Source organism: Homalodisca vitripennis, chromosome 4 (assembly GCF_021130785.1).
Source record: "Homalodisca vitripennis isolate AUS2020 chromosome 4, UT_GWSS_2.1, whole genome shotgun sequence".
In the NCBI taxonomy this organism is placed as follows: Eukaryota; Metazoa; Arthropoda; class Insecta; order Hemiptera; family Cicadellidae; genus Homalodisca; species Homalodisca vitripennis.
The window spans coordinates 107,831,470-107,937,655 of NC_060210.1; the positions used below are offsets into that span (position 1 = coordinate 107,831,470).

A 106,186-nucleotide genomic window follows, 5' to 3' on the forward strand; every position below is an offset into this window, starting at 1 on the left:
ACAAAGGATTCAAGTTTTTGTGGGCAGCGAGGAGGAAACATCTTTTTGCGTAAGTGTGAGGAGGACGACGCCATCGCAATCACCTGCCAAGCGGATCTTGACAAACTTCAGTGAGTTCAACAGCGCCCTTTTCTGTTTTGATATATTTTTTGTATGTGGTTTTATCTGTTTATTGAGAAAAGAGATTTAATTTTATTAGTTTCATACTCTGGTGAATTATGTTATTCTGTTAATATTAAGTCTTAATTTTACAATTTGGCATTTTACTGTTATTAGGAACGGCGATAACGTATTGTAAGTCGAAATAATTTTCTAAACAATTTTATGTTTATGAATATGTTTTTATTCTTGTATTTTTATGTTACGCATATATTCAATGTCATTATAATTGAAAAACATCGTACCAAACAACATTTTGGATGAAAAAGGAAACAATCTAATAATTGTCCATCAGAATATAAGAAGCATGAGGAAAAATTTCGACTTATTCATATTAGAAATATTTTCATGCAAACCTTTACCGGATATTATTATTTTAACTGAAATTTGGATTTATGAACATGAAAAAGATTTATACAGTTTACCTAATTTTACTATGATTGGAAATTATAACGAACATTACAGGGCTTGGTGGAGTAATGATTTATATTAGAGTTGAAAACTATAGAAGGTGTAAGTGTTTCTTCGGAGAAAATATTGTCTGCGGACATTCTAAAGTTTTCCTTTTTTGGCTTATAAACAACGTTTTTTCTGTATTGGCAGTGTATTAGATTACATGAATCGAGTGTAGTAAATTTTCTCAATGAATTTGAACAATACCTTGACCGTTATTGTAATAAAAGAATAAATTCAAATTTTTTTATAATTGGAGACATTAATATTGATATTTTAAAAGATGATTTGAATACAGATAATTATAAAATTTTATTGTCAAGTTATGGGTTTGAATCTGTTATAAATGAACCCCACAAGAACAGTCCGTAGTGCGGATGACTTGCACGTCGTTTTCAAGCACATGCTTAGATCACGTCTATACACGAATATTGGATAAGAGCAGATTGTGTGTCTTGGGAGCGTTGTTGAAGCGGGTATAACCGACCACAGCCTGTGTGTGGTGCGCGTGCAGGGGCAGGCCGGACCTGACCTGTCGTGAACGCGTCCACTGCCACCGTAGCGGCCGTGGCACGTCGCATTGACTATCAGCTGTTGCACGGCCGGCTTGAAAATGCGGATTGGACAGCTGTTTACAACTGCATTGACGCGTCTCTTCCTAACAGACAAAATTTAAGAAACATTAAAAGGATTTTACAGGTTATGACTGCATGCTGTCTGTCCTTGAACTGTGCACGTTTTCTGTGTTAAGTGTTAATAATTATTTTAAATGTAAATTTTAATGTTTTGCTGTTTTTTGGTGAGTGGTTATTTATGTGATTTTCTCACTCTACTTTGGTGGTTGGTTTCAATACTTAGTATATAAGCAACTTTCAATTTTAGTAATAGCTGGTTTGGGCCCGTCTCAACGGGTCCAACCATAATGGTTGGGAGGAAAATCTGATCAGGAATTACAGATTGCTGTACACAGCATTTATGGAGGTTAATGATAGTAATAAGGATGAATCAGAATAATCCGAAAAATAATAAACGTAAACATGACAGTGAGTCTGATGAATCTGGTTAAAGATGATAATTTAGTCCCTAATAACAAAGATCAAACAAATCAGACCAAAATGTCCAAAAAGACATTTGATCAGAGGTTATATAAAGCTTCTGCCACCGGACCTTTTGAGGTTATAGTTAGCTCTACTAACAGGACCAAGGTTAATCCATTCACGGTGGGTAAGTTGCTTCAGAAAAATGAGTCACTTATTGATTGTATTAATCGTAAGGGTAGAAATGTAGCTATATATTGTATAAGAATTCTGAGTCCGCAAATAAGCTGATAACCAATAACTCACTTCCAAACTACCATATCTTTATCCCCTCTTACAGAGTTCGGATAACAGGCGTTGTCTATGCAGAAACCCGATATTGACCAAAATGAATTTGTTAACCCATGCCTGCAGTACAGTACCTATCCTGGAAGCCTATCGCATTACCAAAAATTCAAAAAAGGGTCCATACAGGAACTCATTTTGTTAAAATAATTTTTGAAGGCAATACATTACCAGAAAGAATTATACTAAATCATGTTATTGTACCTGTTGAAAAATATACTTTGCCAGTCAGACAGTGCTACAGGTGCTACTCGTACAATCATGTAGCCAGTTCTCCATGTCAAAACGAGAACTTGTGCGGAACATGTGGTAAAAAGGCACACGGTGACCACTGTGACAAAGACCCTAAATGTGTAAACTGTGATGGTGACCATGTAAGTTTCTCGAAAGATTGTCCAATGTTTAAACGTCAATTAGCAATTAGAAATAGAATGTCAGAATTTAATGAAGATTTTTTCACAAGCTTCTCAATACTTCCCAAATCCAAAACAACCTTTCCACCAAAATCGGTACCATAAAACCTATGCCTCAAAAGTCTCACCAGATGTAACTAGTTTAAACAGAATTCCTCATATGTTGGCCAGACCACACCCTACTCCAGTAGGAAATTATTTTGACCCCTTAAGTTATGCTCAAGTAAATGAAGAGAATGTAGGGCAGTCCTCTATATTCAGGAAGCCAAGAGATAATTATAGGCCTAATGGAAACAACACAACTAAGCAAAAAATTGTACACAACACACCAAATCGCTGGACAAGGAACAAAAGTAACAAATCTGATAAAATGAGAGGTTAGGTCTCTCTATGACTTCAGAAAAAACAAGTAGACAGTGTTAAACTAAAACAGTCACTTGAAGACTTTAAAGCAAAGGGCTTATTTTGAAAAATTGATGTTGGATGCATCAATAGCCAATCCTGACCCTCTAGAGATGATCAACATAGTACTAAGGAATATAAAGAGTATACTTTTAGACTTAAGTATTGGCACTACCGTAGACACCTCGCCCCTGATGGAAGTACCGGCAGCTCCAATTAAAAATACTGCAATGGAATGTTCAGTCAATCAAATCAAAATGGGCTGAATTATCCTTTTTTGTGTGTAAGTACAATATTAAGGTTATTGTCTTACAAGAAACATGGCTAAAACCAAATGAAACAATATTGTTTAAAAATTTCTCTGCTGTGAGAAATGATAGGTTTGATGGTTATGGTGGGTCTGCAATTTTAATCCACAAGTCGCTCACGTGGAGAGGGTATTGACTGTGAAGCTGTTTTGGGTTTGGATGCTCAGGATCCAATTCAGGTGTCTGGAGTCACGATCCGGGGGCCTTTCAAGGCCCTCTTCACATATATAGCATTTATTGTTCTCCAAAAAAAGGTAAGGACAGAGAGTTATGGAAGAACATTTTTTCCAATAAACAAGATTACTCTCTACTGTGTGGCGACTTTAATGGTAAGCATCACCCTATTGGTCCGCTGACTTACGCCAAGACACACAGGGGCAGTCATATATACAATGCGTACAGTGACTCTCCACTCATACTTTTAAATGATAAGTCCTTTCACACCACTGGATCTCCTGGCAGAAGAAGACCTTCAACTTTAGATCTTACTTTTGCCAACTGTGCAATTAAAAGATAAAATATCGTCTTGGAAGGTAATGAGTGATTCAATGGGTAGTGATCACTACCCTATTATTTTAGAAATTAATGGTAACAAATTGTGCTCACAAACTGTTTTGGGCTCAAAAAAGTCGGGTATAATAAGTTTCACTCATAAAAAACTTTAAAAAAAGCCAATTGGGGTAAGTTTTCAGAAATAGCTGATAAGACTGCATCCAGTATACTCTCAAATAAGAAATCTGATGATATATAAATATTAAGGATCTCAATAAGATATTAAAGGTAGCAATAGAAGACTCAGTCCCCAACTTCTGTCACCAAAATAAGGGAGATGGCAAGTTTTTTAACGCAAAATCTTGGTGGACACCGGACTGCTCTAAGGCAGTCGCTATAAGAAGAAGAAACTTCAAACTCTTCACAATGAAGATGACTCCCCTAGCATACAGGCAATACAGAACTACACACTATGAGGCCGATGGAGGTGATCCGTAAAGCAAAAAGACAAGCTTGGGTAAGTTTCTGTGAGAACATAGAAAATAAAAATAATACACAAATTTGGAGCACAATTAGAGGTATTAGAAGTGGAACCAAAGATACTTATAACAAGATTTTGCTCAATGATAAAAACTTAAGTTATAGCTTTTTAAAACTTACCACTCCAGACTATGTTCCTATGAAATCTGAAATCAATCAACCGATCTTTACAAAGGCTACAAACCAACTTCCATTGGAAGAAAAATTTAGTCTAGAGGAATTAGATATGGCGATAAAATCTAGAACTAAGCTAACAGCTCCTGGTTTGGACGGGGTAAGCTATTTAATCTTAAAAATGTTACCCTTTTCAGCTAAAACTCTACTGCTTAATGTTTTTAACAACATCTGGTCCGGAGCCGAGATTTCCGATGCAATGGAAAACCATCAAGGTAATAGGCATTCTAAAACCAAACAAAGAAAAAGGTAAGGAAAGCTCATATAGACCCATCTCTCTAATGTCATGCATGATAAAAATCTTCAATTTAATGGTTAAAACACAGATTGGAATGGTTTATCATTAAAAACAAACTAATACCAGACTACCAATTTGCCTACCAAAAAAAGAGAGGTTGTAATGATTTCCTGTTAGCATTCATGGCTGATATTCATGTGAATTTAATGCAAAATAGGATTGCAGCTGCTGTCTCGCTGGACCTGAGCAGTGCCTATGATACGGTTTCTCTGCCCGCTCTGGTGTGTAAGTTGTTTGTCCTGGGTATTCCCCACAGATTTATAACTCATGTACATAAATGGTTTAAGCTATAGACAATTGACTTTTGTCGGAAGCCAGCATACCCTCACCAGGGTCTACTGTCAAAGGACTACCCCAAGGTTGTGTGCTCAGCCCAATCTTGTTCTCACTTTATATATCTGATGTGGGAATTCAGTTACCAAAAGAGATCCAAACCCTTTTTATATGCAGATGATCTCACATTAGTCTGTAGTGGTACACGGTTTTGACGGTGTTGATGCTCGGATGCGAGAAGCCCTGTCTAGTCTTACCCAGTACTGTCAACTGCTGTCCCTGGCAATCAATGTAAATAAGTGCAAAAAAATTAATCTTTAGCAGGAAGAGGCAGACAACAAACCCAAATTGGACTGTAAATAATGTAAGTATCCCAGTTGGAGATTGCCTCAAAATTTTGGGTATCATTTTTGACAAAAAACTGAATTTTAAACAACATGTAAGCTGTTTGGTGAGTAAAACTCTTAAGGACCTAGACATTCTTAAGTCACTGGCCTGCGGAAGGAAATGGTGTACACCCTCAGCTACTTTTAAAGGTATACTGCAGTATAATCAGAGCTAAACTAGATTATGGTGGCTTTTTTGTTTGGGCATTTACCAAATAGTGTTTTGAATAAACTAGACATTATTCAAAATCAGGCTCTCAGGTGCATATTGGGTGCTATGAAGTCAACCCCAATTTTAGCTCTTCAAATGGAAGCAGCAGTACCCAACTTGCAGACCAGAAGGAAAATGTTAACTGAAAGACTAGTTTTCAAAGTACTGTCTGAAACCTAACCATCCAGTTTATGTAAATTTAAAGTATTTAAGTATGGCAGCAAATCATCACGAATACTGGGCCAAGAAGACCACACCACTGTATATAAAATCAGTAAGTACTGTAGAAAGGATAGTAATCCAAACCTGTGTCAAAGAAACTAGACTAATTGACAGTCTGGAGAAGCCAATTACTATGCTGGATTTAAACTTATGTTGCAGGGTAGATATTAATCGGATGGAAAATCCAAAATCCGAAATTCCTCCTGAAACACTCATAAAAAATTATTTATAGAACAAATAAATGAGGAATTTTCAGACTACATAAAAATTTACACAGATGGATCGAGAAACGCAGAGGGTTCTGGAGCAGCTGTATTATTACAAGGTAGGCCTAATCATCTTAGTTATAAATTCTGTTTACCCAAAAATAGCTTCCAGCTACACAGCCGAACTTTACGCCATAAAGAAAGCAATCGAGATAGCGAATCTTCAACCAGGTAACAAAGTACTAATTTGTTCTGACTCAAAAGCAGCCATCCATGCAGTCAAAACAGCCTGTAAACTTGATTATATTGATAACATTACATCCCAAATCGTGGAGGAGGTCCTTTCTTCAGAAAAGAAAATAACACTTCAGTGGGTTCCTGGTCATGTGGGTATTACACCAAATGAAATAGTAGATAAGCTGGCGAAAGAGGCAATTCAGACAGGAAAAGTAATCAAAGATCTGGTCCTTCCGATGGGTGACTTTGTCAGCCATTTAAAATGTGAAATGACATCCTTATACAAAGCTGAAGTAGAACAAAGCAATAAAGCAAGATGGTATAGGGATGTGCAGCGGGACCTTCTTATGGTCCCATGGTTTAAGAATGCTAAGATAGGAAGAAGTAAACTAGTCACAATAATTTAGGCTAAGACTGGGTCATGCACAGGTAAATGAAACTTTTATTCAGAATAAACTGCTACTTTACTGAAAAATGTCTCAAGTGTACATTGAATGTGAAAGAAAGTCTTCAGCACCTAATCTTTGAATGCCCAACATATGATAGCTTCAGAGAACCATTAATACAACATTTAAAGGAAAAGAAAGTAAGGCCACCATTCTATCTCAAAGAGCTGTTGGTAAGTTTTGACTTAGGCGTATTGTTAGAAATAGTAAGGTACCTAAATAGTATAAATAGGTCAATTTGATAAAGGCAATTGGGTGTTACTAACATTCAAGTATAGAACTCTTCCACACTATCTTGGAGTCATATTTGTTACCTACTCCAGGTTCTAACAATTTGTATTTATCTCCAGGGTCTGAATCCTTTTTCGGAGTAGAAAGTCGCCTGGAGGACCTCAGGCGTGAAGAAAGTCTGATCAGTGGGCCCCAACCATTTCCATTGATCCTGTAACCTAAAAGCCTTTCCTATAGCTTGTCCCCCTCTGTGTGTAAATAACTGAACACTACAGGAACAATTGATTGATAACAAAGTCAGGTTATAGGCAAAATACTAACATTTATGTGGAATTGTAAATTAACTTCCCCTTCCCATGAAAAGAAACAGTGTGAAAGTGAAATAAAAAAAAAAAAAAAAAATTAACACCCTCACCACAAATCAGTTAAATGCAATACATACAGTGAAAAGTGAAATAAATAGTAAGGGTTATTCAAAAACATTCAAAGTGCGATAAAAACAGTGGAAAGTGAAATAAATAATAAAGACTATTGTGGTTCCATGCCCATATGGTAGCAGAACCAGCTACATTTTGGTAGCTAAGAAAGAAAGAAAAGAAAGACGCGTCTCTTGCTTTATGACACATTTGTAAACGTTTTTAAAATGTATGTCGAACAATGTTATATTAAAACAACACACATAATTAAGGGAATGAAAAAAGATTAAACCGTGGGTGACAGACAAACTAATAAAGAGGATTAAACTTAAAAAATATTTATTTAAAATAGCTAAAACGGAATCCAAGCAATGAAAAATTAAGAACAAATTTTATACGGTACAGAAATATTCTGCAGTTTGATATAAATCAAACAAAACAAAGTTATTACAGAGAATTGTTCCAAAATTGCAAAGGTGACAGTAAAGCGACGTGGAAAGCTGTAAATGAAGTTACCGGGCAAGGGGCTAAAGGGAGAGAAACATATGCGCTAGAAATAAATAATGTTATTGAACGAGATCCTTTCATTATAGCCAATCAGTTTAATTCATATTTTTTGGGGGTTGTTAGAGATTTGATTTCTTTAGAGGAAAACTTTATTGATACCTTTCCTCAAAATATCGTACATTTTTTTTAAGGAAAAAAATAGAGTTATCGTCTATGTTCTTTGAACCCGTTACAATGTATGAGCTAGAAAAGATTGTAAGTTCGTTAAAAAATAAATAAAATCGCCTGGAATTGATGGTTTAAGTACTAACCTAATTAAAAAACGTATTTTCAAAAATTTCAGACGTTCTTTTTATTTTTGATAAATTTAAGTTTAACAAGTGGCATTTTCCCAAATCAATTGAAGGAAGCAGTTGTGGTGCCTTTACATAAAAAAGGCCCTAGTACTAAGTGCAGCAACCATAGGCCTGTGTCCCTTCTCTCGACCTTCTCCAAAATATTTGAAAAGGTAGTTAAGCAGAGACTGGTTAAATATCTTTCAAAAACTGAGTTTTTAAGTAAAAAATCAATTTGGGTTCAGAAATGGGTGTAGTACAGAATCTGCTTTGTTACATTTTATGAGCAAGGTAGAGCATGGGATGAATGATAATAAAAAAGTAAGTGGGATATTTTTGGATATAAAGAAAGCATTTGATACGGTAAATCATGAAATATTATTAAATAAAATGTATAATTGTGGAATTAGAGGTGTCGTGTATGGACTGGTTTTGCAGCTATTTAAAATCGAGAAAACAGAGGGTTAGAATAAATGGACTTTTGAGTGATTTTGGGGAAATTGAGCACGGAGTCCCACAGGGATCGGTTTTTGGGCCCGATTTTGTTTTTGATTTACATAAATGATCTTTGCAATGCTAAGTTGCTAAGTTCAAAGGATATGTTACATCATTTGCTGACGACACTGCCTTGTGTTATATTGAAAATAGTCGTGACGATGTAGAGCAGCATATCAATTTCGATCTGATATTGTTGAGGTGGTGGTTCCAAGTAAATAAGATGGTGCTCAGTCCAGAGAAAACAAATTATATACATTTTAGCCTAAGGGGAGAAAAAAACAACTCAAAATCCGTTAGTGTACAGATGTTTAAACTGCTTAGAGGTTCCAACGTTTTGTGATGATTTTTGTTTCAAAATTAGGGGGGGTTGATACTATTAAGTATCTGGGAATCGTATTAGATAGGGAACTAAATTGGAAACCACATATAGCAATTTTGAAGGGAAAATTGATGAATCAACTTCGTATTTATAATTTTCTTAGACAATTATGCCCATCAGACGTACTTCGCACGGTTTACTTTTCTTTAATTCATAGTAGGCTTGATTACGCTCTCTCCTGCTGGGGCGGAACGTATATCACAAATTTAGGAACATTAATAACAATACATAAAGATTTTTATAAGACAAATGACCAAAGCTAATTTTAGGGAACATTCTTATCCCTTATTTGTAAGCATGAACATATTACCCCTTCGTTATATGTACATTTATAAAGTATTAAAATTGTTTTATATGAGAAGTGGTAATGCTCTGAAAAATGTAAATAAAGCAGAAATGAGATTAAGAAATGCAAATAATTTTTGTGTACCAAAGCCTCAAAAAACACATTTTACAAAAATTTTTTTTCTTTTATAGCTCCGAGGACATATAATTTACTGCCGGAATTAGTCAAAAATAGTAGGAACATAAATATATTTTCTAAAAAAATTAGAGTATGGTTGATAGGTCCAAAATGATATTGAGTATATGTTTAAGATAATAAATTAGTGTATGGTTAGTCTTATCTGCTAAGTCATAAATCTATTTTAAATAGACACGGTAGAGCATTATAAAAAAATTATTTGTAATATAATATTTAATGTTACATGTATAAAGCCTAACATTTTAATATTGTAAGTCATGCATAAATCCTTTTTATTTAATACAGCACAATAGTTATAATAAATTTAAACTTTGAAACATACCTAATAGTACATTATTTACTACATAAGCTACAATAACTCATTTTTATAATTTCATTCTTGCTCGTTTCCGCAATTTTTATTTTTTTACCCTTTTTGTATATAGTATCCCCAACACAGGCACAGCCTTATGGGGTACCTAAATTTCCCTTATTGTATAAATTTATTGGCCTAATTATTGGTTTAAAAAAAGAAAGAAAAACCTAAAAGGATGTAATCTGCTTATTGTATTTTATTACTCTAAGTACATAAAGTAGAAATAAAATAAGTGGAAAACATTTTTTTGTATTTTTTATTTACTGCTATTGTAAATACGTTATGTAATAGTATTATTTATTATTAAGCACTGGCAATAATATTTGTTTGTAATATCCAGTTTGTTTATTTTGGGGAAATAAATGATTTATTATTATTATTATTATTATTATTATTATTATTATGCTATAAAGCCTAATTCAAGGTTGAATTATTGTTTGTTTCATATCAAAACAAACAAATCAAAATGCCTTTATTTCTAACATTCCTTTGATAAATGAAATTTTCAGAACAACGATAGTCACAAATTTCTTTACCCAACATTTTTAAAATGATTGGGAATTCAATGTATAGACATTTTGTTTAACCTTATCTTTAAAGGTCCTGTATGACAATGTTTTGAGGTCATCGGGGGAGCTCGTTGTAAAGTTTGGGATTGAAGTATGAAAAACTCTTTTTCTCAAATCCTAAGTTTACCTTATAAAAGTGAAGCCTGTCACCATGGCGAGACTTAGGCTGAGACACATCATCACGGGAAGAAAGACTCTCGTAGAAGTAGTTGGGCTCGCGGATCGTCAAAACACTCACTGTGTCATGCAGCAAGTCCTGCATACAGCGTCTATGGGCAGCATATTAACTGTTTCCCGGTACAGAGACATGGTCGAACGTTCTCAAGTAAAGTATAAAGGGAATGACTGAGTTTTGAAGCCTCTGGATACGATCCATGTCCCCCCTAGTAATACTATGTCACATGTAGGGAAGTAGTAATAATATACTGAAAGTAATCAATGACTGCACTAAATGAACTTTAGCGGTCTCTGGAAGCAAAATGCCATACCTATGCAGAGCTCTCGGTCGATAACGATGCCAAGAGTCTGAGTCTTGCCACACTCACCTCACTCTTTTTAAGGATCTGCACTAGGTCGTATGACGCAGTGTGCACTTGTCTGAGTTGAGATTTAGAACATTAATTTCTGACCACTTTGCTATGTTCTTCAGGTCATCATTAATCTCACCACAATGCTTCTGTCATGTGGCTAGGCTCATATGACAAGTAAAACTGTGAATCATCTGCACACAAATGAGTTTTGCACAATGGTATGAATGTTAGCTGTGTACAAGACCGGCCCCAAGAAACTGCTCTGAGGAATGCCTTGTAGCTTTGCCTCATTTCCGATGTGGCACTAAACACATTTGTCAAGGCAGAACACGTAGGCTACTATGATTGTTTTTGAATCCAGATTGTAGTTTTAGAAATAAAAAATGCAATTTGAAAGTAAAGTAATTCAATAAATAACAGTTCGTGTGACCTGCCATTTGTTCAATTAATATTTTCTCTAGGATCTTGGACATTGCTAGAAGTATGGATATGAGTCTTAACTGGTTCACAATAGTTGGATTAGTTACTTTTGGCAAAGGACAAATAATGATTTTTTTTCAGGCTTGTGTAAATACGTGTTTAGTCAGCGATTCTTTCATAAGATAAGTCATTTCTTCAATGGAAAATGGACAGTTTTAATAATTACAACTAGATGATTAGCAACATCTTTAAGAGAGCAATAACTTACAGGTTATATTATTTTATCATAATATACGTTGATCCTAGATTTCAATATCTATAACAATGTAATGCTCTGTTTTTGTAATGATAGTATTTTTAGAACTAGAAGATTCAGTTTCAACACTAATGACGAAACTGCTAACCAAGAATGGTAACACTGGTTCGAAACATTCCAAAATTCCATTACTTTAATGTGAATAAGTGAAGGTGGTAACTTGAAGGTGCTAACAAATTTTATTTTGCACATGGTTTTTTAATATACCAGCATGTTTACTCCGATACAATAAACCCCATTAAAATGTGTACAATAAATTACTTGTACCAATTCACGATAATAAATGATTAGTATTAAATAAATAAATCAAATGAATACTTAGCACAATGCTGTAACTTCTTTATTGTTGAATGTTTAAAAACGCATCGTCTATAACAATCACTTGATAAACATAACATGTGTTTTTCAAACAGTATTATAAACTTATTTACAACTATCCCACGCTAGACACTTCGTTGTCACACAATTTTTAACACTTTTTAATCTTTTTTATTTTCTTACTTAGTTTTTATCAGAACTGCGTGGTCTTAATAAGTCGAATCTTGTTCGAAAATTAATTACGCAAAAACATTATTTTGGTGGAGTTTCCCCCAATATAGGAGTTGCTCGATATCTGTAGAGTAGTACGAATAATTTCTGTTGGAGAGATTCTATATCATTTCCATCGATGCAATGTTTTAAAATATTTGAACGTAATTTTCCACTTGTCCATTCTTTCTAGGGCGACCAGGGGTAATAAATCTTCGTTTACCAATCTGATAAAAAAATTTCTAATTCCGATGAACTAAAAATTGCGGCATTATCATTGGTAAGTATTTCATCAGGCCATTGCGTGAAAACATTTCACTAAACATTCCAATTGTGAAATTGGAAATTGGAGAGGAGATCTTTTCCTGACATCTGGCAACTTTGATTTGGCATCTATGAAAATCATAAAGTGGTCTTCCTTGAATGTACCTGCGCAGTCCACATTAACACGCTGCCAGTTCTTGTCTGGCTGGTTCCACACATGGAAAGTCACCTTATTTAGTTTGTTATTAATTGCACAACATGTTCTATAACCTTTTACTGTATCCCTGTCAATAGTTTTCAATCACGATATCTTCGAGCAAGGGCCTTAATTTTTACAATTCCAGGATGAGTAATTTGAAATCAGACAGAATATCAGTTGCAACTCTGAAATCAATGATTACTCTGTGTTTACGAAAATTTACTCCATTGTGAAGATTAAACTTGGTGCTCCACTCTTCCCAAGATAGTTGTGAAAGATTTGAATCTTCGTCTGTAAATTGTACCATTAATTCATGGGCAATGTTTCTCGTTGAAATAGCATTTATAGCGGTTTGTTCATCAATCTTTTCATATTTACAAACCGAACTTACTCTAGAAAATTTAATATAGTTAGTATCCTTTGATTAGCTGACACTCTGTGTACAATTGCTTAATTTAACATATATATAACCTATTTATGAATATTGCATAGCGAAGTAAACGTGAAACTGTGTTTACAGGCAAAGTATTGTTTGGATGAGAAAAGGACTGTGATGGTTTCTTATCCACAACAGGTATAAACTTCCTCCTAAACAAATACTGGTAAAACTTTTGAAAGGTCCACAAAATGGGTGTAGCTTCCTTGCTAAACTGGCAATAGCCCTTTTCAGCCATTAATATGAATGCAAAAGGATATTCTGTTTCGTCTGTGATGTGTGATAATAACCCAGATAATCCAACTGGACTTGCATCTCTAGCCAGAGATTTGAGTCGAATGAAACAAGCACTTATCATATTTACCTGTTTCCTGTTTCATACTGTTGAATGTTGTTTCATAATTCGAATTCCATTTAACTTTGGAATTCTACTTTAAAATTTATTTAAAGGCTGTAGAAGTGTGGATACAAAGGTACAGTATTAACTTTGAGTACTGCGCTGAAAGATCAAGAAAGGTCCTAAGTTGCTACATTTCTTGGGCGAGGAGCCCCTATTAAAGATTTCACTTTAAATGGATATTTCTTCATACCATCAACACTAATTACACGACTAAGGTAACATCTCTTGTTCAAAGAACTTAAATTTCTCGAGATTCAATAACGATTTAATTCCATCATTGGCTCCAACCACTTAATGAGTCTCTTCTTGCTCTCTTGTAATGTTGATCGTTGGATTACTATATCATCAATATATGCAAATATTCCTTACAAATTTCAATTAACATTATCTATGAAATTTTGGAATTAATTTGAAGCACTTTCAACAACTAAAACGCAAGTTGATTCATTAAGTAAGTTTCCTTATGTATATATATTGTTTGTATCATTTAATGTTATCATCGAAAACTGAAGATCAAACTGTGAACATTAAGGATACAATCGGATTTTCCTATCTTCGTCTAATAAAAAACTTCTTCAATTTTTGGAATTAGATAGTGTAAATCTATCAGTTGAGGATTATGAGTGAATTTGAAATTGACTTTAGACACTGTTACAACTTTGCCCAATTCACATTTTGGGGAAGGGGCGGTTAAAAAAGTTTAAATTGTAAGACCCATTAAGTGACACCTCATTTGAAAGGTCTTCTGAAAGAAGAACAGTGGAAACTAGATTTTTCTATCTCAACCCAGTACAAAATGCTAGCTCATTGAAATTAATTAAGTTAAAAACATGTATGGATTCTGCTTAACCCTTCAATAGACAAAGATAGAAATATGAAATTCAAGACACCCCTCTAGGAAAGAAAAGCGAACCATTTTCCTAAAATGGGCTTTTTGGGGGCAGTTTAAAATTTTTAAATGTAAATTTACAGTAGCACTAGTCATTACAATTACGTTAAGCATTAAAAGGCTAAAAATAACTAACTTGTGTTTTTTTATGTCAGACGTTCAAAATGCCGCCCCTGGACAGTTAAACAATGTCAAAGCCTGTTGTAGAAACTTGAAACGGCACGCTATATGGACTCACGCGGGATTTTTGTTAATATCCACTAACTATTCTGTCTCTAAGGTCATTAATGCACTGGCGTTTCGTTTTATAAACGTTGTGACCCCACTAAAAGTAGTCAAGTGGAGATAGATGTGGCGATCTTGGTGGCCACTCGATACTTCCTCTTCTGCCTATCCAGCGATTTGGAAAAATATTGTATAAATACTAGCGGGCATGCATGCCACAGTGTGGAGGTGCTACATCCTGCAGGAAAAAACTTCATTGCAGTTGTTGGTTGCTACTTGGATAGCTGGATAAACCTGCTTTTGTAACATTTCCTGGTATACCTCGGCATTAATTGTCGATTGTTTTATATCAATAACAATATCATATTTCTTATTTTGGGTCACAATTATTATGACTGATGTGTAACTTAAGACATACATTTATTTATAAAGAATATAAATATATGACAAAAAATTAACCATTATAAATTATTGGTGTTTATATATTGTATTAACTTAAAAACAGTAGTAACAAGACATATTACAATACGTAACCAGGTTATAGAAAAAAGAGCTAAACTTAACTCACTTTATTTAGTAGTCCCAATTTGTTGTTCTCTTTATTTATCTACCCCTATTTCACTATACCTCGAAAACGGGAAATGTCAAATACGATTATGCAATGAATATTTTATGTAAAATATTAACATTTAAATCAAGTTTTAACATTTCTCTTCTTACAATGACATATTAAATTATTATATGCAATATATTAATGAATTACATATTTGAAATCTTTAAATTACAGGACCAAAACAATCAGTACATAACTTAAGTATGTATTTTTAATTTGTTAGTGTCAAATAGTATTCAGGGAAGAATTTTCTTTAACTTTATTATATTTATCTTGGTAAACATCAGCCCTAGCTGGACGGCTGATTGCCGGATCAAGTTATTTTGATCGGAATGGCAGTGGCAAGCAGGCATCACGATGGACATTGTCGTACGACACTTATACGCAGCATCCCAAATTACATCGTCGCTGTCGCTTCCAATTTTGTTGTTCGTTATCTAGCCATTGTTATGTTATGTATCTAGTGTTACTGTACCTACAGTATTATTACAGTCGAAGTTGTCTACAGGATTAAACGTTTTTATTCCTTATTGTTTTCAACTCTGGTTTCGTGACGCCGAGGTTTTACAGCAGTTACGAGGCGTGTTCAGAAAGTAAGTACAGAAAAATAAATAAAACGATTTTTCATCACAATTTTATTTCTACATGAAAGGTTCAACCTAAACTATTTCTCGACATAGTTTCAACCGATGTTCAAATACTTGTAGCGGATGATCAATTTGTCTATAGCCTACTCGTAGAAGGTTACCGCTAACGAATGTAGCCACGACTCCACGGCAGTTGTCACTTCATCGTCAGTTTCAAAGCGTTGGCCGCCTAGCTCGCGCTTCAAGTGGTAGTCAGACAGTGCCAAGTCCGGGCTGTAGGGCGGGTGATCGAACTGCTCCCAACGAAATTGTCGAACTAATGTTCGAGTGTGTCGGAAATAGTTATCGCTCTGAACCAACTTCCTCGCAATATAACCAACCACCGCGTTTCACCAACCAGGAACGGGGTTACTACCCTCGCAAATCTGACAGTGGCTCTAGATACCAGTCACGCGTCCCCCCCTCCAAACAACATTAAGACATCCCATGCACAATTCTAAAGGTTCTAAACAGCTATGTTATCCTCAAACAATCTCCAGAAGAAGAAATAAGAAGGTGGGCAGTCCACCAACAGCCCTAGCCGCTAACAACACTAACAACTGCTAGGGTACATTAAGAGAATTTCAAAGCCAATCAAAGCGCCCTCAATACCAAAGTTAAATTTATGCAGGGTTTCTTTAAATGTTGGTTCATTCTCAATCCACGCCTTAGTTGATACTGGTTCCTCATTCACCTTAATTTCTGAAGAATGTATTGGTTACATAAAAAAAATCTATTTCAGTAAAATCAATCCAGGAGTCAACACAGTCTGCAATTTCAGCAACTGGTATACCTTTAAATTTTTAGCTCAAAATTGATAATCTGTCATTAAATTTTCCTTTTCTAATAACAGACAAACTGCCAGTCCCTATTATAATAGGATAAAACTTCCTCAGCAAAACTAAAAGCTGTTGTTAATATGGCTTGTCACACATTAAAATGCCAATATGGTACGCCGCATCTATGTACCTTGGAAGAAACCTCTCAGTTAACGTGTAATTTCAGGAATGAACCTAGGCACAAATATTTCTAAGACACTAAAAATAGTATATCTTATTAACAAATATCCTGACACAGTAACCAAAAGCCTAGGTCGAACAAACTTATTGGAATACACAATTCAAGTAAATTTCTCAGAAATAGATAAAAACCTTACCAATATGCCTCCTAAGACGCAGCAGATGAGGGAGCATTTTGATGATTTGTTAGGTAAGGGTGTTATAAGCAGTTCCTCGTTTCCATACGCCTCACCAGTGTTTCTAGTTCCAAAAAGGGTGGGAAAAGTAGCATTGTAGTTGACTACAGACAAATAAATTGTCTTTTGACCCGGAGGCCACTCTTACGCCTTCCATTGAATCGGCGTTCCAATATTTAGGGCATGCTCACTGGTATTCTCTGTTGGATTTGAACCAGGCCTATCTGCAGATACCTCTCTCTAAGCATTCGAAAAATATACATCTTTTGTGGTTCCATGGGCCCACTGCGAGTTTAACTTCCTCCCATTCGGTCTAGCCTCATGGAGCATGGTCTTGACAGTTCCGATTGATAAAATATTTGGCGACATAACATCTTAAAATGTGTTCAGATTTTTTGACGATTTGTTTGTTTATGCGGATGGTTCTTTTGAAAACCATATTGACTATCTCAATGAAGTTTTTTCACGGTTCTGTCAATCCCGAAAATATAACTATCGCAGCTAACCACATTCAGTTCTTAGGACACATCTGTTCGAACCAGTCAGCCTCAATTTACTCAGACAGGATAAAACCTATTGATCACTTTCCACTTGACAAAAACAAAAACAAATGTCTGCGTTTCTGGGTATAACTACCTTTTATACCCGTTTTATAAAATCGTTTGCACAAATTGCTCAGTCATTGAATCAACTCAAGCGAAAGGTCGTAACATTTTCGTGGGGGTCCAGCACAGCAATTCTCATTTGAGAAACTTAAAGGTTCAATTACTTCCCAACCAGTTCCAAGAATGCCAGATTTCGAGAAAATATTTGTCCTTTACATAGATACATCCGTCTTGGCACTGGGTGCTGTACTCTCACAGATAAATGACTGCCATCTTTAACCCATTACATTTTTCTCTCGACCTCTCAATTAATATGAGCTGAATTACTCAGAACACAGGGAGTTTGCGTTACACACAGACTGCTTGGCATTGACTTAGCTACTTAATCACCCTCGGGAAGCAGGCAAAATTGTAAGGTGAATTTATCTTATAAACTCTTTTAAATATACAGTCCAACACATAAAGGGAAAGGAAAACGTAGTCGCTGACTGTTTATTATGTAATTTTTAAAATATCGATCAAACCAATATAATACTACCTCCAGAGCAAATACAAAAGGAAAATATAGTTATGAATCTCTTAAATTCCAGAATCATTCAAAAGTTTAAGTCAGTAGCAGGAAGATGATCCAGATCTGATTAAAATTTTAAAATCTCCAAACAGACCACAGTAGTATTTAATTTCGCACAACAAATTACCAAACCAGACCAAACTTTGTTTGGTTCTACCAGCTAAACTTTTAAGCATTACTACGAATCCTCAATATCAGCACATTTAGGTATTAAACTACTCTTGATTGTATTATTAAACATTTCGGGCAGAAAATCTCAAATAAATTATCAGTGATAGGGTAAAATCTTGCTATTTGTGTCAAAGGTGCAAGCAAGCAACAACGTCAAAAGTGGGACATCTGTCTTCGGAAGTTGTTTCTAAACCATGGGAACAGGGGGACTTTCATTCATCATATAGGTCCTATAGGTCCATTACCTAGATCGCGAAGAGGAAATAAATATTTCTGACATTCGTGGATGCCTTTTCAAAATGTTCGTTATTTCTTCTGACAAAAAAGACTAAAGCTGCAACTTCAGTTAGTGTACTTACTAAAGGCGTTTTTGCCAACTTTGCTTTTCCAAAATACCTTGTATCGGATAATCTATCCAAATTTAGATCACAGAAAATGATATGTGCATGGAGTATGGAACACAGCACATACGTACAAGTCCTTACTATCGGAAGCCATCAAACGCAGAGCGCGTCAATAAAAATATGAAGGTAGCCATTAAAATTTTCCATCATCAAAATCAAGAAAATTGGGACGACAATAGACATTGGTTTCAAATAGCTTTTAATTCAGAAAATTACGAAAGGACAAAAATACTGCACCTTCAAATCTATTTTTGGGCCGTGATATTTTTCATCCTCTTCAATTACAATGGAATTTAGATAAATTGATCAGCAATGCCCCTCCAGACTCAACACGCGAAAAATGGTTCCAAGATCGCGAAAGTTTAATAAAACTAGAAATCGTAGAGAAGCTGGCGATTGGGTAATGTTTAGGAGAATCCTATAAGTAAGGCAATTGATAAGGTCAACCAGAAACTTCTGCCTGTTTTGTCAAACCCGTGCATTATAGAATGCTTTTTATCACCAGTGACGGTCCATGGTATAAATCTGGCAACTGGCAAGTTTATTAGAAGTGCTCACGTTTCTCAATTGAAAAGATTTTTTGTTCCCAAATATTGAAACCTCAGAGGTCTTAACTTATCAGCCTGATGCTCCGTAGTGATATAAGTCTGTTTCGTTTCTTCTACTCTTCTGTACACTAACACATACTCCTATTGTGAGTTTGGAGAAATTCCGTCCGAGGAGGTTCTTTTCTAGGGCACTCCTAGAACAACAAAATTCTAGTGTCGCAACCGGAGAATTAATTTCACACAATCTCTCTGAACTGCCTGGAAATGGTTATTTGAATGGTTTTCATAGTAAATTGTACTTTAAACCATAAAACAGTCTTTCTTATGACACTAACTTTTTGTATTTTCCTTATCACTCGAAAGGCGCCTTCTGATGACTGTGACCTAGCATTCAAAATCAGTCTACAAGATTGAACAGTTCCTTGCGAGTATATACACACCACCACCAACATATCTACAAATAAACATCATACCACCAAACACTTCCACACTACACGCTATCCACTATTCTTTCAATCTAAACTTGGATAAGTCAACACGGAATACTACAGTATTTTATAATCTTGTTATTATTATGAAGTAAATATTGAATAATTTCTTGTTAATTATACATAAAACAGTAATGTTATTATTGTTATTGTTGTTTAATATATTATATTGTAAGTGTTGTAATTATTCGTTGTATACGTGTTATTTGTGAATAGGTTCGAGTTGTGACGTTTTCATTTGTGCTTAGAGACGTATGTGTTTTTAAGGAACCGATTCCTCAGTATTGAAATGTAGTAATCGGTTGTTAGTTAAATAAATGTATAATTTAATTTTCCCACCTGCCATCTTCCTGCCCTACGCCTAATAACAAAATGTCTTGCAGTACTCTATTGTTGTATCCATTGCCCATGATCTCAGCTCGATTCTGGATTGGAAATGTACATCGAATAGGTTAAAGTTCAAATCAAGGCAAAGCCTCACCATCAGAATTAATTGAGTAGAGAAAATCTTGTGTTATTATTACATATATTATATATAAATTGCTATTTTCCTTTAGGCTGTCGACAGAATTTGTATCAACAATATTATGCATAAAATAATACCAACATATTCATTGGTCGTAAAACTATTCTTTCATTCCTTATAGAAATAAGCCAATAATTAAATAATGTTTAATGTTTAGAGTGAAATAGTTGCAACCGAGCAAAATATAATAAAACAATTAAAGAGCTAGTCCAAAGCTATCAGCTCTACAGGACATATAATATACGTAGAATACTCTCACGTTTGTATGGCGCCTATGGATTACTACTTTACTAAGCCCTAAATGATAAATTCAAAACATAAAAATAAGTGAATGCAACTATGGGCTCATTAATTTGAACAGTATTGTCGAGTATAGTTCTTGGTTACTCCTTCTACCGAACATAATTCTACAAGATTCGCTGATATCTGAAGGTGTTATCGATTTATTTCCGAAAGTATATGGATGCTGCTGCTGTTGATGGCAAGACGCCTGCCTATATTATATATTAATTGCGTTTGAAACTGATGTGTGAGCATCGGACAAATGCCCAAGCTTGGATACCACTAAAAGTGACAATAGGCCCAGGCTGAGCATAGGGGTCGTTCTATCGGGCTGCTGGGCGCCGGGGAATCTACAAACTCCCCAAAGGGGTCACTGCCTTAGCATCCCCTGGAATAAACAGTAAACACCCCTCGGGCTTTGACGTCACGCCAGGAGGGTGCTAATTCAGCGCATGGACACGGATCGGACACTGAACTAGACCCCCTAGCATTCAACCAAAAGATTACAGATTTTCGGAAGTTTTTTATCGTCAATGTTATAAAAATAGAACACTATGTGACCATTATAAGAACTGAAATACCATGTCGAATTAGGGGTTTTTTTTTTTAAATAAAGTTTGCATATATTATAGAGGGATAACTGTGTTGAATTGATTCAAGCTATAACATACTGTAAAATATAGTCACATTGAAATCAAACATACGAGTATACAACTTCTTCAGATTGTTTAAATACTGGGCTTTTTAAAAATCAAACTGTCTGCCTTATTTATCAACAGATTTTCTTTAAAAAAGGTTTGATACAATGTGAATGTGTGAACCCTTGCCAACATAGCTACGTTATGTGTAGAACATTCGGTCGCTCCACCGCACCGTGCTTAAACATGTCTAACACATCGTAGTGCACTCAAGTGTACACCTGATAAGAAAATGAGAATACCCCTTCACCTAGATTATATTATAATTATTTAATAGTCTAGGTGTCCCTGATGTTGAAACGATGTAAACAGTTCATTTTGAGCTTCTTCGTCGCCGATCTTTTTTTGGACCTCTTCAAACGAACGTGATTCCAGATTCCAGGAGTCCAGTCTGTGACAGCGTCAGATTCGCGATGCTGCACTAAGAGAAGGTGAGCTAGAACTCAACCGAACATTCACATTGATCCCACCATAGGGCTACATTGTGTGTAAATCACTGTTAGTTTTATTACGTACATGTTTTAGAGATATTTTAGTCTGCATGAGTTGTGATATAAGTGATTTTGATATTTTTACCGATCACTAGATATGTATAAGGGTTATTTTATGCTTCTAGTATAAGGGTAAGAGTGTGTTATCCTCATTTGCTTTTCTATAACTACAGTAAAAATGCCTTACACAATGTTAAAGGAGCTAACCAGATTCAATTACTTTGTGTGCAAAAACATTCACAGCTTTATACAATAAGGTAGTTTTTATAACAGCGTATAAATAGCATTTCCATTGCATTATATGGATTATTGATCATTGGCGCAATCTATATTTAAAATTAAATAACTTCGTCTTTGCAATCTGCATTACACTAGACCTACAACTGATCAAGCACTTTACAATAATTTAATATTTACTACAATTTAAATGTAAACAAATGTTTCTGCTTCTTTGATGAACTTCAGCTGAAAGTGTTAACAGCTGTTAAGTATCAGTTCAATATTGTTATTACGTGTCGTAGCGCAATCTGCCGGATCCAATGTAAAAACACTCCAACATCAACAGCAAATTTATAAATGAAAAATTAATTAAATCAACTATATAAATCGGACCAAATTGTAAATGTAAACCATTCTCAAATTCCATTGAAAAACACACACAAAATTTCTTCAAAATCGGTTTAGGAGGAGTTCAGTCACATACACACGGACACAAGAAATACACACACACCCGGCGGAGCAAGTACTTTTTGCGATTCAATGTTTATTGAAATAAATTAAATTCGGCTATTGCCATTTATACAAATTTAATTATATATAATGTATATATATATATCATATATAAAGTATATATATATATATATATATATATATATATATATATATATATATATATATATAAATTAATCCAATTGCATTATTTTAAGAAAGCCCATCTTTTATGCATAGAGAGAGTAAGCGAATAGAAAGATTCATGCTTTTATAAATAACAACACACTTATTATTCCATTATGTGGCTGTTGTTTAAAGGTTGTCAGTTATGTGTAGAGACGAAATTGCAGCAAAGTGACTTGAGCGAAGATATTGCCATCACTGATATTTTCTCGTTTTGTTTGCATTGTGATTGAAAATGATTTAGAGTAATATTACAGTTACAATAATTATTCCTCATAATAATGCAAAATAAAACACTGCATTTCTTAGACAAAATTTTATTTTGTTATTTCAGTTCTCATTTAAATACAACAAGTAAATTAAAATATCTTAACAGTCCACATTTTGATATTTTCTACAAGTTTTGAAACATATTACTGTCATTAATTTAATCTCATACGAACTCAACAAATGAATAAATTACTCTACAATTACTACAAGCATTGTAAAAAGTATAAAAAAATAATGTTCGTTATTTTTGATGTGTTTAATTTGTTTATACACAAATAAATTTGATGCTACTAGTAAGTTAAATAATAAAAATGTATGTTTTACTAAACAGTAAGAGTTACGTGTGTATATGTTATTGCTTTCATTCTAAATCAAACAAATATATCTCCCAGTGTATTTCGCTACACGTTATTTATCTTGTGTGCAACATTAATCAAACATAAAAAAGATATTGACCAATAGTAAAATATCACATTTTCACAATAATTGTACATACTACAGTCATTTGTACAGTACGATTGCAAGCTTTTCATTTACGGAAATTTGATGCTGTTTTAAATCAATGGGGACTTCAGAAAGCCTGTGTTCTATTTATCAAATAACTATAAATAAAACTGTTATTTGAATTGTAAATGAACAATTAGTTTCTATGTTGCTTCATTTAATATGACATGGCAAATCTATTGTCTAATGAAATAATGTTGTGTAGTTTTGTGCACTGACATCTGTTACTATTATCTACGTATGTAATATTAATGCAGAACATACAACAAGCTACAAATCTACTGTTTCAGAGCCACAGTTTGTGTAAATTTATATACTCTTCCTGTCCTTTATTTGAAGTTTGTTTTAGACGATGGAAGGATTGTGAAGGAAACAGGATTTTCCTGACATTTGCCAACGTCCAGTGAGACAAAAAACCAGCAACACAACGTTTCGAGATCTGCAATCTGATATCTTCCTCAGATATATAAGTAACCTAGCAAATAATTACAAATCAGTTTAAAATAAACAACTTGATTATTTTAATCTAGTTTGCAATTAATTATGTGTTAGGTGAGTTATTTACCTGAAGAAGAGATCACATTTCAGATCTCGAAACGTTGTGTTATTGATTTTGTATATTACTGAACGATGGTAAGTGTCCGGAAAAATCCTGTTTCCTTCATTACTGTTCCTGGTTATAATCCTATTTCTGTTTAAAATCTTATTATATTTATCATTCCCTAAAAATGCGTTTTAAACTTAATGCACGAAATAAATAAATTATTCTGGCTTCAGATGTGTTTCACCTTGTGCCTTTATAAAACTAGAACCTATAAAAGTACGTAAACATATTTTTAGTTGCATTTGCTGTGCCAAGAACGTTGGTTCTGGATGCCTAGTTTAAAACTAATGTTTACATGTTCACCGTATAAATTTCAGCTTCATTGAATATACAAATAACGTTACTGGTGTGACAATTTATACACAATTCTGTGTTTTTCTTCTACGCAACTGCAACAAAATCGTCACCATGTGTATAGTTGTATAATATAATTTCCATCTAGACTTATCGGAAATTCATCTAATAACTTATATTGCATTATTAAGTGCAACTTTGAGTATTTAACAGAGGCTTTCTCCACAAATCAAGATACATTAGTATTTGCAGCTTGAGCATATTCCTTTTATAAGTAAGTAATTTAACAAAACTCCTAGCAGCATTTTCAAAGTTTTATTTCTGGTTTTCAAATAATCCTCTGTTGATATATATATATATATATATATATATATATATATATATATATATATATATATATATATATATAGTGGTATACACACATGTTTATTCAAATGATTGAAGTAATTTGGTTGGTTATTCTTAAATGAATTGTGTTGTTCCAATCCATTGGATTCTTGCATCTTGCCACCTGAAAAATGATGAATACTAAATTATAAAATCACATTTAAGAATTCCTAATGTTTCACATATAAATGACACACATTATAAGTACTAATATCAGGGACCATGCATTGCTATAGTAACCTCACCAGTGGATAACGATCCTGTTATTGAATGTAGGTGTCTTACTACTAATATCAGAAACCATGATAACAGTAACACCACCAGTGGTCAATGAGCTTGTGGTTGAATATAAATGTCTTATTATCAATGAGCAAGGAATGGCTTAGTAACATCACCAGTGGATAACGATCCTGTTATTGAATGTAGGTGTCTTACTACTAATACCAGAAACCATGATAATAGTAACACCACCAGTGGTCAATGAGCTTGTGGTTGAATATAAATGTCTTATTATCAATGAGCAAGGAATGGCTTAGTAAACTCACCAGTGGATAACGATCCTGTTATTGAATGTAGGTGTCTTACTACTAATATCAGGGACCATGCATTGCTATAGTAACCTCACCAGTGGATAACGATCCTGTTATTGAATGTAGGTGTCTTACTACTAATATCAGAAACCATGATAATAGTAACACCACCAGTGGTCAATGAGCTTGTGGTTGAATATAAATGTCTTATTATCAATGAGCAAGGAATGGCTTAGTAACATCACCAGTTGACAACAGTATCGTGTCTAGTATTGGCGTCTTACTACAAATAATGTAAGGGAGCATGCGATGGACTAGTAACCTCACTAATAGAACGGAAACTTATGATTGAATTCTAAAAATCGATTGTGATTTCGTGTGTATTTACGGTTCCTCCAAGTAATTATAAATATTAAAATTGCTGGAAAAACTGTTGGTTATTGTATTTTAATATCAGTTCTCGAATAATTACCAAGGAATTATAACGGTTTTAGTTGTATAAACATTGGTTTTGATAAAGTTAAGTTCTTGTGTCGGACTCAGTCAGTTCATTGGGTGTTGTTGAGACCACGACCCACACCGATTGAAATACTTTCCCTCTTAACCTGCCTTTATTTAGACCCCCGCGGAAGTGTCGTTAGGTATTACTTCACGGGGACAGCATCAGTTTGAAAGCTCATCCTACTAGTTTTTGACAGTCCCCTCATAATTCCGTGACTTCTCTGATATATTCTTTGCTGTTCCTCCAGTCGTAGTTCAATGAAGACTTCCGTAACAAAAGAGCAGACCTTCTCCCAGGTGGTTTCTGGTGCAAGCATTAACAAACCAAGTTCTCCGGGGCAATGTTGTTTCCTGTGACAACCACTAGCTCTGCGCGTTGTGCACGTGAAGAACACGTGCTCTACATTCCCGTCTACTCTACTCCAGGACGGACACTCCGGGGAGTTCTCATGTTTGTAGTTTTACAAGTATGTCCGGAAACATCCGTGTCCCAATATCACCTGCGTTTGGTAATTTACTGATCCATGGCTATGCTCGTACCACTTGCTTACTTCAGGGATCAAATGACTTGTCCATCTCCCCTCAGAAGAGTTGTCCCAAGCTTTCTGCCAGCGCTGAAGGCTCCGGCCTCGCTCTTCTTTCTTCATTTCTATATCAGTCAGTGGCGAGGATTCCCGACGCTGATAGAGAGATCTTATCAGCCATGATCTCGATAGGTTCCACTTCGGAGATTACGCATACTGCGGTTTCTAACATGAAGAAACTTGTTGCTTAAAATTGAGTCGCAAGTCTATCACTACTTTTAAATACCTAACAAATGGTCGGGGAGTTATCTTATACTCGACTCGTAGTTTATAGTTTCCATCTTTTACCTGCTGGTGATTAGCAATGTCTCGGTCTTGTGATTTGCCTGCGTCAGTTCCACTGATTTCATTCAATCGTGCCTCATCATAAATGCAACATACAAAGATTTCCGATATCTTTTAGGAACTTCCCCAAGATTGACAATGCCGCTTCGCCGCAAAAACCACAGGCGTCACTTCTCTAAGTAGCGTCAGTCTTAAAAGTCAATCGTACATGATGTTCGAAAGAAGAGGCCTCAGCAGTGAGCCCTGAGGGACCCCCCCCCCCCGTCACCCAATACTCATTGGGACCGACTTCTGTGTTGCATTTGAGGATCGTAATCCTTTTCAGGGATCTCATGATGCAATTCCACTTGGCCGATTTGAAGGTATTTTTTGCCTAATTTTGCTACCTGACAACACTACTTTTGTTCATCTTTCCATGTTTTGCAGGCGATCGCCTCTCTTGCTGTATTGACCACAAGTTTAATAGCATTAAGTGTGGAGCAGCTCTTCCGGAAACCATACTGCTGGTCTAATAAGTTATTCTCAGATACTTCCCCGATTCTGCCATGGATGATCCTCTCCAACATCTTTCCAGCTGAATCCAACATGCAAAATGGACGGTATGCCGATAGTGCGTATGATGGCTTCTTTTGCTGCGGTAGGAGTACCAGCCTCTGCAGTTTCTATCTAGAAGGGAATTTTCTTTTCTTGAGTCGTATTGTGCATATCCAAAAATATTCCTGGTTGTAGCCGCCTTAAGAGCGATGTTTGTGGTTCCAATGGGCCCTGAGGTTTTCTTCTTTCCTACTATCACGCAGGCCTTCATCACAATTCTTCATCAGTCCCTGGTTGTAAATATTCTCCCTCGATTTCAGATATTTATATTGGGTCTGTTGCGGGAACAGTGCTGTGACAATGCTTTTGAGCAGCTTCTCGCTCTCCTCTGTTGATTTTTCAGCCATGTCATAACGACTTTGTAGTATCGTTCCCACGAGTCACCTTCGACTTTTTGGATGAGCTCATCCCATGATTGCTTTTTACTGACCTTAATTGATTTCTTCAGTTGACGCCGTGCTTCCTTGTGCTTGGCTTGAAGTTCATCAGCATCAGGTTTTCCTCGTCTTCGCTGATCCGTCTCTTCGCGGAGAGCTATCTTGGCGGAGCACAGCGACCTCATCATTCTACCAGTACACCGGTGGGAGCTGATTAGTGGAACGCTTTCGAGGCATGGTAGGTAGCATCGCAGGTCTTGGCGACTCGTGAAATAACTTCTTACACCATCCGTCGCACTTCCCGTTATCAATGATGCATTCTCCCATGCTTCAAAGAACAATAATGCCTCGCTGAACACATTGCACTTCCATCCAAGCGATTTCATCTTTTCAAATGGGGGTCTTGAGAATTGCCCTAGATTACTCAAAATCTCCCAGTAAATCAGTCGATGATCGCTGAAAAAGAAGATATCCAGCGCCTTCCAAGAGTTGTTTTCTGATCCTTAAGTCCACTTGATGTGTTGTGGTAGTGACCTCCGCCTAAGCTTTGAGAGTGTCCTCTATAATCCTGCATATTTCTTCAGTCTTGTCAGAACTCTTCTTTACTACGAAAATTAAAAGCTGGCCTGTGTTCTGTTGTCAACAACCTCAGCATTATCACTGATTACTCTGAGCTTCATCTTCTTCATAGTGTCAGCATATCTCCCTTACTCCATCTCATGAAATACTATTTGATTAGAAAGTTCGCTACTATTGTTACTATTGTATACTATTGTTGGTTCGCGCTATTTACCCTTCACAGGTGTCTCCTCTTTCTCTTTCAGTCTCCGAAAGAGAAAATGCTATTTGCTATAGCTTTTCATTTAATTTCCATATGCAAGTTATAACTGGGCTGCACACATTCATGGAGTTCTTTGACAAGCTCTCTCCCAAGCTTGCTTAAAACTGTCATTTCCCGGAGGAGTAAATTTTCAAGCTAAAGTATTTGAATATTTGTTGCAGAAATGTAGCAGGATCAAATAAATGCTATAGTAGTAAAGTTAGAATAGTTACTAACTTAGTGTGGACTAGTTTCTCGATGTTGCTGACGGCAGCCTGATCTTGTTCACTGTGATTGTTAGACTGAGGCTCCTCCTGCCGGGTGTCTACTGTCAGCTGGCACTGACTGCCCCCGCACGTGTAGTAGTGGAGTTCGAATAAATACTATAGTAGTATAGTATAGAAGAGTTACTAACTTAGTGTGGACCAGTTTCTCGATGTTGCTAAAGGCGCTGATGGCAGCTTGATCTTGCTCACTGTGATTGTTAGACTGAGGCTCCTCCTGCCGGGTGTCTACTATCAGCTGGCACTGACTGCCCCCGCACGTGTAGTAGTAAAGTTCAATAAATACTATAGCAGTATAGTATAGAAGAGTTACTAACTTAGTGTGGACCAGTTTCTCGATGTTGCTGAAGGCGCTGATGGCAGCTTGATCTTGCTCACTGTGATTGTTAGACTGAGGCTCCTCCTGCCGGGTGTCTACTATCAGATGGCACTGACTGCCCCCGCACGTATAGTAGTAAAGTTCGATAAATACTATAGTAGTATAGTATAGAAGAGTTACTAACTTAGTGTGGACCAGTTTCTCGATGTTGCTGAAGGCGCTGATGGCAGCTTGATCTTGCTCACTGTGATTGTTAGACTGAGGCTCCTCCTGCCGGGTGTCTACTATCAGCTGGCACTGACTGCCCCCGCACGTGTAGTAGTGGAGTTCAAACCTGCAAGTGTTTACATACTGTAATTTTATGGTGTATTAAAAGTGATTTGGTATGATTGTTCTATAGTTTAATTCTGAATCAGGATATTGACATACTTGAAATAATACACATTTTATGAAAATAAATAAAGTAACTTGCACGTTTCCTGTTAGATTCACCAAAACGCTAGATTATGTACATTCAGTTTTGGTTGCAAAGTATAGTTTGTTGACACGAAATCAGAACCAAGTAAGTTTCTTTTTTACATTTAACCTCACGTAGCGGGCTGTTGCCTCACCTCCTCTCGGCATGGTAGTTCCTGAGTAGTTCTCTGTTGGTGTTGAACATGACACCAAAGTGCCCCTGGCTGCAAACCACCCAGATGGGCAACGATGGTGTCTTGAGTCTTGAGCCAGGCATGCGTTCCTCCACACCCTCTTCATAAAGCAGAAATCCGACCTCACTGCGGGCCAAGATACCGTACTGGGGAACAGCCTAAACACGACTTGTGTGTTTAGTAACACAACACAATAACAGAAAATTAATTACGAATAATATAAAATGTAGAATACAGCATATAGCATGTAACTCACGTAGTGCTCTTCATCGCCCACATACACGACACCGTTGTGCAGGTACGGGGTGGCGCGACCAGTCAACATCAGGGTGACAATGCAGAGTGAACCTTCTTCTGCACCCGTCACCAGGTATCCTTTCTCCACTTCCAAGTCTCGTTGGGTGCTAGCTCGACAGATCATTCAGGCGGTTACTCATATTCTTCACAAGGTTTAATTAATATTTGAAGTTCTTTTTCTAAGTGTTCAAACTTCTTTGTAGTACATTAATATTGAAAGAGCAAATCATTTGCTATCAGAATAAAACACTGTTAAAAGTCAGTTGTATGCTTAAGAGTTTTATGCTTATTTGCTATAGCAATTTCTGGGAAAAAATAACTGTAATTCGAACTCCTTCTCTTCCAATTTAAAAAAAATGTTTTGCCAGTGGGTTTTTTTCCTGCAAAACGAGTTATCATTAATTTGTAAATTACAAAATATTCCAAAGCCAAGTATGCGATCACTGAATGTAATAGTTTAGTTGTATATCAACCTACCCTTTCTTTGATTTACAAGAAATAAATTAAAGAAATACCAGAAAATAAATTATATCATTCCATTAGAAAGGTTTTAGAAAGTTATATTATAGCCACTCAAATAAATTTTTGTTTCAATTGCTTTCTCTCTCAGTGTATCATCATATTCATTAAAACATACACTGGCTTTGCCAGCAACATGTTAATTCTTCCACTAGAAATGTCTCTTATCTTAATTTAATTTAAGTTTAACAAGGAGTTTTCCACAAAAAGAATGAAAGTTGTAATAACTATTTCCGAAGTAAACTATGAAATAGTACATTTCTATACTAGTCTCGAAAATGACATATAACAGGGTGAGATCAAATTTAAAATGCTATCCAGTCCCACAATCGCAATAGAACTTTTTGACACAATATTAAACTTTACTTTTGATTACGAAGTAAAAAAAACGCGAAATCCCTTAACAGAGTCTCTAACATTCATAGTCTAGTAAACTATTCTTCCATAAGGAAATGTAACACTAACTTATAACACTAATCATTTTAGTGTTAAAACCAACTGTTTGAACAAAGTACTCCTATTATAAGGTATACCGAGAATTCCAGCTTATTTATATGGATAAATAATGTTTGGGAGAGGGAACATCAGCTGACAAAGCTACGAGAGAAACGATGACTCGCAGATCTCAGCTGTATTGGAAAGCAGCTCATTACTATACAGAGTGACAAAAGCGTATTATATACGACGGTGGTTTGATAAGTCTGGTAAAAATAGAATAAACTATTGTTTTAAGGCAAAAACAAAGTTTATTTCTTGACATAGTCTCCTTGCAAGTCCAGCGAGTTTCCAATTTTTTCAACCCATCGGCAAAGTAGGCTTTGTCAAACTCTGCATAGTATGTAGTCAATAGTCTGTCATAGCGGTGGATATTTCTTCCCACCAAGCCAGATTTTCGAGTTTGAGAATAAGAAGTCTGGTGAATAGGGTGAGTGAGGAACCAAATTCGAATCCCAAGTCGAGCACTTTTGCCATTGCGATATCTGCTGTGTGGGCTAGAGTATTCGTAATCTTAGTGAAACAGAACCTTCTTCCTTTCGAATCTTGGACATTTTTTCAATGACTTCCTGTTTCAAACGATACGTCAGAGCAGCATCGAAGGGTCCAGTGATGGATCTGCCTTTTTACAAATAATCTATCTGGATTATACCCTGGGAATCCCAAAAGACAGTGGCCATGACCTTTCCAGCTGAAAAAAAAACTGTCTTCACCTTCTTTTGTGCATTCTCCCCACTCTTCGTCCATTGTTTGGACTGTTGTTTGGTCTCCGGAGTGTAATGGTGGATTCAAGTATCATCTACAGTTTTGAATTTCTCACTTTTTCATACCAATCTTTCAAACCGCCCACGTATACAGTACGAATGTAAGGAAATTTGTAAAGAATATAAGAGAAATTAAACATCAGAGGATTACTAAAATGCACTTTTAAGTGTTACTTTGGTATTTACAGCCTACGCACACTTACTTTTCAGTCCCTCTGGTTGCCACTGCACTGTATAGAAGTAGGAGAGTTCCTGGACCAGTTTCTTCCAAGAACTGCAACCGATTACAATGCACACAAGATTGAATTAGTGGAAAATCCTTTTTGGCTGAAGGCTAATTTTAGTAATGGATTATCCAGGCAAAATATAATAGACTATTAGTGCTAATTATTATAATATGTAACAAGTTGTAAAAAAATGTTTTTGCGAGAACATGAACACATAAAAATCAAAATTAAATTGGATGTACCGAAATGAATATTTCGATAACAAACGTATAATATATCAGAGCGAATCCAAAATTTTGTATGTAGCTATAAAATCAAATGTTTAGGTTTCTAAAGGAGAAGGTGTTCTGTTTGGGTGAAATCGTTATTTCTATTGCATAAAATGACTATCTGGTTAATGCTGATTAAAATCTTCACTGCTATTTACATTTTTTATTGCTATAAGTCAAGTGTTATAAAGGCTTGTATTCCTTTTTTTTCAAGTCTTTGAGCCAACAGTCACAGCATTTTTTGTTACTTTGGTACACATTTTCTAAGAACTAGGCATCCAAAAACTGTATCTCAAGTTTCCTGAACATTGGTTACAGTTACAATCTGTACTAGTATTTCTTTTAAATAATACAAAATCATAATAATAAAAAAGTGTTTGCGTTTGAGTTAAAATATACAATGTTTTAATATTTTGAAACTAATGCACTTTTCATCACATACTCAACAATATACGTTTAAAGTTTCTGGACTTCCTCTGCGATATTTAAAAAAAAAAGGTGACACCTAAAATTCACATTTTACTCTATTTTAGCAATAAAATAATTTAGTAATAAATTGTACTGAATATTCACTGGGAGCTTACTAATCAACAATATTTTATATCGTCTTGGATGTCTCATTGATAATTTAAATATTAATACTCTGGAATATTAATATCTACAATCCAAGTCGTTATACATTTGTTAATGAATTCTCCGTCTAAAAATGGTTTCGATTTATTTACAATAGTTTCAGCTATTAATAGTAGCTTAATAGTAGCTTATCTCAAGATAGGCTTTTGTTGACTCAACTGTTGACTTTTTTTAATGCAAACTGCTGATTTTAAAGTTTTTTTCTTCAACTCGCTCTCTTATTCACTCCGAACTTGTCCTTGTAACAAATTTAATTTTGTAACATATTCAATTTCGTAATTCCGCTTCAAGTTACTATATTCTTTCATCGCTGCATACCAAACATATGGGTTTTTGACTAACGCCAAGAAATACATAAGCGTCAGGCCAACGTTCTTGGAAAACATCCCTACTTTATGTTTTTTTTTTTACTAAAAATAGCCATGGCTTCACACAATTCAAACCAGTAATAAATGAAACGTCGCATTCGCCACATCGACACAGCAGGCAACAAAATGGCGGAGACGAACCGCTAGCTCTTCGAGACTGCCGGCCGAAATGTTTCGACCACAACCGATAAAGTACGAACGTAATAATAGCGTAAGGTCGCTCCTGCGGCAGTCACCAAGCAATTCAGTGTCTTTACGAATTACAGTGTATACAAATATTCTCTTGCGAATCAAACACATTCTAGCTCACACAAAATTTAGCTAAATATTTAAAAAATGGCTAGACGAATCGTCCTTGTAAAATAATCATATTTGGTTGTACAAACTTACAAATTTTTTAATAATATTAATTTTCAATTATATTTAAGCTTTTGTGGCGGAACCCAAAAAAACCATCGGCGAGCCGCAAGCAGCCCGCAGGCCTCATGTTGCCGACGTCTCGGGATTCATGAACACCCGAATACCTAGTCATCCCAAATGAATTGGCTTCTGTAACAAAAAACTTCCCACTTTCCTATACGTTTACCGCATAGACTTTTCCGGAGTCTTGCACTATCTTACCTTTGTGTTACTTTAGTTTTAGAGACCACATTTTTCGAATGTTATCTGCAATATAATAAGAATAATACATTTACATGAATACATTGGGGCTGTACAATATAAACCAGCTATATTTCGTATAAATAAGGAAAGTAATAAAATTATTATAGGGACGAAGGAAAGGACTATAGGATTATAGGCAAGCCTCTGTGCTGCCACCAAGATCGTAAGGAAAAGACCTAGAATTTACACAAGGAGAAACTACTCTGTTGTAGATTCTAGAGAGACCCCGCAGTCTCTGCAACAGCTCTGTTTCTAAATCTTCCCACCTTTGAATGTGAAATAGCATAAGGTCAATCAACAAACAATAAAACTGCATTTTTGTTGCCCTCGGGCATGTCTCTCGTGGCCTCTACTAGTGAATTCCATCCTACTCTAATGTGTTTCTTCTTTTTATCTTTTACCACCTCCTCTCGTTTCTAATGTGTACCACATAACGTGTGTAACATATCAGTATTACGCAATTCAAATTCTAAATAGTTCACGGTAAATCGGCAGGCAGGTATACTGTAACAACTCCAGCAATATACTCTTGTCGTTGAATAACGTCGAATTATATGTGTAGATTAAAATAATTAATAAAGAAAATCTTCATATAAAGTTGACTTATATAAGTCAACTATATATTAGAATAAATTCCAAATTATTTAATTGTAATAATTACAAAATAAATTTATGTTTTATGAGCGGTATTAACAAAATATTAAAATCAAGCGTAGTACTTTGGGCCCGAGACTAAAAGTTAGGACATTCGTTCCCGTTGACTCCGCTCCTCTTGCGGTCTCGTTCTCTTCATCACTTGAATTCATGGTGGGAAGAACTACTATGCTACTAGGACAAGACAGAAGCCGTCAGCATTTATTAAAGCCAGATTTAGTATGTTTTATAATTTGTTTGACAGTGTTTTGAAAGTGAAATACTACTGTATATGGTCAAACAAACAAATAATAAAACTGATGAGTTCTGATTTGGAGAATCAGTGAAAAAAAACGATAAAGCTGGTGACCTCCGAAACCTCGTGGTCGCGTGAAGTTCAGTAATAAAGTCAAATGCATATTAAACTGAAAAGAATTTTAATCCTCCTCGAGTGTGCGTCGATCGTGAGTATAGTACATTATGGTACCACCATCGAGGGCCTAATACCATACACGGAACATTTTAAAATTATTTAAATTTAGTCAACAGCCAATGGCATCTGACATCGGCTAGGCCTATTATTTATTGACCCACATTAATGAATTTATATATTTGGCGCAAACAACGTGAGGCGAAGTACTATTTATTCACATTTAACCAACACGTACGACCTTCTACATACGTCATCACGTGGACAGTTTCATACCAGACCTACATCATATCGCGCAACCAATCTTGGGCAACTAAATAACCTACACACCCGAACTGCAACATAACCAACCAACTCCACGTGAATTTATTGACATGTCCATAAAACATAGACGTATTTTATAATACATACATAAAAACTACTAATATCAAAAAGACAATAATCTGAAAGATCTAAAGTGATTTTATGGATCTTTCTGTTAAATATCCTGCGACGCAACATATTTCTCCAAGTCAACGCCCCCAAATTAGGATCGGCGAGTGCGTGGAGAACTTTTACAGTCATAGTTCGCTACTCGGGAGCGTCCACGTCATCTGCCAACTCCTTGTCTTCATTAATTTTGATAAAAAATCATGCTATTATATATTGACCTATAGATTTCTCTTATTAATAACTTACCACATGAATGTATCTTTTGATGAAAATCTGTAAGTCTTCTAGAGAAGTGATTTCGAATAGATGAAGCTGAAACATAAAAAGTCACTGTGATGATGTGAATGAATAATGTCATCATCTACATTTTACAATAAAAGCAATTTGATAGTGTGAATGATTAATAAAAACACAGTGACCTACAAATGTCAGGTTTTGAGTAAAAATTTAAAACACCATCGTATGCAGTACCTAGTGCGAAAACCTACTAACCTATGACAACTGTCCTTTTTGTGATTCATTGTGACATTCTACATTTTTTTCTAATTTTGTTAGACGTCACTGGCGACAATTTTCAACCGAGCACTTTTATGCGAAGCATAATATGGAGATAGCTAAGACTATAATAATTTGCATACAAAATAATAAAAAATAATTTTAAGTTCGTCGCAACAGCATTAAGGCCTTAGTTCTTAAAATTTTTGGAAGAGCATACATTCTTGAAGCCCACGGTCTATAATAACTTATGCTCGGCAATTAGGATCATGGAAATCAAAGAAACAGAGCGTGTAAAGTGTCTAGATGTGTTGCCTCTGGCCCCACCCATTTCAGCCCAATTGGATCGTAAACTACGTAACAACTAATTACACAGTTCCATTCACTTGTAAAACTTTAATTTCGGTTTTATAATTATCTATTATGAATTTCAAGTTTAATATGTTGTTGTATATAAGCTATACAAACAAATACAACAGAGCAATAAGTAGATCTGAATTCACAACACCCTTTTAACTATATGATTACATTAGTTTTGTATTAGTAGTTAGTAAAAAAGTCAAAATTAGCAATAATATCCGTTTTGCAAAAAATATCAGTTTAATACATTTTCCTACATATCATAATTATATGAAAAAATGTTCCATTCGAACAAATGAGTTCCCTTTTGTGTTTAAGGTAAAAATTATTAAAAACTCTGACAAAAATCCTTAATGTTTAAAATACCAAAAAGTTTTCTGAATATACTATTATTCAATACTTTCAGGGTAATTGCTAGAATGTACAATTTGAACGCACAGACAAACAGCTCAAATTAGATTGTTCATATCGTAAAGCCGAGAAAATCAGAACATTGCATCTATTTTACGCAGAAATATTTAATCTTTTTAACTGTGTATCAAATGACGATATGTATTATTTGATGGTAACTTTAGTCTGGATGCTTGGAACACACTGGAGAGCTCCTAACATATTGATCAAGTACGCATGTAGGTCTAAAACACCAGTAATATATCATTTTGTAACGTTTTAGAATAATTATATTCAAGTAGCCAGAGACTTTTTATCGTTCTGTATATTTACATTATGGTGTATTACTTGAGAGTAATGTATAGGCTATTTATATTTTTGGAAAATGCGCTATAAATTTAAAAAGACTTTTTCTCGTACTTTATGAATGAAAAGGATCAAATGAGTTTATACAACTGGATTAAATACTATTATTAAGTACGGTATAGAGATGCGAACTATTAGTTTTTTAATAAGACACTCATTAAATGTAAGTGATTCCACACATTAGATTGAAAGTGGGCGGATTGATGTCAATTGAGAAATTCCAATGAACACATGTTGTAAATTTTTCACTCCCATTACTCATGAATAAACCTTATCACGTGAGCACCGCATTAATCGAAATTGGCCTTACGAAGTTATGAATGGATAATATAACCTGACGTTAAAGTAGTTTATAGTGCGTAATAAAATGGTACAATATTTAAATTTTCCTCTTTACGGATCAGAACCAGATGAGACTTGTGACATACCTTTTCGGTGAGAGAATCTTGGAAGAAGTTGACAGAATGAGGTACGAGTATCAAGTCCTGTGGCAGACACATGATAACTTTGGACTTTTCACCTATTCGCCACAGGATCTCGCCCATTGCCTTCACCAACACCTCCAGCTGTCGAGCTCCGTCAGGCTTGAGGAAGCTGCAGGTAGTAAACAAAATATGTATTGTAGTAGCAAAATGTAAAACACTGACTGATTTCATACCTAAGGGTGCGCCCTTACCCGGAACTGAAACTTATTATATCAGAAATGTGTAAATGTGTATGTTTATATAAGTATATATATATATATATATATATATATATATATATATATATAAATATATATATATATATATATATTTAGTAATATATATTTATTGATAAATGAGGTAATGTTGCTCCAGTTTAATACATTTTCCTACATATCATAATTATATGAAAAAATGTTCCATTCGAACAAATGAGTTCCCTTTTGTGTTTAACGTAAAAATTATTTTAAACTCTGACAAAATATAGATACCAGCTTATATTTGGTTGAGTGATAATGAGTAATATATATATATTCTATATATATATATATATATATATATATATATATATATAAGAATATTCTGTATAGGCCTATAGGAGAACCTTACCTCATTTATCAGTCAACCAAATACTAAGCGGTTATCAATAAATAAATCATAAGACTGCAGGACCTCTTCTGTAACTTTCATAACCTCATAGTTCTACCGTTTATTTATTCCCTCACGTTTGTCGAAAAAATTCGACAAGATAATTCTGACCTTATGTATGAAGTAAATTAATTAATTTTATTACTATTGACACAGATCATAGTGTATAGCAAAATAATGAATAGCCACATGTTAACTTTGTGAACACCGTCAGAAAGTTAACTATATTCAACAGAAAAACTTCCAACGCAAACGTTTTAGACATAAAAGTGATCTTCATTAAAATTTGGATCTAAAAAGGTCCAATGATATGCTGCTGCAAAAGAGTTACGGATATATTCTGGAACTTGCTTTTAAATTATTATAAATGTGATTCAAATAGTTACTATACAAGATATTAATCATTTCAATTGACGTTCCTTACTTTTCTGATTATAAATATTTGAAATTTGAATTAGTCACCATTTTATACTTGCTTGGGATAGCGTCATCGAAGTTTCATTGTCAGTTTTCTTGCATAAAAAACTTTCAAACGATATTTAACTTGACGTGCGTATATTTAAAATGTTTAAGTCGGGCCCGAAATTTGTTATATTGGAGATAAGGAGCAATATTGTGATACTAAACGAAAAGTGCAGTTTTTACCTCACTGAGGTACACTAAATTTGGTATTTCTAAGTGCGGTCGTTAAAAAGTTAACATAGGGTATCTATACTTGTATTCACCCTGTATAGATTTGCATATGCATCTCATTCTCACCCTTCCGTGTATACATTGTTTAAGCACTAACCTACAGTATCAGGTTTTAGTAGGAAGATTTATGACATTTATAAAAGGTATTTTTGGTAGTTGTTTGCAAATACCTCGAGAATATGAGGTCCGCCGCAAATATTTGGATATCAAATTTATCTACATTAAATTTTAAAATTTATATCCATCTATATTAAATTTTATATCCGAAAGTCCATAAAATTTTATGTTGCAGTAAATGAGTTACGAATATATTATAAACTTGCTTTTAAAATTGGTATAAATGTAGGTTATATAGTTACTAAGCAATACTAATAATAATTTGAAGGTCACTAGGAAGTATTAACAATCATAAAACTTTCTTCTGGCCCGACGTTTGTACTCTAAAGGTTAAATTTTTCTTTAACTTCTTAAAAATGAATATCATGATCAGAAATAAAAGCGAAGGATTATTAAATTTCATACTAGTAGTTATTTACTCATAAGTACTCCATGGTAGAGAAGAAATCGTTAAGGTCCACTTCACTATGAAGTGTATCTTCGTGAATAATACCAAGAATCAATGGATCATTTGTGCACTCAGCAATTTCATATATGTATTTGCTGTAATTTCATATATGTATTTAATGTAATTTTTATTACATGTTTTCTATTTTAAGAAACGCATTCCAAAGAATACTGTTACACAACGGGCAAGTTACTCTGAACGCCTGTTATAACCTTGTAATAAATGCCTGGCTTTTATTTAGGCCTAATTTAGTTTTTATAAATTTTATTGACTCAACGTCATGTTTTGTACTCTTTTTGGCGAAGTTTTTATTGATTACTGTTCTATTGATGTTATCATTGAATAATGTTCGAATTGTGGTATGTTGCGTGAGTAGCCGAATAGTTCGAAGAAGTATTCCTTGAATAGCCGATTCCGTATTCATTATTTCATTAACACTACTTGTGTTTGTTTTGGGGGATGCAATGTTTCAAGCATTGTTTAAGGAGGGTGATCTTTGGATCATTCAATTAAATATCTGTGTAATTGAAAATTTTCAAAAATCATGATCACATACAATTTCTGTGGCATTATTATTTCTTATTAAAATATATATTTCCTATTAATAGATTTGTAGTTTCTTATCCAATGTGTTTAACACTTTCGTCAATGTGGTCTTTTCTTTGCAAAATTCTTGTAGGGTCTAGCATTGCAGAAAGTCGTTAATTATTTGAAACATATTAAAGGTTAATTAAATTTTTTTGGCATGGAGACACTTTATTTCCTCACCAAGCCAAGTTTTCCCCTTTGACCCATAAAACGGCAGCATTAAATTCATTTGTCTCTAGACTAAACAAAATTCCCATGAACAATGAAGATGATCTAATATAACTCAAGATAACAAAATATATTGCTCGTTATTACGACAGTATATAACTACGACAGTACAAACTATTCATAAAACACTTATAACTACTCCAATATAAGTCAAAACCTACACATAATGCCAATGCCGTTATAGTAGTTTGATGTCCGCGCTTGACAATTATGAGATAACAAAGCAGTAAAAAGTGATCCAGACAACGCATTAAGTGATAAGATAACATTCACGCCAATTTATTGTTTGACACGGCAATGCTCCTGGTAATGATAGGTCGATGATTAAAGTCTATCTCGACAAGTTTATTCCTCTAGTAGCTGCAAACCGTCCGTCCAACCCGCGCGAACCGCCCTCTTTAGTAACTTGTGTTTTGTTTATGTTTTTATTAAGTGTTTTGTGCCATGTTAGGTGTGTTTTCTATTTTAACCTACAAAGAAACGCTAATGCGTGGATATCTGGTTACGTCAAAGTGTTGACGAAACACGTCGTAACGTCGCAAAATTAAGGGACGCCAGAAGGTAAATTCATAATTTTGCAGATTTATGTTTAAGTACTTTAGAGCTGGGTTCTAAAATATATTTTTTTAATATACAGCTTCTTTGTTGCCAACTTTGACTTTGGTGTATTTATCGCCATGCTTATTGTACTATTATGATATTTGTCACTTAAAGAAGATAGCCTATATTTTTCTCGAAGAGGTTTGTTTCTATAATTGTTTAACACAAAACTATGGTAAATTTCCATAACTATGTTATCTTTCAATTTTATTGCAGTTCATTACTATCTGTTGTTGAAACGATTTTTATTAATGGTAAGTGGAGATTTTCTATTATTATTTTTACCAATAATTATAGTTTGTCAATAATATTATTTACAGCTCTATGGAGTTTGCATTTTCTACTCTCTTCTCAAACAGCAGGATTTTGATTATCTCTGCCTGTAAAGCTGACAGGAGGCCCCGAGTGCCATTACGAGGAGCCTTGAGGCCGTAGGCGAGTTCCTTGTCCGGCTCTCTGAACACGATGCCCGTCCGCAACCACTCGCCCCTGGGCGGCGCCACTGCCGTCCCAAACACGATGGTCCTCAGCGCCTGTAACAGAAACACATTGTTGTATATAGACATTATACTATACATAATCTCACAAACACGTACCTACAGTTGGACATTGTATAGCTGACAGGAAGTTCGACCTTGCTGGTGTTTAATCATACGTGGCAGATGGGAAATCTTATATGATGGGTAAGGTAGGATTGGTAGAGGTACCAAATAACAGTGATAAAATCGCGTTAGCCGTGCTTACAGAAGATATTTGCCCTGGGGAGTCTTTTACTAGGATATGGTCTCCTCAACATCCAGAATGGCCTGTTGATGCTTGTATATGCAGGCTTCTCAAACCACGTCAGGTTTCAAAAGATACCCTGCTAATTCTAGCGACCATCCTCCGCAAAGTTCCAAACCCGATGGATCTATCTGAACTCTGATATTGATTCAATAGCTTACTGGACTTGCAGACATGGACTGAAACTTAATGAAACCAAGACTAACTGTATTTTAAAAAAAAGTAAAAAAGTAAAGAATGTCTTATTTTACCAGGCGAAGTTAGGGCTAAGAAGCCCTCTCTAACACTTAACCTGGGGACCAACGGCTTAAAGGTGACTTCCGAACCACCACCAATGGCCGTGCAGGCGGGCCGCTTGCAAGGACAGGATCGCTCAGCGGTCGCCTGTCCAAGCAGCGGCCACGCTCGGCGTTGCTTGATCTGGTTATCTTGCGATAACCGCCGTACCCACTACACTGCGCCATTGGCTAATAGGCTATTATAATAGGCTGTATTTTAATAGGCTATCAACGGCTTATTACTAAAATCGACATTAATACTGCTCCAAGACTGATACTGAACAACAAAGAAATAGTTTACAATGAAAAAGTAAAAAACCTGGGAATAACTATCAATAAAAACCTGGGATGGGCTGATCAGGTGTCACTAATGTGTAATAGGGTTTTTGCCTGTATACATGGCCTCAAGCGATTTGCACAATACTTGCCGTTGGATGTTAGAGTGATGTTGGTGAAAACTCTAGTTTTACCTCACTTCAATTTACTGTGACGTGGTGATCAATGACATGACTGTTGACCTTTCTAATAAAATTCAGCGTGCACAGAATTATTGTATTCGGTTTATTTTCAACTTACGACGTGATGATCACGTATCTCCTTATTTTGAGCAATTATCCCTATTAAAATCCAAAGAACTTAGAGATCTTCATGTACTTAGTCTGTTGCACGCACTAATCCACAATGGTTGTCCAAGTTATTTGGCCCAAAGTTTCGTTTTTATGTCTGATATTAGTGCACGTAGAACTCGTAGGGGTGCATCTTTATTATCAACTCCAGTTCATAGGACAACCTTATATAATAAATCTTTCACTGTTTCCGCATGTCGATTGTGGAACGCTCTCCCAGACAACATCAGAAATATTGACAAGCGCGGTCGCTTTGGGGCGGAGGTTAGGGCCTTTCTGCTGCGGACTCGGCGGGAGTGACGGTTGGTTGGTGGTTCTTGTGGTCACACTTGTGGTAACTGTATGTAAGTTGCGTGGATGGGGAATGAAAGCTGATTAGGATAGGATAGTTTTATTAGTTGCCTGTTGTATTAAAGAGATTTATGTTAGAGTTTAATCGAAATGGTTAATTTTAATTATAATTGATATCTATACATTATTATGTTACATCCAATATGTAATTAGTTATTAAAGTGATTTAGTTTACGTGTCAGTTACAATGTTGTAATAGGTATTTGATTTAATAATAGGTATTTGTTGTAATAACCAATATTTTACTTTGTTTGTTTTGTTTGGAGGTTAAGTGGTAGAGAGGACTTTTAAGTCCTAACTTCGCCTCTGTAAATAAAGACATTTTTCATTTCATTTCTATTATTATGGTATGTGAGAGATACTATATACTTTTTGGTTATCTTTTTCTTTTACTTATTCACCGAACCATTTTTTGTTACCTGGGAATGCTATGACACATAATCCTACTGAGGAGAATGGTATGGTTGGTAAGTTTTCTTCTCCGAATATTCGAGGTTCTATTTCATGTAAATGAACATAAAAGCAACGCGGTTGAAAATACATTCAAGATATATGTTACTGTTTCTACTCAGGAATTGCCTAGAGGCAAAACACGTTTATTAAATTGTATCATGAGTTCTCGAAAGTAATCTAAAGTATGCGTGGGTTATTACAAACAAATAGTGTTTTGCGTCTTAGGTACATTAGAGTAGAGACAGTAGTGTACCTTAGGCCGCTAGTAGTCTGGCAAATGAATGGAGGGAAAATTCTGTTGTCAGTCATGGTAAGTGGTTTTAATAAGGAGGAGGAATTGTTTTGAAACACATTTCTCCTAACAACATCTAATACACACTATGGCCTAACTAGAAATAACACATGGGTTTTGGCATATCAGTTTGTGAAAGATATCAACAACAAAATACGCTATACCTTGTAGGATGAATTGTAAATTATATTCTATATATAACTTACATATATTTTTAAGACAACAACTGTCACTTCTAAGCCTACGGCGACAAGCATTGCAAGAGCAACTGGTTTTTAAAAACCTGTTTTCTATATTATGTATTGACTAATATAAAGAGGCATTATCCAAATATGAGTTTGGACCAGCACGAGTCATAGGTGAAAGTTGTCTTTACAACTGGCCATACTCCTCTGAAAGCAGTTGCACCCACAGGCGTTAAAAATGTAGGTGGTATAACTAGTAGTGAAAGAGTGTAGATGTAACATTACTTTCGTGTATAAATTCCACTGGAAATTCATTACCTTCAGTGCTGGTTTTCCTTCGGGGTAACACATGATAAAAGTGGCTCCTCCATGCAAGCATTAGAACCTGTGATTTTTCTGGATGGTCAAACTCTGAAATTTTCCTTTATTTTTTAAAACAAGTTTACAAAGCATGTGCGCCTTACAGAACAAAACAAATCCCTTATCTTATGAGACAATCATGGAATCTGTGTAACGATCGATGCCATCAATAAAGCCTTAAAGATAACAATATTTTATGTTTACCTCTTCATAACAGTAAAATATTCCACCCCCTTTATAGAGGATTTTTTGGCCCTTTCAAATAAGTTTAAGATAAAGCTTGTAAAAACTGTATTGTAAATAATCCTGCAAACCCTAACAATCTACGAAGTTGGTCATTTGTTTGTGCAAGCGTATTCTCCTGCATTCAAACGGAAAAACTTCCGATCAGGATTCTCTGTTAGCGGCCTGTCAATCCAGAAGCTTTTAATGAAAACTAATATTTTCCTAGCCAGGTCACTGATCATCCATTGAACTCTATGCATGTGTTAATTAAGGGACTAATGAAGAATATCTTACCTTAAGTATCCGCTTTGTTACACCTTCAAACCATAATACTGGATCTTCCAATACTTAACTTTCGTGTTCCCCCAAACAACTACGGCACAAAAATTCACCTGATGACTTATAATCGTTGGAAAAATCCGTCCTTTCCTAAAAGTGAAAAGTAAACCACGGAAGAAAGGAGGTCGTAAACCTGGAATGAATGGATTGATAACTGACAACAGAAAAATGCCATTTAAAATTAAGTGTATAGGAAAAATACTTAAGGAATGAAAATGTGTTTTACCATCAATGCCGAAAAATAATGTAAATACAGAGACCCCAAAAGTGTTTTTCTAAAAAGAAATATTTACTGAAGACAGAAATACAACTAACAAATCTCGGAAAACTGAACATGATTCTGAATCTAATGAATCCAGAAGCTTTTTCACTACAGATTCAGAAATTATGATAAATTTGGACGAGTTGACCAGAAACACGAAGTGGAATTAGAAGAAGAAAAAACAGACAATGTCTTAAATTTCAAACAAACATGGGTATGCTTACAATTGGATGGAACTGGGTTATAGTTTAGTTTGCAACAAAGAATGTATCCACTTCATACACAACCAACAGTCCAATAATAAGGCTTAACATGTATATTATCGGACCACATTTTTATTTTTTCTGCGGGTCCTTAGCGTCCTTCAAAAGAGGTCTTCTCACCTTGCAATGGAGAGCTGCACAGCGATAACATACTTATTGGTATACTTTTTCTATTTATTTTTTTTAGCTTAACATTTCCCTTTTTGTTATTTTCTTGTCGTTACTGTTGTATTACTCCCACCGTTGGTATTTATTTGTCTATTTACACTTTATTTTCTTACTTTATTTACTCTTGTTATATTACTTGTTACTTATTTATTTACTTAATGTTAACTTATTCATTTATTCGCTGTAATGATTTGATACGCTAGAAATATATCAGAAATGTAATAACATAGAACATTGTGTTGGCCATGTTCTTTCCGTTTTAATTGGAGTCCCTACAGTTAGGTCTAAAACAGTTGAGACGAGTGAAAAAACACTTCTACTTTTGTCTGGGCTCAAGAGGAAGACATTTCAGAGATAAAAAAAGAAAACACTATTGTAACACTATGTGTAATACTATTTTTTCAAATCCTTCTACACAAAAGCGAAGAGAATTATGTTTTCCTCTCTCTTTTGATTGTTTCAAGGTTTCGTAATACTTAAAAATATATGAGATGTTTTCACTTAATAGTTACACCTGGTAATTTTAATTGCATAACAATTTTAATTTTACATATACTTCCATTATAGTGAAGTATACTTAATTGTATCCTTTAAGCAAACTCTACTTTTAAATTTTAAAAAGTAATTTGTTAATTGGTTCGTGAAGAAGACCATACATACTGTAGTATGCTATACTATAGTTGTTTATTTATTACTATAAATTATTATAGTATGTTATGTAACATATTTTACTGGAAGAAAAAATAAGTTTTAAAACGTATAATGTAAGTTCATTTAACATAATCAATAAATACATTTTTTTAACATGTTATGTTGTTTTATTTGTCTTCCAAAGCAGTTTTGTGAAGATTTATACAAACAGTATAAAATGGCCCAAGGTCCACAAAATGATTTTAACTCGGCTATTGAACGTAATTTAAGAAAATAATTATATATATATACTATTCCAGTGTAATCCGCCTATACAGAAGGTTTTAAATTATTTTCAACAAATAAAAATACAACGTTTAAACAAAACTAAGTGGCTCAAGGTTAACTATAGCTATATTTTTACAAACCAAAGTAGAGCATTAAATATCACCGACAAGTGGTTGGCATGTTTAGTCACAGTTTTGTCTGTGGGTGTGATATTAAGTGTTGTTTACTATTCACTTTTATTTCTCGGAGTCATTTTCTTCTTTGCTTTATACACTCCTTGAATTATTTATGATTCGAAGAGAAATACAACCATAATTTTCCTGCTTACAACAATGCAGTGTCACAATAGTTGTTGCATAATAATAAAATTAGTAGTATACTAAATAGGAACATATCTTTAAATAATCTTTGTTAATAGGTTGGTAACTGATTCAGTTGAACTGAATTTTTATTAATTTATGCAGACTTTCACTTACTCATTAATTAATTAATTCTGTCTCCCACTGTAATTTTGAAGACCAAAGAATAAAAAGCATAAATTAAAATAATTATTGAATTTTTGGGTCTCCCGTTATTTTGCCATTGTTTGTCTTCAGTATCATTTAAACCTTACTGTACGAAATGTTGTATAATAAGTAATATACCTTTACTAATCTCGTTTTGGAAAAAACCATGATCAAACAACTCACTACGGGAATTTTGAGGAAAGTCTTCTCTAGACACCCAAATCGCGAGTGCTTCGAATCCACGAACTCTTTGGCTAATGTAATCCCAACCAAAAACGTAGCCATCGAGGGGATCCAAGGGGTCCAGACCCCCTCAAATTTTTAATTGTTCAATTACTTCTTTAGTAAACAATTATTATTATTATTATTATTTAAATAATTCTGTATTACAGACATGTACTTCTGAAAGATCGTTATCAACCAAGAAACGGGTCATGAACCTTTTATGAAACAAAATAGGACCTTACTCCAAGAGAAAATATTAGTTGTCTGGACCCCCTTTCCCACAATTTTTCCTGGCTACGTTCTTGATCCCAACAATAAATATAAAGTTTTTGGTGGAACACCAAGGATGACTTTAATGGTAAACTAAGAAATGTAGTTTTTGATCATTGTTTTGATTTAGTATTAATTTCATATTCTTATTTCAACCACATGTGAAGAAATAAGAGTATCAGTACAGATTTACAGGTAGTCATGATAACCACAACCCTCTGATTAAAAATAATTTATGTGAGAATTGTGTCTAGGAGCAAAAGTTTCCCTAACAACATGGTTTATGGTTCAAAATATTACCACGAGTTTTCGAAGTGCATAATACTTGAAGTGTATAAATAAACACATGACACAATACAACTATTGAAATTAATGCAATATAAATTATGTTTTAAGAAAATAACGTATAACAATCCCTTGTTATTTAGAAAAAAGCTTTTAAATGCTAGAATATTAGTTACATTGGAGCCTTCGATAAAATATACCACAGTTCTTGAATCTTAATTATGGATTGCATCTCCCTAATGTATTGAACTTCCTCATAGAAAATGCAAAGAAATAAGATTATCCACCCATCATTAGACTAGGCAATGCTCGGAACCTGACTACGATTCACCACATTAATTCACTTCAACAACCAAGTGTGAAACTATTCGTGCACTGACTGATGGGGTTCTGTAATACTGGAAATACTCTAGGATGGTTATTTCCGAAATTATTTTACAGCACTCATGAACACCTGGACTATCCGAATTTTGAATGTTAATATGTTGGTATTAATTGTTTCATACATAATGGGTCTACTAGACCTGGGTAATGCACCATCTACTCTTGCATCCCAATACCTCGACATTTGCGATTAGTGATTTGCTGCTCCTGAACATCCCTAGGATTGTCCAGATTTAAGTTACCATCGGTTTTCTCCGTAACCAGTATAGATTCATCTGGAATGTATAGACCACCCAGAAATGGGGCCTCCTGGGGTTTACACTGAACTTATACGTCACAGGCAGCGCCGGCGAACTATGTTCCTTCTCGTTTTCTCCCATTTAAGCACATTGTACTCGTACTTTTATCATGTGGGCATTTTGCTTGTGAATAGACCGTATCCTTGTCATTCATTTAATTTTTAATCGTGTCTCTCAATTTTATTTCATTTTTTTAGTGAGGAATACATTTTCCTTTCCTACCTAAAAAATATTGACGATAGCTTGATAATTTCAAACTCCATGTTGGATCATTCTCTCCACAACGTCTAAGGCAGATTCCTGACAAAAGCCAAGTAGTTATGTATTACGTTTATTTACGTTATGAGTCAAGAAAAAAATTTCCAATAATACAAGTTCCTGATATTTAGGCAAAATAATATTTCAAGAAATACGTTTAAAAACGGAAAAAAAACATATGATCTTTGTGAAATGCAAATTGACGTAATCTCAGTTAACTTCGTATATACGGCGATAGATATACACTTATAGAGAAGTTTTTATGGGTTTCGTTCCTTAAAGGAAAGGGGCTCGTGATAGTAGTGGCCGTGGACGATGATTGTACCGGGAAGGGAGGAGCGCGTGTAGACATGCAAGAGTGCCCGGAGTGAGCCGACCTTCTCAATACAAGGGCGAGTGCTCCACTTCCCATGTCGGTCGATAACCACTCACAGCACTCACTCAAGTCAATACATATGACGTAATCATTCATTGCATTGTTTACATCATTTTCCCGGGGATAGAGAGGACACTTTTAGGTTGGAATTTACAAAACATTCTAGTTGTTGCAACGATACAGTTAACTTAATGTTTTTTTATCTAATATTACTGTACCTTTTATCTTTATCAACCCTCTCAAGGAGGATAAATTATGTAGCTCTAACGTAATAACAAGCATTGTTTAGTACAAAGGAACATTTACCTCATTCCGAAGTACAATTGCAATCAAATAAATTACGATGATGACAACAAAAAATAGTAATAAGTGCGTGTAATAGAATCGATTGCATATTTCCTATTTATGTTGATAGAAGAAGCAATACGCCAAACAATTTGTCCAGGCACGAATGAGAAATTTGCGTAAACTGATGTCTTAAACACTGATTGGACTTATTTACCATACAGCAGTGTGGCGACTTCTATTAGTTTGTTACAGTTCGGAAGCCGAGAACCAATTTTCATTCTGTAATCACACAACTTGTTTATTTAATCGATAGAAAAATATCCCCTATGAAACTAATCGACTTTCAGCTGCGTTAGTTTTGGTAGCTGTCGACATCTGAGGATATCAAAAGGGTTTAAAATAGTAAATAATTTTTCGCGGATTAATTGTTCTTTTGTCTTGATGCACTTAGAACCAACTAAAGTAAATAAATGTTAAATTAATTTCAGCTATAATTGTTGTTAACACGTTCGCAGAGTATAGTTTATATTTGGAGTGTGGATAGACTATACACTGTGGATAGACAGACTATTATAGACTTTGGACAGCCTATAAATACTCTTTACTGAGAAATAATGGCTACTCTCAATCTTATTCTGCCGCAGTCAGTTGTCATGTTGTAGCCAACTAGGCTAGATAATTAGAGCTATCGATGATTTAATTATCATGGTGGATTCTTATTATACTGCAAATTATTATAATGAAAATTTTTGTAACTCATGGGTTGTAAAATTGTATTATTAACAAATAGTGAGGTCAAATCAAAACAAAAATCCTACATGTACTCTATTTAAAAAATAATAAATTCGATATTTTTCATGTGAGCGCGCTAGGTAATGCAGGTTTGTTTTATATTTTTTCTGTTTCAATTTCATTGATTTGTTTTATTTAAACCAATATCAAATTGTTGTTCAGCATAACTTCTAACTATATTTTATTCAATAGACCAAATAAATGTGGAAAATATTTGTTGACATAAAAAAAAACAATACGTAAACTTTAATAATTTGTATTTTTCATAAGTTGAAGAAAAATGGGCGGCTCTAAGTTACAACAGGAATTGTTTTGGGGGAATTAGTCCCACATAACGAGGTTTTAACTACACTAAATAGAAATGGGGTGATTTTATTTACATAAACGCACGAAAAATAATATAAAGATTACAAGTACTGTGGTACAAAAGTCAGAGAATCCGTAGAGTGACATATTTCTGATTATTTCACTGCCACATTTTGAAAAACATTAAATGACACAGAAATTTTTTTTCTGAAACCTAAATCTTATACAAAACAATAATGTTTATACTACTGATTCACAAAACAGCTGCCTCAAGCCTTGTATGTCATTTTACTTCTTTATAGTATTTGATAAAGGTGCAGAAACTGACCACTGCCATGTCCTCGTTGATGGGCGAGCCTCCGACCACCGGCACCCTGCCCGCAGACCGCTGCTGGTTGCGGGCATACATGACCCGGTCTGTAACACATCAGACACCCGTCATATACACCTGGTAAAATTTCATTGTTATAAATCTATCAGTATAAATCCTTTTCTTTATGGACTCCGTAAAATATTAGCACTAAAACACCATTTTCAGTGAAGATTTAAACAACTCGCGTGGATATCGGTTCCATGAAGTGGATATCGGTTTCTTCCTTTTAGTGTCTGAAGTGTTTTACTCTGTAGATGAGTTCATGTTACGCCGCTGGGACCACTAAATTTTCGCAACAGTACCGATACTGAAGCCATGTATGAATGAGAGGGAGAATGCAATTTAATGTATGTATGCGAGCAGTGAATGAATCTTAGAATAGCAAATTGCAGGATTTTTAGCTTTATTTATTGACGTTTGCAAATACAATGTAACATTGTTTGAAAGCAATAAAAATATGATTGATTGATTGATTGATGAAATACAGTACACTGTCTGTTAAATAACAGGCAAAGAGGAAATCGACATAAATCTGAAAAAGAAAAACACTAAACCAGGTGCGATCAGTTCAACTTTATTTCTTTCAAAATACTCCAAGTAATACTTACAGGTGTGGAATGAAAAACAAGGAAGGTTAAAAAAGGTAACATACAACTAAAAACATAATCAGACCAAAAATCGTAATAATTTTCAACCATACTTAACTTTTTAGAGTCAATAATTGTATATCCAAATATCTGTAACTAACAGCATATATTATTTCTGTTTGTTGCAAAGATTCCGATAAAAATATAATTATATTATAAATTTTAATAAATCATTTGTGTTATAAATTTATACGCTCCGAATTGCTAGGAATTATTTTTAGGATTAATTATATCAAAATTTAAAAAGACTCAAACAATTTATTTCGAATAAAATATTAATATTTTCTGTTGTAAAACCTAATATATTCATAGAAATGCCAGTAGCTTACTCAACCACGAGCTATAATTTCTTTATACGTGTGCAACTTTTCTAAAAAAAAAATATGTATAAATCTCAAGTCGGCTTTTCACCCAAAGAAACAAAAAAATATGTAGTATCAAAATTAATTCGAGTAAAAGTTCATTAAAGTAAATCATCATATAATAACTCAAATTAATAACTACTAATATATAACAAATTCAATTATTTCCTAAAAAAACCATTATGTGCAAAAAATATAAAGCAAATTTCGAATAAAAATTTACGTTTAATTACAAAATAATATTGCTTCAAAACATTAAGAAAGTTCATTAATATTAATTATTCTTAAAACTTAACAGTCGTTCTGACTTCTGAACTTCAACAAACATTTAAGAATTTAACTATAACATAAAAAATTAATATACAAAGATCAAGAATTAAATGTGCTTAAAAGTGCTATATATATATATATATATATATATATATATATATATATATATATATATATATATATATATATATATATATACAGAGTATTCGTGTGTTTCTTAATTCAGCCTTGAATTCTAAATACTTCGAATTAATCAGACAGACATTGACATTAATCTTAGCGGGTACAACGGTTATTGCAAGATAACCGGATCAAGCAACGTTGAGCGTGGCTGCTGCTTGGATGGGTGACCGCTGAGCGATCCTGTCCTTGCATGCAGCCCGCCTGCCCGGGCATTGGTGGTGGTTTGGAAGTCACCCTTAAGCCGTTGGTCCCCAGGTTGTGTTAGAGAGGGCCTCTTAGCCCTAACTTCGCCTGGTAAAATAAGACATATTTACTTTTTTTACTTTTACATTGATGAAGACAATTTCAATTTGCGTTTATCAACTACATACACCTAAAAATCTAAACAAGACACACCTTCTTCTTGTTTATTTTGAGGTAACTACTACAATTATATAGAGTTTAATACGTACATTCTTCCGATCCTGAATAACTAAATTTAATTTTGGTGATCTGTATGTAGTATATTTAAAATCGAAAAGTAAAACCTTTTTAATTTTTATGGTTTTGTGATTGAGCTGGTTCTCAAATTTTAATTACTCAGGCTATAACCCTGAGTTCGAAGGTAATACATCTTTTTGTGAATTTTTACAGGCGTTTTTATTAATTTTTTAAAAGTTTTATTGGGGTGTTTGACTTTTAAAGGTACTGAGCGCAGACCTGAATTTGGTGATAGACTTTTCATAAAATAATATTTTTATTTTAGTACTATATTGCTTAAAGCTATTAGATAATGTTTGAGTAATGGGTGAAGAATTTACTTCTTTAAGTTGAAGTAAATAACAATGAAAATAACTTTCATGAGTATCCGTGAGTCAGATCATCTTAAATGTGAAACATGTTATTTTACAATTTAAAACATTTATAAGAAAAACGAAACGTTTTAATCCTTTTTATACAATTAGGTCAAAAACTGATACTCTGTTATCATACATGTTATAATCCATTTTAAACCAACTTTGGGGTGCTTGATCGGTATACATCAATTATCTATTTCGTAAACTACACTTTTATGTTTTGAATTTTACAAGTATTCCATATATATTTAAATCGCTATCACACACAATTTTCAAAGTGTAATTGAATGGGATTATGAATGTTTTAAAAGTAGGATAAATTATTTTAATTTCGTTGATCCATTTTAAAAAGTTTTAAAACATTTTATATTTAATTTTATCGGATAGGTTTTAGAACTGATTAGATAGATTGTTTGAACAGGTTAGGATACATTCGAACTGTGACGAAACTCGAAATGATGAATGTCTTAAATAGCATTCCTTACATGCATTTGTAAAAGTCATAAATCTCACTATATTTTTATTAGACTGTTCATTTCTGTCATCGCATAGTTTATCAAGTGTGTTAAATGTAAAATCTACATTGAAACTAAAATATTTTTATTCTAAATAATATTTTCTGGGATATAAGTGCCGTGCCAGAACTATGAGATTTTAACTTACTATCCATTCACTCCTGTGATATGGAGTGCCAATCTCATGAGTGCCAATCTCATGTAATCATGGCTCCCATGATCTAATCTACCATCGAGTTCAACAGTTTCTATATTGTGATATTTTATAATAAACTGTGCAAGCTAACTGTACAAATATTAATTCGTTTAAACAAGCTTTATAAACTATAACACATATTTTTAAACTATAAATATCAAATAATTAAATCGCCTTCTTAAGTAAAACTAAAAGATCTAATATGAAAACCAACGAGCCTGTGTAACGTGTATTGCAGGTAGCCGAGCAGAACTGATACTACTCCTCAGACAAGAGTTCCGCCTAACTGAGGCTGCATGTAGAAGTGACGCAATTAAAAGTTAAAATACGTTTTGATTTGCTCCACTCTGTAACTCCCCAGGAGGAAGTAACAGAATGAAGCACGCCATCTTTATTTAACGCCTGACACGTTCTGCTAGAGTGTCCTGTCGAGTTACTTTAATAGGCAATTTAAGTTACAACATTAGAATATCACCGTTGTTTAAAAAAATGTAACAGTATAAACTTGCCGAGTAAGGTAGAGAGTGCAGACCGCACAGTACAGAGTCATGCCTTATAAAATGTGCATTCATTCAGATAGGATTTAAACATACTTTACTGCCCAGGAAGGCGCTTGAGCAGAAACAATGATTGTAGAGTGATTTCTAGACAAAACTTTACAGTGTTTAGTCTCCGCTACATTGTTCCTGCATCAAGCATTGGATTCTATGTGAGTAATTAATCATAACAAGTTTTATCATTTTCAGTTCATTAATAACTATTTATTAAAATTATATTTATATTATTACTAGCTGTTTCCCGCCGCTTCGCACGCTTTTCGTAAGCTTTGCTCGTGTATGTGCACTTCTGGTTGAAGTGAATTATATTTCCAACGACGATGTAGAGTTTGTATTGTTGCCACGATCAAGAAAATCTGTCAAAAGTGTATGTTTATAACCATTGTCTACGTACATGTACTTTATTATAAAGTGGTCTAACACTCAAGCTTTAAGTTCAAGCAGAAATGTATTTTGAAGACAAATATACATCAAAGCTTAGCGCCTTCAAATAGTTTTTCGCTATTTAATATACTTAACTGTCTCGTAATCGCAGTTTATAGTGTACAGGCGCTTTAAAAACTTTTAACTTTTGCAGTGCCGCCTGGTGGCGAGATACATCAATAGGCATAGCATATAAACCTTCTCCGTCGAAAAATACATATACATACAAATTTTCATAATGATCGGTCAAATAGTTTACGATTCTATAAAGGACATACATACAAACATTCATTTTTTTATATATAGAGTACTATTAATATCGTAATAATAATTAAAAGGTAGCTAATAGTGGTACTATGGACTATTACTATCCACAAAAAAGGATTAACAGTCTTAAAAATTACTTTTTATAACTATAACTATGTATAATGAAAATTAATATAAAATTTGTCGTAATAGACATTTAATGTATCTATTGATTTATTTTATTTGAATGAATATTGTAAGTCATTATTGTTTTCTTAGTTTTGGCTTAACGTTGTTTTTGTTATCTTTTATAAGTAATATAGTTTTTCTACTAAAGCAGAGATAATTGTTTAAACATTTCTTGCAAAATAATAGTTTATCTTCATAATTTATGAAACACAGGGTTAACTATCCTACTATTTTTATAAGGTCTATCTTTTTATTGGCTTTACGTTAATCAAGGCCTACACAAAGGGCAAGTAAAAGTGTTATTCTGTCTTATGTACAGTATCTACGTGATATCTCGTAAACTAATCGAGCTAGAGTTAACACCACGAGTTTGGTTTGTCAAGTTAAATTTTGCATGATACTTAATGAAGTTTTAATGCTGTCCGCTTAGAAACAACTAAGCAGGCGACATCGCGTTCGAAGCTGGTGCAAGTCCCCCCCCCCCCCCCGTCATCAATGGCATTAGCTGAGCTGCAGCGAAGTATCAGTCAGAAGGTCTAGCACAATGTCTCTTCTATATGATTAATTATATAAGTAATTACGGATGTTTATGTCCGTAGATTATCTTGAAAACGAAATAACTACACATGAAACTTCAGTGAAGCCTGTAACGCGTCATTTGGTCTGGCACTCATACCTTGTTCTGAAAAGAGACGCGTTAAAAACTTTCCTGGTCGGAATTAGAAAAGTCATTCAATGACTTTCGTTACTTATATAACTGATTCACAGTTTAAGTAATTAACAATGAGACAGTTTAACTCTGTATTGATGACGGGTGTATCTGTATTATTAAGTAGCATAATACTTAATGTAAGGTATTAAAGTAATATATGCAATCGACGAGATCGATGGCAGATAATTAAAAGTTATGGGGTTAGTTATAGTCAAAGTGCCGAAGTACGGGCGATATGACGTGTGATATTGGCGTGATCGTGACTCATCATTCACCACGCTACTATCGTTCCCGGACAACGAGTGTTTAACACAAGGAAAACTAATATAGCCTGAATAACGCAAACAACAAGTATTATTTTATCCGATTCACATTTCTGATATTACAATATTTTTGTTACGTTAGCTTACAGATACAAGTGTTGGATATCCTTCAAAGATTAAGAAAACGTCAGGGACGTTGAGTGATGGTTGCCAATGTTTGTTACCAGCCGACATGGACACGATTGAAGATTCTGGACTGGTATGGGTACCTACGGCGAAAAATAAAACTTTGTCATTATTAAAGTAATAAAAAATAGAAATGCAGTTGTCAAGGTATTACCTAAAACTACTAATTTTCACCGGAAACTTATTACCTCGTTTAAGTTCAAAAGCATTTAAATTTGATATTTTTGATTCGATATATACCATAGCTTCACCTGAAGATTAATTTATAATTAACCATATATATAAATGAATGTTTGCCTGTATGTCCTTTGTAGAGTAAGAAACCTATTAGACCGATCAGTATTAAAATTTGTATATATAATGTGTGTGTGTGTGTGGTGTGTGTGTGTGTGTGTGTGTGTGAGTGTGTGTGTGTGTGTGTGTGTGTGTGTGTGTGTGTGTGTGTGTGTGTGTGTGAGTGTGTGTGTGTGTGTGTGTGTGTGCGTGGTGTGGTGTGTAGTGTGTGTGTGTTGTGTGTGCCTAGTGTGTGTGTGTGTTCAAAGCCTTGCACATTATAAACTGCAAATTGTTACGTATAGTAATGTGTGTGTGTGTGTGTGTGTATTGTGTGTATCTGTGTGTGTACGTTAGTCAGTACATGTATGTGTGCAATGTGTGTGTGTGTGTGTGTCAATTTTGTGTTTTGTGTGTCGTGTGACAACAAGTGTACACTCTGCATGGGATGTGTGTCGGCTGGTGTGTGTGTGTTGTGTGAACCCAACGAAGTGCTTTATACATGTCATTGATGCAAAGCTTACACCAGGCGTGCGAAGCCGCGGGAAACACTAAGCATAAAATGGAAAAAGTGCACATTATAAACTGCAATTACAAAACTCTTTTTACGTATCATTAAATAGTCAAATACTAATTTGAAGCACGTCGGGAATTTGTATATGTATAATAAGTAACAAAGTCGAGTAATGTCTGGTGAATGGTTCTTTCTAACATCCAATGCTAATTTATTTTCTTGATTTTGGCAACAAGGTAATGTTTCTGTTTGTAAAAATTTAGAACCAGATGCTCATACGAGGGCAAAGCTTACAATCTGTTTTTGCGAATTCTTCGCGGGAAACATCTAACAAATAAAGGCCTTAAATTCCGAGACTGTGGAATGTTTTAGAATGAGACAGCGATTTTTGTTGTAATTTCCTACTGTTTTTGTAATGGATAGATTCACAAGAATCAAAGAAGTTGAGTCCTGCTCGATACCTAAAGAGTAAACAGCCGTTTGTCTTGGAGATGGTTCCACACACGTTTGTAAAGGCCCTTTAGAATTTGGTTGTTCTCTAGTATTTGCAAACCATGCTTCACAATTGTACTAGTATGAGGAGCAATAAGATCACCTGTCAATATTTTCGATCCTGCAATAACAATATCTCCCGAGAACTGTGGAATGTGAAGTTTCCAAGCTTTTTGTTGTAATTTCTGCTACCATTCAATTTGGCATATGTACAAGAATCATAGGTTGTCTTTTAATGGACATTGCTAGTCCATGTAAACACGCTGCCAGTTCTACTTGCTGTCCACACATCACAAACTTATTTGGGTTGTTCTCCTATTGCACAGATTAAACTTCTTACTGATGCTATATCCCTGTCAATATTTTTCCAATAACAATATCTCCGAGCTAGGTCCTTCATTTTTACAATTCCAGAATGAGTGATATGTAATTCAGAAAGACTTTAAGGTTGCGGACTTTGAAGGAATGACTACTTTGTCCACAAAAACTTACTCCTTTGTGAAGATACTGTAATCGGTGTTCCGTTGTTTCAAGAATAATCTCTTTTTAGTTATGTTAGAATTGGATCTCCGTCTGTAAATTTTACAATAAAGGGTACTGTAATTGTTTTCATTGAAATAGCACTCGTATAGTCTGTTCATTCTAAAGGTTTCTTCATCGATGTTTTCATATTTGCCAACCCAAAGGTGATTTAGAAAAATAGTCAGATAATACATGTGGTTATCTGACCACCTGTGTACAATTGTATAATTGTACCCATTTATGAATGTCGCATAGCGGAATAAACGTGAAGCTGTTGTTAATGGCAGACTCTTGTTTGCATGAAAAGTGGGTTGTATTGGTTTGGTATCCACAACAACTTCCTCCTTACAAATACTAGTAAAACTTTTGAAAGGGCCAGAAAATAGTCGTAGCTTCCTTCTCCGACAGTGAATACCCCCTTTCAGGCGATGACAGTCATCTTAATATAAATGCAAATGATAAACACCCAGATAATCCAAGTGGACTTGCATCTCTAGTTAGAGTTAGAGGAAGGTTTGGATCAAATGGAACAATCAATTTATATTTGATATTTTCTGTTTCACACTGTTGAATGAAATTTCCCAATTTGAATTCTTTTAAAGTTTAGAGTTCTTCTTTATTGGTTAAAAAGTTGGTTTTTTTTAAAGTCTATAGGAGTGTAGATGCATGAGGAATTCACTCTAAAAAGGTGCGAACCCTACACACAACCGTATACACGTTCAAAGACTACCTGAGTCGAGGGGTAACTGCTAGTTAGATATTCATGCGCATAAAATACGATGGTAATACATTTCTTTGTGTACAGTTACGTTAAAATAAACCTCCTGAAGGTCAAAATTGGTTTAAAATGATAAAGTACGATGACAATATTTTATAATGTTACACAAGAAATATAAAAATACAATCCCACTAATATTATAAATGCGAAAGTTTTAATATTTGGATATGTGGATGTTTGGATGTTTGAGATTTGTCCCTCGAATCACGCTGAAACGCATATACGGATTGTGCTGATATTTGGAACAGGTATAGCTTTTGGTCTGAATTAACATTTAGAGTGCTTTTTACCACCCATTAACACATTCATTTCACCGAATAAAGTCGAATTCAAATTGAAAAATTAGTTTCGTTTACATTCGAATGTTATGATAAGAACGAAACGTATTTTGACAGCTGTTGACAGCTATAGTTCGACAAACTTTCTGAAACATCTGTTTACATTTGATTTTTATCAATAATAAGTAAAACAGTGCTTGACCGGTAGTGTAATGCAGATAGTAAATAAAACATTAATATATAAATTTTATTTTACTCCAGATTGCGCCAGTGACGAATTAAAATCATCTAATGCATTAAATTACTGTTATATAAAACTAACCTTAATGAACAAAAGTTATGATGTTTTCACATAAGTTACTTTAAACTGGTGGGCTTCCTTGACATTATGATATTACATTTTAACAATGGCTTACGGAAAAAAACAGAGAAATGAATACTAACATGCCTCAACGATTCATTCTTTCCCTGGCTACAGTCCAAAAAAAAAGTGTAACGCAAAACTTTAATACGATTATTTTGGAATGTTGCATAACCTTAATAAGGATTTCCCCACTTATACCGGAAGTCCATAAAGAAGTAGGTAGGACTTCCCCCTAGGTCGTAATAGGCTTTTCAGTCCTAGCAAACTCAACTATGTCAACACGATTTTGACCCAAAGCAGATTTCCGAGAACTAGATAATCGAACTATATAAAATTTGATCGAGGCAAATATGGCAAGCTAAACTGTGGCATAGTAGGTAAGTGAATTTAAATAGTCTTAATATAGTCTTATATATATAGATATATATATATATATATATATATTTATTTATATTTATTTATTTTTATATATATTTTTATTAATATAATATAATGAAAAGTGTATTGGAAGTTATTTACAAATAAATGTAATGTAATAAGCCCTAAGTATAAGATCTACACAAACATTCTCGTACACACAACAGTTAATCAAGAAGTATGATTATGCTATCAAACTAATCTCTAACTTAAAACTGATGTATTAAATTTACACATTCCATTATTTGAAATTGATACCGTAGATAAATATATTTTTCTTTTACTTTTAATTTGTATCAAAAATACTTGGAATCGTCATGATACATTACGATTGTTACTTTGTATATAAGCGCATTACTATTTCACTCTTAGATACATACTGTATACCTGTAGTACTTTATCTATATGAAGCATAATACTGTGGCGTTAGTCTAGACCTAAAAACGTCTTGGCTTTCATTATTTATTTGTGTATTTCAAATTTGTGTTCTTAATTTGATAGCGGATTTAAAACGTGTGATAATTTATTCCAAAACTTTTCAGAATCACCAGACTCCGTAACCAGACTTAAATCAGTTATCATGTACTCCAATAATTGACTCTTGTGACGTTTAATTTTATTGTGTTAGACTTTCGATTCAGGAATGTAAATATTTTCGTTCACTCGTCTATAAACATACCAACAATAGGTAACATTTCATCTTCGGGAACTGCCAAGCAGCCCCCCCAAGCCTCCTTATACAAAATTATTATAACAAATATTACGAAACGTCAGTTTTCGCAAAAGAACCTGGATCTACTACAAGTCTTAACTCACTATATAAATTTTAAAATAAAAGAATTTAAATAAACATCTGATTTTTATAAGTATAAATGTTAATTATTTAAACTATTGTATTTTTAGTGTAACAAAATGTAATCATTCTTATACCAGAACTTGAACTTGAATTGTATTCTTCATTCTATATTTATGGTTTGTTTTTTTTTTAATTGTGTCAATAAACGCGTAAAATCTTAAAAATAGTGTATCCTCGTATACAAAATTAAAAATGGAGAAACGAATACGGCTAAGAGAAAGTGCTTTTTCTACTATGTAATTTTCGAAACACTTAAAAGGAAAATATGTAGACAATAGTTGTTTGTTTGGGTTGAATATAACTAATAATATATTAAAAACTTAAATTTTCTAAATTTCTTGAGTTTGCATAACATGGAGAACGAATGATTGGAGTTGATTTGAGTTGACAACGTCTTTTCTCGGTAGCAATAGCTTTTATTTATAGAGCGGAATTAATAGCTAATCATTGCTTACTCCTGTGAAAGGACAATAAAAATAAAAGTTTATAATGCTGTAGCTCGGCCTCGCAGTAGTGCAAGGTTTTATTTGATACAATTGAAAGTTCGATGATAAGGCACCCCTTATTGTCGATGCGATCTTAATGGCTTTTGGTCGTAAATCTGCACTTCCTCCTTCACTTGAATAAAACTTCTTCCGTAACACAAACGAGATTTGTTTCCTACAAACACATGGCTTTTAAATGGCTTTTGGTCGTCTCTGCACTTCTCGCTTCACTCCATAAACTTCCGTAACACAACGTTGTTTGTTGGTACCTACAATAGCGTTAATTGCTATTGGTTAGAGATTATAATTCTGTCTTCACTTTTAAAACTGTTTCCGTAGCACAAACGCGATTTTTTTCTCTACAATAACGACGTTTGAATACGTTGATTGAATGAAGTGTATTTCGCATTTAAACTAATAAATTTACTTTTGAACACTAATCAACATTTGTCAACTACATCGGACATACACCTATAACTCTTACTCAACTTTTGTGTCAATTAAAATTTAATCAATACACAATTTGAGTTTACGATAATTGAAATATCAGTGTACAATTTATTTACCTTTAGTTGTAGTATTTTGTGTGAAAATGACGTCAAGCACTCCACATTTTTGAATAAAGAAGTTATCTGCTTTATTATCCCATCAAAACAGTATTATAATGCTTTAAAAAGTCCCGTGCTATTTATGGACGGGATATGTACGGGCGTTACCTTCATGAGTACTCGATTTCCGCACACCTAATTAGAGGTTGTCACATTGTCAAAAAACTTGTGAATATTTCTAACAGTGTTGTGTGTTTTCAGTACATGAATTCAATGATGTATGTTAAGTCTATGTCTTTTTGCGGATATAAACGCATCTAGCCTTAAGTTATTTTTAGGCCTTTAAACATTGCTTACTCCTTTAAAAATAAGACATTAAAAACAGTTGATTTATTTTTAAAATTTTCGTGAAAAAATTGAAAGTTAAAAATAAGGCAATTAACTATGCGATTTTAACACAGCAGTATTTATTATCTGCACTTTTTAAGTTCGATCTAAACAAACGGTCGAGCAATGAACAAATTCTAAGTTTTACTTGCCTAAATGTAAACGTGATTAGGGTAGCCCTTTTTCGGTAGAGAGAATATAGTGAAATGCGTTCCTTAAATCCATAAAACTTCTGTACGTAAAGAATCATAAACGATATTCTGTCTGCCCCACTTACTGTTAAGCGCTGGGAGTGCAAGATCGAATTCGGAATGCATAATTGCAGATAATAAAAGAAATGTTCCTGCACGTGAGTGCACACGTAAACAAACGGTCGAGCAAAAATGAACAAATCCTAAGTTTTACTTGTTATGTTAATGTGCATAGGGTAGCCCTCGTAGAGAGAATATAGTGAAATGCGTTATAAATCCACAATCAATGTACGTAAAGAATCATAAAAGATATTCATCACACTTACTGTAGCGCTGGGAGTGCAAGCTCCAATCGGAATGCATAATGACTAAAAAGAATTGTTCCTGCAAGTGAAAGTGCACCATACTGTACACGCATTGTGTACGGGTCACTGTAATATTTACTTACGGGTGTCGGTGACTTTACCCTCAGCTAACCTCCCTGAGCATTCCTTCATAGCCTTGTGTAAGCCCCGTGTGGCACACCCGTGAGATATCCCTTATGGCGAGCTCGGCGTTTCAGAAATCATAAGGCTATTCCCCCATACTGAAACATGTTTATAATAAACACTTTACAAAAAGCACGCGGAGGCACCTAAAATCTTCGTCGACCAAATATCTGTATATGTAAGACGGGTTTCTAATACGATAAGTTACTAAACATTTACAGTTATGACAGTTATACATACTTACATTAATCATGCTCGGAGTAAAGAAAAGCTTTACATAGCTCTGTACGATATAAATGGTTTATTACTTTTTTTACTATTTACAACAGGAATTTCATTGGTTTGTACATTATTACTACGAATCTGTTTAAAAACGTTTCTTTTTGGACGTCATTACGTGTTTTATGTAGTTTATTATTGCACTATTTCAATGTTTGACCTATCATACACACATGTTGCCTAGTCTTACTAAAATATTTTAAAATGAGTAATATTATTGGTAAATAAACAATTATTTAAAACACGACATTAACGCAATAGACTTCAAATTCACATCTTTTTACGGAAAAAAACTACTTTATTTTCTATTACGGTAAGTGCAATTGTTTTACTACAGAAAGATATTATATTTCAAATAATTATTTACTTTCATAGTTTTTTTTAAATTACATCCAATAGTTGGTTAAATTGCTCTGAGTGTGGAAAATAACAATGTTTAAAAATTTCAAAGAGATGATTACGCAAGTAGGATGGACATAACGATAATGATTCATCCTTAATAATTTAATGAAACAATCCCAATTGGCTTTTACAATCCAAAAATTTTATCAACCTGTTAACTATTAGTCACTAGTACTACTAGTGTAGCTAACTGCGTCACTGTAAAGGCTACTTCTATACACAATTATTCATACTGTTTGTCTTTTTTATCAATTAAATAGTGGACCCAGTCCAGCTTCACAATACTTTTTTATATTTCCGTATATAAAACGAGATATCCTACAATAACGCGATTTTATCTTCAAGATTCTGATGGGTATTGATCAGAAGTGTATTTCGCCATTACAAAATAAATTAATGTACTAATGGTACTAATTGAAAAAGACAATTTTACAGAAACTGCTCGGCTTCAATTGGAAAGGTAAGTCTGTAAAGGGATTTAGTCCTAGGAATCACAAAATTCACCTTCTTCCCGTTCTAACATCCAGTCAGTATGGTACATGATTTTAAAGATTGATACGAAGGTTATCACTAATCGTGCACCATTGCATAATTTAGAGATTAAGGTTGACGTAGTAGATCCCATTAAAATCTTAGTACTATATACAGTAAAAAGTTTATACGGAGATATTCCAGAGGGCTGCAAGGAATTCAGACATATGTAGAAAAATGAACTTTCTCATCAACATCTAGCACAGTGTTGTGTGTTTTCAGTACAAACAAGTGTGTATGTATCTGTGAATCAATTTTTGATAGAACCTCAACGTGCCTGTTACTTCTTCGTTAAAAATGTAGGTGATATAGGTGATTAGAATTAAAAACTTTGAATCAAGCAATTATAGTCCTACAAATTAAGTAATTTTTTAAACTATGCCACATATAAAACAGGGTGGGGCAGAGTGGACTCCCTATTGTATTTTTCGCAATCTAAACAACGGTCGCCGAGCAAATGAGAAGCGAAATTCGCGCCGTTTTTACTTGTTATGTAATGGTGGGGGAAAGATGCCATTTTTAGTAGTCACCTATAATGGACTGGCGAGCATCGTGGTTTTGTAGTCGTAAACGTTCTTCAAAATAAGGATAGTGTGGTGGCGAACCCAGCGTGAATTCGTAGCGCTTTGGTTTGAATCGTCATGATAGGTGCATAATGCTAAAACCATAAGGAAATAGATTCCTGCAAGTGTATGGGCGACACGATCTGCACTGCCTAGAAAACCAGTCGGACAAACCAAAGTAGTGTGAGGACACCAGAGAACATAATGGGCGGTGAGAGCGTCTTATAATTCCACAATCAATGTACGTAAACCAAATGCTGAAAAGCTGCTCTTGGATCACACTTACTGTAGCGCTGAGGCGTGAATTTTACACTCAGACCTTCATTTACACCCTTATAAGATGATTTGTTCAAGAATTGATGCCAGCAGATTTTGTAAACGTCAGATGCTTGCACAACAATACTGGCTTCTTTACAACCGACATATTCTGTGGTCTAGTGGATTGAGCCACATTTTCACCTCTTGGGCACAGTAAATATAGCAAAAACTTTCGTTTACTGGGCAGCTGAATTCAACCCACGAAAGAATCATACAAAAAGATCTTCATTCACACAAAAGTGACTGTAGCGCTGTGTGCATGTGTCCTCGGAATGCATAATTGGCCCCTCCCTAAAAGAATTTTTTGAATCGGAAGTGCACACGTAACTGTGAACGCTGTACGCTATTGATGAGATGTTGGAGACATTTTCTTCCCAGATAATGAAGAGTAGGGTAGATGGGTAGGAAAATATTATGGAAGCCTTATTGGTTTCCATCAGGGATGGTGCCACGGCTCATAACCGTAGTCGCTCTCGCGAAAACTTACTGTAGAACGTTTCCCGGCCGCTTGATTCTCATAATGCAGAATAAAAGGGGATGTTTCATGGCCCCTCGCTCCCACCAATCTAAGCCCATGCGATTATTTTCTTTGGGGTTACTCAAATCTGAGGTTTACAAAGTTCGACCAAGGACCTTGGAAAAGCCCTTAAGGAAGCAATTGTTGATGTTATCACTGGAATAACGCCAGATATGCTGCGTGAGTTTTTGAAAACTTCATTTGAACGGCTGATATGTGCATCGCTCGTCAAGGTCGTCACCTGGACGATATCATTTAAAAACTTAATAAAAAATAAATGATTGTATGTAGATTTCAGAAATAAAAAAAGCTTTGTAATAATCTTACTTATGGTTTTTATATAGTTATTAACCGATCAAATCAGGGAGTCCACTCTGCCACCCGGCTATACCTACTAAAATTTCCCTAGTCAAGATTAAGAATTTAAAAAATAAAATTTTTTCTTTACTATGTTGCAACAATCTAAAATAAAAATAACTGCTAACTTTGAGGATCTAAATAATAGTACTAACGGTAGTATAATATCTAATCCAATCGGTTTACTTACACTTAGTGAACAGATTCAGGTTTGTACATCTTACATAATTATGATGCCCGCTCCGACCAGTCAGGAGCAGCGCCGTTCTTTATGGCCATAAGTCGCGGTATCAAAACGTATTTTAAAAATGTGTTAAAATAAAACATATACATAACCTACTACTACCAATATTTTTCGAAACTATTTGCTTGATAGATAGTTTAACCTAAACTTTATGTATCTAATTGATTTATGGATACACATTGATCTAAATTAGCATCGGGAAATCCTAATACAAATTTAAACTAAAACGGAATTATTAAAAATTGTTATTGTGCGTTGTTTCTTTGGAGAGTTGATATATTATCACCACGGACTTTCCTGTAGGTCTTTTCTTAAACGCACAAATTTCGTAGTACATTATTTTGTTGTATGTTGTGAGATAGTCAGTGTTAACAATGGAGACGTAGGAAAAAATCAATTTTCGCATTATATAAACTTTTTAAATAAATGAATTAAATTAAAATATTAATGTATCATACCTATAAAACCTGCCTTAGTTCCTAAACGAAGCCGACAGTAAAAAACCACACTAAAAACTATTAACTAGTTTAGAAATTTTGTATGCACAACCCAAACAAACAGGGATATTTAATTTATACTTTGTATAGAAATTAATTACGTAACTGTAATTAGTTATTAAACAATGAGAAATCAGCTATATTGAATAGTATAAAAATTTTAGCGCTTATGCTTTAAAAAAAAAAATATTCAATTAAAAATTTCTCTGCCAAAATGGTTTTAGTACACGTGTCTTTTTAATGGATATTATTTTCTCATTAACCTTTACGAATATAATACACAAACATAGTCGTTGGATACATTTGTAAATTACGTTTAGGATATGTTTATCTATATGTTTGTCCTTTTTCATCATGAGGCATCTAATTATTTTCTCACTACACGATCTAGCAAACATGTAAAAAACTATTACTAATTTGGTAATAATATAATCTATTGATTGGTTGGTTATATACCAGTAACAGACAGCTTAGACAAAACGTACTAGGAAATCTGTTCAAATGGTTCAATGTCTTTTGTAATTAAAAGATTATGAGGTATTTATCACAGGCGTGTGTATTATTACTAGTTTATCTTGTGGATCTCTAGAGACAGACGTCCGCGCCGACTCCAGAGTTTCAGGGGTTAGTCTGTGACAGTGTTGTTTATTAGACGCTGAATAAGCGAATAGTGAACTGGAGCATTCAAAACACTTTTTATCTGTGAGATAAGCAGATATGAACTGGAGTATTAGTACACAAAACACTTAGTAAACAAGGGCTACTTTGGCCCTAGGGTTCTTCTTTGGCCCAAAAGCAAAAATAGATAAAACGAAACAAGTTTTTTGAGCGATTTATGGCAGTATCTGAATTAGTTTTTCGTTTGGTTCGTAGGTGGTAGGTATCAATCAAACTGCCTGATAGTTATAACTGATTCCCAGTTTTTTGCTGGGCAGCAACACCACGAGTTGTGTGTCTCGTGTAAGCAAGTGAAATTTTAACCTTAAAACTTCTTCCTGAGTAGACGCATTTCTATCAGGAACTACTAATTAAGTATAGTTTTTAGAACACTTTTAAGTTACTAATGTTGTGCTGTAGTTAGACCTTCGTGAACAACACAAATAAAATTTTCGAATTTTTAAATCAGGTCTGGTAACTTCTGGGGATCTAAAAAAATACTTTACTTTTTTTAAGTAGGTGTAGTAAATCTAACCAATCCTTTAAATTTAGCGGTAAAGTTCTATAAATAGTTGCAAAATGGTTTGGATTAGTCATTATTTCTATATTGCATGAAGTGTGATTTTTCAAGATGCCCTACAACTACCAAACGTCTGCCCAGGAGCCAATGCGACTACACAGCAAAAGAACAGGTCCTCTTTCAAACTTGTCTATCAAACCACGTATCTTTAAAAAATGTCTGTTAAGGCAAAACATATCCAGATACCCAGAAGCACTATTAAAAAACCATTGAAATATTTCAAAGTTCCCGGCCATCCTAAATATTTTCACGATGTTAGATTTTGCTAGTCATTATGTATCTTAATGGATTGTTATGGATACCTTATTATTTAAATAGCTTCGTAAAGTCCTAATAACTAAATTTAAACGAGAAAGAATGAAAAATGGTTATTGTGCGTTGTTCCGGGCCGTGACTGGGAGTCATTTTTAAATATATGACACCATGGACTTTTCTGTAGGTTTTCGTCTAACATGAACAAATCGAGGTCCCAACTACATTATGTTGTATAAGGGTAAGCAATGAAGAGGTCATGAAGGAACTTGTAGTAAAGGACAAATTTGTTGTTGTTCATTGGATAGTGGACTCCGAGTCCCAGGGTTGGTGTACTCAAAACACTCTGTAATTAAAATTTGAATAAGCTGGGAGTGGAAGAAAAGGGAATTACGTAACACAAAAACACTTAATTATTATACTGAAAAAGAGGCCGTTAGTGAACTGGGAGTATTCATTTAAACATAAGACATTCCTTGAAAACAAATTTAATTTTTTAAGCGGAGATAGTTGAAATTATGTATTTTAAACATATCAATATTAATTAGAATAAACCTGTTTTTTAAATACCAGGTCCAGATTATACACTTAATTTTTATCTGAAAAACTACTTGGGCCAAAGTTACCTACTGGAGTAACATTAGTAATCAAAACACTTAATACTCTAAATTGGATACAAACAAATTTTTATTAGTCAAAAAAAACATCTTAATTAATATGAATAAGCGGATAGTTGAAACTGGGTTAGTATAGTAACTTAAGCACTTAATTAAAATATTACTTATAATAAATCGTATGAAACTGTAGTATATTCAAAAGTGGGCCAAAAGCCCATTTACTTAGAAATTTACCTGAACAAGCGGATAGTGAACTGAGCAGTATTAGTAAACAAAATACTTAATTATTATCTGAATAAGCTGAGAGTGCTGGAGTATTAGTACACAAAACACTTAATTAGTAATTTGAAAAAGCTCAGAGTGAACTCACTGGAGTATTAGTAATTAAAAACACTTAATTATTATATGAATAAGCGAAGAACTGGAGTAATTAGTACACCAAAAACTTAATTATTATCTGAATAAGCGGATACGTGAACTGGAGTATTAGAAAACACTTAATTTTATCTGAATAAGCGGATAGTGAACTGGAGTATTAGTAACAAAAAACACTTAATTATTATCTGAACAAGCGGATAGTGAACTGGAGTATTAGTACACAAAATACTTAATTATAATTTGAATAAGCTGAGAGTAAACTGGAGTATTAGTACACAAAACACTTAATTATAATTTGAATAAGCTCAGAGTGAACTACACTGGAGCATTAGTAATTAAAACACTTAATTATTATCTGAATAAGCGGATAGTGAACTGGAGTATTAGTAAACAAAACACTTAATTATTATCTGAATAAGCGGATAGTGAACTGGAGTATTAGTAAACAAAACACTTAATTATAATTTGAATAAGCTCAGAGTGAACTACACTGGAGCATTAGTAATTAAAACACTTAATTATTATCTGAATAAGCGGATAGTGAACTGGAGTATTAGTAAACAAAACACTTAATTATTATCTGAATAAGCGGATAGTGAACTGGAGTATTAGTACACAAAACACTTAATTATTATCTGAATAAGCGGATAGTGAACTGGAGTATTAGTAAAAAAAACACTTAATTATAATTTGAATAAGCTTAGATTGAACTACACTGGAGCATTAGTAAACAAAACACTTAATTATTATCTGAACAAGCGGATAGTGAACTGAAGTATTAGTACACAAAACACTTAATTATAATTTGAATAAGCTGAGAGTAAACTGGAGTATTAGTAAACAAAACACTTAATTATAATTTGAATAAGCTCAGAGTGAACTACACTGGAGCATTAGTAATTAAAACACTTAATTATTATCTGAATAAGCGGATAGTGAACTGGAGTATTAGTAAACAAAACACTTAATTATTATCTGAATAAGCGGATAGTGAACTGGAGTATTAGTACACAAAACACTTAATTATTATCTGAACAAGCGGATAGTGAACTGGAGTATTAGTACACAAAACACTTAATTATTATTTGAATAAGCGGATAGTGAACTGGAGTATTAGTACACAAAACACTTAATTATAATTTGAATAAGCTCAGAGTGAACTACACTGGAGCATTAGTAATTAAAACACTTAATTATTATCTGAATAAGCGGATAGTGAACTGGAGTATTAGTACACAAAATACTTAATTATAATTTTAATAAGCGAACTGTGAACTTGAGTATTAGTACACCAAACACTTAATTAATAATTTAATTGATCAAATGTGCAGTTCAATTTGTAACTTTTTAAAACCAGAGCCTGTAATAATATTTTGTTAGCTCATAAATTTGCTCATAATGTAACACATATTTTCTTATGCCATAACATTTAAAATATTTTAGAGCATTACTGAACTTGCAAATAACTAAAAATGTGTGGAACATTAAGTATTGCTAACTCTATAGCCTGAAGTTATTTATAAAATTATTACATAATCCATAACTTTGATTGATAGCTGACTGACATGCCCAAACGTTTTGGTTTCATTATTAATTATAATTATACCTTTGGATATTTTCTGTCTACCAAAAATCGTAATACATAATGTCGAATCGAAATTTTAAATCGTAATAAACACTCGATTTTAAGTTGAAAGTGACAAAAACATCAACGACTTACGGCCTTTGCTGAACCTGTGAATCATGCTGCGATGACACTCTCACATTCGACGTTTCCAGAGCGTAACATTACGACGTCTATTGTACACGACTATAGGTTCCGTTGCAAACACAGTTTCCATATCACTCCAGTATTTTAACACTTTAAACCGTGTTTGACTGACATCATAGCAAACATATTTTTGAAACTGTTTCTCAAGTATTGCTGAATTTAAATTTTACTTTGCACTTAAACTGGTTTACACATGTCGTTCATTACTGTTCACTGTATGGTCTTAATCAGTTCAAGAGCAACGTAACTAAAACACTTGTTGCCTGATTAGAAGTGTGGTCTATTATATACTATACAGAAAGCCACCTCTAGTTGTATTCCGACACGTTAATATATACGTAGGCCAATAACGTAACCTAGCCCATAACACTGCCCCCACGATCCAGGAAGTGACTGAGTTCCGAGACGTTTAACGGGACTAATCAAATAACGTCGAGATATCGAACTGTGGGGTCGATGCTATTGTGTAGATCTTCGAACATAACACACCATTCATCATCGAGTCGGTCACAAACGAGACGTCCTGAAACCACTTGTTATGCTTTCAGTTGTGGTTTTCAGATCATGTATGTATTGTATGTTGTGCCGCCCTAGTCGTGTACACTACTCGTGGTTGCCTGTCACGTTTGTGACGTACAGTTGCAGTTGCCCGTCAGGAATGAAAGATGTCGTAAGTATTATTGGTCTGAAAACATACGAAGTGTGTTCATTGAGACTCAGGTGGCAAGATTGCCTGATTAGATCGGTTTATACGTGTAGAATTTGTTGAGTATCAAAATGACTAGTCATTAAGGTTCACTCTACAGCATCGTCTTCTTGTCATAAGATTATCTCGTATAGCCCGCGATCGTTTAAAAACGTACACATTTTAAAACAGGTTGCCTGTGTGCTCTGAGGCTCTGTTTGTTAGTAATATTCCTGTGTTGTTGTTAACAACGAAGGCACCTTAGTAACGGTAATTGTCTTTGAGGCTGACTTTGTTTCAAAAATAAAGACAAGGCGTCAATCACCGTCATTTCTTCGTCGGTGGAATGATGGTCTCAGAGTTCCAAACCATCTCATGTCTCGATTGCTCGGAGAAACAAATATCAATTAATAGGATTCTCTTAAGCAGCTATATAAAATTTAGTTGTGTATGGGTAGAGAAATTAAAAACTAAACTGAACAATACGGCGTCGACCGTAGTTTGTGACAAAAATTAGTAATTTTATCTTAACTTTTTATCATAGAAATTTACAAATACTCGTTGAGTTTTTTTTTTAAGTATTCTATTTTAGTCAGATACCCAAAACTATTTATATGAAAATCGGAGTTTTTTGTGTTTATAAAACACCTTGAGTGCCAACGTCTCTCCTACTTGATGACGTTTCAAAGGGCTGGATAATATAAAATAGGTGTGTTATATAAAATGATATACATATGTTTCAAACTGGAAACATTTCGTCTGTATTCTCCTGCTCTGATTCCCTGCGTGCGAATGGTTATGCGCATTTAGTAATTAATTGACGCTGGTGCATTGATTCAACTCTCTTTCATTGAGTTTGCAAGTAGACTATGTTACGTCAAATTAAATGAACCTCAGCCATTAGCTGAGTGGTGCAGTAGTGAGTATAAGACAACACAAACAGACTTGTGGCGATATGGCTAACTCACCATTAGGCACTTGCCGACTGTCTGAGGACCGCTTGGCCACGGACACCTGCAAGGCCCGCGCCAAGATCTCGAACTTCTGTTTGTGGTGGTCTTTGACATCATCAGGCGACAGTTCAGGGCTTGAGCCCTCCTCCATCTTCTTACACTTCTGTAACATGACCAAAGACCTTTATTAATAGACCGCTGCGTCTTTTACCTCCAATAAAAAGTATAGATAATCTTAGATACTGAATATCTTCTCCTAGTTAAAATCTATTTGTAAATAAATCGCTTGCTTTTAAAGTGCAGTCTATAATAATAAAGGTCATTGAACATGATCAGTTTAGTGTAAAGTACTTGGAAACACGACAAACAATGCTGTCAGAAAAAGATTCAGATCGACAATAGCTGCTGTATTTTCCTTAAATTAGGCTGCCACTCGCCTCTAAACTTCACTGATATTTCCACTTGGTGTAGTTCTTGAATAATCAAGTGCCCAAAACAGCTCTGAGTCTCAAATAATTGCAACATTTTAAGACAATGAAGCCTTACTAAAACCAAGCTCAGTGCTTAACCTCAAAAAATCTCTGTAACGTCGGCATTATTTCAGCCAATTCTGGCACACTCCCGATGGATTCAGATTAAGGACCTATACAACACCATACAAGAATATTTGTTTTTAAAATATTATGATGATCCGTAAAACAAGACAAAACAGTTCCTTCACTAGTATTTTTTATCGACGTTGCTAAAGTATTCAGAAAAGATCAACTTAAGATCTACGAAAACCAAGATCCTGCACGGAGTGTGTGTCTCAACCCTACTGCCTCTAATATCATTTAAACGAATGAAAGATTTCCTTATTAAGCAAATTTAACTTATATAAATTGTCTCGGGTCCTTTGTCATTTTTTATTCAAACAAAATTGATAACTGAATAAATAGCTGATTACAAAATGGTAAACGGTTTGTTAATCTCGAGATCGGTGGAAGCCCCTTTACATCAGTATGAATGTGGGTTTACAGTACAGTATAGAAAACAAACTAAAATTGAGGGCCTATATTGAAGCATTGAATTATAAAAAGACTCTCAGAATGCCAAATTGTACTCTAAATGTGATTCAAAATGTAGGATTTGATCTACCTACTGTTATTTGGGGAAAATCCAAAAACTGGGAGCTCTCTCAGAAAGAATAGATGTGGGAGATTGTCGAACGGTATTTGAAAGTTAAGGTAGATGATATCAACTACGTCTCTTTACTCAAAAACGATAAGTTTGTGGCAGTCACGTGACATCAAATAAAGCCGTACTAACGGGGAAATAATTTGTCAAACTCGAGAGTTTGAGAGCCGTTTTTGGTATCGCCTTCCACATGAAATGAAACTCCTTATCAATGAACTTCTTCCGTCCATGATATCGAATATCCTTTCACATATCCGGCGTCGAACGTACTTCGATCAAAATAGTATCTTTAGCTTAACTACTGACGATATAAATTAACAATCACTCGTATTTTTTATTTAAGTTTTCCATTCTAGTCAGACACACAGAATTATGTATACGAAACTCAGAGGTGTTACTGTGTATATAACACCTTCTGTGCCCACGTCTCACGATAGTTGACATTATCTAGGTGTTACTCACCGTCTACACGGACTCTAGCACTGTAAGGGTTAAAACTCGATCAAAACTCGCTTATCTAAACACAGATGTATGGAGTAAGACGTTTGGTATGTTTTACGAGAGGAATGTTATTCACTTATCTATTAGAATCATTCAACTGTGAGACTCAGGACTACTTTAAGACGATCAACAGTTGCCTTGTTTTGTCACGAGATTTGAGTCACGCAAGCCCTTCGATATCGCCCTGTCAGTCCTCGACCTGAGCCCTGCTTGTCTTGTCACCCTTCCCCCAACAAACAAGTACACGTTCCTTGTATTGTCATAGACTACTTTATAAGGTGTTCCATTGTTTAAATATTATGCTCAAATATCATGCGATTATTGAGTTTAATAAGAGACCAGAGGTGTAAAAAAACTTACAAAGTGTTGTTATACAAGTAGATAAAACAAGCTGTAATAAGTGGTACAGATACAATGCTATAATGGTTAATACAATGCTATAATAACCTTGCTAATAACCTTGCACAATGCTATAATAACCTTACTTATAATGGTTAGCCAAGTTTCAACTCATTCAACTTAGGGGTTAGCTCCATTATCTTCAACAACATTCACTCTATGCTGCTATGAAAAATAAAAATATAGTTCTCTTAGGGATAGCAATCCCATTTCAATCCCTATCGGTGTTTGAAATGCATGAAAATATCTTCACTTTCCGTTAGGAGCTAAAGTGTGTCAAATGTCATCGCTGTTGGACATCGGGCAGTTCAATAACAATAAATTAATTCTTCTATAGTTGTAAATATATTTCAATTCCTATAATAGGTTGATCTTCATAAAATGATTCTGTTTAAGTCACGTTTGTGTCTAATTTCATCTTTCCATGTCTAACACTGCTGTATTTTATGATATATTACTATTTACGCAAATTCTTCTAGAGTTGTAAATATATTTCAATTCCTATAATAGGTTGATCTTCATAAAATGATTCTGTTTAAGTCACGTTTGTGTCTAATTTCATCTTTCCGTGTCTAACACTGCTGTATTTTAAGATATATTACTATTTACGCAAATTCTTCTAGAGTTGTAAATATATTTCAATTCCTATAATAGGTTGATCTTCATAAAATGATTCTGTTTAAGTCACGTTTGTGTCTAATTTCATCTTTCCATGTCTAACACTGCTGTATTTTATGATATATTACTATTTACGCAAATTCTTTTAGAGTTGTAAATATATTTCAATTCCTATAATAGGTTGATCTTCATAAAATAATTCTGTTTCTCACGTTAGTGTCTAATTTCATCTTTCCGTGTCTAACACTGCTGTATTTTATGATATATTACTATTTACGCAAATTCTTCTAGAGTTGTAAATATATTTCAATTCCTATAATAGGTTGATCTTCATAAAATAATTCTGTTTCTCACGTTTGTGTCTAATTTCATCTTTCCGTGTCTAACACTGCTGTATTTTATGATATATTACTATTTACGCAAATTCTTCTAGAGGTGTAAATATATTTCAATTCCTATAATAGGTTGATCTTCATAAAATGATTCTGTTTCTCACGTTTGTGTCTAATTTCATCTTTCCATGTCTTAAACACTGCTGTATTTTATGATATATTACTATTTACGCAAATTCTTATAGAGTTGTAAATATATTTCAATTCCTATAATAGGTTGATCTTTATAAAATGATTCTGTTTCTCACGTTTGTGTCTAATTTCATCTTTCCGTGTCTAAACACTGCTGTATTTTAGGATACATTACTATTTACGCAAATTCTTCTATAGTTGTAAATATATTTCAATTCCTATAATAGGTTGATCTTCATAAAATGATTCTGTTTCTCATGTTTGTGTCTAATTTCATCTTTCCGTGTCTAACACTGCTGTATTTTATGATATATTACTATTTACGCAAATTCTTCTAGAGTTGTAAATATATTTCAATTCCTATAATAGGTTGATCTTTATAAAATAATTCTGTTTCTCACGTTTGTGTCTAATTTCATCTTTCCGTGTCTTAAATACTGCTGTATTTTAGGATATATTACTATTTACGCAAATTCTTCTAGAGTTGTAAATATATTTCAATTCCTATAATAGGTTGATCTTCATAAAAATGATTCTGTTTCTCACGTTTGTGTCTAATTTCATCTTTCCGTGTCTTAAACACTGCTGTATTTTAGGATATATTACTATTTACGCAAATTCTTCTAGAGTTGTAAATATATTTCAATTCCTATAATAGGTTGATCTTCATAAAATGATTCTGTTTCTCACGTTTGTGTCTAATTTCATCTTTCCGTGTCTAACACTGCTGTATTTTATGGTATATTACTATTTACGCAAATTCTTCTAGAGTTGTAAATATATTTCAATTCCTATAATAGGTTGATCTTCATAAAATGATTCTGTTTCTCACGTTTGTGTCTAATTTCATCTTTCCATGTCTTAAACACTGCTGTATTTTAGGATATATTACTATTTCTGCAGATAGTTAATATTTTTAAAATTAAATCAGAATGTTAGAACTAGGAATATGCAAGTGAACTGCTTTATTCTAAAATGGAAAAATGTATAACCAGACCAAAAATGTATAGTGCGAGGGACTTACTTTTTGTATTAATTCACAACAGGCTTGCTGTTTCACAAATTTTAAAGAAAGTGTTATAGATATTATTATCAGGATTTTAATGAGTTGCACCATTCATAGATTATGTTTTAATAGAGAATGATCCAAACCCAATGTTTATTGACCTCCCCGAGAACCGAACCCGAGACCTATCGTGTAGAAAGTCACAACATTACCCTACGCAACGACGAAGGTAAATTTATATTTGTCCTATGAATGTATTATAGATAGTCTTGTAAAATTGTGAATGTAATTCTAATATTATAAGAGTTTTTAGCAAAATATGTGAATTTGTCTATTACAACCACACTGTAATACAAAAGGCTTTTCAACAAGAGATAAGTTATTTTGCAATACAAACTCTGCTCATTAGTATCTTAGAGTAGGCCTATAGTTCCATAATAAAAATGGCTTCTACCATATTTTCCCGTTTTTTAATTAGTTTCAAAGTACAATAAAATACGTATTTTATTACAATAGAGCGCTTTAATACAATAAGCACTTATACTTAATTTAAATCGCTAATAGTAATATTATACAATCACAACTATATAGATCTGTACCTTTCAAAAAACACATACAAAACTTTAAAAGCATATATAAGGAAAACAATATTGTTTACGTTTCAGCACTATTATTATTATTATAGAATTAAAAACAAAATGGTTAACAGAACTGTTGGTTTTTTTTAACTCTAATAGCAATACTAATAAGAGAAAAGGAAAAAGACGAATTTAAAAAATAACCAGATAGACAGTCCAGAAGTTCTAAGATTTCGTCTTTTCGATTAACTACCAAGTAATTGTTTCTCACTTATTTTAGAATAAAAATTATTTAAAGTTTCTGCTACAAGTAGCCGTATTATTTGCGAATTGATTTTATAAAATACGAATGAAGGGCGTGGGAACCTGGCAGCACGTTATCAGCGGGCTCGGCTGTCAGTGGACACGCGACACTCATTACAGAAATCTAGCATACTACAACCATAACACGGGATACTAGCAATATTAACAGCAGGCTCGGCTGTCAGTGAACAAGCGACACTCATTACAGAAATCTAGCATACTACAACCATAACACGGGATACTAGCAATATTAACAGCAGGCTCGGCTGTCAGTGAACAAGCGACACTCATTACAGAAATCTAGCATACTACAACCATAACACGGGATATTAGCAATATTAACAGCAGGCTCGGCTGTCAGTGAACAAGCGACACTCATTACAGAAATCTAGCATACTACAACCATAACACGGGATATTAGCAATATTAACAGCAGGCTCGGCTGTCAGTGAACAAGCGACACTCATTACAGAAATCTAGCATACTACAACCATAACACGGGATACTAGCAATATTAACAGCAGGCTCGGCTGTCAGTGGACACGCGACACTCATTACAGAAATCTAGCATACTAAAACCATAACACGGGATACTAGCAATATTAACAGCAGGCTCGGCTGTCAGTGGACACGCGACACTCATTATAGAAATCTAGCATACTATAACCATAACACGGGATATTAGCAATATTAACAGCAGGCTCGGCTGTCAGTGGACACGCGACACTCATTATAGAAATCTAGCATACTATAACCATAACACGGGATATTAGCAATATTAACAGCAGGCTCGGCTGTCAGTGAACACGCGACACTCATTACAGAAATCTAGCATACCACAACCATAACACGGGATACTAGCAATATTAACAGCAGGCTCGGCTGTCAGTGAACACGCGACACTCATTACAGAAATCTAGCATACTACAACCATAACACGGGATATTAGCAATATTAACAGCAGGCTCGGCTGTCAGTTACCACGTGATTGTAATTTTCAACATCAGGTGAAATACAACCATAACACGGGATCCTAGCAATATTATAAACGTGCTCAGCTGTCAGTTGCCACGTGATTGTAATTTTCAACATCCGATGAAATACAACCATAACACGGGATCCTAGCAATATTATAAACGTGCTCAGCTGTCAGTTGCCACGTGATTGTAATTTTCAACATCAGATGAAATACAACCATAACACGGGATCCTAGCATCATTATAAACAGGCTCGAATGTCAGTTAACCCGTGACCCAAATTCTTAACACCAGGTCAGTTGACAAGCGGTCATTACTATAGATTTCAGGTTGTACTGCAACCATGGAGAGTTACTTTAAGGCAATTATTAAAATAAAATTTTGATACTTTAATTTATCTCAATTATCTCATTTATTACAGATTGTAGAATGAAAATGTATTTAAATGTTATTTACATATAATGAAACCGTAGTTGAGCCTCCTAAAATTATGTATAGATATACCTATTTAGTCCCTTACAGTAGCGGTAAAATGGTTATTACTAAACATATTTTATTAACAACCAAACAATATTATTATTATCAGAATTATCAGACCCCTCCTTTGAGCTGTTTAAGTTATAAGTATTTCGTTCAGTTCTACAATGCTGCAGCAGTATTTTGTTGCATTGATCCTCAATAATTAATGATAATATTTTGGTATTAATTTTTTTTAAGTTGGTTATTCAAAGTGTAAGCAATTATACGTGTTCCAAAGGTAATGATTTAATCAGCTGTCATTACTTTAATCGATTTGTGAATTAAACGACTGTTTTGTGTTGCTATTGCAGTAAAATATAATAATGACTAATCAGTGATTACAGCAGAGTAGTATATATATATATATATATATATATATATATATATATATATATATATATATATATATATATATGTATGTAGTGTTGGAGAGGCCTACTGACCGAAGGGTGGTGTGAATGACATTGACATGTGTGATGACTAATTTCCGACAGGTCACAATGGCGCCAAGTTTGGTCAATAATGTAACAAGAAGGCGCAATTCACTCCGTGCTTACATACACGACAGTCCTTTCTTTCAAACGTCTGTCAAATTTAACTCTATTCTCCTTCTCTACGTCTTCATCTCGTATATAAGTATATGGTTCTAAATAAGACAATATTAAGACTGGAATGTCATCACAATATAGTTTTACTTGGATCGCAAGTAATAATAATTGTTATGTATTGTAATCTTCCTTTATTACTGTATTATAATATACTGTATTATGTTATAAGAGCATATAACGTAGCTATGGTAGAAGGTGGGCCGGATCAGATATTTGTGCCGCTCTTCGGATGTCCTCCACTCATGTGTTTATGTAGCATGTGTTTTCTCGATGCTGCGGGGATATCTCGTCAGAGTGGCAGGCATTCTCTCTCTCTCTCTCTCTCTCTCTCTCTCTCTCTCTCTCTCTCTCTCTCTCTCTCTCTCTCTCTCTGTGTGTGTGTGTGTGTGTGTGTGTGTGTGTGTGTGTGTGTGTGTGTCCTGTATAGACTCAGAAACCGATCATTATGAACAATTTTATGTATGTCTATTTTTTCACATTGAAGGTTTATACGCTATTCCCATTGATGTAACTCACCACCAGGCGGCGCTGCAAAATATAAAAGTTATAAAAGCACCTGCACATTATTAACTGCAATTATAAGCCAGTTACGTTCATTACATAACCAAACACTATTTGAAGGTGCTCAGTTTTGATTTATACCTGTCTTTAAAATAAATTTCTGGTAGAACTTAAATCTCGAATGTTAGACCACTTTATAATAAAGTAAATGCACGTGTACATTGACTATAAACATACACTTTTGACAGATTTTCTTGATCGTGTCAACAAGGTAAACTCTACATCGGTGTTGGAAATATAATTCACTTGAACCAGAAGTGCTCATACAGGGGCAAAATGTGCGAAGCCGTGGGAAACAGCTGGTAAGTTATAAAGTCCACTTCATTATGTCTCTATTATCAGCTCTTATATATCAGCTATTATAGCTCTATTTCACAAGGTAAAAGTACGGATGTACTACACCGTCCGGTTCCATTTATCCCAGGCCGGTCCTTTATACCGTGCCAAGGCGAATCACTAATTACATGAAGATAATAGACTGTGATTCGTAAAGTGTATATGTTTCAGTGTGTCCGTTTTCTTATTATTTGGTTTTGTTTATTGTTGTCTTTGTAAGTGTATTATCGTTATTTAGTTTTAAGTTATTTATTAATTAAATCCATGTTCTGATTCCATTCGGAGCCTGCCCTATGCCACAGAATTCCGGGGGTGATTTGGTATCCATGTTCTAAATCATGCCAGTTCAAACAGTATTTAAGTTAACTAGGGATGTGTTGGTCAAAAACCATACCATTATAAAGGAGAGGGTGTTGTTATCTGAGATGCTATAAATAATTATAATTAGTTATAATTATTTATAAAATAATATACACATTTTATTAATTTCATTGTTGATTTTCTTCATCTTTATAAAATATGTTATACAATTTAATAAAATAATATAAATGTGAAAATGCCTTTTTTGATGTTTTGCAACTATTCAACCGATTGTACTACGTTTTCACATGGAAATTCTTAGGATCCTAGATATTAATATACTTCGAAAATCCCTTCTGGATACGCCCCACTGGTTTCTAAAGTAGCAAAAATTGTGCTATGACATCACAACCACATGTTTAATTAATTTCACTACTATTTTAATTATAATATTTATGTTTCATAATCCACATTTAACTTAAACCAAACAGTTGTTTACACCTTTAAAGCTTTCTTTGATGATTGACAAGTATGTAAAGGAAACGGAATCTTTTGTTCATATTATTTTAATTTTATCATATAAGTGTTTGATAAGTAGTTTAATACAGATAACAAAGACAACGATACTCTATAGCGTTTATTCCATACTGAGCCTGTGATGAATTTAAAACATCAAATGAATTAGTTATACAATTAAAACACTGGTATAAGACCCACCTTAATGAGAGAAACTGTGAATGTTTACGTACAAGAATCCTCAAGAAAGACTGGCTTCATTGGCATTGTGATGTGGCATTTTTACACTAACAAGCTTCAACGAGCCACTCTTTCCCGGACTACAGTCCGAAAAACAAGATATATAAACTCAAAATAAATTATAAGCTTAAATAGTTATTGAAATGTTACATAACCTTCCTAAGGATTTCCCCGTTCTACAGGAAGTAGATATTTTTTACCACAGTAAACTTCTCAATCCTAAGTAGGCAAAAATATACTCCCTTCACAGTGACAACGAAGTAAACTCAACTATGGCACTGGTAATGTATTAGAACGGAAGTATACAAGGCCTTGAAATAAGCAGTTTTTTTAACCAAAGTAGGTTTTTGAGACCTATGTATATATTTTCTTCATCGGAGCAACAAGGCAAACTCAGCTGTGGCATCGGAAATATAATTAATGAAACAGAAATGCTCCCGTACGCGCAAACTTGATATAAGAGTTAATTACTCAACCTCTGATCGTCTAACCACGAACAGTGAAATAATGTGATCATATGCTAATTACTTTTTAAAAATATAGAGATCCATCATATTATTTCATAAGTGCTTTGGCTACGTAGATTAGGGACTTTGATTTTAATATTGCTTGCAAAGATATGAATAACTGCTAGTATTTAATAAATTGTGCACGCCATTCACGTTTGCTCAACTTGCCTTTTTTTGGCAGTAGTGAGCCTCTTGCTATTGGTAAACCGCATATAAAAAGACACTGGGAAATTTAGTTCACGCAGGGTGTGGTAAATACCCCTCCGCCGCTGTGATGCTGCCCCCTACCCATCTCTCCCCACCCCTGCTCGGCATTCGCCCGCTTGCTCTATCCCCTGACCTGGCCACTACACTGCCGCTCAGTGACTGACCTCACACCAAAACGCAAGCTCCTTGGATACGTCTATGGCTACATCAGTCTGTTCAATTAGTATTGTACGCTTGAATAGACCTACACACAAAAATATAATATATATAGAATAGGTAAGTAGCTTCAGTGTAAACAAAATGGCGCGAAAGAGACGCGATCCACACAGCTGATAAAACAGAAACGAAGAGATGCTTGTACCACTCCCAACCATTAGCGGAGGGGCCCTTCCTGCGTGTGGCTGGTCAGATATTGGCTTCTGCGCATGTTTCTTTGCGAGCGGTTTATCTATACGCATCCGTAGCAGAACGCTCTCATGTTGTTCTGCTGTGGTGACTGCGGAGTGGGTATTACTTTGTCGGTTCAAAGTTGATTCTATGCGAATGTTTAGTTCAGCTCTTTCGCCTTCCGCTTAGTCTGAAATCCGACAGTGTCATATTCACGTCTGTCTGAAGAGATCCAAAAAAGTAAAGTAATATAAAATATGCCTTATTTCACTAAGTTGAGTTATGGCTAATAAGCTCTCTTTGACACAACGTGAACACCTAAAATCTCGGCAACAAAAACAGCAACAAAAATGTTCAATGCGAACTCTGCACCATTTCGAAATCATAGACATCTAGACTACAGACGAGGAGTGTCTGGTATAGTCAGCAACCAGCCATCCAGTGTAAGCTCGTAGATAAAGACATGTTCTCATAGTTTTCAGTTGTGCACCTGATGATCCAATGAGAATACGAATAAGAAAGTTCAATAGATAAAATTTATATTAGAAGTGCATAGTATTTTCTGTAGAATAGACACTTAAACTTGTTGCGTTACGTCTTACTAAATTTATAAGTAAAGCCGATGTCTCATTAGAAATACTTCACTCAGTTTGATGAAATAATCGTCTAATTAAGAATTTACAATATTATTAATAGATTGCATTTTATGATGTAATAAATCTTTTATTCATTAAAAGCCCTACGAGTATCACACTGACATGAGCATTTTTTAATTTGCACACTCGTTAATAAATTCAGATTGAATTTTCAGATAATTGTTTATAAAAGCTAACATAATTTTATTGAAGATTGTGTTTACATTTTTACAGAAGCTTTATATAGTTTGCTTAAGTATTTGGTAAAATGTACTGAGGCAGAATTTGAACTAACGACGTTATATAAAAATGGTTTAATCAAAGCTTCGTAAAAGCAGAAATTCTGTAACAAATAAAATAATACGTTACTATTACATGCAGATTACTTCAAAAAGAAGATTTTATTTATGTAAGCCTGTCTTTATTAGCACAAGTTTAAGAGCAATATATAGTTTTTCAATAACCATAAAAATTGTGTAATGCAATTTGCTACAATAACTATAATATATTAAGTCGAAATCTATTAATGTGTTTAAACCGATTACAAGTTGGACATATTTAATCACTGTACAAGTCTAAATATCTGTCTACATTGTGATACAAACGTACAATATAACTAAATCAGTGCAGTGTGAATCAGATAAAATCACCTTTTGCTTGGTCTGGTTTCACCAGCTGTGGTGGCTCCATGCTAAGGTTTGACTGGAACACAGTCGACCAAACGTGTCTTATATTCAAGGATAAAATGTTGCATGTTACACCAGCTGTCTAGAGCCGAATGATAACATCACTCGGAGTGTCAGGTCTGCCAATCTAATGTCACTGCAGCTATTGCCAACGTAACAATGCGATAAAACGCAACAAACCACTTGCCTTTCTCAACACGGAAGCGTTATTCCTGTCTCTCTTATAGGGAATAAAATAATAAGATATTATTGCATGCATATCCATTTATAAAGAAGAATTTATTTATGTAAGCCTGCCTGTCGATTAGTACGTACATGAGCAATATGTTTTAAACAAAATGTCTGGACGTTTTATTTTAAGATGTGTCTGCATGTTTAGGGCGTGTAAGACAAAATAACCAGTTCAAAGACTTCCAAGAGACATGTTCAGAGTGTACATTTGTAAATATGAGTAATAGGCTACAGGTTCTAAACATGGAATCAACCTTTTTATCGTTCATATAATAATTCATAGCAATGCTGGCATTACTAATTTTATATGGTAAATTTAGCGAAAATACAAAGTTTGACGAAATTTGCGTCTAATATAATGTTGATTAAAGAAATGACTGTTGGAGTCGACTGGATTTTAACATCTTAGCACAGTGAATCAGTGGGACAGGAAGAATCGAACTCTTGTCTCTCACAACTGAATCCTCGCAGTCTACTCTAATTTTATCTGAATCGTCTATTGCTTCCCAATTCCTGAATATTAACGAACGCCAGAATGAGAGCAGTTTTTTATTCAGTGTTTATTTGGGGCATCGGGATCGATAACCGGATGAGGTTATGAAAGAGAGAAATGCTAGGATGTTGGTTACAATATCTTGTTCTGTGTATTTCGTGTCTAATGACTCAAGAATGGCGAGTATAGAGAGAAAAATTTATCACTTATTTATTTTAATCACACAAAATAGGTAAATAAGCATAATAATACCTAATTAACACATGTACTTATATAACATGAGGGTACGCTTGGTAACCACAAATGCTCTATTTCTATATTAGTGTAGGTTATTTGAACTACGGGAGTCCTACTCGAATATTGGTGGCAGCAACATATTTAAAATTATATAACAGTCCACAGCATACATCTAATTTCCAATGCATAGCCGTTTCCAACTTGCTGTAGGTGAAATTCAAGAATTGGTTAAATATCCAGTTGTTCTTCCGTTAGACAAATTGGCTTACCTCAGCTACGAAGATGAATTCTCTCGAACTTCTCTCTGCCAGTCACATATAATCGTTTTAGACAAAATTTCACTGTAGGCCTACACAACATTTGAGTGTTATAATAAGTTATTATTATCAGCTCTCAATGCTAAAACTTTTACCAGTGTACACACCCATGTTCTTCGTTTGAATAATTAAGTGACAGAGAAGTCTTGCGTTTCCTAGATCTTAAAATAACTTATATGTTTTCATCAAGTATATCTAAATAAAACGGACATGTCTTCCAAATAAATATGAGTAAATTTATAATTGTAAGAAATAAAAATACAAGTAGGCTACAATAATAACATTTCTTATTTTCACTCCAGTTGCGGTGGTTTAGTTTGAAATTATTTATACTAATACTTCCTAGTTATTGTTTACTTCATTTTTCAATGAGGCAAGAAGCTATATTTAAAATTATGTCTTTTGCATGGTTTTCAGAGTTACGGGAAAGAAGGCTCATCAAGGTTCCTCGTGATAGGAAAGGATGGGAGATTGAAACTGCCTCCTGCAGAGATGGTACATACCAATACAAGGAAGATGTGTAGACATTAACTCAGTTATCCACGTTGGAAGAAAGGGAAGCTTCTATATTCCAGCCTAAGTGAGTTTAGGCTTACAAAAACCTCTAACAGTTTGGGAGTACCACTCAGTCATCGTCCGCCACTAAAAAAAGACTGTAACTATCGATCAAGTGATTCCTACACGCTAATATCTCAATATTTGCTGTTACTGACTATGTACTGAGCTGCTCCTTGGCATACGTGAGCTTTCTCAGCTGATATGACACTTCTGTGTTTGTTGCACCCAATGTAGATTCTACTGGCAATACAGAGTCATATGTTTTTGGGCAGCCGGTGGTGCAGCTGGAAAATCACAGGCGCAACAACAAAAGTCTTTTGCCGGGACCACCGCTTGCCCGCCCACAGCGGCTCAGTTGACAGTTCCACCGCTGCGCTGTGTTCTTGAGCATTGTTTTATAGTAAGCTTAGTATACAAGGACGCAATAAGATAATGTCAAGCAGTAGCGCCGCCAGCCACTGTAGTCTAGTTTTAGCGGCGCAACTAAGGGACTTAGTGAACCCAGCATAGATCACTTCTGGATGGTTTATACCTTCCAGTTGAACCTTCCACTGAGCACAGCAAACACCGATGTGTCACTTAAATCTGGGCAACCTTATGGATGTCCAGGAGCGGCACATCACTAACCACAAATGTCGAGATTCTGGTGTTCAAGGGCAATTCGATAGGTCTAGTCTACTGCGGGAGATGACTATTGGAGTTGGTGGGGTTTGTTCCTTAACCTCAGATGTTCTTGCTAGCCTCAATAAGGGTGTGCCACCCTCTGCCTACTTTGACTGGAGAGGCTGCATGAGAGCTGGCTTTCCCTTCTTCCGGGGAGACATGACTTTGAGATTAGTACCCTAATTCTTTCTCATGAATCTCGATAGGAAGCGGCCCCTACCTCCTAACCTTACCATTCCAGAATACCCTGTCACTCCGGAAGCAATGCCAAGGTTCTTATAGGACTAAGAGCAATTTAAGAGCGTCTTGTCCTAAGAGAACAAAAAACGGACTTCGTGTAATTGGGGCTACGTTACTATTTAAATTAAAAATCAGCTCAGCAAGAAAGTATTACTTAAATCATCCACAGCCGATGCAATATTGAGTAGGCTTATCGTTTATTACGTCAAGATCACAAAGAGATTTATCGAATAATTAAGCATCTGGAAATTTTAATGACACAAATAAATATATGATCACAAATTGTAAAGAAACAAAAATTTACTTACATTGACATACATAGCCTACACTATCTCTCTGTTTTCAAATACAACGGTACAAAATACGAACATTTGTTTTTAAGCGCTGGTCGATCAATAATGGCTTTTTAATTATAAAAGACTTCAAAATTTTCAACAGGTTGAAACTGAGCCTGAGTTTCCAAACCGCTAAACACTGACATGACACCAGCAAGCCCTTGTTCTGTAGTTTCACGTGGCGTGACGTCAGACCATCCCGTCAGCTGCTCCTAATGGTGGCAGGTTCAAGGTGAAACAAAATATCGTTTTGTTTCATGTCAAAATTTAATAAAAGTTGTTAGCGCTAGTTTCATGTTGATATTCAGATGTAGGTATTGTGTAATCTCTGGACGTGTCCTATTACATTACTCAAATAAGATACCACCATTTACCTTTTTGACCCCAAAACAAATATAGGTTTCCTTTACACCAAGAGAAACCTAGGTACCAGGTTACAAGTCTCTAGCACTTATTGTCAAGAGTTATTGTACACAGAAAGTGTACAGACGTACAGACATACATACGGCCAGACAGACCTACGAACTTAAGGACAAACTTTCCTTTGACCTTTTTAAAATTAAAATAGAGAGGGCTGTTTCTATCCAGCCAGTCTCTATTACCGTTCTATCGATAGTGTTCCTCTCCAAAATAAAGATTAAAAAATCCATGTTAACTAACAAATGGTCTTTTACGTTTTCTCTCGTGGCATTATTTTATTTATTTTCTCTAAATATTACTAATTAACAGAATTACTTAAATCATATCCATCATTTGTTCTACCTCAGTCTCTTCTTTCAATTAATATGTTTATAAAACTAATTCACAGACTGCCCAAGATAAAGACATACACTTAAAATATTCAACTCAAGTCTCTATGCACTGGCAATTTAGGCCCATATAGGCTCTTTTCCTTTTAAGTGTCTTTATTAAACAGCAAGTACGTATAAAACTAATGATAAATGCTGTATTTTTTAATTATAATTATTTCTCTTAAATTTAATGTATGGATATAGTCTTTTGTGATATAAAATTTTTGTATTATTGTGTAATAAGTTTTTCGTGTTAAAAATTAATTAATGTATTAGCTTATAATACTTTATTAATTATTAAACTTTTATTATTTTCTTCTTCAATATAGGATATTTACTGTTTTATATACAGTTATACATTTTTGTGGAAAATACAAGTGATTTTGATTTGAGTTATCGCACAGATGGACAGGTAGACTTCGTAAAAGATTTCCCTTTCATATTATAACTCCAAATTCAATAGTATTCATCTTAGGACTCCCATCCACCTATGTACACTTATGTACCATGTTTCAGGTCCCTAATACTTTTCTATTAATAGTTATCACACATCAATTTTATCAATATCGCACAGATGGATAGACGGACGGACAAGGACACGATATTAAGAAGGGCATGTCGTCTTTTATAAAGACGAGAATTGTGAACCTTTGTAAAAATCAGTTGATTGCCAGATGGCGGCTGTTTCAATTGACAAACAATTATTTTGTTGTCAATCAACATCACTTTATTTTCACTTTAGACAGACTGAACCATATTCTTTACGATTCTGATACGAGATAACTGTCAAAACTATTATTTACTGGCTCAAAATGTCCATCACCTTCAATTTTGCATTTGAGGAACAGTATGGTCTTAAAATCTCCATTCGCACACATATCAATGACTTCAATCAGTACATATGTAATACAAAATAAATTATACATATTTTTGGACGTTTTCAAAAAAAGGTTAAAATCGTGATTCAAGCAAAACAACTTATTATTATTTTCGAAAATTTTATAAATGTGGGTGTCATGCCAATTAAACAAATCTTATCAAGAAATATTATAACAGTACATTGACTTTCCGGTTAAGAGTATAGATTTTGCAAGATTACATTTATAGAACAACATAATCATTAAACGCAGAAAGATTAGTAAAATACATTACTACTAAAAATAACATTACTAATACTTTACATACGTTGCAATAAACCTATTCATGTTTTAGCAACGTATGCAGTAATATTCGTTTTATTTAATTCATAACTTTATGACTTTGTTTGTAAGGAACCACACTCACCTCTAAAACTCACAGGAATGGTGACGTCCGACAAGCAGAACTCTCAAAGAGTCAAGTTTCCAGAACAGCTCTGAGTTTCCAATTACAACTAGGAATCTTATAACAAAGTGAGTGTCAGAATCAATCAATGAAGACAGGTTGGAGAACGTGTCTCATACAAGAGACAGGGTCCTGGATGTTTACGGCCCATATTCCATTGTGGTACGTTGTTGCGATGTGAAATAACAACAATCCGCCGCAATATAATGAGCTAACAGTTCAGAAAATGAAATTAAGAATATCAATTCCACTAAATCTGAAATTCTCTTACTCTATGCAAGAGAACATTTTCTATACATATCCTCGATTGGTAGATATAACCGCCCCCCCCCCCGAAATTTTAAGACATATTAAAAAATTAAGCATGGAGCAGGAGAAAAAGGGAGAGTTATCATTACTCTTGTCTACAAACATTAAATTGATTAATTTAATTGATTAAAGTGACCGTTGTTAAACATATAATTGTCCTTTCGTTTAAATCATAAAGTATCAAACGATACTTTTAGGCTCGGCCTTTCGGATAGTGTAGTGTAATCACGGTATTTCTATAGAGCGCGGTCACGTGACGTCGCAAAGTAAACTGAACCGTAACACGGCGAAGTTTAAATTAGCGACCACTTCGTTCAAATTCGTCTTGGGGACGTATAATGACTGCTAAGAATTAAGTTACGACGTTGATTTTAGGTGTGATTAAACTGTAGACATGTATATAATTATCGAAAAATATAAAAAATCACTTTCGGTAGGAAAATACACTTGAAAAACTCTACTGATTAGAACTTCAACTAATTTGGACTTCAGTGATTGAGGTAAACGTGGTGTTCGATTGAGTTTTAAATTGAATTACTACGATTTTTGTTATCATTAAACTGTACACTGTACCTATATAATTATCGAGAAAAAAATCACTTCCGGTCGGTAAATACAGAAGAACAGCTCTCTACAGATTCAAGTTTTGACGATTTCACTGGTTGAGTGGTTGAGGTAAAAGTGGTACTTAGAATTATGTTAGGACGTTGATTTTAGATATTAATTCAACGCCGACAAATACATATATAATTATCGAGAAAAAAACAATAAAACACTTCCGGTCGGAAAATAACGAGGAAAAATTCAATTCAAAAACCTTATTTATTTCCAAATAAAGAAATTACAGTTCCATAATAGAGTAATATATACTATAGTAATTTTCAAGTATGATTAAAACATTAACATTACTTAAAATATAGGAAAAAAGTACCCACATAGGCAAGCCTGTGCGTGGGCACGAGTCGTTGAAAAGATAGGTCGACCCACATTGCCGATAAGTTTTAATCATATATAACTCAGATATGTAGCACACTTAACACACTCACGTACATACATAAATAAATAAACCTAGCTCCCATTACAATAGAGCTAAAAAAAAGTAAGTAAGGTAACGGGGCATAGGCTAGTAACAGACATGAGCTTGAAGTAAAAGAAAAAGAAAATCCTATCTGTAATTGGATGCAATAACGTTCTCCGAAAAGCTCTACTGATTGAGATTTTGACGATTTTAGATTTCACTGGTTGAGTTGTTGAGATAAAAGTGGTACTTAGAATTATGTTAGAACATTGATTTTAGGTATCAATTGAACGCCGACTAATTATTGAATACCTATATAATTATCAAAGAAAAATTGATAAAAATCACTTCCGGTCGGATAATACACCGGAAAAACGCTGCTGATGAGAAGTTCCGACTACTTTGGATTTCACTGACTGAGGTATTATTTCATTTTCCTTAGTATATTCCGATCGGAAGTGATTATTTTTGTTTTTTTTTTCTCGATATTTATATAGGTACTAGCTGACCCGGTGAACTTCGTTTCACTTACCTCCTAACATAAACCATATTAATTTAAACCCTAATTGCAGAACCGGTAACTTTATAAAGGCATCATCATCATAGTATAGGCCATGCTATGGCATCTTAGAACTGTTCAAAATGCAATGAATACAGCGCCTTCTACACCGCAGCTGCTGAACAATGCCACAATAATTAATAAAAAAAACATAAAGGTGTCTTTAAAAAGGTGTTTTAAATTTCTGTCAGATCAAATGTCAGATCGCTTTGTTTTTATAATTGGCTGAATTCGTTTGTAACGTGATAGTCACTTTCCTTTAAATTGATTGATTGATTTGTTTTTATAGAAGAAGAACTTTTACAATGCATTGTCCCTTTTGCAAAAAGTGGATAGAACGGCAGAATAAAACAACTACCTGTCCCAGTTGCACTAAAAAATTATTAAGATGATTTTAGGCACGCATTTAGTTCGTCAGCAACAGTTGACCGAGGAATAACTGGAAGAGTCTGACGAAAATCACCTGACAACAGAATCATGGCTCCACCAAAAATGTTTTGGTTGTCACGTAAATATTTTAATGTTCTGTCCAGTGCCTCCAGCGACCTCTTGTGGGCCATTGTGCATTCGTCCCAAATTATCAATTTGCATATCTGTAGAATCTTTGCCATAGCGCTATTTTTGGTGATGTTGCAAACTGGTGTTTCATTGATTTGCATGTTTAGTGGTAATTTCAAGGCTGAATGTGCAGTTCGTCCACCTTCTAGCAAATTTGCAGCTATTCCAGATGAAGACAACGCTAGGGCTACCTCATATTGCGATCGGATTTTTGCCAATAGCAAAGAAATTAGGAAAATTTTTCCAGTACCCCGGGAGCATCAAGGAAGTAAATCCCTCCAGATCCACTGTTAACAGCTTGCATCAAAATATCGTAAGTAATCCTTTGTTGTTCATTTAATTGTGGAACAGTTGCGCAAACTGTTTCGGTCAATGCTTCAGTATCGTAATGTTGTTCTCTTTGCAACTCATGGTTAAATGCATCTTGCATTGAACGATTGGGTGCTGTCAGGCCCAAACACGACAGTACTTTATTTGCCATCAATAAACACATATCTTCTATCATGATCAATGTCTCATTGTAAATTTCCGCATTAATTCGTAGTGTAGGATTCGAAGTTTGACATCGCACACGATGTAGCACATCCTCAGACATGTCATCCCTATATTTCATCCACAAATCTTCCGGATTCGAAGGGAAACATGTGGATATTATAATCGCAAACAATGTTCGAATTTGATGTGGTGATGAAGATATGATGGAATCCTTGAGCGTATTATCCCAATGTAAATCATCCTCGAGTAACTGTAATAGTTGACACGCCTCACGGTAAGTAGCACACAGATACCAAATATTACATAATGTATGAATTTGCCCTTGTATCTGTAATGGTTTATGATCCTGTTAAATTATTTGTGATACAAATACAAAGTATAATTAAAAAAATTAATTAAGTATGGTATACTATCTTGAAAGTAGGCATGAAACTGTCCTTTACAATATGCGTTGCGCCAAACGACGTCATTTGGAAGCAATTGTTATATTTTTGTATGTTGGCCAAGAAGTGTTTAGAGTCATTTTCCATCCCATAAATTAATGAGTATAACGGATCAGGTGGTGGGACCAATTGTGACAATTTTACTTTACCGCCAGCACAACATAAATCTGCAGATTCACCGCTGTATTTTAATGGTTTACAATGTTGACAAATGATTGACATTTCCCCAATTGTTACAGATTTGTCGGCACTATAATCGATTTCTGGATCGTAGGAGAATGCTGCTCGTTCCAGGTTCACAGGAGCATTGCGTTTGCGGAATCGGTCAATTTCCTTTTCCCGGGCTCGCTGCTGTTGCGATCGATGTGCCCGAACTCGTTGCATTCTTTGTCTATCCACTTCATTCTGATTTACTGTAGAACGCAAATGTGCCATACCAATACGACTGTTATCATTTTCAGTCTCTTGCTGGTCATCAGTGCGATTAGCGCGTAAGGTACGGTAGCTCGCCGCACATTCGATCTACTTCGACGACCTATGTTACGGCGTTTTCTTCTCGGCATTGTAAGCAGTATCTGATATTAATGTTTTCTTGCACTAATAATGTTAACCTATAATGGCTACAGCTTTTTTACCCAAAATTGCATGCAGTAGTAAGTAAACATATGATACTGAGACACTTCATTTGTATTTGTTACAGCTGTTAAATTAAATTAAGTTAAATTTGTATTATTTAAATTATTTATTTTTAACTTTAATGATCAATAGGAATATTTTATAGATGACCTAGCTATAAAGTAGTTAATTTGGCAACACCGGGTTTGCGAATTTCAATGTATATTTCTGAACGCACCCAACACAGACTAATTATGGATACATGAACATCAATAAAACGTTTGACAGGTAAGAAAAGTTTGTATGGGAAAATAAAATTGTCGTTTTTAGTATTTTCATTGCAATTTTGTTATATTTTCTCATTGTTTAAACCTTCCCTGGACTTCTACGAACATTTCAAGACCAAAATTAGCCAAATCGGTTCAGCCGTTCTCGAGTTTTAGCGAGACTAACGAACGGAAATTCATTTTTATTTATATAGATTAGTCGGCGTTGAATTAATACCTAAAATCAACGTCCTAACATAATTATAAGTACCACTTTTACCTCAACCACTCAACCAGTGAAATCCAAAATCATCAAAACTTGAATCTGTAGAGAGCTTTTCTTCGGTATATACCGACCGGAAGTGATTTTTTTCTCGATAATTATATAGGTACATTTTACAGTTTAATGATAACAAAAATCGTCGTCCTAACTCAATCGAAAACACCACGTTTACCTCAATCACTGAAGTCCAAATTAGTTGAAGTTCTAATCAGTAGTTTTCAAGTGTATTTTCCGACCGAAAGTGATTTTTTATATTTTTTTCGATAATTATATACACGTCTACAACGTCGTAACGTAATTATAAAAAAATCGTCATTATAACTCATTCATAAATACCTCAATCAGTGAAATTCAAAGTAGCCGAAGCAGAAGAGTTTTTCCGGTGCATTTTCCGACCGTTAGTTTGATTTGTACCCAAGCAACGCTCAAAAATTGCCCTCCTTTTCTAAAGGGTTTTCGGCCGTCAGTGGCCCAATGTCCCCGAAGGGGTATTTCATTTTCTCCACAGAATATAGTTGTGTCAATCATACGCTTGAGTGAAGCTCTGTTTTGTTCTTTTTCTTTCTTATCCAGTGAATCCAACATCACTTTGGTGCCTTCTACTCGGCAAGAATCGAACTTCGTAAAGTTTCTGTAGCTATTCAAGAAAATTTGTGGTACTAGAGTTGCTGTGAGAGTTGAATTTGCCTATTAATCTTTCCACTTTCTATAAGGCGTAGTTACTAAAGCTCCATATTTTTGGTATTTACCTTTTACCAGTGAACTCATTGGTAAATAACATACAAAACGTCCCCCGGATCCCCGGTTTCGGACCCCCCCCCCGAACGAAATTTCTGGCTACGCTACTGTACATGCCTGTTCTATGTAAAACAATGTTTACATTATTTCGCACTATGGATAAGTAAAACATCAAACAAAACTCATTATAAAACATGGCGATCAACGTGATATTATTTAAGTTCCTCAATTAACAAGATTGTTTAATATTCAGAGATCAACATTACATCTATCAAAATACTATGTCTTGCCAATATTTTCTAATGATCCTACTACCAGCAATCTACAGTAGAGATGGCAGGATGTGTTACGTCAATTTCCTGAGGTTCAAGATCATATTGTAATCTAAACGTACCTGTTCAGTCTAGATGTATCGCTTTTAAGCAAAAAATATGAATGTCTTAATTAGAGGCTTGAGACTGTCATGAATAGACAACAAAACTCTCAGTAACCGAATTTTTGTATTTATTAAATAGAATATTATGCAGCGAATAATTACTTAAAACGTTAAAAACTTGAAAATCTTTCCCAATCGCTACACCAGGTATTGCGAAAAATAATTACAATTTTTTGGCAGTATAACAGTTTATAATCGACTTCAAAAAAAGATGATAAATTCCGATCTGTTTCTTTCCTTTTTTTTATGTATGTCCACAGATTTTCCGAATCTACTGAAACGATTTAAATGAAACTGTTTAAAGGAAAGCGTACTACCCCAGACTGGTCACACTTTTTACGAATTGAGCAAATACCTCACCTTTGACATAAAAACCATAAGGAGATGCCAGACAAAGCAATTTGCGGATATGTGATTTTATTACAATTGATACGACTTGCCTTAGAATTGCTAGGAAACCATCACTACAGGTTTGACTTCATAATGACATCCCTAGGCAATCTATGAAATCCGTCCTGAAGAAAGGAAATAGGATTTATTGCGGTGTTTGAAATTTTCCATAGCTTTATAAGTTACTTTACAGTTACTGTGAGAAGTTTCCTTATCTGAATTCCAGAAAACGCTCCTATAAGAGTACTTTGAAACATAACGTGAAGAAACGTAACAGAATAAGATGCCGAGATGTCGGTTTCTCCCAATACCCACACTTTACATAACCGATGCTAGGGAAAGTGCCATTGTTTATGGTAAAGGTCCGAGTAACGTCCCAATTGGAGGCAATATCAAAAATCTGTGCTGGAATGACGAGCCAAGATTGAGTGCTGAGATGGGAATTCCCTCAAACAACAGTTATTATAAGTTATATCAGAGATGCAGTGATATGCTTCCTATTGTACAGTAGAGATCCAGATGATGCTCCACTAGGAGTCCTTTACACGAAACATGACATGGAGTAACGAGATGGAATAAAATGTCAAGATGTAAGTTTCTTCGAATCTCGAAGAACTTATCTCTGAGATGCTAAGGAACATATCGTTGCCCATGTTATTAGACTGCGTGGTGTCACTACTGGAGGCAATTTGAAAACTCCGTCCTGAAGTATCAGAACAGGATTGTATGTGGAGATTTGGGGTTTTCCAAATCACTTAATAATTGCTGAGGGAAATGTCTTATTCTACATTAGGACCCCGGATAGTACAAATGTAGGAGTTCTTTAAATGAAAAATTACATGGAGAAACGAGAAGGAATAGGATGCGGAGTTGCAGTTTTCTTGGAATGGCTATAACTCTCCTCACATATGCTAGGAAGCATAACGTTTGTTGTTCATAGAAATGGTCCTAATAACTTTCCGGTTGGAGGGAATGAAGAATTCTTGTTGGAGAAATGAGGCAAGATTGAGTGTGGAGATTGGACTTTTACAATCGCCATATGTTACATCAGATTTTTTGAGAGAAGCTTCCTATCCTACATTAGTGTTCCCGTTAATGACCGTGAAGTACTAACATGATGTGAAGGAACAGGACAGAATGAGTTGCCGAGATATTGTTTTCTTTTGATACCTCATAACTTACCTTACAAGTCCTAAGGAACCTTTCTATATTCAGAGTAACGGTCCGAATCTCACCGTGTTAGAGCCGATGTTGATTCCATCAGGAGAAATGAGAGAGTGTTAACGCTTCTCTAGGAATCCTTTGAATTTTGGCAGTGAGTAACGAGACGGAATAATTTGCTGAGATGTAGATTTCTTTCAACGACCATAACTTAACTTACAGATGCCAGGGAATTCACCGACGATCATAGATACTAATATTTGAGGAAGGGTGTGTCTTAAAGGCCCCACCCCTATTATCTTTCCTATGAAGAGGGATGAAGTGATTTACTTGGGGGCATGTTTATATGACCAACTGAGGAGTTTTTGTGGGGTGAAAATTGTTGACTCTCACTCTAAAAAAGGGATAGCTTAAGGATAAGTCGAAACTTTTTAATAGGGAACCCTAATAATGACACTTTATTTTAAATGTATTGTAAAAATAAGAAGAATGGCACAAACTATATGTCTCTAATGCTATGTTGTTCACGTTTTAAAATGTTTTTGATTCTTGTACTAACTTTTTTACGATTTGGTGTCGTAAGTTAACAAAATAACTAGTGAGTGAATGTTTTATCTTCGTTGCAATAACTTAGATGTAACATAAATTGCGGGAGTTTTATAAAAAATTCAAACTGTAATTAGCCACCACATTTGCTAGGATTTATCATATTAGAAACGTCTAGTTTGTGCCATTCTTCTTTTTTTACAATATATTTAAAATAAGGTGTCACTTGTTGGGGATTTTTATTTAAAAAATTTGACTAACCTCCAAATACCCCATTTTTTGAGGAGGGGTCAAAATCGTTTATACATTAAAAAAAACTCCTTACTTGGTCATATAAATATGCCCCAAAGTAAATCGCGTCATCTCTATCCGTAAGAAAGTTAATGAGGTGGTAAACACACACACACACACACACACACACACACACACACACACACACACACACACACACACAAAAGCTTTAAACCACCTATCAACATTCAATATTTAGCCAAATACTTTGAATAAATACCTAGTACGGTGTTTTTTTGGCCGAGGAACTATATTAATGTTTTCCAATAATATAATAATCCTATATTTTATGATTTATTTCTTATATGACTTATAATGAAAATACTTTATTATTTCTTTTATTTTTAATTATTTTTGACAAACTTCATTGAATTCCATTCATAAAATATGTGTACAAGAAATTTGATAGATAAATCTATTTGTTACCGATTTGAATATTTTATAAATGAATTAAGTTTACGCAATATATAGTCTCACATTAACGATATATAAGGCAGCGAGTGATTGCAGGTAAATATTATAGGCAACAACAAATAATCTACTGTGGTTTGTTGACCATAGTGTTTGTCTTTGAAATTAATTTACTCGATATAAGAACAATAAAATTGACAAATTATATACAAAACAACACAAAGACGCTATAAAGTAAAATAATATCATTATATACCATTATTGCTATAGTACTTAGCTGTTGTTTCCCATAGTAACCATATTATGTAATGTACACTGAATGTGAATACATAATTGTTCAGTGTAATATTTTTAAATGCCAATAGTCGGAAATTAACTTATCGTGGTAATGAGTTTTTTTTTTACAGATGACGGTGGTAGTAAAAAGTGCAGAATACGAATCTGTGATTGTGGTATTTGAATAGTAGTTTTTAGCATGTTGTACAACTTTAATGTAAACTCAAACTTAATTATTATTTAAGTAGAAGTGCACAAAACACAGCTGTTTGATATCCTACGCGAACTTGACAGTATAACTAATGCAGAGTTATTATGTAATCAAAATTAAATAAAATTTGTAAGTTTGAGGATAAAAACCGTTGTTCCCCAAACGAGGTCAAAGTATTTTTAGGCACCGGTTGAAACGGCAGCCATCTTGATTATAGGAAAAATGCTAATATCATGCACGTTTTCAACATTATTTTTTACCGTTTCTGGAAGATGTCTCATTTTAAATATATGACAGACACGTATCCAAAAGCTTTTTTATCTTTATCGATATTTTTATTGGTTATCGAGGAAAAATCTCGTACTTTTTGGACTTCATCACTTAAATGCTCAAACGTACACACTTAACAAAACAAAACAAAACCAATAAGCGTTTCATGATTATTTGTTATTTATTTAAAACGAGACATATCCCATAGCACTACGATCAAAACTAAGGGCGTAAAAGTGTATGAGGTTTGTCATTGTTCTTAGGACGAAAAAGTTAAGGTCATTTTACTATAGCCGGCATTTCCTACCTCGGTTTCGTCTATTTCGTAAAACGATAACGCGCCAAAAACAACAAATTTTGCTCCCAGTGAGGAAAACTATTTCATTGCAAAAAGGAAAAGTGTGTTTTCTTTGCACAACTATGTTTTACGAACGACTCAAAATTCAAGTTGTAAATAAGATAAGCGGTGAAATACATTCTTGTTTTATGTGGTGAACGTTTAGTGTCATACAGAAAACGAAATTAAAAATTATACTTTTTACTTAATTTTTAGGACATAATAACTTCACATAACCCTACTGTCAAGTGTATTTATCGTAACTGTTATGTTCATGTGATGAAACAATAACAAAGATTGAGATTAACCCACTGGAAAAACTTACATTTAGATTTAAGTAAGTACGTATAAATTTTAAACCCCTGTTATATGGCAACGAAAAACATTAACTTCGTAGACCTATTCGTGCAGCATGATACAAATATTAGATTTTATGTTTAATATAGCGTAAATAAATAACATTAAGAACTCATAATTATTACACGTTTAAAATAAGAGTTCTAAATAAAATAGTAGGTACATCATATTAATTTCTTTAATCGATTGGAAACCTATAGATATTTGTATATCAACCCTACAAGACATGTTACTTTGTCTTCCGAGGGTGATAAGAACTTTCTTCATTTGATAAAAAAATCATTCTCCACCTACTCATTTTCCTCAACTCCATGTTTATACTCTATATAAATATTCATCGTAAATAAACTCATTAGCTCGATTAATGAGTTTGGTTTAGTTAGCAATCTCATAATTGTTAAAACTGTATAAATGATCTTTAAGAGTTGTAATCTCTATCTCAGATTCAGAAAGGGTGAGAATATACATCCTCTTTGTATATCAATTACGGGAATGTTTTCCATATACGTAACAAAAATGCAATTTATCACGTAAGTGGCACATTATTTTAATTTGTAAAATACAACTTAGTTAATATATTCAATTTTTATTATTTTTGTACATTGGCAGTATAACCACAAACGTAATGTAGGTTTTCCTCCGGTAAATAATTAATTTAATCTTTGAATTTTGATTACCGTATTATAAATAAATTGAATTTCATATTTGACAGTCTCTCCAACTGGGCATAAATCTCCAATTTCCGTTTTCCTTTTAAACAATACGTTATATTTATCCTTCATTTGGAGTACCGAAGATATCGGCGATATAAACTACATATTCTAACGAGCATACTGGTTAGCGTAGAAACATTTTGTAATGATATCTCCAAATTTAAAATTACTATTTGATTACAATTGAAGTTTTACCTCGTCTGGCAGGTTCCTTTTTCTCAAACTAAATAATCGCTCATTTCACTCAGCTGAATCTAACGATGAAATAATACTAAGAAAATTAATTTGCTGTGGTACATTTGTGCTTTTTACATTGCTATGCAAACACGCAAATAAATATAATAAATTTCATTTGATTTTGATATTACAAAATGTGTATTTTAAAATACATAAATAAATTGAATTCAAGATTTTGTATGAGCCTGTCAATGAAAAGACCGTTTGGTGTGCAAGTTACCTTGGTAGCATTTGCCAGGCGCGCTAAAGCCTTGGCTCGTAGATCTGTCATACCAGGCGTGAGCTGAGTCGGCAAGTGAGAATAGAGAAGCGGACACAACAAACAAAACAATAACGGCAGCGCTCCCCGCGGAACTTGTCGACACTACAAATTACTAACCGCTCATCTCTCTTTTTTATTACTTTTCTCTCTTTTGGATACACGAATTTTCTTGAAACAACTTTTCCATTGACAATCAAGCACCTTATATTTAATGATATGGTAGTCTGTTAAACATTTCTTAATACTTTTTATTTGCTTGAACTTCATCATAGAATAAAATGTTCTGCATTTAGTAAGCCTATTAGCAAATGTTTTTAAAATGTCAAAGCTGATATTCTTTGTTTGAAATTTATTTTTGACGATGGAAGGATTGTGAAGGAAACAGGATTTTTCCGGACATTTGCCATCGTTCAGTGAAACAAAAAATCAGTAACACTACGTTTCGAGATCTGCAATCTGATGTCTTCTTCAGGTAAATAACTAACCTAATACATAATTACAAACTAGGTTAAAATAAACAAATCATACCTAAGCGTTGTGGCACGCCTAAGTCAGGAATCACAACCACCATGTTGTGTGTCAACTTCACTAACTCTAAACATGTAAAAAAAACTCCATAAAGTAAGAAATCTGATCAATGTAAGAAATAGATTCACAAAGAGACCAATGTCTCTGTTTTTATTGATTTGGAGCCTTGCGATCATAATAAAGGAATATTTCAAGTGCAATGTTTACTAAACGCTAAAGTTTTATTTGAACCGCTTAATAAAAAGAAAGAAATTGTTCAATGTAAACGTTATGGACGTGTTAAATCATATTGTCAAAATACATTTCATTGTGTTAAATGTTCCCAGGATCATTGATACAAAGGTTTGCAATAAACCTTCAACAGTGCCCCCTTCTTGCGTTTTGTGCTCTGGTGAGCATCTGGCTAACTACAAAGGTTGTCCCTTGTATAAAGAAATGCAAAACAAACAATTCCCTCCCCTTAAAATGAAAACATTTGAAACCAACCAGGATCATTCTAAACGAAACAATCCAACTAAAGTTAAGCAAAACCAGTCTTTTCAAAATATTTTAGTCACTAAATGAGTAACCTTTGCCCAACTGTACAGAAAAATCACAGAAATTACAGTTTTCCTTCAAAGGAACAAGAATCTAATGGACACATAGATTAATTTTAAAGTTTATCCAACAAATTCAAAAATCCTTTGAACGATTTGAAAATATTTTATCTGAATAAGCAGTACAGATCAGTACGTTAATTATTAATCTGCTAACTACTATTGTTCCTCGTCTAAAATTAATATTCTTCTAAAAATCGTATTATGGAATTCCCGCGGGGTGAGTCAGCATAGTCAAGAAGCCCAGTTATTCATTACACAACATAACTTAGACGTCTTACTTATTTCCGACTCATTTCACGGACAGAGGTTAATTCCTAACTACACATTGTACTATACCAATCATCCTGACAACACGGTCGATGAGTAATGACAGTATAAATATAGCTTTATGTAGATCTCTGTTAGTATACAGAAATTCTCTACATTTAACTACCAATGAAACACCAGCTGTGTTAATGTTCAACAGATCATTGACATTATTCAGCCAGACGAGAACCCTAATAGAGACGATCTAATTAAGCTACTGGTCTAACACTTTTATTAATGGACGGAAAATAGAGACAAACGAGATACAAGTTCGGAGTGATTTTTTAGAAACTGCTTATGAGCTTTATCAATGAGGAGTCCTTTATACAAATAAAATATAGATAATACAATCAAGCAACTTGGGGTAAAAACGTATTTGGGGTTGCAAGGATTAATACGATAATATTAGTTGAAAACTTTGTAATTGTCTGTGTTTACTGAACTGACGACAGTTGTTCAAGGGATAACTCAACTAAACGTTCACTGGCTACTTCTCGTGAAGATAACTACTACCTCCTTTTTGTAGTAGGCACAAAATAGAGAAAGGGCATTGTGTTCTGAACTAAACCTGAACCAGTGTAAGGAACTATGAAAATCACTCAAATTCAAGTAATTTTCCCGCATCGGTTGTATAAGGCGTATGTGCAATATCTTTTTACAAACCTCATTCAACAGTCTCATTCCAATCTAAACGAGAGATTAGATCGTTGTTATAAAGTGCGCTGTAGTTCTACTGCAGTATTATTTGAGAATACCACTTTAAAACATATTTTTGTTGTTCGTATATGATTGAAACCCTTATTATCTAGACAATAATAATACAGTGGTGGTGTACTTAAATACATTTGATCCTTCAAAGACAATGCTGAAGTGGATAATATGGAATTAAGGAAAATACAATTTTGTAAATATGAAAATAGGAGTAAAAAAAAGATTAACATAAAAGCTCTCATATTCCTGATGAGTTTTGGTGTCAAACCATTTTTATATTTTGTTTTAAAAATTGTAATGTATTTCTAAGATTTATTTGATCTGTGTCTTATAAAAAATTAATAATATTTAATTGTTTGTAAATATTTACTAAATAATACACATGTTGACTTTTATACAGTTAAATAATTAATAAAAACGCGTGGAGTAATCTTCGGAGAGTTCTAAAAAACGTTTGGGGTAATTTTGAGTCACGTTTGGGGTAATTTTGAGTCACGTTTGGGGTAATATAACGGCTTACTGTTGGCTACGCTGGGTTTTACCGCCACAGAAAGTGATACGCTGTGGCTATATGGCCGGCTACCGTCTGTAGATTAGACAGACGGGTGATGAGTGGTGGCATCAACCGTGACGTAACGAAAGGGCAGCCATAACTGTCACCTTTACATCACTGCCTTAGAAATATAAAAAACACAATTAGTATACTATTTTATTAATTGCATATTATGCATTGGTAATGTATTGAACAGTAATGTAATAAAAGTGTACGCTTAAATAAATTAAAAAGAAGAAATATACAACTAAAAATTAACCATGTACCAGAATCTACACTTCGTAGTTTATTAAGATATAGTTTTGTTTCTCTCAATTTTACTGGAATGTTTCAATTAATAGTCATTAAGAGAGATCATAATTAATTATAAATAATTTTGACATATTAAATATGTATGTCATTTAATAGCATAAAATAACTGGAACATTTGTTTTATTTACTAATAACACTCAAATGGTTATGATTTCATTGTATATTGTATGTAAGTGGTAAGAGGGGAATTAGTCTCTCGTCTTGAGATATTTGAAAATTAATTCTTCCATTTACCGATTAAAATAGTTTTATTATTAATCACTTACGTATTATCGGACTTTAGCAGGACTGTAAGTTCTTATAGAAAGGATCTTTGTACAGTTTAAAGTATATATCATACAGTCTACATCACTACCTAACTATTCTATTGTTTTCGGCAAAATACTGTCAGTTATACAAACGTCTGGATGAGTCAGACAGATGTAAAGTAACACTTAAACACTGGAACTTGAAATGTTATACATCAATGTATAATTATCATTCATTCATTCATTGTTATAAAACACAGGGATGTGTCATTACGATAACAGATAGGATTATCTAGAAAAGTTGGCATCTTACACGAAAGAATTTTGAGCTGTTAACTTACCATAATCTAAATATGTTCATTAAGATGTGACTGGCCAAAAACGGAAAATTGCGTTAAAGCAATAACAATCTAGAGAAAGTTATAAGAGTTGTAGCCTACACGACATCTCAACGAAACAACTGATGGCATCTCACACCCAGCCCAACTGTCGTAGATCTAATACATTTAACGTGGATGATACAAACAGTTCTTTTCATTACCACAACCCCTTCCGCTTTCCTATTACTGTACAATAAATTTCGGGGACTGATGTTTCCTCAAGCTCAAAATTCTTATTTAACAAAAAACGACCATGAAAATTCCTAAAATTGACTCTAAATTTTTTTTTGACAATTTTATTTACAATTTGTTCAGACATTCTTAGAACAATAAGTAAATTAGATAAAATAATAAATTAACACGAGTTAGACTCTATCCAGCGATACAGCTAACACAAATAAACAAGAAAGTTTGAAATTAGAACCAAAGAGGTAAGTCCAGGATTGAGTGTCTCTTCAGACGTGTAACTGACGCACTATTATCCAACAGGTTCATCGCAAGGTAGTTCGGATGAGAATACAGCTTGTCTTGGTACTTCTTGCTGTAGCGAGTTATTTCCTCTTTTACTGTGGGAATTTTGGTGTCTTGATATATTAATTGATTAGTTATATACCACGGAGCTTCCAGGATGTTCCGAAGGACTTTAGACTGAAAACGTTGGAGAATTTCGATGTTGGAGTTATTGGCTGTACCCCAAAGCTGTATACCATAAGTCCAAACAGGTTTCAAAATCACCTTGTATACTAACAACTTATTTCTTAATGATAATTTCGACCTCTTGTTTAAAAGCCAGGATATTTTTTTGAATTTTGAGTTTAAAAATAATCTTTTTTGCCAGATATGAGAACGCCAAGTTAGTATTTGGTCTAGATGCATACCCAGATATTTCACTTCTTCAGATTGGGGGAGGAGGACATTATTAAGAGAGACAGGTGGGCAGTTAGCAGGCCTTGTTGTGAAAGTTACATGAGTGGACTTGGTTTCATTAACCTTCACCCTCCATCTCACAAGCCACTCCGACAAGTCATCCAGCTCAGATTGTAGTCGTTGGGATGCAGTTCCTGGGTCTTCATGAGAGGCTAGTATAGCGGTATCATCAGCAAAGGTGGCCATGGTGACATCGGCTCGTACAGGTATGTCAGATGTGAAGAGGGTGTAGAAGATGGGACCCAATACACTGCCTTGTGGAACGCCCGCCTCAATTTTGTGGAGGTCGGAGTATTCGTCTTGAAATTTGACTCGAAAAAACCTGTTTGACAAATAGGACTTGATGACATTAAAGAAAGAATGAGGAACAATTAGTTTTAATTTATAGAGGAGACCCTCATGCCAAACTTTATCAAAAGCCTGACTGATATCAAGAAAAACAGCCGAGCAGTATCTTTTTGTTTCCAGATCTTCCTTCACTACATTGACCACACGCTGAATCTGCTCAATGGTAGAGTGCTTCTGGCGGAAACCAAACTGATGGTTGGGGATAAGGTTGCCGCTATCAATAACTTGCTGAAATCGTTTTAGAAAAAGCTTCTCAAAATCTTTTGAAGTCACAGGCAATAGACTTATGGGCCTATAAGAACTAACCTGATGTGGAGGCTTCCCAGGTTTAGCTACCATGACAATTTCCGATAATTTCCACTGTGCTGGAAAATGCTCAATTCTCAATATTGCGTTGAAGACAAAAGTCAAAAACATAATAGCTTTCCTCGGCAGTTCTTTTAAAATCCTTCCTGTAATGAGGTCATACCCAGGAGCTTTGTACGGCTTCAATTGTTTCACAATTATTTCAGTTACTTCAGAGGGAGTAAAGGGCTGAACAGGAAGTGATAGTTGGGTAAGTGATTCTAATAAGTATTCAATTTCTGGGTCAGGGGCTTGAGCTGAGTCACTGGGCTTGAACACATCGCGTAAGTGCGTAGCGAATACTTCAACTTTCTCCTTGTTGTTCTTGGCCCAGCCACCACCTGGCAAGATAATCGGAGGAATCGGCACTCTTGGACTAGTCATGTGTTTAGTAGTTTTCCACATTGAATATTTCGTGTCTTCTGTAGGAGTTAGACTTGCAGTAAAAACCTGAAACCTTTCATTATTGAAGTTAGATAACAAACGTTTCAAATCCCGCGCCGC

The 106,186-nt window shown here is 34.3% G+C and overlaps 1 protein-coding gene across 5 annotated transcripts; it reads right to left on the bottom strand.

The window, feature by feature from the left end:
- Positions 1 to 24,762: 24,762 nt before the first annotated feature.
- Positions 24,763 to 100,451, bottom strand: LOC124359934 (inactive ubiquitin carboxyl-terminal hydrolase MINDY-4B-like). 5 transcript variants are annotated; one of them, XM_046813087.1, is made up of 11 exons: positions 100,384 to 100,451; positions 72,485 to 72,632; positions 50,646 to 50,734; positions 41,144 to 41,358; positions 37,468 to 37,633; positions 35,675 to 35,740; positions 31,977 to 32,047; positions 29,955 to 30,102; positions 29,660 to 29,856; positions 29,047 to 29,382; positions 24,763 to 24,878 (listed from the first exon to the last, which is right to left on the bottom strand). In XM_046813087.1, the coding sequence occupies exons 1-11, from the start codon at positions 100,432 to 100,434 to the stop codon at positions 24,830 to 24,832; spliced, it is 1,536 nt and encodes a 511-aa protein (XP_046669043.1). In that variant the 5' UTR covers positions 100,435 to 100,451; the 3' UTR covers positions 24,763 to 24,829. The 5 variants fall into 5 exon arrangements, with proteins under 5 accessions (XP_046669043.1, XP_046669044.1, XP_046669047.1 ...); XM_046813088.1 differs by lacking the exon at positions 100,384 to 100,451 and adding an exon at positions 84,020 to 84,133; XM_046813091.1 differs by lacking the exon at positions 72,485 to 72,632 and having other exon boundaries at positions 100,384 to 100,445.
- Between the last annotated feature and the right edge of the window lie 5,735 nt (positions 100,452 to 106,186).

Bases quoted from the DNA above. Each gene is read 5' to 3' on its own strand.
- LOC124359934 (XM_046813087.1), bottom strand. From the start codon at position 100,434: ATGACAGATCTACGAGCCAAGGCTTTAGCGCGCCTGGCAAATGCTACC. The intron at 50,735-72,484 runs GTGAGTTAGCCA...GATGTGTTACAG, and splicing joins CAGTCGGCAAGTGCCTAATG to ACCGGGTCATGTATGCCCGC. The intron at 41,359-50,645 runs GTCAGTTTCTGC...TTTCTGTTACAG, and splicing joins TCAACGAGGACATGGCAGTG to GCGCTGAGGACCATCGTGTT.